The 139,902-nt window shown below is 36.8% G+C and overlaps 21 protein-coding genes and 2 pseudogenes across 25 annotated transcripts in view; 8 read left to right on the top strand and 15 right to left on the bottom strand.

Annotated features, from left to right (window-relative positions):
* Positions 1-3,715, top strand: part of LOC114720668 (ent-copalyl diphosphate synthase, chloroplastic) — a 3,936-nt gene extending 221 nt beyond the window's left edge. The window contains exons 1-11 of the mRNA XM_028906340.1: positions 1-50; positions 174-357; positions 607-821; positions 932-1,052; positions 1,168-1,280; positions 1,355-1,581; positions 1,665-1,780; positions 1,875-1,973; positions 2,085-2,327; positions 2,414-2,537; positions 2,758-3,715. The exon at positions 1-50 is cut by the window's left edge and continues 221 nt beyond it. Of these exons, the coding sequence (XP_028762173.1) occupies positions 1-50; positions 174-357; positions 607-821; positions 932-1,052; positions 1,168-1,280; positions 1,355-1,581; positions 1,665-1,780; positions 1,875-1,973; positions 2,085-2,327; positions 2,414-2,537; positions 2,758-3,012 (1,747 nt within the window). The 3' untranslated portion in view covers positions 3,013-3,715. The remainder of the gene's footprint in view (positions 51-173; positions 358-606; positions 822-931; positions 1,053-1,167; positions 1,281-1,354; positions 1,582-1,664; positions 1,781-1,874; positions 1,974-2,084; positions 2,328-2,413; positions 2,538-2,757) is intronic.
* Positions 3,716-6,856: 3,141 nt separating this feature from the next.
* On the bottom strand, positions 6,857-11,753 carry LOC114720669 (N-terminal acetyltransferase B complex catalytic subunit NAA20). The gene is given in 7 exon segments (XM_028906341.1): positions 6,857-7,316; positions 7,404-7,464; positions 8,871-8,940; positions 9,217-9,349; positions 11,347-11,398; positions 11,401-11,445; positions 11,559-11,753. Coding segments are annotated over 7 exon segments (531 nt in total). The 5' UTR covers positions 11,637-11,753; the 3' UTR covers positions 6,857-7,224.
* Positions 11,754-20,246: 8,493 nt separating this feature from the next.
* On the top strand, positions 20,247-22,872 carry LOC114720656 (pre-mRNA-splicing factor 18-like). The gene is given in 6 exon segments (XM_028906321.1): positions 20,247-20,378; positions 20,380-20,440; positions 20,443-21,029; positions 21,032-21,094; positions 21,096-21,168; positions 22,221-22,872. Coding segments are annotated over 6 exon segments (1,251 nt in total). The 5' UTR covers positions 20,247-20,342; the 3' UTR covers positions 22,652-22,872.
* Positions 22,873-23,790: 918 nt separating this feature from the next.
* On the top strand, positions 23,791-29,564 carry LOC114720654 (F-box protein At4g02733). 4 transcript variants are annotated; one of them, XM_028906318.1, is made up of 13 exons: positions 23,791-24,247; positions 24,988-25,163; positions 25,624-25,821; positions 25,899-26,009; positions 26,375-26,460; positions 26,542-26,663; positions 27,691-27,755; positions 27,839-27,911; positions 27,987-28,049; positions 28,154-28,218; positions 28,309-28,383; positions 28,485-28,745; positions 28,859-29,089. In XM_028906318.1, the coding sequence occupies exons 1-12, from the start codon at positions 23,864-23,866 to the stop codon at positions 28,690-28,692; spliced, it is 1,626 nt and encodes a 541-aa protein (XP_028762151.1). In that variant the 5' UTR covers positions 23,791-23,863; the 3' UTR covers positions 28,693-28,745; positions 28,859-29,089. The 4 variants fall into 4 exon arrangements, with proteins under 4 accessions (XP_028762151.1, XP_028762152.1, XP_028762150.1 ...); XM_028906319.1 differs by having other exon boundaries at positions 28,485-28,796; positions 28,823-29,089; XM_028906317.1 differs by lacking the exon at positions 28,859-29,089 and adding an exon at positions 29,138-29,564 and having other exon boundaries at positions 23,793-24,247.
* Positions 29,565-31,833: 2,269 nt separating this feature from the next.
* On the top strand, positions 31,834-33,869 carry LOC114720653 (COMPASS-like H3K4 histone methylase component WDR5B). The gene is made up of 2 exons (XM_028906316.1): positions 31,834-32,523; positions 33,361-33,869. Exons 1-2 carry the CDS (start codon positions 31,858-31,860, stop codon positions 33,649-33,651), a joined length of 957 nt encoding a protein of 318 aa, XP_028762149.1. The 5' UTR covers positions 31,834-31,857; the 3' UTR covers positions 33,652-33,869.
* Positions 33,870-36,884: 3,015 nt separating this feature from the next.
* LOC114720645 (uncharacterized) lies at positions 36,885-37,796 on the bottom strand. Its single transcript, XM_028906308.1, has one exon. The coding sequence runs from the start codon at positions 37,794-37,796 to the stop codon at positions 36,885-36,887; it is 912 nt and encodes a 303-aa protein (XP_028762141.1).
* A 2,950-nt stretch (positions 37,797-40,746) lies between these two features.
* Positions 40,747-49,075, top strand: LOC114720667 (uncharacterized). 2 transcript variants are annotated; one of them, XM_028906339.1, is made up of 10 exons: positions 40,747-40,900; positions 41,070-42,602; positions 42,657-43,991; positions 44,374-44,515; positions 44,618-44,700; positions 45,138-45,373; positions 46,051-46,137; positions 47,453-47,552; positions 47,880-48,093; positions 48,458-49,075. In XM_028906339.1, the coding sequence occupies exons 2-10, from the start codon at positions 41,307-41,309 to the stop codon at positions 48,925-48,927; spliced, it is 3,963 nt and encodes a 1,320-aa protein (XP_028762172.1). In that variant the 5' UTR covers positions 40,747-40,900; positions 41,070-41,306; the 3' UTR covers positions 48,928-49,075. The 2 variants fall into 2 exon arrangements, with proteins under 2 accessions (XP_028762172.1, XP_028762171.1); XM_028906338.1 differs by having other exon boundaries at positions 41,070-43,991.
* Positions 49,076-52,291: 3,216 nt separating this feature from the next.
* Positions 52,292-53,077, bottom strand: LOC114720649 (transcription repressor OFP16-like). The gene is given in 2 exon segments (XM_028906313.1): positions 52,292-52,808; positions 52,811-53,077. Coding segments are annotated over 2 exon segments (588 nt in total). The 5' UTR covers positions 52,974-53,077; the 3' UTR covers positions 52,292-52,383.
* A 2,583-nt stretch (positions 53,078-55,660) lies between these two features.
* Positions 55,661-56,567, bottom strand: LOC114720644 (late embryogenesis abundant protein D-34-like). The gene is made up of 3 exons (XM_028906307.1): positions 56,235-56,567; positions 55,920-56,138; positions 55,661-55,786 (listed from the first exon to the last, which is right to left on the bottom strand). Exons 1-3 carry the CDS (start codon positions 56,565-56,567, stop codon positions 55,661-55,663), a joined length of 678 nt encoding a protein of 225 aa, XP_028762140.1.
* Positions 56,568-58,792: 2,225 nt separating this feature from the next.
* LOC114720651 (late embryogenesis abundant protein D-34) lies at positions 58,793-59,667 on the bottom strand. Its single transcript, XM_028906314.1, has 2 exons — positions 59,041-59,667; positions 58,793-58,951 (listed from the first exon to the last, which is right to left on the bottom strand). The coding sequence occupies exons 1-2, from the start codon at positions 59,665-59,667 to the stop codon at positions 58,793-58,795; spliced, it is 786 nt and encodes a 261-aa protein (XP_028762147.1).
* Positions 59,668-63,276: 3,609 nt separating this feature from the next.
* Positions 63,277-64,389, bottom strand: LOC114720675 (uncharacterized). Its single transcript, XM_028906346.1, has one exon. It carries the CDS (start codon positions 63,852-63,854, stop codon positions 63,414-63,416), a length of 441 nt encoding a protein of 146 aa, XP_028762179.1. The 5' UTR covers positions 63,855-64,389; the 3' UTR covers positions 63,277-63,413.
* A 1,950-nt stretch (positions 64,390-66,339) lies between these two features.
* On the bottom strand, positions 66,340-68,117 carry LOC114720652 (FCS-Like Zinc finger 8-like). Its single transcript, XM_028906315.1, has 3 exons — positions 67,846-68,117; positions 66,940-67,740; positions 66,340-66,800 (listed from the first exon to the last, which is right to left on the bottom strand). Exons 2-3 carry the CDS (start codon positions 67,695-67,697, stop codon positions 66,704-66,706), a joined length of 855 nt encoding a protein of 284 aa, XP_028762148.1. The 5' UTR covers positions 67,698-67,740; positions 67,846-68,117; the 3' UTR covers positions 66,340-66,703.
* Positions 68,118-71,503: 3,386 nt separating this feature from the next.
* Positions 71,504-75,828, bottom strand: LOC114720643 (tRNA (guanine-N(7)-)-methyltransferase non-catalytic subunit wdr4). Its single transcript, XM_028906306.1, is given in 14 exon segments — positions 71,504-72,010; positions 73,241-73,301; positions 73,396-73,499; positions 73,769-73,828; positions 73,923-74,000; positions 74,280-74,349; positions 74,424-74,479; positions 74,797-74,844; positions 74,872-74,918; positions 74,921-74,975; positions 75,205-75,237; positions 75,240-75,310; positions 75,313-75,365; positions 75,616-75,828. Coding segments are annotated over 14 exon segments (1,236 nt in total). The 5' UTR covers positions 75,735-75,828; the 3' UTR covers positions 71,504-71,629.
* A 678-nt stretch (positions 75,829-76,506) lies between these two features.
* LOC114720671 (F-box/kelch-repeat protein SKIP30-like) lies at positions 76,507-80,042 on the bottom strand (annotated as a pseudogene).
* Positions 80,043-81,703: 1,661 nt separating this feature from the next.
* On the bottom strand, positions 81,704-82,748 carry LOC114720672 (non-specific lipid-transfer protein 4.1-like). The gene is made up of 3 exons (XM_028906344.1): positions 82,376-82,748; positions 82,232-82,282; positions 81,704-82,147 (listed from the first exon to the last, which is right to left on the bottom strand). The coding sequence occupies exons 1-3, from the start codon at positions 82,698-82,700 to the stop codon at positions 82,008-82,010; spliced, it is 516 nt and encodes a 171-aa protein (XP_028762177.1). The 5' UTR covers positions 82,701-82,748; the 3' UTR covers positions 81,704-82,007.
* Positions 82,749-84,704: 1,956 nt separating this feature from the next.
* Positions 84,705-85,695, bottom strand: LOC114720657 (non-specific lipid-transfer protein-like protein At2g13820). Its single transcript, XM_028906322.1, has 2 exons — positions 85,262-85,695; positions 84,705-85,101 (listed from the first exon to the last, which is right to left on the bottom strand). Exons 1-2 carry the CDS (start codon positions 85,584-85,586, stop codon positions 84,872-84,874), a joined length of 555 nt encoding a protein of 184 aa, XP_028762155.1. The 5' UTR covers positions 85,587-85,695; the 3' UTR covers positions 84,705-84,871.
* A 5,170-nt stretch (positions 85,696-90,865) lies between these two features.
* LOC114720658 (pentatricopeptide repeat-containing protein At1g03100, mitochondrial) lies at positions 90,866-95,960 on the top strand. The gene is given in 5 exon segments (XM_028906323.1): positions 90,866-91,271; positions 91,387-91,482; positions 92,174-93,199; positions 93,202-94,288; positions 95,252-95,960. Coding segments are annotated over 4 exon segments (2,208 nt in total). The 5' UTR covers positions 90,866-91,211; the 3' UTR covers positions 94,228-94,288; positions 95,252-95,960.
* Positions 95,961-97,137: 1,177 nt separating this feature from the next.
* On the top strand, positions 97,138-99,378 carry LOC114720642 (sucrose-binding protein-like). Its single transcript, XM_028906305.1, is given in 7 exon segments — positions 97,138-97,663; positions 97,790-97,825; positions 97,828-97,964; positions 98,252-98,332; positions 98,436-98,705; positions 98,818-99,100; positions 99,209-99,378. Coding segments are annotated over 7 exon segments (1,503 nt in total).
* A 9,856-nt stretch (positions 99,379-109,234) lies between these two features.
* LOC114720631 (type I inositol polyphosphate 5-phosphatase 4) lies at positions 109,235-112,220 on the bottom strand. Its single transcript, XM_028906294.1, has 10 exons — positions 112,191-112,220; positions 112,019-112,106; positions 111,602-111,670; positions 111,339-111,429; positions 111,121-111,225; positions 110,417-111,035; positions 110,132-110,325; positions 109,920-110,028; positions 109,660-109,808; positions 109,235-109,473 (listed from the first exon to the last, which is right to left on the bottom strand). Exons 1-10 carry the CDS (start codon positions 112,218-112,220, stop codon positions 109,242-109,244), a joined length of 1,686 nt encoding a protein of 561 aa, XP_028762127.1. The 3' UTR covers positions 109,235-109,241.
* Positions 112,221-116,359: 4,139 nt separating this feature from the next.
* On the top strand, positions 116,360-119,075 carry LOC114720673 (UPF0690 protein C1orf52 homolog). Its single transcript, XM_028906345.1, has 3 exons — positions 116,360-116,477; positions 117,789-117,915; positions 118,498-119,075. The coding sequence occupies exons 2-3, from the start codon at positions 117,801-117,803 to the stop codon at positions 118,881-118,883; spliced, it is 501 nt and encodes a 166-aa protein (XP_028762178.1). The 5' UTR covers positions 116,360-116,477; positions 117,789-117,800; the 3' UTR covers positions 118,884-119,075.
* Positions 119,076-119,581: 506 nt separating this feature from the next.
* Positions 119,582-123,742, bottom strand: LOC114720650 (selenocysteine methyltransferase-like; annotated as a pseudogene).
* A 4,118-nt stretch (positions 123,743-127,860) lies between these two features.
* LOC114720670 (serine/threonine-protein kinase STY13) lies at positions 127,861-130,615 on the bottom strand. The gene is made up of 7 exons (XM_028906343.1): positions 130,451-130,615; positions 129,965-130,343; positions 129,430-129,539; positions 128,938-129,143; positions 128,659-128,833; positions 128,339-128,473; positions 127,861-128,248 (listed from the first exon to the last, which is right to left on the bottom strand). The coding sequence occupies exons 2-7, from the start codon at positions 130,287-130,289 to the stop codon at positions 128,045-128,047; spliced, it is 1,155 nt and encodes a 384-aa protein (XP_028762176.1). The 5' UTR covers positions 130,290-130,343; positions 130,451-130,615; the 3' UTR covers positions 127,861-128,044.
* A 1,502-nt stretch (positions 130,616-132,117) lies between these two features.
* On the bottom strand, positions 132,118-138,913 carry LOC114720659 (methylcrotonoyl-CoA carboxylase subunit alpha, mitochondrial). Its single transcript, XM_028906324.1, has 16 exons — positions 138,472-138,913; positions 137,731-137,852; positions 136,998-137,145; positions 136,504-136,641; positions 136,125-136,220; positions 135,975-136,034; positions 135,532-135,624; positions 135,338-135,449; positions 134,963-135,067; positions 134,661-134,797; positions 134,084-134,318; positions 133,836-134,002; positions 133,624-133,740; positions 133,239-133,481; positions 133,038-133,133; positions 132,118-132,454 (listed from the first exon to the last, which is right to left on the bottom strand). The coding sequence occupies exons 1-16, from the start codon at positions 138,814-138,816 to the stop codon at positions 132,446-132,448; spliced, it is 2,223 nt and encodes a 740-aa protein (XP_028762157.1). The 5' UTR covers positions 138,817-138,913; the 3' UTR covers positions 132,118-132,445.
* Positions 138,914-139,902: the final 989 nt, after the last annotated feature.

The following is a 139,902-nucleotide window of genomic DNA, read 5'->3' as shown; positions in this document are numbered from 1 at the left end:
TGTTATTGCACTAAAAACATGGAATATACATCCTGAAAAGTGCGAGAAAGGTAATTCTAAAACAGGCTAGCTGGCTCCTTTTTATGCTTTATCATGTACCTGTCTCTTTTCATATGCACTTTACAATTAGTTTTGTTAATCATTTCAATCAATATATATATGTATACGTGTAGGGCTGGCATTTTTCAGAGAAAACATCGGCAAGCTCGAGGATGAGAATGCCGAGCACACAACAATTGGTTTTGAGGTTGCTTTCCCGTCACTTCTGGATATAGCCCGTGATCTGAACATTGAAGTGCCAGATGATTCTCCAGTCCTGAAGCAAATCTTGGCAATGAGAAATGTAAAGCTGACCAGGTATATAAGATAAGGCTCAGTCACTCATAATATGCACAACCCTAGCAAAAAAGGTTTCCATGGCTGTAATTATTACAGGAGCGATAGCCCATATCTATATTTATTAGAATCAAAGCAACCTTATCTTGTAATTTCTTTTATTCTGAGAGAAAGTAAAGAATCACCTTTTAAGCTGTTTAATTAATTGACACACTGTGTGTATGATTATTGAATTGTTGAATTATGTGCGTGGTGGGGTTGGTGGAATAGAATACCAAGGGAGATGATGCATAAAGTGCCCACAACACTGCTTCATAGCTTGGAGGGCATGTCAGGATTGGATTGGAAGCAGCTTCTAAAATTGCAGTGTAAAGATGGGTCTTTCTTGTTTTCTCCCTCCTCCACTGCCTTCGCTCTTATGCAGACTCATGATCAAAATTGCCTCAACTACTTGAATAAAGTAATCACTAAGTTCAATGGCGGAGGTAGAGTAACTTCCCCTCTTGGTTTTGAATTTTCACACTTCAATCAGATTTCTGAGACGTTTTTCATAAACTTTTTTTAAACTAAATGACACTGGTTTTTATCCTCTCAGTTCCAAACGTGTACCCAGTGGATTTGTTCGAACATATTTGGGTCGTTGATAGGCTGGAGCGCCTCGGAATATCCAGATTTTTTAAGCAAGAAGTAGAGGACTGTGTCAGCTATGTTCATAGGTATATGATGATGATAATGATGATGAACTTTTAGTTTTATCAATTATCATGAATTTGAGAGATATATCAATCTTTAAGTGCCAAAAACAATGGACATTTATATCTTCAATTTCAGGTATTGGACTGATAAGGGCATTTGTTGGGCTAGAAATTCAAACGTTCAGGATATTGATGACACGGCAATGGGATTCCGAATGCTAAGATTGCATGGCCGAGAAGTTTCAGCTTGTAAGTTCAATATCATTTTCCTTAATTTCTTTTCTTGCTATTAAATATATAACCAATGATTTTGCATTTGACAGATGTGTTTAAGAACTTTGAGAGAAATGGTGAGTTCTTCTGCATTGCTGGGCAGTCAACACAAGCGGTTACAGGAATGTTCAATTTGTATAGGGCTAGTCAAGTAGGGTTTCCAGGAGAGAAGATACTGGAGGATGCAAAGAAGTTCTCAGCCAAATTTCTGAGTGAGAAAAGAGCAGCAAATGAGCTCATAGACAAATGGATCATCATGAAGAACTTACCTGGAGAGGTTGGGCTAATAATTATATCCAAAGAATATTGGACCACTTTATGTACTTTCTACTAATTAATATATTCTTTTCCTCACTACAGGTGGCTTATGCATTGGACATGCCATGGTATGCAAGCCTACCTCGAATAGAGACAAGGTTTTATATTGATCAATATGGTGGTGACACTGACGTCTGGATTGGCAAAACTCTTTATCGGTATGCAATGTATATAAATATATATATATATAACGAGGCTTTAGTTTTACAACTTTTTCATGGAATAAACATAATTATTCGCTATTTTTCACAGGATGGGGAAGGTGAGTAATAACAATTATCTTGAGCTAGCAAAGTTAGATTACAACAACTGCCAAGAACTGCATCAGACAGAATGGAGGAATATTCAACAGTATGGGGAGCTGCTAAAACCATTTCCCGACTATGATCATGCTTTATTACTCGTTTTCCACATACTCTATACAGTAAATACTGACATGAGTTTTAAACTTGTAAATTTCAGGTGGTACTCAGAATGCAGACTGGGAGAGTTTGGATTGAACAGAAGATCTCTTCTGATTGCTTATTTTGTGGCAGCATCCAGCATATTTGAGCCCGAAAGGTCTTCAGAGCGAATTGCATGGGCCAAAACAGTAGCCTTGGTCGATACCATCACAACTTATGTTAGTGATGAAGAAATGAGGAATGCTTTTTTGGAGAAATTCTACTACTACATCAATGGAGGAGGAGACTTCTCTATTGGCTGGTAAAGTAATTACCAACTCGCTTCTGTGTTCGTTTATATTCTCCACTTGGTCTTTTACTCTTGACGCGTTTTGGCCTTGTGTGCAGGAGGTTGAATAGGTACAAAACAGGGCAGGGACTAGTGGAGGCTTTGGTTGGAACCATAGATCAACTCTCTTGGGAAACTCTTCTATCTCATGGTCATAAAATTGGCCGTGACGTGCAACACAGTGTAGGCCTTCCTTCAACTCATCAGAAGCAGATTCTTTTGGGAAAAAATTAAATTATTTCATTTCTGTAAGTTTAAGGTTCGGAACACAAAGTTGGAAAGGACAAGTCTGAAAATAGAAATGGAGGATCAACATGGGTGGTCCAAGGATGCCACCAAAGTGCTGGTTCCAAAGCTGTCAATTTGATTCTGTTTCCATTATTTTTATTGCTTGATGATGTAGTGGCAAAAGTGGCTTTCAAGTTGGCATGGTGGAGGAGACAACAGGGAAGGACAAGCAGAGCTTTTGGTGCAAATAATTAACCTAAGCGCAGGCCACAGAATATCAGAGGAACCACTGTTCGATCATCAATACCAGCATCTACTTCATCTCACAAATACTGTATGTTACAGACTCCGATGTCATCAAAAGGACAAGGTCAGTGACAGAGTAAGCATTATGCCTCAAGACAAATGCTACTTTCCAAGTCCTCTTTAACTCATTCTTTTTACTTTCCCCGATTTCTACAGCCAAAAAAACACAAGCTTGTGTTTCTATTTCTAGTGCCTATTAACTCTACTTGCTCACACATTGCTATTTGAATTATTAGTAAAGTGAACTCAGCATCTTTAAAGTAAAGAGATTGCAGCAATTGCCATTAGTGCACTATCTTCAGCTTTCACCAACCCATAATTGAACCTTCCTCGTGAACACAATAAAAGCACTTGTGTCAATCAAAGGATGAGGTGTTCAGCATAAGTACTGCGTCATCTTTCAAATAATATTTCGTCTTTTAGTATAGCTGTCCATCTTTCCGTCTTCAAAAGTTTGGTGAACTCAATTATATCCCACCTTGCCAAGAAAATGCAGGAAAGAGAAGGAAAATAAGAACTTTCTTTTCCCATTTTCATTTTCTGAAGTTTTCCTTTGGTTCCGAACCCTTCAGGCCCACGAGACTGGAAGTAGCAGTACGAAGTACAGCATCAGCACCACAGAAACAGAGGCAAAGATGCAAGAACTTGTGCAAATGGTGCTTCAAAAATCTTCTAGTGACATTGATTCCAATATCAAGAACACTTTCCTCACAGTAGCCAATAGTTTTTACTACGAAGCTTTCTGCGATGAAAGAACTATCAACTTCCACATTGCCAAAGTTCTCTTTGAGAAAGTCATTTAATCATTTGTCTGTCGCCTGCCATGAACGTTACATTCAATGTGCATAGTTAGCGTGAATACAAACAAGACCATTGGTTGTGACTGGATGAACCGTTTTTCGGACAACGGAGGTGGGGATATATGATTGAAGCCACAACAAATTGTATAAATTAAAGCAGTGTTTTGCACATTAATTTTAAATGAGAAGTTATACTTCCAGCATGTCATATGAGAAATTGCCGCCTCACCAAATGTTTAATAGAAGTACAAGCAACATCAGAACACAGCATATAATACAAAACGTGATTACTTGATGGGTGAGTTTATTGAACCATCCATCTTCATCTATCAGATACCTGCGAAAAATGAAAAAAAAAAAAAAATGATTCTAGAATGACCAAGCTGACATAAGGAAACTTAACATGGCGTACTAGTACATGTATGAGCGGCAGTAATGGGTCCTAACTTGGACTCCTGGCCTAAATACTTAAAGTACTGTTATGAAAATATCATTATAATGGTACTGTCCAACATAAACCAATATTTTTGAAAGAGATTTACAACGTGGTTTGCACAAATTGAGACAGTGGAAAATTAGGTGGTAATTGAGGCTATGCCCAGTTTGTTGTGGGATCTATTTTGAGATTATTGACCTAATGGTTTCCCGGTAAAGGCAGGAAAAGTGGAAGTGGGAGACAAGGCTGCCCTATGAACACGTTGAGAAGTTGGTGGGTTGGTCTTGATCATGAAGCGGGCTTTACCAAATCTTCCTAAAATGTCAAATTAAGACAAAAAATCATCCAATATTTCTTTTACCTTCAGAGGTGTATGTATTTTTATAAAAAATAGCACAAACCAAATGTAGGACAGCAAAGTTAATATTTTACGTTCACAGTTTACCTTCTGTTACTTTTTTTTTTTTTAAAACAAATCATATGCATATATCCAGAGCGACACTATATCCCCACCATACCTAGGATTAGTCCAAATAAGGATTGAGAAATTCGATAAATCAGTAAAAGAGAGACCCGAATGATTTGTGTTGCAGACATTGCCGCGTAAACATGAGTGATGACAGAATAAAAACCAACAACACTTGAGATGAGTTAAACAGAAAAGCAATACTGGGTGCTTGATAGCGTGGGAGTCGATATGATGGGTTCAAATCCTTTCATAATAGTCTTCTCATGGCCCCCCCTCCGCTTCTTTTCTCTCAGCCAGCAAAGTAATTGAGCAGCATATTGACGTCTTTCTATAAGGAGAAAGAAAAGTTTAGATTAGATAGGATGGAATCGAACTTATCGGGTCTCAGGGCAGCTATCAACATAAGTAGAGTGGCGTGTCAAATTGTGAGACACTGAAGCTTGAGGAGGTGGTGGGGTCCGGGCAGTGGTCGGATCTGAAATGATTATAGGCACTGTACTTGCCCTCAGACTAAGTCACAGAAGAGAAGAGAAACGCCAAGCTTTGCCGTTGAGGACATGTTCACGTGATTTCCTGGGTGCCGCTTCCTTCCTTCTTTCTCCATTAACGTCTTTCAAGCTCATTTTGCTGTTGTGCAGGACCCACCCCCTCTCCTAATCATCCTTGCTGCTTCTTCCCCTGTTATCCACAGATTAACATGAAGCCTCCTTTTGCCATTATCGGGCATGCTTTGCTTTCGACTTTGGCATAACACATCCTTCCTTCCCCTTCGCATTCCAAAATTTTGGACTCGCTCAACTGCCCAAAACACAAGACCTCCGACACTCTTATTATATGTGTGTTCAAACCAAATCTTCCCTCCGCGGTTTTTCATCTTGTATTACACAGACCACCTCTCTTTATATCCAAGTGGATGGATTGTAGGAAGCAATCAGGCGAGACATGGAGTAGGAACCAAGAAAGGAATAAGAGAGTTTTTTATTTTGAAAAAAAAAAAAAAAAGTTAACAGCTTTTCTCGTTGAGGTTAACCATTTAAAGTTCGGGGCAATAAATTTTAGATTCTACCCTTACTTTCTTCTGAATTACAAAACCATACGTTCCTTCCATTTCACAAAGCCCGCACGCAATCGTTTATTTAAGAAACAAGCGTGAAATACTACTCCTGTCCAGTACTTCTTGTCGGTTCACCTGTATCGTATTTTACCCCCTCCCGTTTTTTCAAATTAAAGGGACGTGATTCTCTTTGGACCTAGTTTGATTCCTCTCTTTCTCTTAAATTGATGGGACCTATACTAATAGCATGCGTTTACAAACGAGGTAAAACTCACGACCCGATTTTGATACCTTGAATAAGCTCCAAGCCCTAATTATCAAATTTACGACTTGAACTTTCGAGTTTCGACGTGGCTATGCCTAGTGCCTACCACATCAACACACCATGTCGTGCGTTATGGGTGGGTGCAAAAGGCGAAAGTAGGAAATCACGAAAAGGTATCGTGCTTTCGATGCTTTTTGAAATGGAGAACTTTTCTTCGTCTAAACAGATGAGAGAAGGTGCAAGCGAGTCATTCAGTCCGAAGAAGTCACCTTCCCCTATCAGATTGATAAAGACTGAAAAATCGAGTCACTTTTCAGTTTTCACATGGGTTCTTTCACCGGTCCCAGGATCAATCGGTCCAATTGGATTTCCTCAACTTTTTCTTTGGCCCATACACGCACCTCTGAAACTGGTCTAACAATTAACCAGAGTCGACCTTTTTTCACCAAAAGAAAAAAGTTACGCAGCTCTCGATAGCAAAATCCTTCACTTTTTTAGCCTCCTCCCACACACTGTAAATCCATTCCAAATTCACAATCTCGTAGGATCCAACCCAAAGTAAAAACAAAGGTCAAATCCCTATGAAAAGCTTTTTAAGGAAGGAGTGAAAATAATGATTGAAATGTTCATGACATTGAATCTTAACATCAATATTATTTTTGGTATAATGTGAAGACGATATTAAGAAAATAAATTTTCGTTGGGATTCTGATATGGTAAAAACCAACGCAGGAATGTAAAAAGAAGACTGCACAGATGACCATGATAGCATAAAAAATAATAAACTTGTTATTTTAGTAAAATAAAGGACATCTACCTACGTAATAAAATATGTATGCTTAATTTTCTAGTTTTGAAAAATACTTCAGGAATTATCATTAAGAAAAAAATTGCACCATCATGGAGTTATCATGCCAAGAGCAGACAGGACACTTCACCAATCATTGAAAAATTTTCCTTCCCATCAAAACTGCAAAGGAATCTTCAGAATGGAAAGCCTTTATACTAAGGAAGCCCATGCAGGCCTAGCAAACATATCAAATTAATTTTTTTTGCCTCTCCCTCTCCCTCTGCTCATTCCCTCTTGCATGTGTACTAAGCATAATAATGTATCAATGCTGTTATCATGTCCGGGCTATAAAGGAAAACTTCCAAAAGAGCACAGTTACTTCCTCAAGTTTCTAACAGAGTATAGGTTATAAATCCAGATCAGTTAGGCACATGCAAGATGGAAAACCTACACACTTGTTTTCAGTAAAATAAAAATAAGAGAAAAGGCGGCTCATGCAATATAGTTCCTTAGAGAGCAGATTTAGTCATACTCTAATTCATCAGGAGTGATCGGCCGTTTAAGAGGGATGATAGACTTCTTTTCAGTATCACGCGATAATGCCTTCCTCATATCTAAAAACAAGGCACAAATTGATGATAAATAAGAAGCAGCCCATTAAAATAGGGCAAATACAGAAGTGAAAGAACATGGAAGCACACCTAATCCATCTTCTTCCCCGGAATAGTAGCGGAGCACTCGCCGATATATGACATAGCCAAGCTGAGATTTTAAATAGGATAGAGGAAAAAAACATAGTAAACAGTTAACGCTGGTCCTTTACATTATTTACATAAAAAATTATAATAATGTAGATCATGCACATATAAATATGATAATAATCCCAAACTATCTAAAAATAAATGAACATATCTCGAGTGACCAAAACCATAGAGGGGCTAGACCAATCCAAAAGAAATATTTCAGCTATCTCAGTTTACAAATCACCCAGGCCCTGTTTGGCATGAGGGAAGTGGGGAGGATGGAAGTGGAATTGAGGGTGGAAACAAATATTTTGCCTGTTTGATGCATTATCAGCCATTTCTCCATGGAACCTGATTCCATCAAAAACAGTGGAAGTGAGTTCCATCACTCACCTAATAGAAGCCTCCTGACTTCCATGAAAGTCTAACATCTGCACACTTTTGATCTTCAATCGTCAACCTTAGCATCTTCCCTCTTCCCACCATCTCTTTCTCCTTCTTTCTTTCTTTCACCTCTCATCAACTGCTCACTAACCCTCCTCTTTGTCCAGAATCTTCATTAGGCTTACCACTGTTGACTGAAGGTAGTAGCGGTTCTGATCTAGTGACTCAGTCTCCCTCTTGAGCAACAACCATCAACCACCTTCTCCCTCAGCCTTGCCACCATCGATTGCAGGCAGCAATGGATCTTAATTGAGATATTTTCTTTTGATCTTTGACGATGATCTTCAACAAATCTTCGATATCCTTTTCTTTTGCTTTGCAATTTCTACTTCAATGACGATCTTCAATGGCAATCTAATGGTTTCATAGTTCCAATTCCATTTTTGGGGGGGTTTTGTCTCTACAATATTGAGGGTTCCAATCTGCCTCTAATTTCTCCCCCTTTAGAGCGACGGTCTGTATATTGGTTCAAGATCTAACTGATAATTGACATTCTTTAGGTTTAATTCTAGATTGTTGTTAATTTATTTTTCATTTCCTGATTTCAGGATTTTTGGTCCATGGTTCTAGTTGTCTGTAATGGTGGTTTGGTCAGTCACTGGTGTTGGTGCTTCTTATTTGATTGCTCTTTTTTTGTTTCAAAGGATATCTTAATCATTTCATATTATAAATATGCATTTGAATTAAAAATCATGTAAGACTTCCAAGGACATACCAAACATGGTTTTAAACCCACTTCCATCCCCATTTCCTCTTCCACTTCCACTTCCACTTCCACCTCCATCAAAAACTCCTCCATCACACCAAGTGGGGCCTTGTAGTATGAGTAATCTCCCAAATTGCAAGAAGAATTAGAGTGGGCTAATGATACAATGTAAAACGAGGGTACCATGAAATTTATGCATGCTTTTTAAAAGATTAAAAGATGGTAGTCTTGTGTCAAAAAAGCCTATGATGACATGTGACGTATAGAACCCTCACCTTTTCATACATCTTTATAGCAGGCGCATTTGATGCTCTTACAAAGAGATCCACGAAGAAAGCCTTGTCACTGGAAATATCACATTCTCACTTAAAACAAGCCCTTCGTGCAAGGATAAAGCAACTTGTAACAGTTCTAAAAAAATTTCCCAAAAAATTGAAATTTTAAATCGTTTTTTCCCATAAATCCAAACTCTCAAGATGCTAAGACAAAAGCATAGTCATACTGGTGAGAGACAAGGCATCCAGATCTACCAGGGAAAAGAATTGTTTAAATCATGGAAAACATGCCAAAGGAAAGTATCAGAATTCTAAGATATGGTTATCAAATGAAGGCATGTCTTACATCTTGTCACTTATGTCTTCCAGTAGATTCATCAGTTTCTTGGCTAACTGCTGTCGACGATATTCAGGGGCAACAGTTACTGCAGTAACATGACCATGCCAGGACTCTCCTTGCCCCTCCACTTTCCCCATAACTACAGTGACGATAAATGTGTTAAGCAATTTAAGTTCCAGATACGTTTCTCATAGGTGTGCTAACATAACAGCTGTGAACTGCATCCATTATATGAGACGGAAATAACTATGAACTAGATCCACTATATGAGATTATCCATTAATCTGAATGTCTGCAGCAGACATAAAGTCAATTACCAATTATGCAATAATAATGTCAAAGGCATAGAGGTGAGTTGCCCTTAGTAGCTAGCACCTCCCACAGACACGCACCATGAGCAGTGCAGCCTTCAATTAGGTACTTTAAAGCAAGCAGCTGGGGCACTTTTTTGTCTTCACAGAAAGCTAGCCTTAAGCATTATAGTTAGAATTTCATGATTCACGATTCGAATTGTGCGATTTCGAGACAAAATAAACAATGAGAGATTCAAATCTCCCATTGTATCTTTCTATGGCCTAAATCATGTAATTTACACTATAATCATGTGATTCAAGTAGTGTTGAGTCGCACTAGATCTGAACACACGACCCAGCATGCTAAAAAATCTTTTATTTTTATTTTTTCTGATTTTTTGTTATTTTTAGGAGGTAATAATCTGGTGTATAAGTACTCCCTAATGCACTTATCACTTTCGGGCTTACCAAATATCAATCAAAACCCTAATTTTTAATTATCTAATTAATTTTGGAGATTAATTTGTCATTGAAATTTGATATGTATTAGCTTTTTTGATTTTTTGAGAGGAGTACACAACCTAATATCTACAAACTTTTGATATTCTCTTATATGAAATTACTTATATATCATCCTTAATAATTGTTCATGAATCTTACGATTCACAATATATTTTGATTCAAGATTCAGAAAATAGACTTTCCAATTCACAATTCATATCCTAATTTGATAACCTTGGCCTAAGTGCCACTATGTTTGGAAGCAACAAGATATGGGTTAACTTATAAGTTATGCCCAAAAATATAACGATATAGGATAAAATAGGAAACTACAAAGGCCAACCTTAGAAAACTAGCCCAGCATTAGAGAAAGATCTAAGAGAATGGTATAAATCAACAATCTTATTTTAAAAGGTCATTTAATCTTTAGCAAGTTTTATAGGGTTTTGAAAACAAACATGAAAACACAAAACAGCCATGGACTTCCTCTCTATTACAATGTACATGATCCATAAAAAATGGAAATAGATGGGTACAAGAGGACCACAACCATGCTGTAATTCTAATACATTTGTTACCGCATCTTGCTTCACATGGTCGATGCATCTCACCTAAGGCAAAGACCTTATAGGTCTAGCACCTCTCAACTAGGGCAAAGACCTTATAGGTCTAGCACCTTAAAGAATCCCTGTGCTTCTAAGTTCTAACTACAATTCTAAGCTGTCATCATTTTCACAGTGCGTTCGGCCACTGTGTCATCCACCGAAATTAGCTTATCAATACAAAGCATATCATGTGATTCCTAAATCCATATTATAAATTATATGATAATTCCTAAAAGCTAATGAACTATTGAGGAAAGAATTTTCTAACCCATTCACTTATTAATGCCCAAGGCGAACTAATTTGTTTGGCACACACTGATTACTTGCATCTTTTGCAACCTATTGCATGTATTATGTATAAAGAAATGGCAGAAAATTTTATAGTCAAGCTAATTCAGAGGCAAATGTACACTATTTCACATTTAACCAGATAAAAGAGGGAAACTTTATGATGGGCAGTCCCCATATAGTTTCGCCAGGAAGAGAAGATCTGATGTTTGATTTCCCTAAAACAGAATCATAATTTTACTTTTAAACCATTCTAAATGACATCTATTTCGGCAAAATTAAAACAAGAACAACTACCATAACCTAGCTTCCTAGCTGAAAGATCGTTCATTACTCCACTGAACAACCGATATTCAACACCGCCCAGGTAACTTCCCAATGATTATAAAATTTAGGTAAAAAAATCACGAGTCAGGAGGATTTATACATAGGAAAAATAAATAACTTACTGTAACCCATGATTTGGTTGCCAGGACCTTCGGCAACATGGAAATATGGAAATAGTCCGGCCATCTTGCTAGGTAGGTCATGTAGAAGGACATGTTAAACTGAAACAGGGCAATTGAGAATAAATAAATGAACAAGAATCAGCGATAAAATGCTAAGGCTTGTTTGTTTGGACAGACATGACCATAAAATAAAATTGGGAAGAAAGGCTTACAGTTTCAGTGAGATGGTCGAGATTAACGGAAGCAAAGCGGAGGAGATCGTTACAGCAAAACCTGCGGATCGTTGTCATCTTCGAAACCCCTTCACTCCCTCTGAAATGGGTGCAGGGCCTCTATGGTTTCCTCGCAGCGCGAACTCTGCAGGCAGAGAATTAGAGGATTGATACGTGTTATTTTGGGATGTAGATTGGCTAGACTCACTTCTTGACAATAGACTGTACAGTCAAATATTCTTGACCATTTGTATGATCCAACGAAAAAACCATTGCCACTTGTACCTTTTTGTTTTTTAAGGGCAAGTGTTTGTTTTTGCCGGTTGAACCTCTTGTCTTCCCTTTTTCATCTTTTTTTTCTTCTCCCGTTTTTTTAAAAAAATCATTAGGTTATGATTTTAATGGTTTACATTTATATTCTTTTTTTAACTATTATTAAAATATTAAATTATAAAAATAAATAAAAATTACGAATTATATTAAAATTTAATTCTGATAGTTTACAATGCATTAAATGTTTTTAAATTTTTTTTAATAAATAGTGTATAAAAAATTGAAATCTAAACCACTGAAATATGTTAATCTAATAGTTGAAAAAAAAAAAAAGGGAAGAAGATGAGAAAGAAAGAGGAAGGGTTCCGAATTGATGTTTTTGAGTTCTAATTTCTGTCGTCAGTGTAAAGTTGTATGGGATTTTTCCCCCTCCAACCGTAAGGTCAGACATTGGCCAGCTGGGTTGGACAAAAATAAATAAAAAATGTAATATCTTAATTTATGCATTTGAGAGTTAAAAATAATAGAAAATAAAGTGGTGTTTAATCTAATATTTTGTAAATACAATTAAATGATTAAAATGATCAAAAAATTTATTAATAAGTTCTGAATTAGCAATGATAAATATTGAATGACAAATAATAATAAATGTATTAGCGGTAACAAATTATTATTAACAAGTTATAAACTGACAATAACAAGTGTTAAATAGCCAATGACAAAAAATATACTGATAATGATAAATTTGATAACTTTATTTTCAAATATGATACAAAGGTATTTTAATCATTTAACTACATCTACAAAATACCAGATTAAGCACCGCCTCCTTCTCTATCATTTTCAACTCTTAGACACCTGAATTGGAAGATAATAATTTTGTGATGCTTTTTCTATAATTTTTCTTGAAAGTTAGCCCAACTTTCTTATATGCCAAGTTGTTATAAATTACTACCTCCAATCATTGATATAAAAGCTAGTTAACTAGTTTGAGTAAATTAAGAAAATTAGTTAAATTACTTATTTATAATAAATAGGTGTTGTCTTTTCTAAAATATCCTTATTAATCAAGTATATTAATTAGAAATACTATTATTACATGGACTAACTTAGAAAAAAATAGATAAATATGATAGATAGAGTGGATTTGAGTCTTATATTTAGAACTAAAATAAAAATCAAGTGAGTTTTTATATTAAGGACCAGAAGTAGTATTTACGATCAGCAAAACTGGAAAAGTACTAGAATTACTGACAGGTTGGTCCCTTACATTTTAACGAACTATGTTTGAATATTTATTGAGACAGGCATACATATTTAGCATTTGAATTAGAAATACTATTATTACATGGACTAACTTAGAAAAAAATAGATAAATATGATAGATAGAGTGGATTTGAGTCTTATATTTAGACTAAAATAAAAATCAAGTGAATTTTTATATTAAGGACCAGAAGTAGTATTTACGATCAGCAAAACTGAAAAAGTACTAGAATTACTGACAGGTTGGTCCCTTACATTTTAACGAACTATGTTTGAATATTTATTGAGACAGGCATACATATTTAGCATTTGACAATATCTCGAACATGATTACCTCCCATAAGAGTATACCCAAGGAAAAAAACAAATAGAAAAGGGCCACATTTTGTTATGAAATTTAAGCTAAATCATATATAATATTTTTTAGCCAATAAATTATATTTCTTGGAACTCTAAATATATATTTTAATCCACTTTATCTCTTAAATTTATAATTTTTTTTTCAAATATTCTATTAATTGCACATAGTAAGAAAGTTGTACTTATAAAGGATATTTTAGAAGGTAATATTCATTTATTATAAATAACTAACTTAACTAATTTTTTTAATATTTATAAATTTATAATTAATTACTTGATTTTTATATTAAGAGGGTGTTTGAGGAAACCAAACATAATTTTAATTTAAAAAATAATTTATAATATGTAAAATAAATGTGTGATAAAATTACCCTCGATTTACTTAAAAACATTTTTTAAAAGTGGTTATTTACCAAAGACTCCCAAATATAAGTTTCCTCAAGACGTGACGCTATCTTGGGCATTGGAAAGTTGTTGTTTTTTTGTTTTTTTGGCCAAATGGGCATTTGAAAGTTGAAACTTCGACAATTCTCGTTTCTAACTTTTTCTCCTCATCTCTCCGTTCTAACATTTTGTGTGTCTATAAATAACTCATCTGCTGTTAACTTGTTTATGATTTCACAGAAATAAATGTAACACGGCGGTTTGTTTACATTTATAATTAGTTGTCTAATAGTAATTTATTTACAAAATAATGAACAAGTATGTAAAATTTTTTATCTCAATTTATATAAAACATACTTATAAGTAATTTTTTCAAATAGAACCTTGAAACGTTTATTTCACCAAAAAAAAAAAATCATGCGCATGAGTTAATGTCTCTTTTTTTCCTGAGTTAACGAGTCGATAGAACAGTTCAAGGCATGGGTTTTTTTTTTTTTTTGCCAACTTTTACCTAGGAGTTCTAATCTATATAAAACCAGTGTTTAACGAAGTTTCTTGTTAATTTTTAAAGGCCAGTGAATCATATGTGTGTGATTTAGGAAAGTTTTGCACGATAATTCTACACGAATATCAAACTAAAACATCACGTTTTTCATCTAAAGAAAAAAGGCATTGTATTACTAACAGACACAATTGCCTTCATTTTCTTCTCATCCTCACAGTCGGTTTAGATTTAATAATTTTAATTTTTTTTTGTTGAGTTTTCAGGATCAAATAAGAGTGAGGGAGGAAAAAGGAAAGGAGATGCTTCGCTCCTCTATAAGTACTCTCGTATTATAAGTGTGATTAGAAGGTATTTACAAAATATTTGTAAAATTAACTCGTTAAATGTTTTATTTAAAAAATAAAAAATGACTTCTATTGGAGATCATAATATCTTTACAAAGCGGTGGTTAGATTCTTTTTTTTTTTTTTGGTCAAAAGCGGTGGTTAGATTCATCCAATGAAAGTAATTTCTTATTTTTTTGCAGAGAAAGAAATTATCATCCTATCTGGACAAAATTACTTGTAACACTTTTTAAGCATTCCAATGGTACCATCCTCAGTTAAAACCCCGTTTTCCCCTTCATTTCTCCAGTCATCCTTCCTGTTTGCTCCACCTCCTCCAATCATCGCCACCAGGTGTTGCAGCTGTCGTCGCCATCACATGTTCTTGTAGCTGCTGTCGCTGCCACTTGTTCTTGTAGCTACCATCGCCCTCTCCTCCTCTAGTCATAATCTAATTTGGACCTTGGGCTCTTTCCAAAGGGTTTAGAAATGGAAGTTCCTCAAAGGGCGTTTCTTTGTCTGAGTCCCTATTTTGTATTAAGAAGGACATCTTTAAGGCTATTGATCCTCATTTGCTGAAATTTGTTATCGTCTTGGTGAATTGTTGGTCTGACATTTTTACTAGTGCCTCTTCCCTTTAGAACTTGCTCCCCTTTCCATCTTCTGAGATTGTTTTTGGTAAGCTGATGTTATGCCCAATTCACAGAGGGGAAAAATGAAAAAGCAGACATATTTATTTGATTCTTTTTTGACTTGATAATTGTTTCGGTTCATTCTTCTGAGAGGATGGGTTGCTGAGTCATCTTGCTTCTAGACTGGTTTTAATTCTTTGATTTTATGATATGAACTTTATTGTTGAAGGGAATTGTGGGGCTTTTTTTACCAAAACACGATAAACAGTAAAACTATATACCAATATGCTGTACTTTTAAAAGTATTTACCAACATGCTGTACTTAAAATCATTCTTGGTAACGATTTTCAAATTACATACAAGTTGTTCTTAGCATGAACGATTTCAGAAATTGTTCTTGATATGAACGATTTTACTTTTTAATTTTTTTTAAATCAAAAAGTGAAATCGTTATTGGCGTGAACGATTTCAGCGTGAACGATTTTTGAAATTGTTCACGCCAAGAACGATTTCACTTTTTTCTCTTCACTACCATGTGAGAGAATCTCTGCCCAATGTGTGCAAGACTAATTATCCGTGCAAGAAGAATCCTTGATAATGCATGCGAGAATCTCATTGCTCCTGTGAGGTTACAGCATCTATGGCTTTATGTATATTACATATGAATTACTTCATGTTATGCTCTCTTCAAATCCGAGTTCTCTCTTGTTCTTCTTCTTCTCACTTATTTCACTCTCATTATTCTGTTGCACTGTTATTTTTTTACTCTTGCTTCTAAACAAGAAAAGCTCTTTTACTGCTATTGTGGGTATGTTGTTTCTCTTCTATTTTTTCTTTTAAAAAATTTATAGTTGTGATATACAATTTGATTTTTCATCCACACTACCCTTGATGAGTTGATATTTCATTATTCTAATTTTCAGGTGAGTGATGGGTTCAATAATCTGGAATATTCGTATTCTTTCAGCTGAATACAATGCTTCTACTTTTGAACATGATGAACCATCAAATAAAGCATTTGTCACTCCTTCATAATCTATACATTTAAATGAATCACCTTGGTTTGATTTAAACATGCCAACTACACAAACAAATGAGACACTTGAAGCTTAAGAAATTGACATACAACAACAACGGCCACAACGTATGAGAAGAAGACCAAGATGTCATACTGGAAGTCACTATCAGTAAGGTAAATAAATTTTTTTTATAAACTTAAACTTTATTTATTATTTTTACAATAAGATATTTATTACTTTTTATTTTTAATTAATATACATCTTATACTTATTTCACAATTAGTTTTAACATCATTGTGTAATTATCAACATTTTTCTCTCATTATTTAGTCATGATTTTGTCATTCAAATGATTAATAAATCATTATACTAATCATTTTAATTAGGAGAGAAGAGGAGAAGTCGTTCAGCGGCAAATAAAATTTTGAAGTCATTCAGCAGAAGAACGATTTTCATTCACCTCACGCACATCAAGGACAGATTATGAAGAAGTCATTCACCAGATAAATTACTTTAAAAATTATTCACCTGAAGAATGATTTTAAGTGTAGCATATTAGTAAATACTTTTAAAAGTACAGCATATTGGTATATAATTTTACTATTTGTAGTATTTTGGTAAAAAAGCCTGTCGTGTGGCATTTAAAGCGTGGCATGAGCCTTTTATGCCTATGACCAAAATAACAATAATAATTTAGTGCTACAACTCAATTGCTACAATTAAAAATTTACAATCAAAGCATAACTTTTTTTGTTACGTACTGTTTGGTATAAGAAAAATAACAAGAAGAAGAAATGATAGAAAATTTCATTAAGCTCTATTTAAAAAATTAAAAAATTGGGGTATTCAAATTTTAATCCAATATAAGTCTTAGATGAAGTAATTCACATAATATATATAAAGCCATAAACGTTGTAGCTTCACGAAAGCATTGTCGGAGATTCTTATTTTTGCATGTAAAGTTGACAGAGATTCTCTTGTATGGGGGAGTGAATAGAAAAAAGTGAAATCGTTTTTGGTCTGAATGATTTCAGAAATTGTTCATGCCAAGAACGATTTCACTTTTTGATTTGAAAAAAATTTAAAAAGTGAAATTGTTCATGCAGAGAATGACTTGTGTATAATTTGAAAATCGTTCTTGCCCAGAACGATTTTAAGTACAGTATATTAGTAAATATTTTTAAAAGTGCAGCATATTGGTATATAGTTTTACTGTTTATCGTATTTGGGTAAAAAAAACTGAATTGTGGTTCTTCTTTATGCCTACACAATATCTTAATTTGGAATGTGCTTTAATCAATCCAATTCGTGAAGAATGTTTGGTGAAGTGAAAGAGAAGCAAGGGAAGGATAATGGCTAAAATCCTAAAACAATAGAGGCCCCTGCACCTGTTAATTGTCTATATTGTTTTGTTCATACCTGGGTTAGAAGATGAAAATCAGATTTGTATGATAACTCGTTTTTGCTTTTATAACAGCAGGATGACTCATTTTAACTCATGATCAATTTGTGAGTTGTGAGAAAAATTATGATTATATTAATCTTCCTGGCCCAAAAAAAAAAGGTTCTTATTATTGCAAATTCCTTGAATTTTTAAAATGAAAAACATAGTCACATCTCTAGCCATCATAAGCGGTGTGTCCCTGGAATAATACAAGTACCACGATGTTATTTTCAGTTTGTAGAAATTCCAATTGGAAATAGAAAACATCACCGATTAATAAAATTAACAAGTGTTTCAAATTGTTTATAAAAATATTTTATTGCATAAAAATATAATAAGGGTAAAGTAGTCTAAGTAAAAATATGGCCTCTCTCAGCTAGGCTAGGCTAGGGTTTAGCTAAATAAGCCTAGGCCTGCATTAGAGATTTAAAACCTGGACTTAAACCTGAGCCTGTATATAGGCTTTTTTTTAAGCTCGAGCCTAAGCCTTCAAAAGGGCTAATAAGGCCTGAAAACCTTTTTAAAAGACTACTTAAAATTTAGGTATTTAAATAGGTTTAAAAGCACATGTTTCCAAATTTATGTATAACTCTTTAAACCTATTTTAAAGCCTACGTTATGTCTTAAAAGTTTAGGATATATTCTCACATACAATATAAGATAATAAGAGTCTAGTAAGGAAAAAGAATACTCAGTAACAACAATTGTTCCAGCAAATATGAATAAAAAAAAACCAATTATATGTTGACTAAGGAGATATATTTTCTAAAATCAACCAAACCCAACAAGTGTCATGTAAAACTAGATTTTACCTCTACCCGAATACTCCTGGCCTAGTGGTGACTGGCTAGGCCACAAGTGAGGCGAGTCTCTGCTCTTTGAGGGTGGGGGTTCAAATCCTCACTTGTTAAAAGGGTACCGGGGAGGGTTTTACTTGTCGCCTGGCCCGAATCGGACTAGTTGATCGCTCGGGTACAACTGGCTCAAAAGGCTGGGGCCCAAAAAAGGCGCGGGTGGATATCGGATGGTTTATATAAAAAAAAAAAGATTTTACATCTTGATTTTTAGCAGTATTATAATATTTCATTGGGTATCACTAAAACAAATTTACTACAATTATTATGCTTTAGTGAACAGCATAAATCAGGATAGAGGGAGTGAGCTAACATAGTCATCTTGAGTGATCAAAGAAAAGAAATATAGAGGTGAAAGATTTTGATGAAAAGGGTTGCGTCTGTGTGTGAATGATGGGATGCGAGACTTAGGATTATGGCTAAGTTAGTAATTTTATAAATAATTTATAAAATTAATCTAGATTATATTATATAATAGTGTAAATTAAAAAAGAAAAAGCTAAATAAGCCAAGCCTACAGGCTTGGAGGCTGGGCCTTATAAAAATAAGTCTGCCTGTTTACTTAAATAGGCCTTGCAATATGCTTAAACCTGAGCCTGACCTATTTACTAAATAGGTCAGGTTAGGTTAGGCTTAAAGTAGGCTAGGCCGTAGATTTCTGATAGGGGCCTAACCTATTTTCACCCTACTCATCTTCTTTCGAACCAAACAAGATAACATTAAAATTCCTTCATTCATTTCTCTTCACTAAAACCTCTCTTCTCCCTTCTCCTCATCCTCTTATTAAAATCCCTTCCCTCCCTTCCCCTTCCCTTCCTTCCTCTTAGTTGAACCAAACACACTTTTAAGGAAAAATTGAGCTTCAACGGCTTTTTTTTTGGTCTGGTGCATGCAAAGAAAACCTTACTCTCTCGATCTTTAATAAAAAACCTATTTAATTAATTTGATTAAATTAAAGAAGTTAGATATATAACAAATATGACATATTTTTTTCTAAAATATTATAATTATCTTTTTAATATCCTTTCTCTTTTACTTACTTGATTATGGTTAAAAGAATATCTATAAAAATAATTTAAAAAAAAATAAAATAGAATAAAACTTAAGTTAATAATTATAATAATATTTTTTTTTATGATAGTAACTAATTAGGATGAATATAGGAGATTTTAGAGAGAGAGGGACGGAGTGAGAGGATGGAAACCTCTCTTCTCCCTTTCTCCCTATCCCTCTTATTAAAATCCCTTCCCCCCTTCCCCTTCCCTTCCTTCCTCTTAGTTGAACCAAACACATTTTAAGGAAAATTGAGCTTCAACGGCTTTTTTTTTTTTGGTCTGGTGTATGCAAAGAAAACCTTACTCTCTCGATCTTTAATAAAAAACCTATTTAATTAATTTGATTAATTAAAGAAGTTAGATATATAACAAATATGATATATTTTTTTTTCTAAAATATCATAATTATCTTTTTAATATCCTTTCTCTTTTACTTACTTGATTATGGTTGAGAATATACTATAAAAATAATTTAAAAAAAAAAAGACAAAAATGAGAAATAATTTTGTACTTTAAGTTAATAATTAGGCCTAAGTATAGGAGTTTTTATTTGGGAGAGGGACGTTGGGTGGAGAAAATTGTTATCCTTTCCCCAGATCAAATCAGGAACCCCTCATTGTCCCCGTTCTCATCAGTCTTGACGGCCGACGTCTCAACGGAAGCAGCCCTAGATGGATCTTCTGAAGCAGGAACTTCTCAAGAAGCGCCCAATCTCTGGCCGAAGACACTGGCGGCAAGCGAGTTTTCAAGCGGTCCGAGATGGAGCAGAAACAATCCAAAAGCTTCGCGAGCAGGAAAAGCGCGAGTTAGAAGCCAAATCTCAGCGTCATGCTACCCCTCCTCCCTCTAACGCTACCGACCCAACCTCCTCTTCCAACACCTCCAAGCCCGCCAACTCGATCGTCTCCAACGCCGCCTCGTCCGCCGCATCTACTTTCAAATCCCTAACGGACGAGCAAAACATCGACAACCTCGTTCTTCCCAAACAAGAGGTAATTCGCCGACTCCGGTTCCTGAAACAACCCGTCACCCTTTTCGGTGAAGACGACGATGCTAGGCTGGATAGGCTGAAATATGTATTGAAAGCTGGCTTATTTGAAGTTGACAGTGATATGACGGAGGGGCAGACCAACGATTTTTTGCGTGATATTGCGGAATTGAGGAAGCGGCAGAAATCTGGGATTCTGAGCGAGAGGAAGCGGCGAAAGACAGATGATGGGGCGGTGGAGGATGGAGATGGAGGGGCCGGCGAAGAGGATTTGAGCGCAGATGGTGGGTCGAGTGGCGTTGATGCTGATAAGGATATAAAGCGAATGAAGGCTAATTTTGAGGAATTGTGTGATGAGGATAAAATTCTCGTGTTTTTTTCAAGAAGCTGTTGAACGAGTGGAATCAGGAACTGGATGAGATGCCGGAGTCGGAGAAAGCGAACAGCCAAAGGGAAGTCAATGGTTGCCACCTTCAAGCAGTGCGCGCGTTACCTGAACCCGCTTTTTATTAATTTTGCAGGAAGAGGTAATCAGGGGCGATTAATATATTTGGACTCCTTTTGGTTTTTTAGGGAAGTGTGTAAGTTCGTGGTTTAAGCAAAAGCTTTGGATTTTTTTTTTTTTTCGTATGCTTCAAAATTTCAATATAACATTCAGTTTCTGTGTTCAACAACTGATTATGGAGATCCTCTAGTAGTGAGCATAACCAATAGCATCTGACTATCTGTGTCTACTAAATACGGAGTCATTACTTCCTTCTGTGGTTTGAAGTTATCTTACTTCTGATGTCAGTTGGTATTGCCTATGAAATTTAATGAGTCTTCATAGCTGCATTCTCCTTTTTTAGTTTGAAACTACAGGGATGGGACGTATTTTTGGAGGATATAGAGTGGTCAGAATTAGTTTTTAGCTAGGAATTCCAATTCTTGAAGCCCAGAAAAGATGCGAGCTTTATGTTACAATTCGTGGTTTAAGCAAAAGCTTTGGATTTTTTTTTTTTCGTATGCTTCAAAATTTCAAATATAACATTCAGTTTCTGTGGTTCAACAACTGATTATGGAGATCCTCTAGTAGTGAGCAAACCAATAGCATCGGACTATCTGTGTCTACTAAATACGGAGTCATTACTTCCTTCTGTGGGTTGAAGTTATCTTACTTCTGATGTCAGTTGGTATTGCCTGTGAAATTTAATGAGTCTTCATAGCTGCATTTTTAGCTAGGAATTCCAATTCTTGAAGCCCAGAAAAGATGCGAGCTTTATGTTACAAGTTAATTTTTGAAAGATTATGTCTTTACGGGACTGAGTTTGAGCTGTTTCTTTGGAAGAACTTGTGGTTATCAAATTCCTGTAGGGTCAGCTTTTTGCATCGACAGCTTTATTGATCCTGTCTGTTGGATGCTCATGTTCTTAAATCATGAGCCTTTTGTTTTTTTGGTTCAAGAATTTGATAATTAGATGTTAGTTTGATATGTGCATTCTGCTAACGGTGATTTGCATCCTGTTATAAATTTTTAAATGCATTTCGTAGTTTTGTTCAAGAATTTAAATCAAGGGTCATGGTGAATGCTATGTGCAGGTACTTCCTGATGATATCCGTCAGGCGTTAATGATTGTGGTCGAATGTTGCATGAAGCGAGATTACCTGGCTGCAATGGATCATTATATAAAGCTGGCGATAGGGAATGCACCCTGGCCTATTGGTGTTACTATGGTTGGTATTCACGAAAGATCTGCCCGTGAAAAGATTTACACCAATAGTGTAGCCCACATCATGAATGATGAGACAACACGAAAGTACCTGCAATCAGTTAAGAGACTGATGACATTTTGCCAACGCCGCTATCCAACGTTGCCATCTAAAGCAGTTGAGTTCAACAGTTTGGCGAATGGTAGTGATTTGCAGTCACTCCTTGCTGAAGAGAGGTTTGGTGGTGCTAATCAGGCGTCTGAGGAAAGGCTTCGTATAATGTGTGGGCCAAGAGAGAGTTAGCGACTGAGGATATTGCTTATATTGGAATATAACGTATACTTTCTTTCTCCTGGTATGACGTAGATCATGAGCCTGTTTGGAATCACGTTTAAAAGTGTTTATAAGAAGCACATTTCGTGTAAGCTAAAACAAAATTCTTTTTACATACTTATCTTGTATTTCATGAATCACAGTTTAAAAGCTGTTTATAAGTAATTCTAGACCGGCCTTACGTTTGTTCACTTGACGCTCGTCTGTTTCTGCTACTTAAAAGCTAACTAACCTGGACGTTGCCCATGTGCATTGCGCTCCAAAGTGAAGTTTTCCCACTCGTGGTTTGAAAACTTTTATTTTTCTTTAAGATCGTGTATTTATGTGGGTACTGGAATCTCCTTAGAAATGATCATCCGCATACAAATTCGTCTCTTTTCTTAGAACAGTCATAACAAAGCCATGAATACCTATTGAAGAATTCTAGTTTTAATTTCGTAAAAAATGAGTTATTTTAAATAAATTTCAGCTGTTTGAATAATTTGAAAAACAGTCAAATTGTGTTAAAGAATAAGATAGATTTTTGACTTTTTCAATGATTTAAATGATCATATTCAATGCCCAATTCCAAGTGGATGGAAGAAGAAAAATATCTGGCCAATATAGCTTGTTTTTGGTTTCTTCCAAAAGGATTGTCGTCGTTGTGAGAACAACTTTTAATCGACTTGAACGCTCACATTCGGTATTTTCTTTTAATCAGATCGTGCGTAACTATGTTATTTGATCGTCACTTTGCCCCGTCGGAGCAAAGAGACTTGGCATTTGCAGAGAACGAATAAAAAGAAAGGAAAAATCACAAAAAATACTGTGGAATTAGAAAAATTACACACAGAAACCGGTTTATAAAAATTGTTGTCAAAATTTATATTAACCCATACTGTCATGCTCTAATTTATAATTTTTTCAATTTCATGATTTTTTTTGGGATTTTTCCATAAAAAGGAAAAGAAGTAAAAGGAAGTATGTAAGAAAAATAAAAAGCACAAGAGGACAAGGTACATGGCGTCCTTCGATACAGAAGGAACCAATGGACAAAAAAAGGAAAGAGAAATACAGAGAGAGAGGGGGGATACGCAGGCGCGTAAGCTGTGTTGATAACCCGCCACGTGGCCCAAAGCGCACAAACACTTGGCGCTGCGATGGATTCTCTCCTTCTGGCTATGGGCTGTGGCAGAGTGAAATATGAGTGTCCTAATATCGACCTCCACGCAGCACCTCCCGGTAAAGCCTACAGCGATGGATAGTTCAGTGAACAGCCCCTCCTCATCAATGGCCAAGCGTCCCTGTCCTTCCCAAATCCAAAACCCTAGATTCCAAAATCTGAACCAGGTGGACCAGCTCCTCGAAAATTTCCTCCGCCTTTCCGAATTCCCTTCCCTCTCCCTCGATCTCTTCTTGGAGAGGCTTCTCTCTTCATTGCCCACCGATGCCGATCAGACCCTTCTCATCGATCGCGCCCTTCACATGGGATCCATGCTTCTCGATGCTGCCAAACACTCTTCCCGAAAGCGAGCCTCCAAGCACAATTCTTTGGCGTGGCCTCTCCCTTCTGACCTTACCGTCAAAGTATGTGCTGCTTGTATTCTGTGGTTGATCGCGTCTGTTCCTGGATTTTAATTTTCTTTCTATTTTATATTTTTTTATATTTCAGAAATTGTTTGTGGCATGTTGGTTATTTCTTTTAATTGCTCCCTTGCTCTTCACTTTTGCCGGTGAATTTGATTATGGTGCCTTGTTGCATTAGGATGCTGCTTCTGTTATTTGCGATGGTGACTTTATATAAATCAATCTCGTCGATCTGACTGGCAACTTCCGCTTCTGTTTGGCTTCAAGATTTTCCTATTTTGTAACCTGAGCATTGAATGCTGGTCATTACGAATATAGCTTAAAGTCACTTTATTCTACTGTTCCTCGCTTTCCCTCGGTGCAGATATATCGTTTCTATTTTGTGTGGCGAAGTCTGAAGGTGTTGTTTTTCCGCGACACTTTATGCTTTAACTTTGAGGCGGTTAAAACAATGTTGGAAGTTTATGTGTGGGTTTGCCAGCGATTTGATTGTATGATATTGTGTCTGTATATATTTCTAATAATATAGTCGGGTCTTCTGATTATCCTAGCCATGAGGACGCAAAATAATAGAGATAAGATTACTTTTTAGTAGTGCTGACGCTCTATTCTTGATAATCTTTCTGAAGGAAAAAGCGGTTGTGTGTGTAATTTGGTACCCCGGTTTTATAGGTTTTTAACATGCTTGTATAAGGAAGTATGTTGAGTATTGATCATGTGCCATGACTCATGTTTTGCAGGTGTTTTCATTGCTTGATACCCAGAGCCTATGCTATGCGGCAGCTACTTGTTCAATGTTTAACAAATGCGCTGGGGATCCTTTGTGCTATGAAAATATTGATTTGACAACACATGTTCCCAAGGTTAACAATGCGTTAGTTTCCAGGATGATTCAGCAAGCTGGAAAGGCCTTGAGGTAGGAACTTTTGAAGCGCTCTGGTTCTTTCTATGCTACAATTAATTTTGTTAGCATTTAAACTTTAATTTACTGAGCAGTCGATGACAATTAAAAAGGATGTATATTTTCTTATAGTGAGCTAAAAACATGACATAAGTTTGATGTGCTTTATTTGTTTCGTTGTTCTCTCTTTTCTGCATCGGTGTTCATAATTTTAAAGTGACTCATCTCTAATGATATATTACTTCCTCCTACCACTAAATTCTTGCTCCTATTGGAATGTGGTGTTTTAATGGTCTAAATTCAATCTTCTGTGTGTTTTTCTTAGAATGTAAATTTCGTTATCTCTGATTTTATTTTTCAAAAGGAAAAAGGACAGAACTTTTGTTGGTCATTTGACTTCATGATTATTATTTGCATTATGATCTCTTTTACCTAATTATCATTTTCTGTGCATCTGTTTTGGTTGTTTTAATAGGTCTCTTAGGCTCGGTGTAGTTGCTGGTGCTCATGCGTCACCAGGATCCTGTCAGCCATTGGTTTATACCATCAGAAATGCTACTGTAGATATATCTAACTTTTCATGGAATGACAAGAGATCTCGGCAAGGGAGAGAGTCATCCATTCTGACTAGATCCTGTTTAAACCCTTTAACCGGATGCGGTGGTGCTCCAGGGTATGTTGGGTTAGACTTGAACCTTCTTCTCCGGATTTATTTTCCACAAAATAAACTGTCAGATTTTCTTTTTGTAGGACTCTTCTGAGAAAGTTGCACTTGTACAATATTGAAAGAATGGATAATACATCCCTTTCTGCGGCGTTAGCAGCCTGCCCTTCTCTCCTTGACCTGGAAATAGTTGGACTGTAAGTTTTTATTCGCTCTCTTGGGTACCCATTTCTTGAAGCTTTTGACCTAGATACTTTAATTATAGCTGGTTTACTATAAACTTGTTGCTCTTTTATGTTATATTCAACATGCTTTATTAAATTCAATCAGCATAATGATGGTTCCTTTGCTGGAACTAAGAGCTAATTTGTGACAACAATTTATTTTGTAATCAGCTGCTTATGAATTTTCTCAGTAAAGTTTTCTCAAGCGTCCGATTTCTGTCCTAATAATCATTTTATAAGTATTAGTATTTTCCCTCATTTTCCACTATTTTATTTCTTTTAGTAAAAAAGATTATTATAACATTATTGATAGGGAATTTTTTGCTTTTGTCTGCTAGTCATGTAGAACTGAGGCAAACATTAATGTCAGTGAGTACGAGCTGCCACTTGATTGAGCGATTGTTTTTTGAGTCTTCAAAAACAGGTATAGTATGTTTCTAGCTGTATTTTGACTTGAGGATCTCTGCATTTACGGATATATACTTATCTATTTTTTTCTTATTAGGCAGAGACGACAGTTTGAAAATGCAAACCTGCTTTCTTCTTGTTAACAGTTGTCCCCATCTAACTTCTTTGTCCCTTAGAGGGTTTAAGTTACATGATTGTAAAGTTCGCATACTGCTTAAGGTAAGTTCCCAAGAACTGTATGAAATTCCACATATTGTGTTGATATAAACGCAAATAAACTAACATGTGTACATGCTTCCAAAGCTTTTGCATTGTGGGTATGTTGGAGATTATGAGATTTTGGTTAAATATCTCAGTTTCTGGTGAATCCTAGGGAATAATTACTCCCTCTGTTTCTATTTGTAGGACATGATTATGTAAACCACTTTATGTATGTCTTAAACCTACTTCCATTTTTCTGGTTTTACCCTTATTTAATGCTCCCTTTATTTGCTAACGTTTAATGGGGAGGGCAGCATTTATAGCAAGTTATTTCATAGAGTCAATAGGGACATGTTGGGAAGAAATTTAAAATGCTCCTCAAATTTTGTAATTTTTTTTTAATAAATACAAACAAATCACACTCCAAAATTTTGTCTGCAAATAGAATGGCGGCAGTGCTCAGCAGACAGTAAAAGTACCCCACCCCCTTAAAAATATGGACATTTTATTTCGTAATTTTTTTAGTGATTATGTAAGACATCTGCCAGGTAAGAAGGGATTGGGGTAGTGTTGGGAAGGGATTGACTCTTTAAGCCAAGCTTCTTATATGCACTTAACTGGCTTTTTCATGCGCTGCTGCTCTGCTTGAACCTTGGTTAATGGCTGTTGGGGTACATTGTCAGTTTTGATAGACTGATAATTTGTCTTACATATCTATAATGATACTGAGTTCCTGAGAGTCTGCGTGCAAACTTCATTTGTCTAGATAATAATAACTTGGAAGTGGCAGAATCTGTAGACATGTATATGCTTGTGTAGAAAAATGTGTTTGCAGACTTGCCTTCTTTGCTATTGATGTGTGTTTGAAACCAGCATCTATAGCCAGACAATCTCCTATTTCACTCTCCCACCTCCTTCGACCAAGGAAAAATTGAAAAAACTTGACCAGAGTGTCTTACATTCTTCATACGAGAAAAGTCTCTTCTCCGCTATCAGGGTGACCTTGTTTTGTTGATGCTGAACCTGGGTGCTTGTACATGTGCAGGGATTTCAGAAACTGAAATATGTTGATTTTTCAACATCCTATTCAATCACTGGAAACTTTTTAAGGTCAGTTATTTATATCTGGATAAATTTTCTCAAGACCTCCTGAGATTTTATTTGCGTTATGATTATGTCTTAATATCTTCCAGAAACCTTGGAAGTAGCAATGGAGGCAATTTGCTTGAGGTATTGATTTTGAGGGACTGCATGCATCTGAGAGAGGTGTGGATTGTAATACATATTCATTTGTTCCCTTCTTCCCAACCTACTCCTCTAAAACTTTTAAAGCTCTTGCAGGTGGAAGTTGCTAGATTGTTGGCAGCAATTCTTGCAGGAGATTTCAAATGTCTTGTACATCTTGTGGGTACATAGAAATATATAGATTTTGCTTAAGTGACAATACACTGAAATTCTGCTAGAACTCTTTTTCCGCTTTTGTAGTTCTTACTATTGGCTTTAAACAGGACATATCCAATAGGGAAGGCTTAGCATCCGAGGGTGATTGGTATCACAGGTGCTGCAACTCCAGGTAATGGTTTTCTTTATTAAATGCATTAACTCTCAGGATGGCTTATGTCATGATTATCATTCAAATGTCAATTTTGTCTCTTTGCTGCAGTATCATGCCTATTAAACATGTTTTGGAAGCAAGGCCTGATTTGTGTTTGCTAGCTGAATATCCATCAGAAGGAAGGTAAGATGGCTCTCCTAATAAACCTTCATACTTCCGGGGGCATTATTTTCCTATTTCTTACTGAAATGATGCCAGCTGTGGTTTTCCGGATCATGTTGCAGTTACATTGAGACATTTGATGCTGAACTGAGTGGTGATACGAGTTTCCCGTTACAATTGAGTTGCCATACTTCAGAGGAAGTAAATTGTTTGAGTACATCTGAAAGCAGCTACAATAGTGATCAGGGCAGTGGCAATGAGGATGGTCAAGAAGCCAGCTATGTGATTTATGAGGAAAGTTCAGATGAGATAGACTTTCTGGCCCTGTAGGGGATTATCAATCTGTGGCATTAACGGAAGAGGACAATAATTTAAGGAACTAGGTACTTTCTTTCTCTCTCTCTGTGTGCGGAAAATGAAATGGTCACGAGTTGGTTTCTATTTAATAAAAGCATTTATGTGAACAGGTTTGCTTTGTTTTGTTGGTTGATTTTAGGCCACTATTAATTAGATGTTTGATGTGTACATGTGACTAATTGTGTTCGATCTCTGGATGCATCCTTCTATCATCTTAAATGAGGTTTTTGCAATTCATGTATTCTTAGGAAAATGGAGTAGTATTTTATACCATCTTATTCATCACTAATAACTGTACTACTTCGATGCCTCAAAACTCAGTGGAATTTGCAGTGTGTTTTTGTTCAGAATTCAATGCGTTTTACTTGCTTTTCCTAATGTTTCTAATCTATGTTATATATATACATGCGCACACTAGGGAAGCAGAAGAGCAAGAAGGATATGGCGTGTGCACTTCTGGGTAGTGAATTCTGGCAACTTTGCTTTTGTCCTGGCCTTCAACGAAATTGATATTCGTAGATCTGGGAATCTTCATGAAGTTTGGAGGTATCCGGTTTTGCAGTTGGACGTTGTTCCATGTGTGGAAATGTAAATTTTCTGCCACATTGGGAGCCTGGTTCTCTTCGTTTCCCGCCTCTCCAATAATCCCCCCCCCCCTTTTAAGTTCATGTTTATTGAAGAAACCTTTGAGTATGTATTTCCTGTGTCCTTCTCATGTTTTTCTTTTTTTTTGGGGGGGGGGGGTGTGGGGTTTGTGCCTTGCTCCCTTTTATGTTCTGGCAGGCGCAAAGTATGAAGAGATCTGTCCCTTGTGGAAAAATAAAATTAGAAATGGTTTTGAGACTAAACTATTTGGCTATAATTTTGTTTTATATGCATGTATCTATCTATGTTTTTGTGTGTTCCATACGCACGCACGCAGATTTACAACAATTTTCCCTTAAAAAAACAAAGAAAGAAAATTTGAAAAAACATGGATCTATCACCCCGAAACCAGCTCAAGAGAATAGAACACATTTCGACGTTCCTGTCAAGTGTTCATGTCATAAATGTGACATGCGGGCGGGAGGGCGGGCGGAAACTGCTTGGTGGAGCTTTTTGTTTAATGGTTCCGAAGCCTATAGTGTTGACGCTGACAATTTTCTGACACTTAGATTAGGGTATTATCCATATCCCTTCGGACTGCCTCTAACGTGTGATTTGGTAGTATAACTTGGTTCGACTTAGATTACAGGAATTATATTTCATCTCTTAGTGCAATTGGTATTTGAAACTTGGGAGGGCGGTGGAATAGAAGTTTACTGGATGAAAGGTCCCTTTTATCTCCCGTGGAAGGGATAGTGGACTTGGGCTCCATTACTTATAAGGCCGAAGCTAGTTGGGAGACTCATGAGATGGCGAGTGGGATGGTTGAAGTCATTACTGGGAGGGCCGCTATAGTGCTATGCGATATCTGTAGTGCGTTGATTAGGGATGACAATGGCATGGGGATTTTGGTCTTCGCAGGACACTGGGATATGATGCCAATTCTTTTTTTTTTTGGTTAAAAAAAGAACACCGGGATAGTGCACTATGCTTTGCACGTGCCGTTGCTTGTGAACGCAAGTTTCTATAAAATTTATCTCGTACAAAAAACTTTGTTTAATAAAGTCATATTCATGTGAATATGCATTATTGAATCCCAAGGGGTTGGTTTAGCGATTGAAAAGCATCATTCTCAGTTTATGAAATTAATGTCAAGAATTCTTCCACTTGCAAAATGACGGAGACGAAGTTAATAGGTATTATATGATACTACTTCTGGTCTTAATTATAAGAGCTAGTTGATTAATTTGAGGATATTAAGGAAGTAAGTTGAGTTAGTTATTTGTTCTAAATAGATATTTTTCTTAAAATATCCTTACTAATCAAATGTATTGATTAGAACTATTATTGTTAGAAGGGCTACTTTGGAAAAAAAAATATAAAAATAAGAGATAAAGTGGATTGGGGTTTGATATTTAGGACCAAAATAATTGATAAGTTCAGATAAGTTCCGACCCCACGTGAGAAAAGAGAAGATACAAATTTTTTTATTAAGAAACAAATTTATTTAAAGAATAAAACGGTACATATAGCCTGAGCTTCAATGCCTCCAACTGGCCAAAGCAAACCGAAGAAACTAGGGAAGCCGGATTTTTTTTAAAATCAAGTTTATTTGATAATTAAGTTAATTGAATTGACCTTAGTATGAGTAAGTTAATTTACACACGCACAGAGAGTAATTAAAAATATCATTAAAATTTAACAGATAACTAAATTTTTAATAATAATATAATGATTGTATGGTTGAACGGTAAAATCATGCAATTATTCACAATAAAATAATATTATAATATTATTAATATTACAATAATTCATGAAAAAAGTAGCGTAACTCTTTTTTTTTTAAAATATGTCAGCTCATATGGAATATGCAGGGCCCCTCTGGTATACGCTAGCTTTCAATAAATAAACAGGGCTATCTGGGGACTGAAGATGCAAAATTGGCAATAAAATAATTTTTGAAAACAATTTTATTGTTCTTTGTTTTTTTTTCTCAAAACAATTTTTGAAAACAAAAACAAAAGAATTTGTTTGGATAATAATTTTAAAAATCATGTTTGAAAAACAAATCATAGAAAATCACACTTGGTAGGTGATAGTTATCGCTAGTAATAATAAGTGGTGGGTAGTAAGTAAGAAAAAAAGAAGATTTCTCAAAATTTTTCAAAATAAAAAACACAAAAACAAAACAAAAAAACATGTGAAAGTTGTTTTGGTCTTTTAGTTTTTAAAAACAACTTATTGTTTTTTGTTTTTTAAAACGAGTAATTAAAAATAAATTACTAAACAAGTTTTTTTGTTTTTATATTTTTAAAAACAAAAAATTGTTTTTCAAAATAAGAAATCAAAGAGGCCCAGAGTTGCTTCGTTTTTTTTTTTTTTTTAATTTTGCCAAGAAGTGGAGTTGTGAAGTTCTTCTTGTTTTTTTATGTGAAATTAAAGTTGGGCCAAAAAAGTTGCGAAATCAAAGAAAAATGCACAGGGCGGAAGTATTTATGAAATATTTTCCTCTTACAACGCTGCGCCTGTTGGCGTGATTGAAAAAGGGGAGAGATGGCAAACAGTACAAGCAGCAGCAGTAATCAGCAATACAGACCTTACCGCCATCTCAAAACCCTAACTGCTCACCAACGCGCTGTTTCCTGTGTCAAATTCTCCAACGACGGTACCCTTTTGGCTTCTGCTTCGCTCGACCGAACCCTAATTATCTGGTCTTCCGCCACCCTCTCGCTCCTCCACCGTCTGATCGGTCACTCCGAGGGCATCTCCGACCTCGCTTGGTCTTCTGACTCTCACTACATCTGTTCTGCTTCCGACGATCGCACTCTCCGCATCTGGGATGCTCGGGCCTCCACCGGCGGTGACTGCGTGAAAACCCTCCGTGGCCACTCCGACGTCGTCTTCTGTGTCAATTTCAATCCCCAGTCTAATTACATTGTCTCTGGTTCCTTTGATGAAACGGTTCGGGTTTGGGAGGTCAAGACGGGCAAGTGTATTCATGTAATCACCGGTCATTCAATGCCTGTCACCTCTGTGCACTTCAACCGAGATGGTTCCCTCATCGTCTCCGGTAGCCACGATGGTTCTTGTAAGATTTGGGATACTAGCTCTGGCGTTTGCTTGAAGACCCTCATCGACGATAAGGTCCCTGGTGTTTCCTTCACCAAGTTCTCGCCCAATGGCAAGTTTATACTTGTTGCCACTCTTAATGACACCCTAGTAAGTTCGCCGTTTTCCTCTAATCTTGTCATTCGTCAGAATTGTCCTTTCACCTCATTAGTGGCAGTGGATCAACTCTGCCTGATAATCTTACGGGGGTTGATGTGCCATCATTGGATTGGTCGATCAATTACCCAATAGACTACTTGAGTGTTTTATCACTGATGGTGATGCAATTATCTATATGATTTATCAAGCGGGCGGGCTGTAAAACGCGCATGATCATATGATTATTCTCGATTATCTTCTTGTCTTCTCCACTTTTTAGTTTCTACTGTAGCCTTCTGACGCTCCAGTTTAGTTTCAATTAGAGTGGTCTCGTCCCAGACATAGTAGGAGATTAATTTAGAAGAAAAGTACGGAGTTTTTGGCATTGTGTTTTGCCAGTAATTGGCTGACTGGTTCGACCAATAGGGACTTTTGCAATTTATATCTAAGTGACTTTCAGAGCAGCAGAGGATATAAACGTCATGAATCCCTTGGGTTAGTACATAATAATAAATGAACAAAGGCTGCTTTTGAAGTGCCTATGTCTAAAACCTGTTAAGACGATGCAGCTTAGGATTACAATTTTTCTGTTTTTTGATATATTCGGAAAGTACATCTTTCTATGGTTATCTCTATGTCAACCTTCAGTTTGAGTATTAAAACAGACTAGTTAATGAGTAATTCTGTTGGTAATTTTGTGTTGAATATTTCAAGTTTGGGATATTGATTATGTAATGGGTTTGATGAGATAGTTCTTCTCTCTCTCGCTTTAAATGTGAGCTTGTACTTCAATGTGTTGCTGATTGTCTTTTATATTTCTTCCTGTGGAAACAAAATGTCTGTATGCAGAAACTATGGAACTACTCAACGGGGAAGTTCTTGAAAATTTATACAGGTCACGTGAACAAAGTATACTGCATAACTTCTACATTTTCTGTGACAAATGGGAAATATATAGTCAGTGGATCAGAAGATCGCTGCGTTTATTTATGGGATCTCCAGTCCAAAAATATGGTTCAGAAACTTGAAGGCCATACAGATACTGTAATATCGGTTACCTGTCACCCAACAGAGAACAAAATTGCTTCGGCTGGCCTGGACGGTGATAGGACTGTGAGGATTTGGGTACAAGACCCCTGAGTTGGACCGAAATTGTATATGGGATATTCATCTGTGCCCATCGTTATAATTTTCTTCTAATTTTCAATTCTACGCTTCCTTAATACCTGGAATGAAAGCTCTTGCTCACGCATTCAGATATGTTGTTTTGAGGGAGTTTTCTTCCTCATTTGTCATCTTGGTTTGACAATTGGCTGATTCTCTACATTTTTGGTATTTCTAAAAATTAGTTTGTCAAAGTCCACGAGTTAACAATGCACTGCTTCTGATTCATCTATTACGAACCAATAATGTTATTAACGTGTATTAGATTTTACCTCTTGCAAGAGAGAACTTGAATCAACGCAACTGAATTGTACTAGGAAGTGGTATTATTAACATGACGCGCATCGGTTTTCTTCTTTGCAACGCGGGTTGTGAGGGAGGATGACCTTGAAAGCTAAATGTGAGATTCGCGTCGGATTTGGATGAATTAAGGATGATGCCGTTACCAAGAGAGAGATTTTGAAATACTTTGGTTAACTAACCAGACTAAAATCCTAGTTTAGTTGAATGCGTTGAAAGCAAAGAATTAGCCTAACAATCTTTTAGGCATGATTTGTTTTGTCAACGATATTGTTATATCCTTTATCAATTTGTCATGTTTGGCTCCATTTGAATTTAGTTTGTGTACGACATTTAAAGGTCATTTATTCACAAAAATTGCAAGTAGTTTTGGAGCATTGCGTGTTGTGCCATACTAGTGTGAACTAAAATGTACCTCTTTTGTCTTTTTTGAACTCAATTTTATTCCCTGCGTTGCACCTAGAGGTGGAGATCTCAGTACAGTGCAACTTGGTTCACTCGTGCTTTTTGATATTGAGTTTGATGTTATGGTTACTTGAAAAGATAGAATGTGAGATTTGGACCCGTTAATTCCGTGGCTTCAGCAGTTAAAGAGTTGGACACTCTCATCAAAAAGAGAGGGTTCAATTCCTAAGATCGTTGCGGCACTTGAGAAGGTATATTTAAAGCCAAGATTTGTCACCTTAAATTAATTGGCTGATCAAATAATTCATTAGGTGTACATTCAGAGATGGATAAAAAAAATTTTTTACTCCTATTTTTATGTAAAGGATCTAATGGGTTGGGTGGTTTTTGCTATCTTTTTTTGCTACGGCACTTGATGATGGGGTTAATATTTAGTTTTCCGGCTTTCAGATTGTAGGTGAGCCCAACCTTCTTCATAAATTTCTTTTTTAAAAAAAAAGGAATGTGAGATTTGGACAAATTTAAGCTCCGCTTAGTGAGAAACTGAAGATTTGAAAAATTTCTAGTCAAGGGACTAGATTAAAATAAAATCATAGTTGAATTGAAGAGAGCAGAACAAATTTTTAGTTATTTGAACCATTGAAATTTTTACAGATATAGCTCAAACTTATGATGTAAGTATTATGGAGTTGATTTGATATCACCTGAACCAAAGACTCTTGCCGGACAAAGTATTTGACAACAATTTATTAGGCATGATTTTCTTTTTTGCTCAGTTGTTTTTTCACACTTCAAAATTAGCTCAAATGAAAGTGACGGGTTTAAGCATTAGTTTAAAGTTCAAATCTTTTTGGTGTATTAAAAAAATCATATGCTATGCTTTCATTGAATTTTGGATGAAATTAATAGTCAGTGACCCTATCAATTATCAAATACCTGGTTTAGACTAAATTTTTCAAATATCCTATGAAATCTTTAAATCTTAATTTGCAATTGATATTAAATTAAAGTCCCTCTAATTAAAACTCACTATACATCAAGTAAGATGCATTTTTTTTTCTCATATGTTATATTTGGCTCCATTTGAAATCAATTTAATTTGTACAACAAATTTCAAAGTCACTCCTCGAAATACATGAAAACTGTCTTGAAAGTTTTAAAGCATCGTGTATATCGGGCAATGACATGTATGGCAAATGATTCATAACTTTAGACAACAAAAATGTCAGACAATAATAAACTTAATTTTATTTTTTTAAAAAAAATTTACATCAAATAATGCTATTGTCAACATTATGTACTTTGGCCTCTCTCTCTTTTCAATGGCGTTGATGGTGCGGTGGCTTTGAAAGCTAGGATGTGAGATTTGGATGAGTTATTAGGGCTTCAACTAAAGAGAGATATAGAGATTTGAAACTATACCTTAGTTGATGAGGAACTGATCGAATTTAAATATTATCTAAACTCAAAAGATTTTTTTTTTTGGTTGACAAATATCTAAACAGATTAAAACAAAGTTTTTGCCTTTGAATTCATGAGGCTCAGTTCGTTTGCTTTGTTGACAATTTTGTTGTATATTTCGTTCGATTTAAATCTCAGGCAGTATTGACATTTAACTCTCTCTCTCTCACGCACACACGCATATATACTTTTCGGTTAAACTGTAACTCACATATGTTTAAATTATTGAATGAATAACATGTAAAAATAATTTCGTAACAGTAATTATAAAAAGGGAAAATAGCAAAAAAAAAAGGCTGTTGAAATTAAAAAATTACATATAAGGACCTGTTTATAAAAATTATTGTCAAAACCTATACTATTGTTGTCAAAACCCATACTAATGTTATAACAGGTCTTGATTTGTAATTTTTCTATTTCGACAGCCTTTTTCTGTAATTTTCCCTTATAAAAACGATTTTTTAACATTTATATTTTTTATCACCACAAAATACTTTCACGTAATAAGGGAATAAAAATCTCTTTAAATTATTTGATAATGGTCATCATTTGGAAAATGGAAAAATAAAACGAAGAAGGGAAAAAATGTTGGTGCACGCATGCGAGTTGCTGCTTAATCCGCCGTATGGCTCCAAACGTGACCTTTGTCTGTGTCTGAGTTATATGAATGAAGAAATGAAATAGAAAACAAACGTCAGCAGTAGCTCATACTCATTTCTCATGTCCAAGCAATCTGCAGAGAACATATTCTACTGCCCAGAAACTGATTCTCGATGACTTCAATCACAAGTCCAACTCAGAAGGAAGATCACACTCTAAAACGGCAAACAAAGTAATCCACAGTAAAATTAATCAAATGAAGACGCAAGTTTGTACAGCTAGATTCGAAAAGACGAAGAACAAAACAACGAGTACATAAAATTCAATGTAAACTAATGACAATTTCCCCCAAAAGATGACGACATTGTTGAAACATGAAGTCTAATTAATTAGAAGTTTGGGTTTTTCAGTCACAATAATGAGATTACAAAACCCCCAATCGACTATTCAATCTTGCAAGCATACAGAATGAGGGAGAAGTCACGACCTTGCATCGGGTAGCTATGTTCCCTGAGTTGCTGAGTATAAGCCCTTGTTACTGCAGGAGAATCCTCATCAGATTGATATGAGCGCATCTTCTGCAACGAGAAGTGAGTTTGGAACAAGAAAACTGCACTGTCTGTATCATCCCCAAAGAGCCAACCATGAACATCCCAGATCACTTCCACAGGAAAGCCATTCACCCACATGGTTTGGTTACCTCTGAAATTCCAGTCCAGTCGCTGCACCTCCATAGCCACCTTTTTGTCAACCAGAATCTCAAGACAAGGCGCTCTAACAACTGTGTCAAAGCCAAACTCAATTGTCACATCATGTATTTGCCCCTTATCACGAAATTGAGTCTTTGCATTGTAATATCGCTTCCCATATATGTGTTCTCTCCTGGAAATTAAAACCACTTCTTCACAGTGAGGAAGGTCGTCATTATCTATCTTCTTCAAGGCCTCCCTTTTCAGATCACCCAGGAGTAGGACCAGTTCTTGGTTGAGTATAACAGCTAAATAAAACCCCTCCAATGGCTCTGGTCCGTGAGCCAATCTAGCACCGGTTAAGTCCCAAAACAGGTCGACTTTAGTGGTGTCGAACAGTAAAGTTTGGGAGCCTTTTCTTTTTGAGAATAACCACGGCTGTATTTCGATTTCATAGAGCCGTTGATCGCCTGAGTCATCCATTGTAACAGTCAGGTCTTCCCCCATGAGATTTTTGGTCCACGACACAGTGATCAAGCAGGAATGACCTTGTGATTCACATTCATAGACACAAATAGCCACATTTTGCAATGCTCTTGTGGTTGAGATAGACGATTCAGCAACCTGAACGTCATTTTCCCCAAAGCAAGGGGGAAATTCCTTCATGGCCCCGTTACTATAGAGAACTTAATATGAACTTTTCTGATCTTCTCTGAGTTCCTTTTGGCCTCTATCGCAAGTGATATGCGATGAGCACAAAAGGAGCAGCTATAACTAATAAGCTTCAAGATTGGCTTTAAAATGCTTCATTGTGTGGTGGGTCTGTATTTTCTGAGAATGGGATGCAAGAGGAGGGAGGAGAGAAGGCAGAAAAAACAGATGAAGATGAAGAGACTCTTGGCCATAACTTAATTACTCCTTCCCTTTTTTTTAGGGCAAATTATATTACAATTTTGGTTATATTTATTCCTAGCTTGATTCATTATAACTTAGAAACAATTATATGTTATATTCCGGATCTCAAAGTCATAACTCTCTCGAAACACTCGAGAATTGTCAAGACGGTTTTTTTGTTAAATCTGTCAGAACAGTTTTAAAGTATTGTGTATCGTGCAATTGCATGTGCACGAAACGGTGATTCTAATCTTAAAAATGACAAAATAGCCGAATAAGAACAAATTAGACTTTATCATCTTCTGTGACCCAAAAAAAAAAAAAAGAAAAAGAAAAAATTCTGATCCTTATTACTAGCTTGCACTAGGTGTGATGGTATGGTGATGGTGTCAATGTTGATTTTGATGGCAAGGTGGCTTGAAATATTATGGCTTCGACTACAGAGACACTGAGATTCTGATATACTTTGATTAAGGAACCAAAAATAAAAGTTTTTGTCTATATTTCTCAAGCACAATTATACCTTTGCTAACAATTTTATCATATAAATCTTCTGTTTCCACAAAGCATTAGATAAAATTAACGTCTTGATAATAAGTATTTAATTATTTAATTAACAAATCTTTATATGTAATGAAATCTCTAATCTTAAATGGCACTTAAGACACCATAATTTCTTCCCTAATATGTCATATGTATGTTTGGTTGCATTGGAAGTAAGTTTGACCTCCACACATCTCCAGCCTGTCCCTTGAAACTAAGTAAGTGTTATCAAAAGCTAAGATGTGAGATCTTGATGAATTAGGACTACATATAGTTATTGAGAGTCCTGGAGATTTAAAATATTCTAGTCATGGAACTAGATTCAGATACTAGCTAAGTAATTAGCCAGTAATCCTGCATTACCTTTGATAACAATTTTATCGTGTCTTTATTTTCCATCAAATATAAAAAGGAATTAACATGTGACTTACATTTACTTTTTTTTCTTTCCCCAACGTGACTTACATTTATTTATTTATTAATAAATACTCAACTTAGAGTCTAAATTTTTCAAGTGTGCTCTGAAATCCTTAATTTGAACGGACATTAATCAGGAGTACAATTCCTCCTACGCTGCAAATTAAAAATAACTTGCTTTGTTGGATTTGTATCCATGGTTTTTCTTAACCGTCACTGAAGAACTGCCTCCATAGCCTGCTCCTTTTTTTTTTTTTTTTGTCGGTGCTAAACTCATCATAGACGAAGCAGCTGAGGAATCAATGTTTTTGACTCCATCAAAAGGAAGTTTTAATATTTGATGCATTCCAAGTTATTATCAGAAACACACAAGGATTGTTAGTTAAAAACAACATGTATAATTGCATCGTGACATATAGCAACCAACGATTCTCAGTTACTGAAAACAAAAGAATGTTAAAGTGGATCAAATTTCAGCTAACCCATGTTCTTATATGCCAATATTGAATCGCACTGCATAGTATACAGGGATGTTGTTAACGTATGAAGACGTTGTTTTTTTTCCTTCTCCCTTTCAGCGTTGATATGAATTTGATTAAATTTCAATCATTGGGTGACGTTAAAATTTTGAAGTTGTTTTCATTAAAAATTTTCGTTTTGCTTATTACTGGCCAACTGGGCGCAACCAATAAACTTCACTCTCACACGGCGTTCCTCTTCAAAAGCTACCACCATACCCTTTGTTTTTCATTAAATTTTGATGGAATCATAAAGTGAATGACAACATAGATGTTGTTTTCAACAAATATTTAGTTTAGAGTTTCTATTTTCAAAGACTGAATTTTTTTTTTTTTAAACTCACTGTGGATGAAACAAGTAGAGATTTTTCTTCTTCCAGGTTGCTATTAATGTTAAAAAGCGTCACATTCACCATCCATTTTCGTTACACTTCATTTATGAATTCAATTTTGTTCGTCTATCACGTTCACATCATTTGTTTTAGCAACAATAATAATAAGTTATTGCTAAAATAATAATCCTGTCCTTGCCAGTGCCGTGATCAAACACTGACATGGCCTCTGCAAAGATTTTCCATTTTCTCTGTGGCTTTCCATGAAAATGGATTCGGCTGCCCAGCGATCACAATTTCTTAATTACCGTTGGCCTCCGACCATTATCCCGTACTAAAAAATTAATAAATTCATAACGGCAACCAAGAGCCCATAATATAAATGCAGATAATAGGTTTTAGGGGTGGGGGTCACACTAGATCAAACAGTTGCCAGCTCCTCACTGATGGGCTAGAGCGTGGCATGTGACCCAGGCCCATTAAAAAAGGTGGTGGATTTAGGCCCATAGAAATTTGATTTTTTTTTTTCTTAAATTGATGTGAGCGCATATATATTATAAAGAGGCAGAAAAAGAACAGAAAAGTCATGACTCATGATACGCTTAACTGGGTCGCTTTTGTAACCCGAGAAAAGTATCAGTTGGATTGTGAAGTCTATCCATCATGATAAATCCGCAACACAGGAAAGCGAAAACCTTGAACAATAGAAAAGGGGAAAGAAAGGAATGGGAAAAAGGTGACGAAGGGGAAATCCCGCGAGCATAACGAGAAAAATCCAAATACTGTCTAATACGTGCGTGTGTGTGTGTCTATATATAATGAAACGGAAAAAACAAAACCAAACAGGAGGCAACCTCTCACTGTCGCTGTTGCCTTCCCACTAAAATATTCAAGTCAGGCTCCTTCGCACCCATATCATAAGGGTTTGTTGTCATTCCTTCTGTTACTGTGACTTCTCTTTCCTGCTCCCTCTCCATAACTTCTCTACGCCCACGCCTCGCCACGGGATCGTCTTTTGCGCTTCTCATCGTACGTTGTCGAAGAATTTCCTGCCTTTCCTACATTGGTAAGCTTCCTACTTCCCATCTTGCCACATTCTCTTGCATTACCCTCCTCGTCCTCTGCGCCTTTCACCTGCTTCTAATACTTGCCCTTTTCTTATTTTTTAAACTTCAATTTCACTGCCCTACTTTCCTTTCTTTCTCGTTGAAACTTCCCTCGTACCCTCCCAACAGGGCCATCTGCACTGGACCTGTGCAACCCTTCCGTTAGAGTTTGATGGACGTCTTACGAGTGTGGCTCTCAGCGTGCGTCAACGGAAAGTCAGTGATTGGGGCTAGGGATTTGGAGCTAGGGTTTTGTAACCAATGAGAGGGACGCTCAGAAATTGGAAGCGATTGGGGAAGCAGTAGATAGGCAAGCTTTGCGGGAGGAAAAAAAAACTGTTCCAGGAGAAATGGCATGACCTAAGAATGGAGGTTCCTGTTTTGAAGGGTGAGGGTTTGGCGCATGAAACAGAGGCATTAAACTCGACAAATCAGGACAATCAGGTGAAGCCTGTTATACAGCACCAAAGGGTCTTCGATTGGGATTCTAATAAAAATGAAAATATCAGGTTAGCCGAAAATGGGAGCAAGAGGAGTAGTTTAAGCTGTGATGATAACGTTGGAGGAGTTGACATTGGAATGGGGTTGAAGAGAAAAGATTATTTGAATGATCAGGTGCAGATTGGTGGTCGAGTATTGTCCTTAGTGTCCGAAGGAGCTGACAACAAGATATCTGATGATGCAGAGGCACTAAACTTGACAGTTGAGAATGAGGATGCGGAGCCAAATGTGCAACAAGAATGTGACTTAGATTGGGATATGATTAAAGGTGGAAGTGTGGGGTTTGTTGATGACGGGAGTAAAATCAGTACTTTAAGCTATGATAATAACATTGGAGGGGTTGACATTGAGGCGGAGGTGATGAGGAAAGTTTATTTAAATGATAAAGTGCAGATTGGTGGTCCACTATTGCACTCAGTGTCAAAGAGAGAAGTCAGTAAAACATCTGATGGAGAGACAACTGAGAATGGGGAAGTGAAGCCGGTCAATCAACAACCACGTGACTTAGATTGGGATGTGAGCAAGAGTGAAAATGTTGAATTGACTAAGGCTAGGATTAAAAGGAATACTTTAGGGTCTGATCATATCTTTGAAGGACTTGATATTGAGATGGATTTGAAGAAGAAAAGTAATTCAATTGATAAAGTGAAGACTAGTGGTCGAGTATTGCGCTCAATGTCAAAGAGAGTAGACAGTAAGATATCTCATGGTGGAGAAGCTGATGTGGTGTTGATTGCAAAAAATGGAGAGAATGACCATGTTTGGTTTGAGAAAAATAAGGTTAAGGTAGAAAAGGAAGAAGGGGGTGATTTTGTTATTAGCAGTTATAATGAGAAGGAAGTTGTTGATGTGAAAATGGATGGCAATAAAAGAAGGAAGTTGAAACGGAAGCGTGGCAGGCCCCCTAAACTGAAGATGGAAGAGCAAGATCAATCAGTTGGTAATATGCAACAGAAATGTGGCAGTCCTCCCAAATTGAAGATGGAAGAGCAAGATCAATTTGTTGGTAACAAGCGACGGAAGCGCGGAAGGCCTCCCAAAGTGAAGATAGAAGAGCAAGATCAACTAGTTGGTAAGATGCAACGGAAGCGTGGAAGGCCCTTCAAAGTGAAAGATCAACTAGTTGGTAATATGCAACGGAAGCGTGGAAGGCCCTTCAAAGTGAAAGATCAACTAGTTGGTAATATACAACGGAAGCGTGGAAGGCCCCCCCAGATGAAGATGGAAGAGCAAGATCAACTAGTTGGCAATATGCAACGGAAGCGTGGACGGCCCCCCAAAATTAAGATGGAGGAGCAAGATCAACTTCCTGGCCAAAAAATGCCATGGAAGCGTGGAAGGCCCCCCAAAAATGGGCAGAAAATTAATCATCTGGAAATAGCACGAAACAGAAAAGGAAAGGCAGGCTTTCAAAAAGGCAAGAAAGGTGTAACTGTGAGAAACGGTACAAATATGAATGCAACTGATGATATGTGCTTGGAAAGGGGATCTTGTGTAAAAGAATCAAAAAAGAGATTTTCTCCTGTTAAGAAAAAAGAATGTGGGAGTCTTTTGAAAACCAAAAATAGTGCATTGACTTCACCATTAATAACATATTCTGCAAATCCTCTCATTAAGAAGAAAGAAGGAATGATTAAAGAGAAGCAGGTGGTGAGGCAACGCATTTTGGAGCTGCTCTTGGCTGCAGGCTGGATTATTGATTACAGACCTAGGAATGGCAAAGAGTATAATGATGCAGTGTATGTTAGTCCCGATGGAAGGACTCACTGGTCTGTTACCTTGGCCTACAAAAGGCTTCGGAAGCATTCTGAAGCTGGTGATGGTGAAGGTAAGGTATACATTCCAGGTTTCAAATTTGTGCCCATACCATTGGAGAAATTCAATATCCTAACTAAGCTTGTTAAAAAGAGAAGGAAAGATAAAGGTAAATTGAAGCAAACAGGAGTAAAAGTGAAGAGAAAAATGTCACTTGTTGAGGAGGACAATTTAGACAATACATCACATAAGAGGTTTCCAGTTCTTGTCAAGGATCGTAAACGGCAGAAAACGCACAATAAGAAGCAAAGTGTCTTTATGGTTCGCAATGCTGAGGAGATAGATTCGGAAACTAATGGATATGTACTTTATGCTGGAAAGCGAACGTTGATTGCTTGGATGATTGATCTGGGGACAGTCCTGCAAAATGAGAAGGTTCACTATGTGAATGACAGAATAAAAGGTGGAAAACTGGAGGGCAGGATCACAAGAGATGGAATTCATTGTGACTGCTGCAATGAAGTCGTAACAATGTCAGAATTTGAAGCCCATGCGGTAAGCAGTTTCGCTGATCCACTCAAAAATATACATATAGAGAGAGGAATTTCCCTTCTGCAATGCCTGCTAGACTCATGGAATAAGCAGAATGAACATGAAAGAAAAGGCTTCCATTTTATTGACACTACAAGTGAAGACCCTAATGATGAAGCATGTGGTGTCTGTGGAGATGGTGGAGACTTGATCTGTTGTGATAAGTGCCCATCAACATTCCATCAAAGCTGCCTAAATATTAAAGTATGTATATTCTTAGCATGAATATGTGGATTTTTTCAATTAACTTTTTGATAATAGTTTATGTTGGGCTAGGATCAGTTTGTTTTGACAACTGTATATTTCATCACCAATGCCTGGCCAATGGCCATCCATTGTTATTCTGCCTTGCAATTTTTTTTGTTGTAGGTTTGTAGGTTTGATTGCTCACTACCCAAAAAATACCCCTTGTTATTTGCTGATACGAAGTCATTATTGTTTAAAACTTCTTATGGATGTGCTCTCTGAGCTTTCAGCACATTGTTTGAGAGAATTAACAAAAACAAGTCATTGTTACATCTATAATATCCAGATGTATCTATGACAAAGCTGCATTTGGATAAGGAACATCTATTTTTCCTTGCAGGAGTTCCCACCTGGCAACTGGCGCTGCATTTATTGTTGTTGCAAATTTTGTGAGCTGGTTGATGGAAGTACAAATGAAAGAACTGGCCATGATGACTTTACTACATCTGCTTTGCTTAGATGCCGTTTATGCGATCAAAAATGTATTTGTTGGCTTGCACTTGTGTTTATATTAATTAAATACTCATATCTGAGTATGGATATCTTTTTTTACTGAAAATGAAGTAAACTTTTATCGTATGCAGATCATAGATCTTGTGTCGAGGTAAATGGTATCCAAGCTGATGACTCTAATTTTGCATTCTATTGTGGATACAGATGTGAGGAGGTATAACTTATTCATGTTCGTCTGCTTGTAAATTTTAGTTAGTCAGGGCTGCAAGGCAACTTGACTACAAGTTGTTTTGTAGTAATTGTGGTAACTTAGATTGTGGTAACCTTTCTATTTGCAACCATCACTTCACGTTTCTAGAGCAGAAAAACTGTTATGCAATAGAGCATATCATCAATTTGCTTGTTACTGGTGGTTGTATTTGATTATTATCAAACACGTGATAAAATGAAAATACGTGACTGAGTTAGGGTACTAAGTATTTATTCCCTTGCCAGGGTAATGTTCTTTTCCTTTATGACTCAAAAAGACTCCAGTTTTTCTAGATTTTTTGCCCACATTTGAGGGACTTAGATCTCTAGTTTTCTCATACTGCAGACTACTTCTGGTCATTATGGTGAAACTGATGTATATTGCTTATTTTGTTTTTCCAGTTATCCAAGGGACTTGAAATGCTTCTTGGGGTCAAACATGACATTGAAGATGGACTTTCTTGGACTTTCATTCGCCGGTCAGATGTTGGCTATGATGCTTCACAGATTGAATCCCAGATGGTTGAATGCAATTCCAAGCTGGCTGTTGCATTATCTGTAATGGATGAGTGCTTCATGCCATATATTGATCATAGAACTGGGATTAATCTCATCCACAGTATTCTTTATAATTGTGGGTAAGTTCACGTGGCCTTTATTGCTTATGTCATTTTAACCACACTTCCAGGCTGACTGCATGATAGAATTTTAATTTTTTCCTATTATTTCTCTTGAAACGTGGAGTTTTGCATTCTTTTCCTTGACCCCCTCGGGCATTTTCCTTTGTGTTTCAATGATATACTCATCAGGAGCCTCTTGTGAGGTTTGTAGTTAGGCCACAGTACTCAAGGGTATGCTGAGTTCCTCATATGTTCTTTGTCATTAGTACCGAGAAACTTTTATCTGAAATTATGTCTACAATTATATTTGTCCATACAGTAGAACATCCAGATTTTTTTAATGTTCTCCAAATAAATCGCATTTACCAATCTCTATATGCCTTTTTTCAATTTGATTATAACGATATTTTCCGATTGAATTTAGCATTTTTACCCGTGGTCGTTTAAATGCTTCGTCTAGTCCAGTTCTGTTAGAAATTTCCCTATTTGTTGCCTCGTTCATGGTCACTTGGACGTATGTTGTCCTTTCTCTATCTCACAAACACATCGGTCAGTTAATGTAAAATTGAAGTCAAGATATTTTTCAAATGATTTGCATAGTTTTTGCACTCACATCTAAGCCTTGAATTGTTTTCATAGATCAGTATTATATTTTGTATCACATGTTATGATTTATATTTAAGTGTCCTTTACAGTTCAAACTTCAATCGCCTGAGCTATACTGGTTTTATTACTGCTATCTTGGAGAGAGGCGATGAGATCATTGGTGCAGCATCTATTAGGTAAGCAGCTTATTAACTTCCAGATCAGTGGTTTAGTTACTGGGCAGTTAAGTATGGAATTCACTTTTAATCATGAACATTTCATGGGGTTAAAAGAATTTTCTGGTTTATATCCATGTCTACTATTTCAATACCTTCTTTGCGTGGTACAAAGATTGCAAAGCTGGCCTGCTTTTGCAATGACTGAAAAGTTACCTGTCCTGTTACACATTTGATAACTGACAGTTTCAAATTTTAACAATGTTTCATCTAAAAAAAAAAACGCAACTTCTACTTATATGTATGGCCTGGCTTGAAAGCTTTTGGCTGTATGTTTTTCAGAAGCCCATGTAGAGCTTAGAACATTGCGGGTGTTGTCAAATGAGGTTTAGTATGTTTTAATTTTTTTGAATATTCACACTTATAACTTAATTTGTCTTTCCTATTAAAGTGCAAAACTTCCTTGCATATGTTCACTTTCGAATTATCTATGTGCTGAGACTTAGATATGTAAACATATGTTTGATTTGTTTGCTTTCTCAATTATAATTGTTATTAAAATTTATGAGTGGTTTAGGGCTAGGTTATTTGTGAATACCCACTGGATTGATGAATTGTCCGTTCTCTCCTATTACTTAAAAAATTAATCTAAATTAAAATTGTGCATTTACAGTTACAGTTACATGATTATTAAAATTAAAGAATAGACAGTTATGAAATACTATTTTTAGGGGGAAAAAATCACTCAAAACAGATATTCTGAGTCCTGATTGGTATGGACCTAATGGCAGTGACAATTTTAGAGACGAGAAGAACTAGAGAACAAAAGGAAAAAAAATAATAAGCATATCTTACTTTCTTTACATAAATGATCCTTTTAACTTTGTTACTATTGTTAGAATTGAGATGCAGCCATTCGATTAGAGTACAATAATCATCCAATGCTGCTCTTTTATTTACCGTCGAGGTAACATATTTGAGCATTTTGCAAACCATTGGAAGTTTACCTGGTTACCTATTTTCTACTATTGCTGCTGCAAAGTTGCCTTTATTCAACTCCATCTAGATGTCATTTTAATTAACTTTTTTCATTCGATTTCTTCCCTGTCACCAAGAATCAAGTAAGTAATTTGAATGTGATGGCGTATCATATACTCTCAACTCTCAGATCAGCCTCTTTTGTACTGCTTTATTGAATATGTATTTTATGCCACTACTCCCCTCCTTGTCAGGCTGCCATTTATAAAAATCATGTTCTGTGAACTTTGCTGTTTGGGCTTGTGGAAAAAGGTAACAAGTTCATACTGATGGTTCTGTCAATAAAATGGTCAAACAGGTTTCGAGGGAACCAACTAGCAGAAATGCCATTCATTGGGACCCGCTATATGTATAGGCGTCAAGGAATGTGCCGTCGGCTTCTGGGTGCCATTGAATCGGTAAGTAAAGAATCAGAGCAGATATCTACTGATCTTTGGCATCAGGTTGAGGGTGGACTTCTGATTTGGCTACCTTTAGAAACACTAGCTTTTGCATAACTACTTATGCTTATGCTGCAAGTGTTTCCTTGACATGATGTGGGCTGGTATAGTATTTGCAAGTTTGATCCTTACCATATCATTGTTTAAATTAGAACTTTTCTGCTTATAGCTGCCTTACTTATGTAGTTTTCTTCATTTAATCTGTTTCTAATAGACAAAAGTACTCATGGTTATGACATTACTTTTTGCTGATTTCGAACTCTGTTTCTCTGCAACCATGGTCAGGCACTTGGCTCTTTGAATGTTGAGTTATTGATCATACCAGCAGTCTCAGAAGTCAGAGATACTTGGACTTCTGTTTTTGGGTTTGAGCCGCTTGAAGTGACCAGGAAACAAATGATAAAGAATTTCAGTCTGTTGGTATTCCCTCATGTAGATATGTTAATGAAAGAGATAAAGAAGCCTAAAGTTGCTGATGAAAATCTGATTCCTATAGAAGGTACGTGTTGGCATATAGGTCCTTTCATATGGTTAAGAATGCCTGGACGTCCATAAACACCTTTAGGTCCTGTTTGGTACGGATAGGGATTGTGATTAGAGTTGAAAAAATCTATTAAAAAAAAGTTTAACATGAGAAATTGCTTGTTACATGGGATTAGACAAACCCATGTATGTGAATTGGGGAATCCCATGTAACAAACAATTATTCATGTTAAAGACTTTTTAATGATTTTCTCAATTACAACCTTGGTTCTTATTTCTCATTTTAAATGTTTCATACCAAACAGGACCTTATATCCTTTGTTTAGTGTTTACGTCACTGAAAATAGAGCTTGTTTCCGTAATAATGCAATTTGGTGCAGTTTCGAATCCCGAAATTCAGAAGAATCAAAGTGCATTGGAGGAAGCAACTGCCTGTGATGAGCCAAGTTCATCTGGGTCTGATTTGATCATTTCTGCTGGGAGTGGGATCCCTGCGTTGGATATATGCCCAGTGAATGATAGACATGTGTCAGTCGTATCTGGTTCTCCTCATGGCTTATTGGATAACCCACATCACATTACTAGTGAGTCTGTAAATCCTGATCCGAGTCCACAAGATGTAAAATGTGAAGTTGGATGCCCTGCTGTCGGTGATAGTTTGACAGTGGAAGGCATGACTGCTTTAAAGGCACATGATTATGTTAGTGCTGCTCATGTACAAGCTGAAGAGATAATCAATCGTGACTGCGTTCAATCGGATCCCCTAGAATCGAAAGAAATAAATTCTGAATCTATCAATGGCTGCGTGTCTCAGCAGAGACCCGGTGGTTATTGTGCCGTGATGAAGTGAACCTCGAGACCACTAAAGCTGATAAATCAGGCGTGCGTGTTGCAAAAGCAACCAATCTCCATAGTTTCGTACATTCTGGAGATTGCCAATCAGTACGGATAGCTTCAGGTTCCTTCGAGGATATCGCAAACGGTGTAAATGAGAGGAGTGAAGCGGCCATTACAGCCGACGGGAGCTCAGATCTTAAAGATAAGCCTGGTATAAATCGATCTTCAGTGCTACCTGAGCTTGATTTACAGGTCAATCAAACTGGACAGCGTGACGCTCCATCGTTGTGTGGCAGCTCAAGCAGTGGTTCCGGCATGGTTCTTCACTGTGCATCAGCTGGTGGTACTTCGTGTGGTAATACTGAAGTTATAGTTGTGTCCAACGAAGCCAGTTGAAATCTCTGGTCTTTTTTTGTTTGCGGGGAAGGGCACATTGATCGAAGTCCCTCGCTGATAACCAATTTGAGGAACTGAGTTTTGTCTTTGTATCTAATATTATTCTGTAAGAAAGGAGATGGGAATATTGCTGTTAGTATGTAGGGCGGCCTTAGCTATAAACACAGGTCAGGAGGTTAGCTCCAATTTTGTTGGGGGAGTGATAAAGGGGACGCAATTAGGTTTGTGTAATTTGTTACTCCACATGGTTTTTGGCAAATGTAAATGGAGTTAAGAAATGATGTCCCGAAACTTGCTTCTATTTTTCGCATTGTAGTAGTAGTTTGTACAAAATATTAAAATTCCTGGTACCAATGAATTTCGTCTTCGTTGACCCAGACGTTCAAATATCGAGTCTTGTTTTGCGAGTACTGGTTTTTTTAATTCAACTTTGTGGATGGCACAAGAAGCTCAATGGAAGCTAGCTAGTCATGACAAGATCGGGAGGAGGGGAAAGTGCCCGGCCGACCGACCACGATGGAATATATATATATATATATATATATATATATATAAAAGTCTTTTAACTTTGGTTCCGTTACATATAACCTCCCTCATCTTTAAACATCTAAAAATCACACCCTCAATTTTTATGGTTTGACATTTAACCTCCTCCTACAGTTATAATGATCGTTAAATCTAACAGTGTAGATGTTGCATCAGACTATTTTAAATTATGTGGGAGATGACATGTAATTTTCATTATTTTTATTTATTTATTCCGACTAAAAATCATAATTACACTAGAGGATATTTTTGCCATTCTGCCTATTATAATCTCTGGTTCCTTTTCATGATATTGTCTTCCTCTTCTCTTCTAATCCCTCAGCAAGTCGCGAGTGCTCCCCCTTTTCAACATTTTTTTCATCCTCTTCATTCAAAAAGTCATGCTCATCACATTCTTCCTTTAAATCTGAACCTTAAAGTTGTTTTCAAAGTCGGTCATCATCTAAATCATGAAAGCTTCCCAACTCATTATACATTCATCATAGTCAAAATGTATATCTCCATGATCCACGAGTTCCCTCTAATCATTTATGGCATTATTTTTGCAGGTGGTTCGCTTTACTCTGCAACTTCTATATTTTCGAAGAAACAAATCTGGTTTTGGTCAGCGTCACTACTAGGAAATTCAAAGCCAATCATATCAACTTTAATGTCAGACTCTTCATCAACCCTTTGATCTTCTTGCGTTTCACCCATCTTCTCTTCTCAATTCATTTGTTCCTCGTGTCGGGAAAATATTCATATTTGCGGAATTGCTACGTTTGTTTGAAAATCTTGGGATTCTGCAGATTATGAGACAGTTGTTTTGGGGATGATTGGGCAAAATAACAAGATTCTGAAATTAGAAGCATAAAAAATTGGTATTGCTGGGAATTTAAGAAAATCAGAGGGCTGGGATGCACAGGGATAAATTTTTGAATGAAGATCATAGCAAGAAGATGAAGCAAGTGGATGTATAAGGGAGACTTGCGCGGGTGAGAGACGGAGAGCAAAAGGAGGGGAATTGGTGATTGCTATTGTTAGAATTTTGAATTACAATGCTGCCCTTCAGTTTTAAGCCAGCATAAATAAATAAAGTAATAAAAATTGCATGTCATCTGCCACATAATTTAAAATAGTCTACCATGGCATCTACACTGTTAAATTTACTGGTCATTTTGACAGTAAGGGATTAAATGTCAAATTATGAAAGTAGATGGTGTGATTTTTAAACTTTTAAATATAAGGGAGGTTATATGCCATAGGGTCAAAGTTAAGAAGGGTTTTCTGTATTTTGGCCACATATATATTTATTTATATATAGGCTTTGAAAGAAAGGGCATGTTTTACTCCTGCAACTAGTCCTATAAATAAATTAAATTAAGTGCACATTTCTACGCCTTAAACTACATGGAATTATCATCAATTTTGGGCGAGGCTTACAATAACTGGACATGTAAAGCCATCACAGTTTTTTAACTATTATAAAAATAGGAAGCCTCGGTCTTCTACTCTTCTCTTACCACTTCAGTACAGAGGCCTCATTTTTGTTCTTTTTCCTTCCTTTTTTTTTTTTTTAATTTTCCAACCCGACTTCAATAACGGAGACTGAATCTTTGAATAGGGTTAAAAAAATCGCTGGCTGGAATTTATGAGGGTGTTGGGACATCCAGTTAAAAGGGGGGAAAAATTGGGATTCCCTGACTCTGCCCTTCTGGTAGTACTTACTGAATTGACTATTAAGCTGCATTGGCCTCTTGCTGGATATTTGTCTGGATGCAACCAGTCTGCGAAATTAAAAACTAATTAAGCGGTGACCTCTCAGTTGTTTATTCATGTGAAGTTGTCGCAATATTCACTGTCCGACATATGGTTAATCTGTGGGGTTTGATGATTGCAAATCGTCACCACAGTTTAGCTCGACTGTTTGAAAGATTTCGGATGCAACTTCTATATTTCCGAATTCATATAGGTTCCAATTTTCTCTTTGATTAACGATTCCGCTTGCTAGTGAACTCTCTACAATCTGCAGCCTTCTTTTTTCCCAAAAGAGAAAAGAAAGAAAGAAACCGTAAAAGGAGCCTTTTGATTTAGAAGCCAGAGTTCATCGTTAATGTTAAAAATGCACTTGCAGAGCCAGTATTAATTATTTCTTCATGGCACTCATCTTACTCATGAAAAAACAAAGCAAGAAATCGTCATGCTGAATTTTGCAAGGAAAAGTGTAGCAAAATGATGAGATGACATTACTGATGAGGAAAAGGAGCTAAACAGAGCTATGAAGTTAGTAAGATTAAAGCCCAGGAGGGTAGTGTTGAAGTCAGAAAAGTACCCTCATGACATTCTGTCAAGTGTCAACCAAAGAAATAAAAATAAAAGACCCCAAAAAAGGAAATTAAGAAAAGAAAGAGAGAAATATAATAGCCAGTTTTATAGATTCGAAGAAAACAACGAATGAGGGGTTATCACCTTTTAATTTCTCCAGGTTCGGGTAATTTCCCACAAGGATAAGTCCATCTTAATCACGAACTGACTAAAAAACTGTGGATTAGGTGGCACCCACGCCGGCGGCGATGCTACCCGAGGGAGGAGGCGGGGATGGCATGAGGTTGACGAGAAGATCGGCGAAAGCACCCACAATGTACTTGTGGGTGTGTTTGGGATTCAGAGCAAGATAACAGAGAAGAAGCTCATGCAAGATTTCCCAGTTGGAGTTCACATCCCTCAGCTCCGGACGCGCCTCCACCATCTCCTGCATGGATCGTCGGAAGTCCAAATAAGGGTCCGGCGAGAAGGTGGGGACGGCCACGCTATTGTCGAAGACCTTCTTTTTCTGACCGGCGGCGGCGGAGGATTCCACGATGGAGTTAGAGCGGCCGGGTGAGGAGAAGAAGAAGCGTCGGGAGGCGAAGGCGGTGGCCAAGTCTGGGTCATTGCCGGCGTTGATGGAATGATCCGAGGTCGGGTCATAAGTGAGTTGAAGTTTTTTATGAATACAGAAGAAGACGGGGTGGCGGGCGAAATAGGGTTGTCTTGAAGAGTGCTGATGGAAGAAGCAGACGAAGCTTCAGGTGATATTAATGGCCGCATAAGCCTGGAGAAGCACTGGTTCAGACTTCTTCCTAGTGTGCTAAGCATACTCTTCTCTACTCCTTAATCTGCTCCTTCGACCCACATGTGCAGGTGCCATGGAAAGGTTACATATTTATATGTATATTATTATAATATAATGGGAAACTGGGAACGTACGCTTGAAGCTGCATGTGGGTGGCTTGTTTTCGGGATTCTTAATGCCCAGTCGCTGACGAATACAATAATTAACTAAGTTGGAAGATATATGCAGTAATAAGCTGCGGATTAAGGCATGGTTGTTTGAGATAGAAGGCAGGTGCACATGGTGGGAAGCTGTAATAATAAAACAAATGAAGGAGAAGGAGACACGGAAGTCAGAAGAAGTGGCAATTTTATAATAAATAGAGTATCAGAGTACATGGATAGCTGCTCATAGTTGGTCCACTTCATGCACTGATCACAAATGGGAAAGGGATGGATCATGCGTGCTGCATATATTTATTTGGTAACCCAATAGACAAATATGACAAGGGGGACGGGGGACCTGGCCTGAGCCGGGTCCCACCCCATGTCCAGCTTTAAACGTAAATTAGATCATAGCCTGATGATAGAGGCAAATAGAGAGAGGGGAAGGGAGAAAGAAGTGAAATTGGAGGAAGCAGGGCTGTGCAATTGCAATGGACAAAGGATGAAAAGAACGATTCGTGGCTTCTGATTCTGAATAAAACGAATGGACGTGTCCAAACTGAAGTCAATAAAAATGGGACGTTGGTGTAAATTTTGAAGCCAGGGATGGTCCAATCGTGGCAGCAAACCACGTGGTCGGGTGGAGCCTGGCCTGCTTTAACTTTAATATATACACCCACACTTTTTATTATCAATAATAATAATAATATGGAGTTGGTTTTGCATAGAAACCAGTTTCCGTGTTGATGAGGGAGGATGTGTGCGATGGATGTCTATGGGTCTCTTTCGAGTACTAGCTAGGATGGGGAAAATCTAAAAATAAAAACTTATAAAGTGTATGAAAAATTAAATTTGTTTAATATATACTCCTCCAATCCTTAATATAAGACCCATTTAACTAATTTCATTAGATTAAGGAAGTTAGGTAAGTTAGTTAATTATAAAAAAAGTGACACATTTTTCTTAAAACACCATAATCATCTTTCTTAATACCCCTCCCTCTTCTACTTGATTATAGTTGAGGGAGTATCTATAGGGATAATTTAGAGAAAATTGATAAATATGAAAAATGGATCTTATATTTAGGACTAAAACCAACTCAGGAATTGGTCCTATATTAAGGACTGGAAAGTACATTTTTTATTCTGCGTATGTATGGGGAACATATGGCTCATGGCCATGGCAGAAGAGAGAGAAGGCAGTGATGAGAAGAGTGAGCCAAGAGGGGTGGGACGAATATTAATATAAGTCGCAGAAGTGCATACATAAGTTCCAGTAATTTTCTCTTCTGCGCCTCTGTCTTTCACCAGTCCCTCCTTTTTTTGCACTTTCCCAAATATTCACTCACTTTTCAGTTCTCACACTCCATGGTCCCTATACCTCACCCAACAAATACTTTGTACCTTCACCGTGTTCTCTTTTCAAAAAATCCGTACGTTTCATGTTTAAGTACAACTGGAACTTGGGTTAAGTCCAATTAGCTTGGGCTTAGTTTTCCTATACCAGAAAAAATGTCAGTGTCTAGAAAATGCCACCACATCAATCTTTAATTCAGTAACTATAATAATAATAATCAATTAATCATTTTTTTTCCTTTTCGGTACGTCCGTGAATTATGATAATTGCATTACGGTTTGGTCGCAGGTGTTCAAACTGCTACTTGCCTCTTAATTATTCATTATTGCATTCGATAAGACAAGCGTCTTGCCCACCTTCCTGCCCTGCTGATCAATTACCACAATTTCAGAGTCATCCTCAGAATTATGGATATCTCTTTTTGTTTTCGGTTTATTTCGTCAACCACCATAGTAGTAATTACACTAGAAATGAGCTGGAGCACACGTGCAAACCAACAATATTGTTATCCCTCGTAGTACTTGCTAAATGATATGATGGCCATGATCTCCAATCTGAAACTAAATCATTCCCATATGCACACCCCATTCCCATGTGTCTTCTGCATGGTTTTGATCACTGGCGTTGAATTGAATTCTCACAGAAGTTGGTGTCTGTCTCCAACATGACAACCTGAATTTGCCATATTTTAATGCAAAATCATTATAAATATTAAATCTAGAGTAGTTCTAAGAAGTCTGATTTTTGCTTTTAAAAAAAAGTTTCACAACTTTAATTAACTTAAAAATAATGCAAAAACATTATTTAATTTATGAATATACACGTTTAACGTGCAGACACGAATTCTTTTAATAATTTGTGTTCATTTATTATTATTATTTTCACTTACAAACTATGAGTAATTCATATGTTAATATTTCTTTTCCAGCTTTGCGTCCATTCTTCATTATTGAACTCTCCAATAGGAAGCCTCGCTTAGATGGATAAATGAAAAAGAATCATTGGGCTCTTACTAAAGAACTACGAAGCCTGTTGGGCTTCGGCCCTTTTATTTTGGATCACCGGTGTGGTTGAGTTGTCGTTGATGGCCAACGAGTCGTCAGGACGTACTAGTCAAGTAAAATAAACAAACTGAAACTTAAGATCGACTCCTATTCCTAATTCGCTCGCATTCGTTTAAACCAGAGCAGTGCAACTAATGACTCAGGGCCTCATTTATTCTTTGTAAGCCTCTGATCTGCGGTGGCCATGGAAGCTCCCATGCCGCCAGGTATTCCACTTATCACATTCTCCTGCATGCCGTCCACCCAACCAACATCAAAATGATTAGCCACTACCTTCACAATTAACTTCACATTTCACATCAGTTAACACTGCCTATGTATAAAATCGTAACGTTAGGTTGCATATATATGATGAAAGGAAGCTAGCCAAGTGAATGATGGGTTGACGGCGAACTGGGATACTTACGGATGGAACAAAATTATTGTCACCAGCCCTGCGCACCAACCGAGGATTAAGAGTTGCATCCCCCTGTTCACTTATGAAATCATCGTCTATACTTGCTCTAAATCCTGGAGGTTGCCTCCATTCTGCTGCAGCATCAGCATCATCTCCTGATTCATTCACTGGATTATTACTCTTGTTTGCCTCAATATTCTCAGCAGCTTGCATGTACTTCCCCACCACCTGTTTCAACAAGTTAAATGAATACTCGCTATGAGTAAAATAGATGTAGATGTGGAAGGAGACGGCATAAAATAGGTGAGGTTATTTCTTTTGGACCTGCCCACCCACTGTCTCGGTGACGACGTGGCCACGGCCTTCATTTGTTGCAGATATGGTGACACCTTCGTTTCTGGCAAGATTAGTGACGGCGTCGTGAGAGATGAGACCGGCTCGCTGGTTGGTTGCGGCGGCTGATTCCATGCGAGCCGCGGGGCCACCTTTCTGGGTTCCACCCAACACCTGGGCTTCTGCTGACTGCATCATGGCTGCGTCTCTGGGTGCTATGGGCTTCGATGCTAATTCTCCCTTCACGTTCACGAACACTTCTCCATATTTAATGGGCTCCTGCTTATCTTCGTCAGCACTTCTTCTTGGCTGTTCTTGGCTCATGCTGATACAAGATCAAACAATTCGACTTGTCTTGTTAATACAAGTTTGTGTTTGTGTTGTTATATATATGCGCAACACAAAAAGAAAAAAACACACACGCGCACACTGGCCGGAGCACTAGGAACGGTTGAAACTTGACACCGCGACAGAAATACTAACACGTGGTGGAAGAATATGATGTAAAGGGGTGATGAAACATTATAAGCAGTGGCAGGTGGCGAGTGCTGAAGCCGGCCGAGAGCATGTGTCTTCCACCGTTAAGCGGCCGCAAGCAGATATTTTGACAGCTTGGACCTAGCTGGCTACTCCTAAATTCATCAATCATACTCATATTCTGATTCAGTTTCTTACTTTCGTCAGATAAAGATGGCTATTTGAGATGCCGAGCATGCTCGACTCAGAGAGATCGGTGCCATCTTCACCCTCTTGGAGACACGTGAAGGACCCTTTAATTTACCTGATTGGGTCCGTACGTAATTAAGGCGGTAATTTAAATTATTCAGTCGCGGATAAACTCTTAATAAATTCGAAAATGTGAGTCTGACGGATCCTTATATTAGTTGGTTGGTTGAGTTGTATATACGTTGTTCATGAATTTTATCTCTTTTAACAGCATATTTTAGGCTATGCGAAAATTAATTAAGCATCAAAATAGTGAGCTCTGTAACAGTATAATTAACTTTCGAAGCCACCATGATAACCAGTCTTAGAAATATAAACACTAACTTTTTAGGATTTATTGGGTCAACTGTTTAAACGTTTTTATTTTTTTTACAAAAAATCTACATATATAATAATAGCATTTGACGACACCGATGGAGTACAAATTTTAGCAAGGTTGATTTTTAAAAAATTAGAAAAGTAAGATTATAAAATTTCGTAAAAATATATATAATAAAAGAATAAGAAAGATTAATTAAAAAATTGATTCAATATTTATCCTAGATTTGCAATGGCACAGGCTTCAGCTGTTGTGAAACTAGTTAAATTGTGTAAAAAGTTCATAAATAACATAATAGTATAGATTATGTATAAATTCTAATTCTAATGCTTTCAATACAAATAAATCATTATGGTCGATTTCACTTAACAGGGGACGAATAAAAGCTTTTACTGTTATAGGACATAACTTTTGTTGTATTAATTCGACCAGGTTAATATAATTTTATCAAAAGTAGATTTAACGAAAAAGCGTATGCGGAGTTACTGTGTTTAATCACCGTTGGTGGATTTACATTAAAAAGCACTCCAGACATTCCGACAACTAATAAAACAGTACATCAATCACCATCCCATGCCATGAATTAATCCATGATCAAACTGAAATTTTAGCGTATCTGGCCAGTTGGGCATATGAGATTCTAAATCATTAACAAGGACACATTCCTTGACTGCTTTTGTACTTTTCAACGCTCACGCCTATAACATAGCTTAACATCCTCCGGATGATCCGACGGCGTCACTTGATGTGATATATATATATATATTACTTCCGGTCCTTAATATAAGACTCCATTTGACTTTTTGTTTGGTCCTAATTATAAGATTCCAATCTATTTTATCTCTCATATTTATGCATTTTTTTCCAAGATAGTCCTTCTAATAATGATAGTTCTAGCCAATACACTTAATTAGCAAGGATATTTTAGAAATGACAAAACTTATTTATTACAAATAACTAACTTAACTTACTTCCTTAATCTCCTCAAATAAGTCAACTGGGTCTTATAATTAGGACCGGAGGTAGTATTATTGAAGTGTAAAGATAAAGCAAGAAAATTTATACTAACTCTGCTCTTTAATATAAAAGTTAAATAATTAATTTGGAAAGATAAAAATTTTTAAAATAGTTATTTGTAATAAATATTTATTATTATTTTTAAATTAATCTTATTCAATTAGAATCACTATATTTAGGTGAAAATATTTTACAATTAATAATTAATAAAAATATTTTTTTAGAATATATTATAAATTTGAGAGATAAAGTAACTTAACGAGGGAAGGTAGTATTTACTATAAAAGGTTGATATGTCCCAAAATATATAGGAAGACAAGCACAGAAGTGGAAAATAGTAAATAGCTAGATCGCCACATATCATATATGATACATTTTTTAGCAAGATGTGTACAAAAACAGTCATCAACCTCAAAAAGCTCAAATATTCATATAAAGATAGAACCATGAAATCTTCAACGTATATACTAATGCATAAGCTGTCTGATCATTTGTTTTGATTAAGGGTCGCCGCCGCAGCGACGGAAGCTGCGACGCCACTGGGAGTGGTTTTCATGTCCGGTTTGTTTCTAATCTCAGCGCCAATCACTCCCTCTGCATCTTCTCGTGTCACCTGCTTATCTGCGGGCAGCTTCTGCTTCGCATCCTGCAAGCACATACGCAAAACATTTCAAGTTAAGCAAGAAGGTTCAGAGGAAATTGAACGCAAATATGATGAGTTTCATATATATTTACAGTTAAAACATCAGACAAAGTTGTTCTCTGCTCGTATGGCACAGTGCGAGCGTTGCGGGTGGCAGCAGACTGGGCAGTGGCGGCCACACCTCCCGGCGTTATCTTGTTTCTTCCGGTGGCTCTCATTTCAGCAGCTTGTATTGCTGCGGCGTCGCTCTGATCCACAGGCTTATCACCAGCCGCGCTTAATGCCGATGCCTCAAGCGCCTCCCCCATGGTTATAGCATCTGGGTATAGAGCCAACCCAGGATCTCTCATGGGCACGTCGGGCTCCACAAACTGTCCCACCACCTCTCGCCCCACCGTCTCGGTGATAACACGAGTCGCACCCACTTTTGTTTCGGAGACGCTCAAGCCTTGGTTGCGAACTACGTCTGAGACGTCGTCTGAGCTCACCAGGCCGGCTCTCGTGTTCACTGCAGCTGCTGATTGCATCACGGACGCTGGTCCTCCTCTCTGGGTCTGACCCAATGCTTGGTTCTCTGTTGCTTGCATCAAAGCCGCGTCTCTCGGCGTGATGACATTGGAAGCCACTTCACCGGAGACGTTGAAAACATCTCCGTATTTGATGGGCTGCGGCTGCTGCTCCTGCCCGGCTTCAGATCTACGTGCCTGCTCCTGGCTCATGGTTGTACCGTGCACTAGAGCTTCAACGAGTTTATAAGCAAAGATCACCAAATGTGGTTGAAATGCCGTCACCTCATTGTGAATGTGTTTTTATATACACAGACAGAGATACGATGAGAAGATGAGGGAGGGTTATCGGGTGGGAGGGTTTTACAGGTGGTGTCTAGTTTCGTATGACGCGTGGCATTTCATCTGACTAATGTTGTCCAATGCTCGTTAAATTTCACCACCTGGCACGTATCTCTGCCGGTTTGGCTCACGCGCGCGTCACGTGCATGAAGAATCATAGACAATTAAAATCCAAAACAAAAACAAATTTAAAAACAGTAATAAATTAAAAGATACTTATCATTGTGCTTTTATATAGTTATGTATTGATTACTGTTAAAAAAAGGCTAAATTATGCAAAACTTCTCTAAACTATAGGCCAGTCACATATAACCTCCCTGATGTTTAAAAGTTTAAATTCAATCTTCCCGATCTTTTATGTTTTTAACACCTTGCCGCTAACTCACCGTTATCTTTCTAATAAAATTTGCCATGTCAGATCAATATAAAACACCTTGCATCTTATGTGGTATCTTACATGGCATCCCATCTAAGTTAATTTTATAAAACACCCCTGAACTTTAAACTAGTTGCACATAACCGCCTAACATTTTAATACTAAATTTCCATTACTTTTTTTTCCTATTTAATGCTCATCAAAACCTACTCATCATTACTTTCATTGCAACATTTTTACAATGTTATAATTTTATTTTATGATCTTAATAAATTATATTTATTAAGATTTTGACAATCTTTTATTAATTAAAATAGCAATTTTTGTGCGATAAAAATAAAATAAAAATTTTATTTAAAACATTATGTTGACAAAAAATATAAGAATAAAGGCTCAACTTCTAATTGAAAAAAAAAGGGTAATAAAAGATAAATATTGGCAAAAGTGAAATACTGAACAAGGCTAGAAGTTTCATTTTGACGTTGTGAGGGTCTCATGAATTGAAAGATAAAAGTTGCATTTCATCGAAAAGATTTAATAAGAGATTTTTTTAAATATAAAATGACATTTTAATCCTCATATAAAAATAATATAATTATAATAAAATGATTATATTAGATAAGATGCCAGGTAAGATGCCACGTAGGATTTAAGGTGTCTTGTTTTGATATGATATGGCAAATTTTGTTAAAAAGATAACGGTTAGTTAATGACAAGGTGCTTATAATAAAGAAAATGAAAGATCAAGGGGGTTGAATTTAAAATTTTAAATATGAGGGAGTTTATATGTAACTGGTCCATAATTCATGGAGGTTTTGTATAATTTAGCCATAAAAAAACTATAAAAGTTAGAAACAACACACTCAAAATACTGGGCAATTTTATTTTACTATAATTTACAAACGATATGATCCAGACTGCTGATTTGAATATTTTCATTCAGCAACATGCGCATACATATATCTAAAATTCTTTAGTTTGCATTTTCAAAAATAAAAAGTAAGTTTACATATACTAATTGACCGTCCCTCTGACCTGCCATATAGTTAACAGCTGCTTTAATTTTACTCCTTAGGATTTACGTACCTAAATCCCAAAATGAACAAAGCGAAAAACACAACCTTAAAAACATCCCAGATGAAATTAAAGTACCTTTACTCCATTCACTTTCTTTTCACTCCATTCGCTACATGTTGGTTAGGTTTTTGTTGCTTTGTTTGTTGTATGGACAAGTTTTGCCTTGGGAGATGGAAAAAGTCCCTCAAACTCTTCAAAGCACAGGTGTCTACATGTTTCAACTTGCATGGCTTTAACTAGTTAAAAGTACTACTTATCTCTAATCTTTAATGTGAGCACTAGTTTGATTTTTAAATTATTTTAAATATAAAACCTTAATTTTCTTTGTTTTTAATATTTTTTCATTCTTTTCAAAATAACTCTTGTAATAGGTGCACATGTTAAGGATTCCATCAAATAGTAATTAGAGCATACACGTGATTAGTAAGAGTATTCTAATAAAGATAATACCTATTTATTACAAATAACTAACTCAATAAACTTTTTTAATCTACTCAAATTAGTTAACTAGTTCTTATATTAAGGACCAGAAGTTGTATTAAACAAATGGCACTTGAAAATTCATTGACATCACTGTTAACTATTAATTGTCTTCATAGACGTATGTGCATGCATGCACATATAATAATTACTTTATTTGATCTTAGATATAAAGTCTTTTTTAACTAATTGATAAAAACGTACAAAAATTGTTCAGGTGATTATTTATAATTAGTATATAAAGAATTTATGATAAATTTTTTCAAAAAATACTCTAACCATTTAATGATTAGAATTTAAAGCATAGAGATCACGAATATTCCAATAAATATGGATCTTATGGAAAAGAAATAATTAATATAAGGGACGAGGTAAAAGTAAACCTTATATTTAACACTAAATTAACGAAGTTAAAATTCTCAAATAAATCTAGGAGAAGAGTATACAGTTTTTTTTTGGGGGGGGGGGTTACAAGAGTATAGAGTTTCTCGAGGTTATTGGAAATTCAACGGTCGGGCCGGGTAACGGATATTGAATATGGGCATCTTTACACGTGGAAGCTTGGCTTGTTTGGAGATGGACCGCCGGGCGTCCCATCTCGTCAAAGCTTCAATATGCATGGCTCCACTCAAAAGCTCGAGATAAATGATACTTTAATCAATATACAATAATATCCTCATTTATCATATTGTAATATTCTGTTAATCCCCCTCATAAAAAAATATATCACGAAAGTAATAAGGCAAAGTCGGGAGAATAACAGGATCTATACCCACTCTGATTTCTGGTTCATATAGAAAAGAGACGCCGATGAGCATTTGTGAGAGATTCCCATGAAACGAACAAAGAATAAAAAAATCCAAGGGATTTTGACAGGGCAAGATTTGTGATTTGTGAACATGGAAATCAGAAAAGAATAACGTAACCTCATTATCACATCATCCTCCAATGTGGTCCATATATGTGTGTGTGTATATATACACACACACATATCATATGGAGTTTTCAAGTCAAAGGTGAATTTAGATAGTGGCGGGCCTTGCACCGGCCACACAATTAGTCAAACAAATAACTCAGGCTCATTCCACTAGCAGGGAAACAGGATCTTTCATCTATGAGCCTCCACCAAAGTCTGATTGCTCTGCCTATTATTATTCTAACGCCTCATCAATCAATCGTTTGCTTCATTCCTGTTATACTTACTGACCTAGTAGCCTGTAACCTCCCTCCCTTCAAAAATTCCGAACAAAATTAATGCATCATTATTTTAGTATGCGACGTTATATGAAAGTGATGCTTAGCGTGCATCATTGGAGGTGTCTGATGACATTCTAAAATGGATGGACCAAATTTTATGATGATGTAGTAATTTTGCGAGAGAGTTATGGGATTATTAAATGAGGGTCATTTGTCGTTCCGATTTATACCCTTCACATCAATCAAAAGTTTCAAGGCGGAAAGATGATCGTGTGGGAAAGCAGCGTAGTGAGATTTTGGAACTTAAAACAGGGGAGGGAATAATGTATTCAGAGGAGCCAGAAATCCAATGAAATAAGAATGAAACAGGCCATGTTAGATTAAAGAGCGACACGGAAGTTGTTTTATTGGAGTGAACGAGAACAATCTGTATATACAAGCACGTCCCACTCTCTTTTTTCATGATGTTTCATCATCGTCTTCAATTTCACTTCCCTGCGGTGGTTTTGGGCACCGTCACGACCAGTTTTCCACCAGAGCAAACGGCGGTGGCCGTGGCGGGCCTGGTCCAAGCTGGCAATCGGAACCTCCAAAGATCAAGACCAAGACGAAGCTGACCGGCAACCAATTCGCCGCCGTCCATTCCTTTTACCACGATTCTGGTCATACCGGGCAAGATTTCGATGGCGTGGGCGCGCACACCGTTGGGTATGCCATTGGCGGCGGCTACAAAACGATAAGAAGTGGGGGTCTCCTCGACGGACACGTCGGCGTCTGAGCGGAGAGGGAGCTCGAGAACGTTGGCGAACACGTGAGGCAGTCTCCAGAGCTTCTTGGCGTTGGAGGAGGCGGAGGATGAAACCACAGAGGACTGCGGACACAAGGTGTTTCGCTTCTTCGAGGAAGGATGGAACTTCATCGCAAACATGTTCTGCTAGACTCTGGGGATCCTCTTCAATCTCCCTTTGTGGATGCAGAGCGCAGTGACCGAATTTTCCGGAAGGATGAAGATAATTAGTAGATGTTGTAATGGACCCCCTGTGTGTATATTTATATGTATATATGGCTGTAAATTGACAGAAGTGCCCTTCAACTTGCAGTGGGAGGAAGGACATAGCTTTCTTTGTCCGCAGGAATCTGAAAAGAAGGGACGTATGGCCTGGTGATAAAGTGGGGATAGATAGGGTAAGGTGGTGAATACATTTTGTATTGGGAGGGGTGGGGGTTTAGTTTCAGAACCTACGTGGAGGCGTGCGTGGTAGGGGATTTAGTTGTTCTGGTAATTGACAAGATAAAAAGATTCGGACCAAGTCACTCTCCACTTGGGGCTCATCAGCCATTACAAAGGTTATATTCCCTGGTCACATACGGTCTGATTAAAGTTCAAGCGTATGTAATACAAAAACGAACATTGAATCAATTGTTAAGCAGATGAGAGCAGAAGTCGAATGCGATTTGAAGAAGACCGGTTGGAGTAAATGAATGGGAGTGGGTGTGGTCCCTATATATGGAGGAGGGGGAAGCGTTTGGGGAAGGACAAAATTGGAAGATAGAAGAAGGTCCAAAGTTGCAGGGGGACAAATGAAAGGCGCCATGTTGGGACCAGAAAATGGAGGCTGTTGAAGAGGACCCTCGCCATTCCCTTCAATTATGTAATATGCATGATGCCCTGTCTCTCCCACTTAATTTGGCCTCCACATCCCTATAATCTTCTCCTGTACTCTGTCTTTATTTGCTTCTTTTGTCCTCTGCATTCACTAAGCATCTAACCTGTCCTATTCCTTATCCTCGTTTGTAACTCCACATTCCAAATGCATGTCATATCTAATATGCATTTTTGTATTATTATGTCCTTTATATATATATATGTCTATTCATTCATTTTGCATATCAGCATTTATATCTAGTTATTGATACTCAGAGAATATGCCCTGATCTCCTAACTTCGAGTTCCTAAACACATGCAAGTAGGATCACCGAGATTAAACTTATGCCACATAGTAGACCACTACCAGAGAGAGAGAGAGAGAGAGAGAGGTTTTCCAGAGCAAGTCAATCTGATGATGCGGTGTGAGTCAGGGAGGCATATATTCATGTATGGATGGTTACTTTTTCAGAGAATAACCATTCCCTCCCTTTCCTCAACTGCTTATTACCTGAAGTTAAAATAATAAATTCCAATTGAATTAATTAATAAAGTCTATTTTGTTCTTGGGCTTTAATCCACCCAAATCCATCAAGGGCGGATCTTTCATACAACCCAATACATTCCGTACAGGGACAAGGAGGGAGAAAAGTTATACTTTTAATTTTGAGCTTCAAAAAAGAACTTAGTCTTTTTGTTTAGTCGGACCCGGCCAGCGGGGCAAGGATAAAAAAGTGAAGAGAACTGAATTTATTGCAAAAAATATAACAGTGGAATGGAGGGAATGGGATGGTTTCTGAGTTTGTGGGAGTGACAGTTTAGAAGAGAGGATAGGTTGGGCTTACTATTAGCTGAAATTAAATGTGATTTAGAATGATGTGGACATGCAGGGGCCTCCTGATGAATATTAGGTGGTCATACACATGGGTCATTATAAACAGTTAAGTCTCAGCTTCCTGGATGTTATGCTGTTGAGGAGTATCTTTCTTAACTTGTCCCTACCAGGCCTAGCTTCATTCAGCCCCTTCATTATCTTCTCTAACCAATTAGGGTGTCTTCACCCTCTCCTGCTGTGTCTGCTTCAATGTCTACACTTAGCTCCTAGTTTTCTTTCCCCAAGTTTGTTACGGCTATTATGAGAAAACTTCACCAAACATGGTCATCTTTTCCCCCACAAATTGACCATTTTGACACTGATCGTACAAAGCATTCTCCACTGTTTATTGAAATGGCCTGCGCAGAGTGTTGCACTAGTAAGATGCGAAAGGACTGGCTAACTTTCTTGAATACTTCATTTGGGCATCTTAGCATGTTATCATGTTCACTTCAATTTTTTAGCGCTTTGCCTTCTCTGTAGTTTACTGTTCTCTACTTATTGCAATCTTTGTTTGGACTATGAAGGCGACAAAAACAGAGGAGGGAAACTGGAAAGAAATGTTGCTTTTACACAATGTTCTCGTCAATCTAAAGCTGTTGTTACCAGCATTCCGATGATCAAATCAATCATTTCCACCAGATCGGTTCCCTTTTTCTTTTCGGATTCTTTTTCAGCATTATATTTGGTGTGAGCGTCGTCAAGGGCGAGAAACAGTAATTTGATAATTAGTGTGGAACAAATCTTGGCCTTACTTTAAGATTGAAAGTGAGGGATTTTCTTTAGCCTGATATGATATTCGGATTTTCTTTTGATAATGAAAACCAACAGAAACGAATACGAAGTGAGAACAGACAACATATAATGATATAAACTCTAGTGAAGGAGCTACTCTTTATGAGAATACCATGTAGTTACTTGTCCTCCAATAATCTGCATCACCATGATCATCAGCAACAACACAAAAGGAAAAGAAGAAAACCAGAGTTTCGGTCACGCATCGTTATCAATCATCATCATCCATCCTGAATCCAAAACAATGTGGGGGAAAACCATAAGCAATTCAAACACGAACACTTATTGTCTCTATATGCAGGGGAGAAGAGGTAAAGAAAAATGAAAACAAGACTCGGAAAATTTCAAACAAACAAAAGTAAGACAACATAAGCATTGCCTCCACGACAAAAACTCTCGAACTCCAGAATCATAATAAAAAATGGAAGAGGCAAAACTTCTGACTTGCTGATCAAATTCTGAATCAGGAGGGATGATAAATCTCAGATTTCGAATTTTCTTCTATGTCCACCATCATCACTTGGCACCGGCATTCATGACTGCAGAAGGCTGTCTCACCTCTGCACAAACATGAACCGACAGATCACTCGAAGAAATGAACTTAAACAAGGACGAAAGCACTCATCTTCTTCCGATCAATTTGTTTTTAAAATCTCTCTTTAGAGGTAGCTACATGTATTTGATTTAAATGAAACTTACCTGTAAATAAAGATGTCGTTTGTGGGCTCAAGATGCTTCTTGCAAGTGTAACAGAAGCTGAGGAAACTCCCCGGAGCAGACTGGGGCCTTCCAGGCAAAGAACAATGGCTCTTGACAACGCAATTATCAAATATATGAGTGGTTCTTGGATTAGGACCATGGGATATTACACGAGTATACTCTTCAGAAAGCTCCATTTCACTCAAAGACAGAACACCTGTGGATACTGCCCTTGAAGAATCCTCTGTATAAATTTCTGAACTTTGAGACCCAGTTGGCGATACAAGCGAGTTTTGGGTTTCAATTCCCACACCAGTCGAACTTGTTTGAGATTCAAACGGAGAAAATGTAAAAGGTGATAAAGGAGGGATTTTTACTCTCAGTTGTGTTCCAAACAGAACATTTCCATTGCTGGGTTTATCAGAATTTTCTTCAGCTCCCTCATCTTTAAGTGCATCAACGAGAGCGAGCCCAATGCCTCTCGAATCTATCTTGTTCCATGAGCTTTTCTTTTCGGAGGAAATTCTGGGGGAGAATGTCCCGAAAGGAGGCAATAACATAGAGTCAAAGATTGAAGTAGGGATTCTTAAAGCCTCGGCCCTTGAGAGACACTTGGTGGTAAGGTCTTTAAATTTGGGTGAACCGAAGAGGGATTGAATAACTCTATCATACTTATGCTTAGGAGATGATTGGTGACAGCTCTGGTCAGCCATTAAAGCTGGTTTTGTCACTGCTCTTGATCTTTTCATCATCAGCATATACAAGCTCTTGTTCTGTGATCCAAACACTTCAACTGCAAAACTGAAACCCAAACGAAATGGACTCAGAATTAGTGGAAATGAACAAGTAAATGCCATAAACGGTGCAAGAATACATGAGATGGATCATTGAGAAGTGAGAACTCACCGGGATAGGAAAGAGCGATACCACTCAAAAACCACTTGCTATTGCAGAGCAAGAATTTTTGTGCATCTGACAGAAAAAGCCAAGCAATGAAGATAGTCTGAAACTGTCAGAATCCCTGAAACGCCTTCACAAATTCTGAGGCCTCCATGACTTTAAACTGAAACTGTAACGAAAGCTGGGTTTTTCACGTTTTCCCTAATAAAGCTTTCTCAATAACAAGACATCTATTACTATTCCCATCATAACCTCTCGTAGCTCCGCCATTAACAGCAGAGACAGGAAGAAATCACATAAATCGTTTGAGAGCAAGCATGATGAAAAGAAAGAAAGAACAAGTTATATTCTCTTTCTGCTAAACTCGATTTTTGTCAGTGTAACTTCGTCACTGCTATCAATTTTCAAGATGTGTCCTTCTCTTCTTTGAGTTTCAATTCTGTAAATTCTTCAGCTTTATGGAGAGCAAATGATAAGGGGTGAGGAAAAGAAGGAAACTTTGGACTTATACAAAAAGGTGATGGTGTCTGGATATGCCTTTAAAAATACAGATTTTTTTATTCTTCATTATCATCTTTCAATTTTTTCTCCTAAATTTTATTCCTCTTCCTCCATCCACCTTGACTTCAATAAAAAAACCTTCTCCATTTTTCTTCGCTACGTTCGTATGGAGGAGTACACAACCATTTCCACATCTGCCATTTGTGTCGTACAAGTTTGAACAACTTGATCAAGTACAAGCTTTAACTTCATGTTTTGAGAAAGTTTATTCTTCTAGTTGAATAATCAATAATGTCGCGGTTTTTCTTGAGAAAACTGATATTTTGCATTCACAGATGTGTGTAAACAATTTTTTTTAAACAAATTATCGCATTGAAGTTTAACGTCTAAGCGGAAGAAAAATCATATTATAAATTTATAATAGAATTATCATGGTCGCTGAAATAATGTTATTTTTCCGGCAATCCAATTTTTGTTTGGCCTGAAAGTCAAATATTTTTAGTGCGGCATTATCAAATTCGCACCACTTTTACGTCAATATAGAATATTTTCATATTTCGTTAAAAAAATAATCTTATTATTTAATCCTTACATTATCACTTTCTTTTTAATTTAATCTTTTGTTTGTTAACGTAGTTTTTAATTTTTTTCAAATATATATATTCAGAGTTTTTTATAAAAAAAAAAGAATTAAATGTTCTGACTTAAAGATCAAATATTAGTCACATGTTAAACGTAAAAAGTGGGGAAAATTAGGGAAGTAAATAAGAAGGAGAAAAGTGAATTCGCTTCAAATATTACGAGTTTAGAATGCTTATAATATAATTTTTAAATTTTGAAAAAATCAACTACATAAACAATATTTTAACTATTAAAAACTACACTTTGGTATAGAGTTTTTGATTTTATTTATTAATGTTAAAGTAAAAGAATCGATTTATGACTGAGTGCCTTAATTTAATTTGTTTTTGTTTTTGATAATTTTTGTTCGGGTTGATATTTCTAGGGTTAATAATTTCCTTAACATAGAATATCCCTCACATGAAACGGCAGCCAAACCAAAAAATAGTACTCCTACGGTTTTTAATATGAAACCTAATTAATTAATTTGAATATATTAAGGATATTAGATAAATTAGTTAATATCATATGTTTCTTTCTAAAACACTATAACCATCTTCTTTAATTTTTCCCCTCTCCCCTACTTGATTATTGTTGAAAAAAATATCAATATGGTTAATTTGGAAAAAATTAATAAGCATATGAAATATGTCTTACCTGTAAGATTAATATCAACTATCTAATTAAATCTTACATTAAGGACCGGAGGAGTATCACAGAAAGCAGAAAAAATGTACATTTATGGTAAATAGAGTAATTAATGGTGGCTGGATCTAATGAAAGGATTTAGTCGTTTATAATATAACGAAGCAAAGTCTTCTATATTTAGCTCTCAATAGTGTTTGTCTTTAATAAGAGAATACCTGCAGTGAACATGAAAAAAAGTTCACAAAATAGTTTTTTTATAAAATTTTAATAATATGTGATAAAACATTTTCCGCGCATCATATGGAGTTTTGAAATGAATAATAGTATTCATAATTTATTCATAATACAAGTAAATACAAGTCGTATACCTATAATATTGACGATTGAGGTGACCCAAATCTTTGAATTTGTGGTTGCATGAATTGTAATTCTGGCAGTTGAATTGAAGACGTACACTTGTTTCGGCCTAAAAAGGGGAAGAAGACGTACACTTGTATCGTCCAAGAATGGGCTGGGAGTGGGCCCTACCCAATGAGGTTGCGTCTCTTTCTCTTCATCAGTATTGCTCAGTGTTTGTACCAAAAAAAAAAAGTATTGCTCAGTGTGGGCCCACTTCCTCCCTTACTGGGCCGTCGACCACATTTCACACCTTTCTTTGTTTGCATCACTTTACGTGCGTTTGCTTCTCATGCTTTTTCCTTTCCTTCTCATCTCAGAACGCCACACAAAAATCCCACCAATCTAGCAGAAGGGACTAATTCCTCACAACATGACGAATTAATATTCAAATTCCTGCTGAGAAATTTGCCTAGATTTAGTGTCCGATAGTGTCTCAAATAGGATTATCTCAAATAAAAAGATACCAATGATTTAGCCCCAAAAAAAAATCCCCCCCCAAAACAATTAATTTATAAATCCTTATAGTTTCATCTGATTTCTAATCATATCTTTATTTTTTATCAGGTTTCTATGAATTTTTTTTTCTTTTAACAGGTCCTTAAAGTATCTGAGTTTTAATGAAATATTTGTGATTTCAAATTAAAATTTAAGCAAAACTACAAGGACTTGTAGGTTCGGGGTTGGTTTTTTTTTTTTTTTAATCATAAAAGTCGAGTCCAAATCAAAACGGAGATAGATAGCAGTAGAAGTAGAATGCACAGTCCGTACTCAATGGATAAATAAGTTGATGAAACAGTACTATAAAAACAAATCAATGGACTATAAACAGTCAATATGTATACGCAGGAGATGACCCGTTTTAATGCGATTCGACTCTAGAGATTGACGTTTTAAACTAAACAGATAAAGCCTGAGGCCAAAGCGAAATCATGGACAAACTCTTTCATTTACGGTGCTCCAACTTTTTAATCGAAACATCATTCTTAAGTGTGTGTGTTTGTGTCGAAACCATCCTTTTTCCCATTATCTCACAGCCTTTGTTTATTAGGTAAAAGCCATTCAATTCAGTGATTTCGCTATCAACATAGCCATCAAACCTACCTGAACAAATATATATATATTGTTGTATAATCAAACAAAATCATTATATCGGAACGAGTTGGGTGGTCCAGGTGTCCTTTACTGCCACCGGGTGACATTTTATTGGGATTAAATTATTGGGACCCATCCAACTTGGGATGCTTACTGTGAATTGCATTCCGAGACTGGTGTCACACAAGGTTGCACTCACACATCACTTTCTGCTGACTCCAAATTCTGTCGTGTTGCTCTAAGCATCATGTTTTGATTGGTGATTTGTGCAGAGTTTCATGTTGGAATTCTGGTCCCCTTCTATTCTTCTTGGAAAGAACATTGATAATTGAAAGAAAAGGCCAAGCGAAATATGCGTACTACACATTCTTCAATGCAACGCGCCAGATGGAGTCTTAATTCATTAGACTAAACAAAACTTGATCACAAACACAACTTTTAAAGAGGCTGGAGATTGGAAGTTTGGAACAAACTTGGCAGGGCTGCCAAGCATATCCGTGTAACAAGGAGAAAGTACCATAAGCCTAGGTTAACTACGCTGGGTTTTTAATTTTCTATCATTTCTGGTCCTCTTCCTAGATTCTCTATTCTCTGTAGAGTATTGCTTTTTAATCATTAGATTGCACATTGCGGTCTTGACGGCTTCAGCAGCTGCCAAGAAAGCATTCTCATCAAACGATGTGCTCCCCTGCAATGTTTCCAGCAACGTCTCGCCCCCAGGGATCTTTTCATCTTCAACAACGGCTGGGTCTTGTCCAACATCGAAACCAGAAATTACCCGAACACGAGCCAATGCGGGATGGCTAAAACCCGGTAGGCTAGATACACCCGTTACCATCCACAATATCCCAGTACATGAGCTGGTTCCCAAGCTGGTAGGGACAAACGCCTCTTCTGCAATAGATATAACCTGCAGAGGATACATCCAGTGTTAGGCCAAATATGACTACTTATCTTTGAGGACAGCACCATGGAAGTAGCTTAGATCTGTATCTGTGCCAAGGTTTCAGACGTAAAGAAACAGGACCTTTATTTGAATACCCTCAGTTAGCCAGTTTTTTGGAAATTCTGTTCCCGATAATTGAACGTCATTATAGCATTTAACATATATTTCTCTATTCCAATCCTTTAATTCTTCTGACCTACTCCCTCCGTTCTTATTATAAGAGACATTTGATGCTTATGGCATGTTCCCATATATAAGAAACACTTAAAGTTGTCTCTATTTTTTTGTATTGATTTCCTATTTTACCCCTATTTATTTTGTCTCCAACTCATACTCTCCCCCCCTCCTACTTCACTTTTTTTAATAATTTAATTGTTTTTTCTCATACTCTCTCTCCTTATTAATGGGAGCATTGTTGGAAAAAACATACTTTTTACATATTAATTGTCCTTAACTAATTTTAACTGTTTTTTTTATCAACGTAATTTGGTTATTTGTCTCTTATAATAAGGAATAGAGGGAATAATTTCATAAATGTAATAAATGAAAGGCCATGGAAGTAGCTTAGATCTGTACTGTGCCAAGGTTTCAGACGTAAAGAAACAGGACCTTTATTTGAATACCCTCAGTTAGCCAGTTTTTTGGAAATTCTGTTCCCGATAATTGAACGTCATTATAGCATTTAACATATATTTCTCTATTCCAATCCTTTAAATCTTCTGACCTACTCCCTCCGTTTCTTATTATAAGAGACATTTGATGCTTATGGCATGTTCCCATATATAAGAAACACTTAAAAGTTGTCTCTATTTTTTTGTATTGATTTCCTATTTTACCCCTATTTATTTTGTCTCCAACTCATACTCTCCCCCCCCTCCTACTTCACTTTTTTTTAATAATTTAATTGTTTTTCTCTCATACTCTCTCTCCTTATTAATGGGAGCATTTTCTCTCATACTCTCTCTCCTTATTAATGGGACAGCATTGTTGGGCAAAAACATACTTTTTACATATTAATTGTCCTTAACTAATTTTAACTGTTTTTTTTATATCAACGTAATTTGGTTATTTGTCTCTTATAATAAGGAAACAGGGGAATAATTTCATAAATGTAATAAATGAAAGGCAGTGGAATAATGCACTTGAAATAGTTAATGGCAATCTCAACTGTTGGAACAAATGCGAGTAACTCACCTTGGCGACAGAAAGCGTTCGAGCAGAAAGGTTGCACCTCAGCAATATTATTCCTTGCAAGCTACAGGTTAGTACATCACGGCAGCAGTCAGTAACCCACTCCAGCACTACAATAAGCGAGATACAAAACAATGCAGTAAGAGAGTGAGGCTTGCCTCTGAAGGGCCACTGCAACAAGCGACCCATCCATGACAGTGCATAAGTCAGTCACAGGATAGGCATGCTCCTCTGATTCATCATTAGACTCTATAACTCCTGCCTTCAGAAAGTGGAAGAATATAAATTAAAATCAAGAGTAACACCGAGAAGATATAGAACCAGTTCCTTGTTAAACTCACAGCAACTATCATATCACGTTAATAGCTAGCGGCCTTATTATAAAAGCAGCCACCCAGAAAGAGAACAATGATTTTACCCCATAACTTTCAGGACCAGACAAGAATAAGATGTACTATTTTTCAAGGCACGCAACTTGGAATGAATAAAACAGAAAATAGAATAGTTGCACTCTGGGACACACACACCCACCTTAGCTGCAACCTCACAGGTATCCAGGAGTGCTCCAGATGAAGTGTCCCACAAACGGACCTGCAGAAAACAATATAATTTTTTATTTTAAGAGAACCCTGAAATAAAACAATGGGAACCGTCTGAATCATGCGAAGTTGTCCTAATTACTCACCGTTGAATCACCACTACCAGAAATGAGAAGGCCTCGAGGCCAATCCTGATCATGAACAAAGGCAATGCAGGAAAACAAACCTGCAAAATAGATAAGCATCAATATCTAATAGCTGAGCGGAAACATCAGTTTCCCTCATAAATCAGAGGAAAGGCAAAAAAAAAAAAAAAAAAAGAAGAAGAAAAGAAGAAGAAGAAGACAGTTCTTATTATCACATATTAAGTTTTTTGAGATGATAGTCATTGGAAAATAATCACACTAAAGGACACAAACAGTAAATATCTGCAAATCATGAAATTGGCTATCATTATCATCAACAATACTGAAAGGTATGTGATAGTCGTAAGCTTTTTCTTACTCTGAATGACCAAGACAGAAGCTCTGTATCTCATGAGCTCCACTTAAAGGTTCGCTGGGAAAAATAGTGCACCTGCAAACAAGGAATCAATAGCAACGCCCCTAAATAGGCAATTATCATTGTAAGGGCAAAACAAATAGCTTACACGGATCTTGAAATCCCGATCAGCACTAACAATGAATCGACCATCAGGTGAAAAAATTCTGAGGAAGACGCATTTACAGTAAGGTCGTGAGTCCGTAACGTGTGAAGAAATATATGAAGAGGTAGGTCATAAGTAAAGCAGAAAAAGAAGAACTAGAAAGCTGGACAGAATAAACCAAAAAGAATTTTCTATATTTGGGCATCTAAAATGCAGCAAACGATTAAAGTCATAGACAGGACTCATGCTTAAATGAATAAATAAGCAGGAATCAAACAATAATCATCATCATTCTGGTAACCTGAAAATAGGGAGGATTCCTTTTCAGGATTTTTTTTTTCCAGCTTAAGAACAATTGACTCTCTGTCATATCTTACCAAATTAGTGAGGATTACTACAATAATGAGAAAGAAGTGGGGTTGCTTTCTTATCAACTAATGGTTGATCGCCATCATATCCAGATCCATCCACAAGACAACACCAAATTTGTCAGCGAACACACATATGAACCATCATTGCTTATAGCGACTGCACTAACTCTCTTTCTGAGGACCTATTTCAATGGTAACATATGTTAAGTAAAAGAAATGGAAGAAATTATGAATGCATGTCACAAATGTTAGCCACAGCCAAATAAAAATACAATGCTTCCTATGGAATAATATATCTATATATTCACGTGATGACCGGAAATTTGGAACTTCATCGACACCAACCATGCTCATAGATTCCTGACAGTGGCCTACAGAGAAACCATGTGAACCGGAAACCTTACCCAGTACAAAAATGCAGCGCCAATTTTCAGTTGACCATATCATTTGACAGTTTTGTCATCTCCCGCGGATACAAAGAGCCTCCCTTTTGAACCAAATCGAATAGCTCTTATAAATCTTTATGGAAGGGGACACCGGAGTCGTCAATCAATGAAGCCGCAGAACCCGCACTACATCACCAAGTTCAATCGTCAGCGGAGTTAACATTCTCACCTCCCAGAAAAAAAGTTAGAAGAAAATAACAGAAATGGCCTTCTCATTGGCAAACATTCTCGTTTTCATTTACGCCGGAACCGCATAAACATAAGCGAGGATTCCAGTAAATTCAAAATGCATAATTTAAAGTCACTCAGATTTCAATCTTCATATCATGAAATATCAAAGCAATAAAATTTGAAAAACAAAATCTAAAAAACGTACTGAAGGTCGAATACACGGAAGCTTGGTCCAACGGCAACGGCAACAAATTTCTGGGATGGGTGAACTGAAATCAGTGCTGGAGCGACTTCGATTTCTTTGTTGGCTTCCCCCTCTTCCATTGTACGATACTGGTTAGGGTTTAGCGGTTTCAGCAGCCAAATTCAAAGTTCCAAGGTATCTCTTGTTTTTTTCGTTCCTGCCGTCTGATTTTTTTTTTTTTTTTGGGGGACTAATTTCTTAGGCTGAATTTGAATCTACCGTTTTGCTCAATTAAATGGGTGTTTGGACCAAACCATTGTTTCTATGATTTATGAAGTAAATATATAGATGAATTTACCTGTTTTATAAAAAGTGCTTTTAAAACTATAGTTTGAAGGTTGCCAAACACGCTTTAAATTCAGTTTATGCCGTTAGAAGTGATTACATTTAGTGTTTCACAATGTTTCGAATAGAATTGTTTCTGATACTTAGCAGAAAAAAAAATTCAGTTTATCCATTTTATGGGCTAAAAGTTGACAGCCTATTACCTTATTGGGCTACACAACAAATAAAGGCTTGAGAACAACAATTAGGCAGGGGCCGCACCAGAGCAAGCCCTACTACAACAAAACTTAGGAGGGCCGAACTCTTCAGACGCAGTTAAGTGGATTTTAAATGAAAAAGTACTTTTTTACCCCCAAAAAATGAAATAAACAAGTTCCCGCGTGGTTTTGGTAGTGGAGCAATTCAAACTCATTAGGAAAAAAACATAATTCTGCAGTGTAATGTATCATCGAAGCCCTCGGAATGAGTTCCTTGTTGTCAACATTCCGAGGAACAACACAACCTATCCGACCAGTTTTCATGTCGGCGAGCATTTTGATATATTTGCGGAACGCAACGCCTCCGAGCTATCTACCATAATAGTCCACGAGTAAGGCAATATTTCATCCATGGAACAATAATCAATTTGATGGCTCTTTTCTACTGGGCTCATTTATAGTATCGTTTTCAGTTCAAAGAGACCAGCCGCTTGAGATTAAACAACAACAAAACAGATAAACCTTGGAAACAACTAATTCTTTCTCTAGTCGTAGGGATCCAGATACCTCTGCAGGCTACAATCACAAGAGTCTAATAGATGATGGCTTAAATTCTCAGCAACGTACAACCAAGGATAGTACCACGACACCATGACATGAGACGGCCCGGCGCCAGGTTGTTCTGTCACTCCCAAAGTGAGACTGAGAATATCAACACTGGCCGAAGGCTTAATGTCCCGGTTCCAAGCGTCAGGACCAATGACGCCTCCAATTACATATAGATCATCACCAACCCCAATCATTCCAAACCCGATTCTCCTATGAATCTCATGTGCCAAAGCCACTACCTTTCTCACTCCTTTGACGTGCTTGATAATAGATCCATGGCTCATCACATAAAGGGCACCTTTAAACAACCGCCATTGGACCTTGAAGCCACCCGCTTTCCTGAACACGTCCATTCAGGAGGCCCTCCATTGTCTAAAATTGCACCGTTGACAACCCTTTATGCAATATGTGTACCTTTCCTCCACAACTACTCCTGAACAAGCTGAATTATGGCTGCAATGAAGATTAGGCATTTGAATCCACACATCTTTTTCAGGGTCATACATTTCTGCTTGAGATATTGATTTTCTGTAGCTAGTGAAGCCCCCAGCCACAATTATTTTTCCATTCAAAACACAGCATGCAAACATAGCACGTGGGACAAGCATTGGAGCCCGTGGGGCCCACTGCCGACCTACAGGGTCATATGACCAGACTTCATTTGTTGCAAAGCTCCCATCTTGATCACCAGTCAACGGATCTACAGCATCACTTCCGCCTCCAATCACAAACAACTTTCCAGCAGTGGAGACAGCACCAAAATGGGAAAGATGTCTAACTTTTGAGGGAAGAACAGGAAGTGTAATCCAAAGATCCCTTAGAGGGTCATACAACTGCCATAGGTTCTCTGGATCGAAGGCACATACACATAACAGATCCTCAGATGAACCAACCTCCTGTCGCACCTTAAATAGTTCGGGGCTATGAATGGCTGCTCGCCAAGAGCGAGAGACAAGCTCTAGCTTTGGGTAGAGGCAAAAGGGAACCCTTGCAAGGCAGCTTATTGCAACTGCATCAGGAAGTCCTTCAATCAATCCAGACATGATAATCACTATTTCATCATCCGTGTCCGTCAATCCTCTAGCACAGGACTTGTGCTTAAAAAGAAAAAGCACCTGCAATATCCACATATATCAACCTATCGCATACTGATACAATACTAGAGAAATTCATATTCAAATAGACTAACGCTCAAGAACGGTTTTCTCAGATCCAGTGTGCTAAAAGGATTTACATCATCTGGACACATATATACACATGGCTGAATAATATACCACACAGCGTGGAACATGTCACAGCCTTTGTAGCCCCATATTCAGCGCGTCTAGTGAATCAATTTCTCATAAGAATGAAATTTTTTATAGTTATAAACCGACAATAAAATCTCCAAAACTTTAGAGTGCCTACAAAAGAAAGTTTCAAGATTGCAGAAAATTTTCAATCGGAACAAATCCTAACATATTATTGAATAATGAATAATTCCAAAATTGTCACGAACAGATAATTACTAAGTCATATGAAATTAAAAGAAAACAGTTTCTGCAAACATAACCACTCATATAGAAGCTATTATAAAGCAGGAAGCATTCTTAGGCACCTGACTTTCACTCCCTCACCTAGCCATTGGCTTGTTGTCTTCAAGCATCATTTCCTCTCCCCCTTTTCTATCTCTCCAAGAAATAAAAAAGTTTTTTACATTAAATTTTTCATTGTTCTTTCATAAAGCATAATACATGCTATGGTGGTTAATCATCCAGTCGCAACTAATTTATATTGCAAACCAAAAGACGGCTTTAGACTCATTTAAGTTTCCTTTTCCCTTCGGTGGAAAGGAGGGAAAACTACTTGAAGGGCTGATGCAGTAGGCAAGAGCCAAAGATCCTCGTCATTTCACACCTCTGGGTCTAATGCTTCTAGTACTAGAAAACAATTATTCCTTACGGATTACAAAATAATTAGTTTAACGTGAAAATTTCACGCCAAAAGTCTAGGGCCACCTCCAAGAATCACAGAGAAACTAAAAAATAATCCTTAGGCAAGGAGCTGTCAATGTCACAGATGTTTTAGTAGCTGAATTTGTAAAGTGACCATGACGACACACATTTAGACATTTTTAACTTGCAAGCACAAACTTCAGCAAAATATTTCCTCATCATTCAAGAAAACCAAGTTTGTAATGTGAACGGCTTAAATTGAACCTCAAAATGTCATAGCATATAGGCTTGAGTCATACACCCAATGCTCTGAAGCAAAAGCAAAGTTAAAATGCATTTTGGTTTACAAAGGGACATATGAATCTCATTGGAACTTGGAAGTTTATGCCACAGAAAATAAACGACTAAGCTTTACTAGCCTCTTGGACCTGCCAGGAAAAAGTTCAAAGTGAAATAGAAAGGAAAGGAGGAGAAAACTGAGTACATGTTGTTTGAATAAAATCGGGGGAGTTGTATTCTATGAGTGGGTTGTGCATGGATTCAGCCATAGAATTGAAGCACTAGATACATCCAAAGGAAAAGAAGAGAAATTAACAGAATAACAATCAGATCCCAGCCTTGATTCTTGCTCCCAACCAGTGATCCAGGTTTCCTAAAAATGTCTGAATTACGGAAACGAAAAGTCCAGTGCAGTGGCATTCTACTCATATTACACACGCACTTCAAAAAATATTTAAGATAAAGAGACCCGAGTGCCAGAAACCGACGGAAAACCCAGAATTTCAGTTCTTGACCTTGCCTCGCGTTCCCCTTCACTTCATGCCCGACTAACGGCATAGCACTTAAATTAAAGTTGGAATTCCGACGCTAAATTTGAGGACTACATAACGGCAGCCTAACAAGAAAAGGACAAGTACTCGGACTTGAAGCCGAAACGAAAAGAAACTCAGTTCAAACATCACATACACAATGAGCATCCGATTATCTCCAAATAAGAAAAGAAAAATCCAAGGAAATAAAGCCCTATCAAGTAGTTATGAGATTCGAATTACAGAGGAGCAAATTGCACAGAACAAAGAACAGAAGTAGTATACCAGAACCAACAATAAGATTAATAAACAATGACTCGTTGAAGTGAGAGGGGTAGGAGGAGGAGGAAGACGACGACGAGAGAGAGTGGCGCAGGGAAGGGAATTGGGTGGAGGTGGACTTCCACGAAACGTAGTTACAAAAAATAATGCCGTGTTTTGTGACTTGAGCAAATCAAAAGGTAAACTTTCTCTGTTTTCTGTGAGCGTTATCGTACCAGAGACGCTCCTTTGATCCCATTTCCATTAACCTTCCGGCCGGTGGCGTAGGGCATATTCTATTCTTCATTCATTTTATTCTTTGTTCTTTCTTTTTTTTTTTTGGCGGCTTTCGAAACTGATGAATGAATAATGGGCAGCTCGATCTTAGCCGCCTGATGGCGATTATCCGATTAGTTATCGACTCTGTATTTTAAAACGAAAAGCAAAAACCAATTTTAGGAGCATAAATATATTTAAAAAATTAGTTAAATTAATTATTTGTAATAAATATATATTATTTTTAAAAAATAATATTGTTAATTATATGTATTAGGTGAAACATTTATCGTGTGCAACTACTATAAAAATTATTTTGGAAATAATAATCTAAAGATAAAATGAATTGAGATTATTTTAAGATCGAATAAAAGTCAAACTAATTCTTATAATATAAAAATTAGGGTAATACTCCTCCGATCCTTAATATATGACCCAATTCTTGAGTTAGTTTTAGTCCTAATATAAGACCAATTCTCATATTTATTAATTTAATAACATCAATATTAATATTCGTGGCTCAAAACTTCATCCAGAGTAAAACATGTAGAGTTAGAATATTTAAAAATAATGCTAACATATTTTGATAAGCTTTTTTTAGTTAGCCAAAAAGAAAATTGACAAGGTTATTGCAGGATTTGGATCGGATATGAGCCAACTTGGAATACTGTTAGGTGTCATAACAGAGACCTTTCGAACAATATTTTCTCCATTCACACCACCTATAAGGATCAAACTTAGAAAATGATACTTAAAATATCCAAGTCCCTTCTATTTGGACAAACGCTTATTAATAACTCATTTAGCTTTTAAAACAAAGTGAGTGAGTTGAACTATTAAGAATATGCCTATTTTGAAATGGGGCTAATTTGGACTCATCTCATTTTACTTATCCATTAAGAAACCCAACTAGTTTTCAAATTTTTAAAGATATACTATTTCGATTCTAAATATAAAACCCATTTTATACTATAAAGTGGATTTTATATTTAGAACCGGAAGAATATTAAAACAAAACCCAAGACCCTTCTCGGATGTCCCTCAATCCATACCCTAAGTTCAGGCCCAAAAAAAATCCTTAACCTAAGTTGTTAATTTTTTTTTTTAAATCTTCACCACTGCCCTCGTAATCAATCCCCCTTCCTCCGTATTTTATCGTGAAATATGAGTTTGTGAATTTTTGTGGAGAATTAGAGATGATGTTTTAGATATCATGAATCAATACTGTGTTTGTGAATTGTTACTATTTAAAGGAAAAATTACAATGAGGTTTCAAGTAAGAAAAACAATTAAAAAACAAGTCTCAGAGGTTGTCATTCTCATGATAAGACTTGTCATTATAGGCTGTTAAGGTTGTTATTGAGACTTTTTGTTAATTATTTTTTTTCTGTGGGACTTGATTGTAATTCCTCGTTATTTAAAACTCAGTACTTTTAAAATTTATTTTTTCAAATTGTGAATTGTGATTGTGGATATAAAAAAATTCAATTTTCTAAGAAGAAAATATAATTGATTTATTTTTTATAAATATAAATGTGGCCCGACAGTTTTTGTCACTAGAATGTCCATAGTGAATTAGGCCAAGAAAATTCTAACTCACATAATAAAAGTATAATGGAAAATTTTAACAACTATTAAATAATTGGCAAAAAAGCTATTAAGTAACTAATGCCAATGATTACATTAAATTGGAGATGCAGTGTCCTTCTCTTTCTTTCCCATCATATATTGTCAGTTAATTTTGAGAGGGTACATCCGTACATTTCTTATGAGAGGTTAGAAAAAATGACAGAAGCAATTTCAAATAAACCCAATAACAATTTACAAGCACAAAAGGGAATGAGACTGTAGCGATATAATAAGCAGCTGTAAGAAGCAAGAAAAGTAAACTGAGAAACCCGTCATATACTTGACTATTTATAGATTATACAGAAGTAAACCCCAGATGACAACATCAATCTAAAGAAGCCCGCCGAGATCGCTCACTTCCAAGTTAATGCAAAACACAGACATGTCACAAAGGTGAAGAAGCCCAGCAGAGAAGATGGCTGTTTAACGGAATTCCCAAGAGACGAGCTTCTGCCATTCCCACTGGTTGATGAGAAAGTACTATACCCATTTCCTGTACCACCAAACCGCATATTAACATGCTATTCTTCTCTTTGAAATAATTTTAGCTATCAATTACAATCTCAAACGTCAGTACCTGAAGGGAAACTTGTCGTTACAGCAGGAGAATCACTTGTAGGAGAAGAAGCTGCCACCCCAAACAGCACGAGAGACTTTCAGTTCAATTGGTTTACTTCTGTTTATAGTGGAAAGGGGATAATATAACAACCTTAGCTCTTACCTTCGCAAATGCTAAGAGGAGGTGTCTGGACTCCGCAGGCAGTAGGGAGTGTCAAAGCCCGAGTCTGATTGATGTTGATACCCACCGATGAGGCGGCGCCATTGACGACCTCGCAAAGGCACTGTGGCTGTGAACTCACCACAGAGCCAAGCTGGGAGCAACAAGCAGAGGAAGGAAGAGGGGCGTTTCCTGTTACGTAGTCTAGGCAAGGAGACAGACTTATGAGCACGTTGTTGCAGCTAGAATCATTCTGAGCCGCTGTAAGTCCCCAGAGAGCCACCACAAGGGACACTGTTAGCACCATCTGGACTCTTCTTGGTGCCATTGGATGGGTTACTTTGGCAGTGTTGGAGGGCTGACGGGACAAAAGGGTATAGTGTTTATAAAGAGAAAGTAAAGAATTGTGAACTAAAGAAGTGCAGCTGGATGCATGTTGCCTTAAGGAAGTGACCTACTTTACTGCTTTATTATTGCAGATTCTTTAGCAAACATCTAATTGAAACTGGCTCTTTACAAATTTGATTTAATAAAGTTGTCTAGTACGTCTTCCGCTTTTTTTAATTTCTGCAGAGAAAGAAGCCGCAAGACTTTCCATGTGTCGTCTTTTTATGATTGCTTGACTTTTGAGCTTAAATTCATTAACAAATTGATTTTCACCGATGCATTTCTTAGAGAGCAAGGAAGATAAAAGGAGAAGCTAGGTTATTGAGGCAGCTAGTGGGCATGTCCTATAGAACTAGATATCACTTTCCTTTTCTCCCAACTAGCGTGTCATTTTTTTGTCCTTAAATTTTACACAGATCTTGCCCAGTAATGCAAGGATCGGATAAGAAGAGCGAGTTATTAAAATTGGCTCTCTGGATAAGCAGACTAAAAGGATAAATATTCATTACTATTCATTTCTTTTTTACAGTAGTGCCACATACCTGGACTTGTCAAAAAGTTGACTGAGTAAATGATAAGATCACACTCGGTAGAAACTCAGCTAGTATGCCTCACATGTTGATGAACAAGCAAGAAACTAGAAAAATAAATAGCACCAGGTTCAAGTTCAACTTAGCCAATTTGAAATATATACAAAAAGTTCCAAATAGCGTGTGCCTTTACACTGGCTGGTTGGTGGGCCTTCGATATAACAAGTATCTGGGAATGATGCAGCTAGAGTCTGCTTAATACTTAAGCCCAAGATTGGACCAGCTTCGCTAAATGCTGCAGGGCTGAGGCACTGTTGTGACCAAATCACACTGAGAAGCTGAGTGCACCAAGAAGAGGATGGGGTTGTAGAATTTCCGGTGCCATGGCTTAGACATGGAGGTAGACAAAAAGGGTGTCCCTGCGCAACTTGATTGAATTTGAGTCCCATGATAAAGCAGAGTAACTGGGGCCATGAGTAAGCCCAACTTAAACCCTTTTGGACCAATTTTTCTCGTCTCTCGGGGGGGCAGTGTGAAAAGAAATAGCAGTGAGTAAACAAGGAGGTGGAATTTATACCAGATTGTTGCTTATGAGAGACATACGGATGGGTTCCAAACAGATGACCAACTTTTTACCAACAATGAGTTGTTTGGTAAATCGATGTTAGGACCTTAAACTCATTGCCTGTGTCAGCATATACATGAAGAGAAATCGTCTGATGCTGCTCAGGTGATCTTTCAAGGGAAATATTGGTTGAGAAGTTATGACTATCATGGGTAAGCGAGTAAAAGACGTGGATGTTGACTACCAAGATAGGCAAGTTCATTCTCTCGAGCTTGGAACGTTCTGTATTAACATTGTCTGAGATTTAGGCTCTGATCAGTTTAATGGTTTGGTAACTGGAGATGGAATTATTTAAGGAATCTTTTACCACGTTTTGTCTGATATAGTATTTCATGCCTTTCCATCCTAAGAATATATAAGGAATACGACATAGCTATAAGTAAAGAAAAGGGGCATATATGTCTTTCAGCGTATTATGAAAGTGAAAAATAAATTGTGAAAATTGGCCTTAACAAGTTAACATGACATCTATTGTGCATATTTATTAGTAGAAAGTTAAATTGTCTTTTCCCCTCTTATAGAAGTAAATGGGATATTTTTATCTTTATTACTCTTGCGTACTATTTTCAGTTTCGTACTATTTTTATGCTACCAAACAAACTATTAAAAAAGCATTCCTTTTCATTTTGAATCATAGCAGATATAGTTCTTCTTATACTCTTTCATTCATTATTTTTTACCATTTCCATAGCCTTTGATGCCGGAAACTAAACAGGGTCTTAGTTCATGTGTCAGGCGTATTTTATCACAAGTATTCCCTTAGTGATCTGTGCTTGTCAATGGTTAAATATCACGCTTAGTACACATATAATATGAGTCATATCATTCTTCAATTGAATACTACAAATACACAACCAAACTCATTATTACAACCAAACATCAATCTCCTATGCCAACAAACAATAGACTTTAAAACAGCAGCACGCAAATAGTAAAATCTCTGGAGACCGATAAATCTCAATGAACGAGACCGGAGACGAAGGACGCAATAAGAAGGAGCGAGAGGATTGAGTGGAAGGAAATTTTCACGTTGCTTCCATCTGAAAAGCCACCTTCTACTGTAGGTACTGTCTTAGAGCCAGTGCCTGAATTAGGAACGTCTGAGGCCGAAGGTACGATGGAGCCTTCAGGAGAACCAACTGGAGAGCCCGCTGGAGAATTTGAAGGACTGGTCGGTGCATTACCAGCTGCGTTCATAGTTCCATAACATCAGAACAGAGTCTCATAAATAAGCCGCATTGTTCATTACTCATAAATAGTGTGGCTTATTAGAACGTCTATATTATATACAGATGTATAGCTTATTCTTGATGTAAAAGAAGGGAGATTGTAAATTGCAATCATTACCTGCTTTGCATTGACTGACGGGTGGAGTTTGGACTTTGCAAGCACCAGGTAGAGACAGAGCAAGAGTTTGATTAATGGTGAGTCCCAAAGAGGAACCGCCGCCATTAAGGACAGAGCAGAGGCACTGAGGTGAGGATTGAACCACACTGGAGAGCTGCGAGCAACATGTAGACGATGGGGTTGATGAACTTCCCGTTATGTAGTTAAGGCAGGGGCTCATGCTTGTGAGTGCACTAGTGCAGCCTGATTGTGCAGCAGTTTGAGTCCATAGAGCACTGGCCACGACAACCACAGCCAGACCCAGCATCATCACTTTGAACGCCATTGTTGATCTTGGGAGGATTTCACAGGTGAAGATTTCTCAAGAACTATGTAGGGAGGGCTTGTTTCAGGTTCTGAATTTGAATTGAATGCTTGATGGCTGAGTGAGGATGGAAGGAGTCGGAGATGGGTTATATAGGAAAAACGCAAGAATGAACAAGTAAATATAGGTCGCCAACTTTTTCTAATTAATGGCCCACTATTTGAACTTAAAAGATTAAGTGGCTAACCTTCTCCTTATAAAATTTACTTGCTTTTCCACAACTCACAGATTGCTGATTTGTTTATTTATTTATTTATTTAAATATGTTTGACTCCTATCATTCCTAATATGGGGAGCAGATCAACTAAGTTATGTCGATTGCTTTTAAGTTTTAACATTCTCTATTTAATTAGGCTATCTATTCCTTGCAAGGAAGTGTCGTTAAGTAGTTGAACTTCAGCGACATAATTTTTTTGGTCAATGCCGTCAAGACCTTACATTTAATTTATTTAATTAAAACCCCGCGAGGTCTTGGGACGTGCCCTAAGAAAAATACCTAGATTAAGTTTCTTATGCTGTCAAATTTTATATTTCATTTATTTTTACATAAATCTATAATTAAATAATAAAATTAAAAAATAGAAATAATGTGTGAATTGAGAACTTAACATGATGATTATAAAAAACTTAATTAAGTATTAATATTGTGCTATTGCTAAATACTAACACCTCAAACGAGGGGGAGATGAGGAACAGTCAGGTCATTCTCAGTTAATTTTTTCCTGGACAGTTAACTTTTGTCACTAGAGGAAGCATGCGGTACGGGTTTATTGAGGCCTTTTTAGTTAACTTTTTGTTACAAGAGGCAGCTTGTTTTTTTTATTTTTTTGTCCTCATCAATTAGTTAAGTATTCTCACAGAATTATATTGATGCTAATTTTTGTATTCTTGATCACACTCCTCTTCTTAATCTTAAGGCAGACGGTCATCGTGAAGAAAGATAAGGCTTGTTTAGCTTGGTACTTTTGTTTTGATTTTGAATTTTAGTTATCATTCAAATGAAAAAAGGACGAGGCTGTCAGAATAGTTCGACCATGTTCTGTTTGTTATATTATATGTCAAAACAGTTTTGTTTCTTTGAATAAGTTTTATAGAATTCCCTTTTTTTAACTTTTCTTTTATGTCTTTTTGCAAGAGCTACTGGTTTGTTTGGCTCTTCCTGATATTCGAATTGACTCTTTTCCTAATCGATCTCTTCTAGATGGTTTAAATATTGGCTTAGCTTGTCTAATGATCTGCATGTACAACTATGGGCGTTATTTTTACATTACCTATTTGCTTTTTACTTTCTGTTGTGATATAAATGGGTGTGTCAAAAGTAAAAGTCTCATATTGTTGTTTATGAGGAAAAAAATTCTTTTACACTTTATAGTTGTCTGTCTAGAAAAACAATTTTTATCAAGCAGTTAATAAACATATTTTAATACTCACTGATTTAAAAACGGAAAAGTGGTTCATTTGTTTGGAAAAAATAAAAATAAAAATTAGAAAACAAGAAAAATAAAAAAAAAGTCAAGGTTAATTTAACAACATTAAATATTTTGTTGTGTAATTTATTTTTTGAATTATTTCCTAAAAATAATTTTTTTAAAAATATGTTTTATGAGAAATTTTCAACCTGGCCATTAATTTCCTAAAAGTATGTTATGGGAAGTACATCTGTTAGTCTAAATTTTTTTGGCAGTACATTAACGGCTTAAAATAATTTTGTGGTTTATAATTTTTACGCTCTTGTGTGTCAGTGCAGGTATTTTACGGCCCGTTTGTTTGACGCATTGCAGGGGCTGTCTTGTTTTGTCTCTTTTGATGTAATTGTCTTGGTAATTTGATACCATGTTTTATGCCATTACATATCAAAAATCATCTGATGGGATATGAACAGTCCTATATTTTAATGTTTATGATTCTTTTGTTTTAACGACTAGGACTGAGTAATGGGCAGCTAGACTAGTCCAAGGGTTAGCCCATAGCCCGCCCATTTTATGAATAAACGGGCATGGGCTACTCATAACCCGTAGCAGCCCGTTTTACCCGACGGGTTCCCGGGTTATGGGTATCCTTTATTTTTTCTTTCTGCTTTTTTTTTTTATACAAATTTTCATTATAGTGTAATCTAATGAAGCTGTCAACAAATTTTGCATAGCAAATAGCAAATCAAATATATAAATAACATCACATAATACCAGCTATATTTCACACACAACTTCACTAGAGTCACCATCATAAAGTATCAGTCGAAGTCGAAGTCTTAAAGATGGCAAACGCAGCGGCAGCGCCTTCTTACAAGAGTTCAGATGATCAGTGGAGCTCCAATGTCGAAGTTGAAGACTTGAAGTTGCAGCAAAACCCAGCCATCCAGCATCCATGCTCGCAGTTACAGTCTTGAAGACGCAGAGATGCAGAGTCACATCATCACTCTCTCGACTCTCGCGGTTGCAGACAGCCAGAGAAATTGACGATCACAGTTCATAGATCGCTGGAGCTCAAAGCAAACCGGGCAACTACAGGCTCAAAGTTGAACCTGAATCTTAGAGACGCTAGACAGAGAGCACTAGCAGGCGGCAACAGCAAAGGAAGTTCCTAGTTCATAGTCGGCTGGCTAGTCCTACTCGTTCGGTCGAAAGAGAGCAAGATAGAGACAGAGTTGAAACCTGAAAGCTTGAAACCGAAAGTCTGAAAGAAATGGATAAATGGATAATTGCCTAATTGGATATGAAACTCAATCCTGAAACTTGGTACCAACCCATGACTCCACGAGCCCACTTGCTGATGGCTTAAAAAAATATTTAAAAAAAACACTTAAATGGGCGGGTATGGGCAGCCCGATGCCTTGGCCATAGCCCGTCCCGTTTAATGGGCTGCCCCACCCATTTAACCCAACCCGTTTAGTATCTGCTATATGGGCTAATTGGGCGGGCTTAAATGGGCAAAAAATTATTGGGTTATGAGCGGACCAGCGGGTTATGGGTTTCTTGCTCGCCCCTATAATCGACGTGGTTTATATGGTCTCAACTTCGAGCTTTGAGTGGTGAATATATGAGTCCCAAACACCTCTAATTTAGGGAAGAAAAGAAAAGAAAGTAACATGATTAAGCTTCTATTTTCCTCAATAAGTTTTTCTCAAGAAATGAGAGTATTCAGAAGTTTTTGAAACACAGTATGATCTTGAAATTATTTCATCTAGTCCTATTTATAAGTTTTAAATTTAAAAAGGGTTGTAATCTATTTTAGTACTCCCCTTCCTATTTTTTTATAAGAAATAATTTCTTTCATAATGGTGTTTCTAAACATAAAAAACAAAACTTCTTTATCTAAAATTATGAATTAGTCTTTTATACTTTTATCTTTATTAAATACTACCTCCGGTCCTAATTAAAGAGCCAGTTAACTAATTTGAGTAGATTAAAGAAGTAAGTTGAGTTAGTTATTTGTCCTAAATAGGTGTTGTCCTTCCTAAAATATCATTGCCAATCAAGTGTATTAACTAGAACTATCATTGTTAGAAGTGTTACTTTAAAATATATATGTATATATATGAGAGAGAAAGTAGACTGGAGTCTTATATTTAGAACCAAAATAAAATTTAAATAGCATCTTATATTAAGAATTGAAAATAGTATATATTATTTCTTCTGATTTATAAGATGTAGTGTATTCTAAATCTTCCTCTTCTTCTGAGCCGAAACAAACATGACCACTGCCGCATTTTCTAAGGAGCAACCCAGTAGTCTACCCGTGTCGATCTGCTGATAACCCACGTTACCAGGTAACATTGGACCAACATACCCCACAAACCAATCAAGCGGGCACCTAGAGATGATATTATTAGTTAATCCCTAGCATTAGCATAAAATGGAAAGAGTGAATCAAGATTTAGATGGATTCCTATCTTTATCTCTATTCATGGAGATAGCTATCAATATGTTTATACAATAAAATGAGTTTCGTATTTAGAATCAAAGGAGTAGTTATTATCTTTCTGTAATAAATTTTTACTTATTATTTTTCATGCACTCTTTTTACAAAAAATAATATAATTAGAAAGAAAATATGTATATATTTTATACATCTATTTTTAAACTAAATTTAACTAATATTATTAAATTGTATTTCTTTACAAATGAAATATTAAATAAGCTTTAATTTGAGTCTGTGAATTACGCTGGCAATTGGATAAGAGATGGAGTCAGAACTTGACGGGAAAAGACAAAAATTGTTTTCTTTTTAGAAAAATTGTGATAAGGTCTCACTTAAGAAAATGAAATACAAAAAGGTCTATTAAAATTATCAAATTATTTTTGAAGTCCCAAGAGACTTCATTGTAAGAGATTTTATTTGTTTAATTATCAAATTACTCTTATCTTTTTTTTAAAAAAAGTGTCCATTGACAACTTAAAGTATGACAATTCATACATTACATTGTTATGATGTGCTGAGAAAATGTGTTGTTAGTACTTGTCGTGATAGTTGTTAATTATTACACTTTAAATTATTAATGATTATTCCTTCAGTTGTTAATGATGATTAGAAAAATAAAGATAATTTGGAAATTAAACAAATAAAATCTCTTATAATAAAAGTCCATTGGGCTTCAAAATAATTTGATAATTTTTTTAAAAAATTTTATTTAATTATTTTATATAGGAGCTTATTACAATTTTTCTTTTATTTTTTTCCCCTACTCGTAAATCTGAGATGGTAGGAGGCGAGGGCAAGCGGCATATAGAGTGCCATGTGACACAGGTCTTGTGGGATTAACAGTGTAATTTATCCTTGGACTGAGAAAATTAAGAAGGAGAAAAAATAAGGTAGCCTTATTTTCTTTCAAATTTCTTTCTGTGTATCCTCGTATCTCTCTCTCTTATATTTATTTTATTTTGTTTAAAAAAATATTTATTTTTTATTTTTATCTTAAAACAATATTCTTATTAAATGAGTTGGTTTTAAAAAAATATAATAATATATAAAAAAATATAAACTAAATAACTTGATAAAAATATTTTACTCTCTTTTTTTTTCTTCCAACACTTTTTCCGTCCAATGAGAGGATTTATCTTGACTAACGGCAACAGCCTATCGACAGTGTTATACCCGAAACCAAAACCCTCCAAATCATTCGCGGGTGAGCCCGCCGGGCAGTGATTCTGATTCTCCACTCAACCGAAAACCGATTGCTACTTCTCGGCGTCACTACGGCTCCTGCCTGTCCAAGCTTAGCTCTCCGGTATGTACCATTTTAAACTACCCGTTGCTGACTTGGGGGGAATACTATGAAATCAGTTCGTTGCTCCACAAAGTGCATGCAGTTTTGCTTTCGTTAGCTAACTGTTGTGCACAAACTGAGAATTGAGCAAGCAAATAAAAAGAAAGCAAATTAAAGCACAAAGATGGGCGTCTGAGATTGCCCGCTGACTGTGATTGTGAATATAGCTGTCTGGTTTTTTCTTTCCCTGCAAAATGGTTGTGCTTAGATGGTTTGCAACTCCTCTTTATTTTGCTTTATATTCAAATCCTTGAGCAATTGGCTTTTCAGGCTCAACTTTTTCCTCTTTTTTTTTTTCTGGTGATTTAGGGGGCTGGCCTGATATGAGTTGGAAAGCGGCTGAGAAACTAATTAGGCACTGGAAGATTCTCAGAGGGGACAATGTAGGAAACTCTTGCTTTTTTTAAAAAGTATTTCAGCGTTGCTTTGACTTTTTTTCCTCTAAATTTTGTTATCTTTCCTCACCGTTGTGAGCATTGTTGTTGTCATTTGTCTCAGGTAATGATTATAAGGGGCAAGGATAGAGGCAATATAGGAATTATTAAGCGCATGATTCACTCTCGGAATCGTGTAACTGCTGAGGCCAAAAATCTGGTAACACTTATTCTCAGCTCTATCTTTTCGATTTAGAATTCTTGTGAAGAGAATATGTGAAATTGGTTTGTTATTTCTTTCTTTCCTTTTTTTTAAATGTTGGTCTGGTGATTGATATGAAGAAGAATTGATTTTCTGATATTAATGAAGTTATTTTGTGGAAAAAAAAAAAGACCCCACTGTTCTTTATTGCCCCATGAGGTCTATGCCAAGTTTGGTTGAAGATAGGTAAAGTGGTCATGTACTTGCCTGTCAGTCTAGGAAGATTTTGAGAACTCAGGCTCAAAATCTATATTGTCTATTAGTGGTGGTATTTCTCATAGTTGAGTTTCCCATATTGTATGCAAATGTAGAATGGTTATGCCATGCATTATATCTCCGACCCAAAAAGAAAAAGAAAAATGGTACAGCTACTATAGCTGCCTAATTTGTTCATATTACAAGGGTTTATTATGATAAAATCTGCAAATTTAACTTTTATAAAATGTAATCATCTTATTATAGGCTAACAAAACCGGTATAGTTTAAATTTTCTAGATGGATTATCAAATGAATTGACTGGTTGCCTCACTTACATGGGAAGGCACGGGTCTTTCTGATTACATTTTCGCTGACAAAGTCACGAGTTTGTTCAGTTTACTAGCCTTTTTCAGTCTTCTCAAGTTCACAAGCATTTTTGCTGAAATCACAGAATGAATTCAACCACCGAAGTCTACATTTCTCAAGTATGGCTGAAACAATCTTGGTCCAGGCTCGAGACCCTGGTAAACTGAATATGGAAATAGAAAAAGCTATCAATGAGAATAAATTAGATGATACATGGAAGCTATTTGAGCAGCATATGCAAATAGATGGTTTTCCTAGAAAATTTATTGTCAACAAACTTCTAACCACTTTTGTGGAAAGCCTTGATGTGCAGTGGCTAGAAAAAGCTTATGGGTTGGTAGAAAAGTCTATTGAGGAAGGTAAACAGAACTTGTTAGAGAAGGAAGTACTTATTTATCTCTGCTTTGGTCTTGCCAAAGCTGGACTGCCAGTTCCTGCATCAACTGTCTTAAGAAAGATGATAAATATGGAGCAATTTCCCCCAGTCACTGCATGGTCTGCGGTTTTGGCCCACATGTCACAAACAGCAGATGGAAGTTATCTTGCTGCTGAGTTGATTCTTGAAATAAGTTATTTGTTCCAGAACAATAGAGTGGATCCTCGCAAAAAGAGCAATTCACCTTTGGTAGCTATGAAGCCTGATACTACTGCTTTTAACATTGCTTTGGCAGGGTGTCTCCTATTTGAGACTACTAGAAAAGCAGAGCAGCTTCTAGATGTGATGTCTCAAATTGGTGTCAAGGCTGATGCAAATTTACTAATAATAATGGCTCATGTATATGAGAAGAATGGGCGAAGAGAAGAACTTAAGAAGCTGCAAAGGCACATAGAGGAAGCACCCAATCTTACTGATATTCAGTTCCGCCAATTCTTTAATTGTTTACTCTCATGCCATTTGAAATTTGGGGATCTAGATTCAACATCAAACATGGTTTTGGAAATGCTAAGGAAATCAAAGGAGGCAAAAAATTCTCTTGCAGCTGCTAAATTTATAAGTGACGCAACTGAAGTTAGTCATAAATATTCTACTGGACTTGCTTCTATGCCAAGCTTGAGTGGCAGAAAGGATTCAGACTGTTTAGAATATGACAAACCAATGAGACAAAACATGGTATACTCCAACCAACTGAATCAATTTATGTGAAATTGGTTAAAGGATTTCTAGAAGTTGGCAAGACCAAGGATTTGGCAGAGTTTCTAATCAAGGCAGAAAGAGAAGATTCCCCGCTTTCCAATGACAGTTCAGTATTGGTTCATGTCATTAATTCATGTATTTCACTCGGATGGTTGGATCAAGCACATGACCTTCTTGATGAGATGCGGCTAGCTGGAATTAGAACTGGCTCTTCTGTGTATGCATCTCTCTTGAAAGCCTATTGTCAAGCAAATAAGGCTGCTGAAGTCACTTCACTTTTAAGAGATGCAAGGAGGGATGGTATCCAGCTGGACTTTAGTTCTTATGAGGTGATGATCCAATCCAGGGTGATTCAGGAGGATACAAAGGGAGCGCTCCGTTTATTCAAAGAGATGAAAGCGACTAAGATTCAACAAAGAGTTGAGACAGCATGACAGCTACTGTCATGCAAGCTAAAAGTCATGTACAAAGATGAATCTGGGTTGATGATGAATCTTTTGCAGGAAATCAAAGAAGGACAGAAAGTGAATTATGGGGTTCATGACTGGAATAATGTAATCCATTTTTTCTGCAAGAAGAGACTGATGAAAGATGCTGAAAAGGCTCTGAAGAAGATGAGGAGCCTAGGCTACACACCAAATGCACAAACTTTCCATTCTATGGTCACTGGGTATGCTGCTGTAGGAGGGAACTATCTGGAGGTAACAGAGCTCTGGGGTGAGATGAAATCTCTTGCTTCTTCAGTCTCGATGAAGTTTGATCAGGAGCTTCTTGATTCAGTGCTGTATACATTTGTGAGGGGTGGATTCTTCAGTCGAGCCAATGAAGTTGTGGCAGTGATGGAAAAAGCTAACATGTTTATTGACAAATATAAGTATCGGATGCTTTTCTTGAAGTATCATAAAACATTATATAAAGGCAAAGCTCCAAAGTTTCAGACAGTAACCCAGTTAAACAAGAGGGAAGCAGCCCTGGCTTTTAAAAAATGGGTTGGCTTGAGTTGAAGTCTTGATCAAGTATTCACTCTTTGAATCTGTCGTCTTTACTCTAGGCTGTTAAAATTTGGTAAGATTTGTTCTCAGTTTTGCTTTTGTATTAGAGTTTCCGTTAGTGAATATGTGAAGTTGTAGTTATGGTTATTTTTCCACAATCCAGTCATTGTTTGAAGGCATGACAGGTTATAATGAAATTTCAGATATTAATGAACTGGTTTTTCTGAAAGCTATGATCGTATGCCTGCAAGAATAAGGAACTTTTATGGGATTGTATTCAAAATCGGGTACCTGCTAGCTCTGGTGTTCTATCTTAATGATCTTAATAATATCTATCTCATTGTATTCCCCATAAATGTAAAATTTTGCTATGTGGTGTAATGATCTTCTCTCTGACCAAAGAAAAAATTATGGATAGAACTATTCTAGCTGTATTAATTCCATATTCATGTCTGCTTAGTTCTAGGTTCAGCACTTATTAGTTGTAGTTTTTCTTCCTTAATACTATGTTTGCTCTAAGTAAGTGATTTTCTACTAGCTCGTGGTGGTGACCTGACGTCTCTTGTAGTGACTTGGGATATGTGAATTGGTGATAATATGTCCTATCTCTGACCAAATAGAGAAGGGACACAACTGATCTAGCTGCCCACCTTGTTTTACATGCATTTACCTTGGTTTCTAGTTTCTTGGGAAATTGAACTTTTGTACAATATGGCAATTGTTTTATATTGATTAGATAAGACATCAGCCACGTAAAATGTTTTTGGAGGAATCTTGATTATTGCGTCTTCTTGAAGCCTTGTACACTGATGATCCCATCAGGGCAGTGACCCTATGGTGTACTCCTGTGCTGTTTTGTAGAATTCTTGGAGACTCCAATACTTAGATACTCTTGTAATGTTAAATAAATGTGCTAGACAGACAGATCATTATTTTTGTTGGTTGATGAGGGTGTGTATTTGTTCTTCCATTATCAGGATGTTTGGTGTTAAGATTTCAATTAAGTGGAGCCTTTTGCTTTGCCCTCTTTTGTTAGGTATTACAGAAAGCGACAAGGTCAGGAGCAGGGGATCTTTTCAGTTGAAGCCTCGATTCATGCCTCAAATATGCTGATTCCTGATCCATTGACGGTATCGCATGCATTCATACACAAAACTCTAATGTGTCTGCCTGCAGGATAACTAGATAGTAGCCTACTTGTCTCGGTAATGCAGGAAGCCTTGCTAGGTTGGAAATCAGATATATTTGAAGAAGGTCCATACTCCAAAATCCGTCCGTCCCAAGATCTTGAAGATGAGAACCATCTCAATCCATTCAGTCCATGCATATCTTGACGTGACATCCAACAGTAGTCAATGCACTTGGAATGCAATCGTGAATGCTTTTGCCAGCCTCGACGCCTAGACTCACTCTCTTGTTTGAACCTTGAATGGCATCTATTTATTAACCTGTGTCGCTCATGAACTATCGAAGATCCATCTCCACAGATTTCCCAATGAAGGACAAAGCGGACTATCCAGCTAGAGCATCTAACCAATTTGTATTTTGTTGTTGCGGCTGGCCGCTGATACCCTGCGATGATCTAGAGAAGACTTGGGTGCTAAAATAGGGAAGGGCGTGCCCGACCATCGAAACGATTATGTGCTTTATTTCATTTACGTTGATATCCTACTAGGATAAACAGGATATGACCTAAGGCTCTTGCCCTTTTCACCGCCGCTGTTTATTCAAGTGAATGATTATACTCCTCCGGTCCTTATTATAAGACCCAATTTGACTTTTTATTTGGTCCTAATTATAAGACCCAATCCATTTTGTCTCTTATATTTATGCATTTTTTTCCAACATAATCCTTATAATAATGATAGTTTTAGCCAATATACTTAATTAGCAAGGATATTTTAGGAATGACAACACTTTTATTATAATAACCAATTTAACTTACTTCTTTAATCTCCTCAAATAAGTCAATTGGGTCTTATAATTAGGACCGGAGGAGTATCTCTTTTAAGTGTAATGGGGCATTTCGTAATCGTTTCCCTTCAGGAACATCTGATAATATTTCATTTTATAGGGGCTAATTATTAGCAAATCCAAATACTGAATGTAAATAATTCCGGACTAGCACATGCGAAATGTTGTTACCGTTGTTATGCAAGAAGTGATTGAAGGCAATTTGTCTCGCGTTTTCCTTTATACGGATATGAACGCCTATGCATGAAAAAAGCAGAGGGCAACTACAAGTTAAATCAAAGTCAAGGTTAACGCAAGGGTTGCCCCTTAACAAGACACGAACGAACCCAAAACAATCACCAACGCCCGTTTATCCACGGTCTCACTCTCAGAACGTCGAACTGAATATTCATATTTGTGGACCAAAAAAAAAAAAGAAAAAAGAAAATCAGTGTCTTAGATTTGGATTGGATTTGGATTCCCCGCGCGGCTGAAGTCCATGCACGCTATGCGAGGTGGCCACACGACTCCATTTTGCTCCCCCGCATTTTAGAAAATTTACCCATAAATTTAGGTATTCATGTTTAGAAATTTAAGATACTTTATTCCAATCTACAGAACAGGCAAATTCTTTTAATATATTGCTTATTTTATAATTAACTCTTATAATTAACATCATTAAGTTGGCTTTAAATTAAAAATTCACCTTTTGGAGATACATGCATTAAATACCCATGCAAACGCCTCGTCGATATTGTCCAGATCAATCGAGACCGTGGCATCCATTGGAGATAGACTTTATATTACACGTCAATTGAATATATTAGGACACGTTACCTGACACTTGTCCTCGTGCATGTCATCCTTTCCATCATCCTCGTACCATTTCTCTCCCTATAAATCCCACGCGATCATTATCATGCAACAAATCCTGTGCTCAGAACTTTGTTGTTGTTCTTCTTCAACAAAATGACCATGAATACCAAGCTCCCTCTAATTCTCTTGTTGTTCTTCCTGGTAGCCTTATCTGCATGTTTGGCACTGCCCACACATGAAACAGAGGTAGACCCTGAGCTCAAAACATGCAAACACCAGTGCAGACAGCAGCTGCAATATAGCGAGAGTGACGAGCGCAGATGTTTGGAAAGATGTGAGAGGTATGATAGGATGAAGAAGGAGCGAGAGAGGGAAATAGAAGAGCAAGTCCGGAGAAGGAAAGAGCATGAGATGGAAGAAAAGGGAGGAGGAGGAGAAGAAGAAGGGTATGAGGAGGAGGAGGAGGAGGAGGAGCAAGAGGGAAATCAGTTTGTTTTCGGCGATGAACAATTTGAGACGAGGGTCGAGACAGAGGATGGCACAGTTCGGGTTCTCCAGAAGTTTACGGATAAACTTCGGGGCATTAAGAATTTTCGTTTGGCTGTTTTAGAGGCTCGACAACATAGTTTTGTATCCCCACATCACTTCGATTCTGAGCTCATTATCTTCACCGTCGAAGGTACAGAATAAGTTGCCCAATTCTTTCGGCTTGGCTTTCATTGACGGTGTTTGTTGTTCACCTCGTATAATTTGTATACGAATTATTCTGATTGATTAATGTAAATTTTTGATGTTGGGTTTACAGGGCGAGCTACCATCGGGTTGGTGAAGAGAGACAAAACAGGAGATTCAACCTTCAACCAGGAGACTTCATGAGGATACCATCGGGTACCCCTTTTTACATTGTCAACAGAGATGAGAATGAGAAGCTCCTTCTTGCCCAGCTCCATATTACTGTCTCCATCCCAGGACATTTTGAGGTTAATTATTTTCATTTCCCTTCTCAAGTTTCCACGAGTAATTAGATGGTGGGTCCCGAGTTTCATCTGAGGCTTGTTAATTGTTCAAGACATGCGGCTTCATTTTATATAATAATAACGACATGGACGCAAAACAATATACACAAGTAAAGGGTGGTTAGATCAGAGGGAATCGACATGCATTCATGAATATTGAACTGTCATTGATGATGTTGTGTAGTTTCTAACAAGGTATACAAAAATATACGAGCTATCATATTGATCCTAAAGCAACGATGTGTATGTAGGCATTTTACGGGCCTGGTGGGCGAGACCCAGAATCAGTTCTGGGAGCATTCAGCTGGGACATACTTGAAGCCGCATTGAAGGTATAAATTACAAATCTGGTTTTTGTTTCTTCAGCACACAAAAGTTTTGGCATGAATCATAGTAACGGTTTCTCTTTTGTTGCTTTCTTTGGAAATTAATCAGGGGCACAAGGGGAGGCTGAAGAATCTCTTTGAAAGACAAAGGAAGGGAAGCATTTTCAGAATATCCAGAGATCAAGTGAAGTCACTGAGCAAGGGCTGGGAAGGTCCTAGCCTGTGGCCCTTCGGAGGGCAAGGGAGGGGTCCCTTTAGTCTCTTCCGGAACAGACCCTCTGTTTCCAACGACTACGGTCGTCTTTATCAAGCAGGTCCTGAAGACCAGAGCGACCTTGAAAACCTCAATCTCATGATCACCTTCGCTAACATCACCAACGTATATCCACAACTAACCTTAAAATTCTCGCCTCAAAAGCCACAATACATAAAAGCAACTACTTTCTTGTCGGTCATAACATGTTTTTCTCGAATTGTGTTGAAATTTGCAGGGATCTATGTCAGCTCCTATGTACAACTCAAAAGCAATCAAGATAGGCATGGTAACTAAAGGAAATGGAGAATTTCAGATGGTGACTCCACATATTTCGCGAGGACACCGGAAGAGGAAGAGCAGCCAAACATACCAGAGGGTGAGTAGTGAGTTGAGGCCAGGAGTGGTGTTCGTTGTGCCTGCGGGCCATCCCTGGGTGACCATCGCTGCCAGGGAAAGCAATCTTGAAATACTCTGCTTTGAGGTTAATGCACGAGGGAACATGAGGCTCGCTTTTGCAGGTATATTATATATAGACATCATTAACTACTGTTATATATGCTATTGTTTTTAGTTATGATCACGGTGAAAGTTATGAGTGGGGTGTGGATGGATTAATAATGAAACAGGGAAGAGGAACATAGTGAAAGCGATGGACAGGCAGGCGAAAGAGCTGGCGTTTAACTGGTCAGCGGAGAAGGTGGACGCCATATTTAGCAGGCACGAGGAATTCTTTTTCCCTGGGCCTCAGAATTTCGAGGAGGAGGCTGAGGACATTCCTCGTCGTGCTGACGCCTAAGATGAGAAGACAGGAGAGTAGCAAGCAACAAGCAGAGCACGGTTGAGAACGCTTTTGTTTTATCCAAGTGGTGTTTTTGTGTTTGTGCATGCAAAAATGGGGCTCTATCCTAATGTGTATAGGAAATGAAATAAAAAGAGATCCCCACTAGCCAAAGCGAGTGTCGTGTAGACCAACTAAATAAATGATCTACGGGACGAGTTTTCCTGCTATCGAACCATTTCCGGAGCACGTAACTATTTCCAAGTGACAATTACTTCGGTTCTTAGTATATTGATCCGTAGATCATAGCCATCGCTCTTTACAAGTTCGAGCAATTCCATAATATATTGATAATCAATTAGAAGATATAGAAAGGAAGAAAGGAAGAAATTGTCTTCGTTTACGTGAACTACGGATTTGAGTACTCCGATCCTTCTGAAGTCTCTTCTTTGAATTTTTTTTTTCTTTTCCTACGATTTTCATAATTTTAAATGTCACAATAAGCACACATGGTTAAAGATAAAATGCTTGATTAGGGCTCTTTTTATCTGGTATATATTTTTGTTTTTGCTACCAGTCACGTGCTTAAATTTTTTGATATGAACGTAAAGCTTGAATCTTGACAGGTGGAGAATTATTTGCTTTTTACAAAAAGAGAAAACTAATATACTGGTCCTTGTAGTTTTGTCCTATTTTGAATTAGGTCTTCAAAATTATTTCTTTTTTATCAAATCCTTAATGTTTTAATTGTTACAGCTATAGATCTTTTTGTTTAAATGACTTTATATTTAGGTAAACACTGTTAAAGATGGCCACTAGCATTGATGCCTGAAAAAATCACCGTCACAAGCAGACCCAAATCCCTACCTGAATCTTGTGCTTTATACCCAAAATACTTATATCTTTGTTTCAAACCAAAAACAGAGACATGCATTCATACATCACTATAAGGTTTCGACCCAGGTTTTCACATTATTATTCTTCCAATGAACGTTGCTTCATTTAGTTTGGCCTAAAAATCAAGATGTACATCTTGATGCTAGAGGATGATGGTTAGGGAGGAGCGGATCTAGCTGTCAAGTAAGAATGTCTAATTACTTGAAGGGCTCACGAATCACGATATAGCAGTAATCTATCACAATCAAATGCTCCAGTACCCCATTGGTGGATTCCCTTCGAGTAAAAGCTCACATCCACCAACACAACGGATCCATCTTCAGTGCAATCCTCGAATGGGATTGATCTACTGCCATGGCAGACTTAAGCCTTATCAGACCCAATGAATCTGTCAAAGCCGTGCTCGCACTCCGAGGAACACTCTCTAAAATTCCCACCATGTGTCGAGACATCGAAGATAATCTCTGATTTCTCGCCTAGGAAGACCTCAAAAGATCCATGAGGTTTAGCTCAACCAAGGAGGCACCATGGTGGGACTTGTGCCTCAAACTTGCCAAATACAGGCGACCTTATAGGAAGAAGGTTCTTGGAGATCAATGGCAGTGGTCTTTTTTAACGGTGTTTAGCCCCATCTTAAACAGAAGGGTGAATGGCTATAACGGTTAAAACATTAAGGATTTTATTTTTAAAAAAAAACTTTAAAGACCTGATTCAAAATAAGACAAAACTATAAAGACCCGTGTGTTAGTTTTTCCTTATAAAGAAGAGGAAACGCATTTATCCTATTTTCGATGCATTTCTCATTGCTTTTATAGAGAACATTTTTCATAACATGCCGAAGCCGAACATCGCATAATGGTACCTATCATCCTTTGAAATTTGAATGCTTACAAACAATATTATTTGTTATGAGTTGGGAATGTGGGCCACCTTGACCTACACGGGCTGAACCCCTGAGGGCCGTTAAGTGGGCCTAGCTGGGCCATCTAATTTTCTTGGGCGGGTTGGGATTTTCTCAAGATTTCATGTCTGACCCATTATTATATAAATTCATGAAGACAAAATTTTATGTCCAGTCTCGATTTTTCAAACATAGCATAAAACAATTTGAAAAAAGAAATGACATTTGAGAAACAAATCCACAGACCACAATCACAAGGCCAATGTCTTTCGTTCATCTTCATAGTCTATAACACACGATTGTAATTGTTTATTCAATATGGTTAGTTTGAGAAGGTAAGTAGTCTAGTCTCACAAGGAGAATAATACAGGTTTGATACATAAGAAACGTATTTGTTCGGAGAGTTTTAATTTTAAGGTTGCATTTGGTATGAGGAAAGGGGAGGGACGAGAAAGGATTTTAATTATTTTTTTTTGTTTGGCGACACATCCCCTCCCCTCCAAATTTGGAAAGATTTGGAGGGAAATGGTAATATTTTGTCATGTTGTGACTATTATACCTATATTTACTTTTAATATCCCTGTATTACTCTAAATTTTTTTCTTCTTGTCTTCAAACACTACTCTCTCCTTTGCATGTGAATGTCAAATTTGAAAAAAATAAAATAGACAATTCAATAAACAAAGTTTTGAGGATTTAAATTTTGACATATATAAATTAAATATGTCAAACTTTAAATCCTCGGAGCTTTGTAGCCATAAAGATAAAAATAGATGAAAACGAGGTCCCACGTTTAATGAGTTTATCTGTTTGACTAAATATTTCATTCAAAGATGAAATACAATACAAGTTGTGGCTGAACATTATTTCAGTCTTTTTTTCAATAATACTTCACACTCTAGAGTATATTAGAATTTTAGTTTAAGTATTGCTTAATATATTAAATGTTATTTACAATTCTATTTTATTAAACATTCTATAAAATTTGAAAAAAAATAATCTTAAATAAAATAAGGGTAAAATTGTCCATGTCAAAATATTTTTCCCTTCCCTCCTCTTATAAACCAAACAAGGTAATATTAAAACTCCTCCCGTCCTCTCCCTTTTTATAAATCCAAACAAGGTAATATTAAAATTCTTTCACTCTCCTTTCCTCCCCTTCCTTCCATTAAAATTCCTCCCCTCTTCTTCCTCTCATTGAGCCAAATAGACCCTAATGCTCCCAACCAGATAAATATTGTTTTCAAATCGAAAGTAATTTGAGAAAAATCTGAGTTATACCAAAAAAATATGATACACTAGAAGGAGCAACCAATTTCTTGAATATTTTTCACAATTCAGCCGCATTTAGCACTTGAACATCAGAATATACTAGTGTGGATGTTTTGAATATTCACGTGTTGAGATTCATAAGAAAGCATGTTACATATTGCCAAAAACAATAATCCAGCAGTGGGAGTTTGCACTCATGGTAAAAAAATAGTAAGAGTTTGCGCCAATATAGGTTTTAAATAGGAAAAACGCTAAGTGAGACCTACAAGCAATTTGAAGCCATACTAACTAAATCACAGGTCGTAATAATTTCAGGAATTATTCAAAATTTGAATGTCAAAATATAAATTATAGTGGTTATTTCTCATATTTTAAAACCAGCTATTTTTTTTTTTTTTAAAAGCTAACCCACTGTGTTTTTAGCGTTTGGCTGCAATAACACTAAAATTTTTCCGTTTTAAAATCCCACAATTTATTGGGAGTATAAATGAGCCAAAACCGAGCAAGGAGACAACTGAGTAGGAGAGAAGGAAGGGGGGAGTAATATTTTGACTAAAGTACTACTCTAAACCACTGTGACATAACTCAAACCCGAAGCCTTGTGATTCTGATGTCAGCTGTTATCCACTGACACCTTCTTCTTGTTTAACAAGCAACAAAAACCAGCACAGGTTTCACTGATTTGGGCAGTGACCTGCTTGAATGTGACATAAATGATAAAACCTTGCATTAAATATGGTTAATCCCACAATTCATTTCACCCCAACTCTTCATTTTCCCATTAATGGCAATTATACCTGACGACTGACGTCCTACATGGCTATACATATATATGTTACTGTCTCGCTTATACTTGCTTAAAACACTGCGTGCTGAACATTATGATCAATAGTCTCAGGTCAGAAAAAAGAAAGGCCATGTTCAACATGTACTGAAATCCCAACAAAGGAATCTGCAAATGGGGCATGAGAAAAAGGAGCTGTGGGGATATACATGAAGGAAAGTGATGACTACTTATGATGCTGCTTTTGTTGTCTCAGTCTCAGGAGGGATGATTGAATGCTCAGAGCTTTGACGCCTCTCAAGGCCTTCCTGCCCATTTGGACCTTTCACCATCATCACTCCTTTGTGCTACTTTCATGCATGCGTGCGTCAATATTGTCAGATCCCTCTCTGCATAATGCATCTGTCTCCCTGTGCCATGCTTAACAATCACCATCAATTCGTCTCATTGATCATCACCATATTCCTTCTATCTGCTTTCAATTACTCCCTCCCTGCATTATTATCAAACGCCATCATCATACTTCATAATGGCATTCCATTTTCCAGCATCTTTTGATAGTAACATATTAGAGATGATATCATTTAATTTATCAGTGTCAGAATTGTTCACTCTTCTGATATATATATTCATGTGTACGTAGCATTATGGTTGGAATAATGATGGTGGTGTGTTAAGTTTGTTATTCCTATAACGATTTCGGTGCCCCACTTCGTCACATAGCTTTCAACTCATACACACAAAGGCAAATTCAAATTGAATATAACTGGAAAGAGAGTGCTTTTCTATTTGGTTATGCGATAAAGTGGCCCATTCCAATTAATGCACATGCTCGAAGTATTCTTGGATTGAGCATTTTAGCAAGTGTTTTTTCCATGCAATGCACCTAATTTGAATTTAAGTAAAAGACAAGTTAGAAAAGGTGAAAATAAGGATGGATTATATTGCACTAAACAGTAAATCTACAAAGTCAGAGATCCTATTTTATTCAAATAGGTTGACATATTGATGATGATTGAGATTCCCGGAGTCCATCTCTTCCTCCCCATGACTTCACGTGCGTTCACGTGCTGCAAAATGGACGGTGACTACCACGTTGAAGAAGTTGCCGTGCTATAAGCAATCGAGCTGAATGGGAATGGAATATTATCAGCGTCTCGATCTCAGTCCAAGTATATTTTACTTAAGGTGGAAGAATGAGTCCAAGTCCATCTGAGATTTACTAAATTGTTCGTCGGATGTCATTGACTTCAAGCTAGCCTATACCTAAGAATTTAATAAAGAGCATTTTTTTTCAATTAAAGTCATTGTTCTTATTTGTCTATAATTTTTATAATCCTCTAGTTCTATTTATAAGTCACTTCCAACATATTTCATATAAACCAAGAAAAACTTTAAACTTCATTAACTCTTATTTAAAATCTAACAACTTTCCAACTTTATTCTTATTTAATATGCATTACACCTCATATAAACAAAGTCAAACAATAATAAATGAAAGGTAAAATTATACATTTATGCAAAAAATTTCTCTTAGTGCCCTATAAATAGGACTAAAAAATGTCTTCTCTCTCTGCCTTATAAATAAAACCAGAGGAGTAGACTCAATCAATTGTTATTAATTACAAGTATCAGTGATTGGCAGGTGGCCAGGTCGCCACTTTGGTGTCTGAATCTTAAAGAGGTCTTGGGATACCCGGCCAATACTGCTACAGCACATCTGCAAAAGATGGGATACCCCATTACTGCAACAGAATCACGAGCAAGGTGAAAGGTGCCAAAAGAAAATTTAAAACTACAATAAGAATAATGTTCCCTCTCAACTTGAACCAGGAAAAAGAAAAAGGAAAGAAGGCAGTTGTGTAATGGAACAGAAGATGATGATAGAGGAGAAGGGATAGTAAGCTTTTGGATGGGCAGGTCAGGTGGTCCAATGGAAACTAGCATTAGTGTGAGATGATGGATCAAAGGAGGGAATAACATTGGAGAATATATCAGAACACAGAGAACTCACATGGCAGTAGCTTAAGGAATAGTTTGCATATTTAATTAGTTCTTGTGTTTGATGCCTTGCGTATGAATATTACTATGAACTGCTTCTGCTGGTGTACCCTTCTTGGCAGGAGCAGGAATACATAAGGTATAAAAGTAAGAGAACAAAAGGGCTGAATTAATCCATTCATCTATTTTGCTCTTTAAATCTGTGGGAAAGCGAGCCTTCCACACCCACTCTGCGTCTCTTTTCTTTTCTTTTCTTTTTTCCTCTTCCTTTTGGCTTATTCTTTCATATTTCTGCTTAATCTCCTGTTTCTGTCCTTTAAAAGTACCTTGTTTCTTCCACTAAACAAATCTGTTCTCGCCCTTTTGCCATGCATAACTCTACTGTTACATTCAATGCCAAAACCACTATTTTCTTTTCCTTTCAAAAAATGGAACAAGATGGAAAAAGAGATTAGGTCGGCAATAATTGCACTTTCAAAGTTCAAAATTTAGGAAGGTCAAAGTTCTGAGACTTGAAATTTTATCCTTTTCGCTTATTCAATGTGTTGATTGGCCCTCCACGGCTTTTGCCCGTTTCTTTTAACAAAGTTTTTGGGAGAATCGATAAGCTGAACCAATCTGTAGGATGAGGTGCCACACAAGGCATTAATACTTGTAGTTCTGTGAAAACAACTTTTAAAATCTGTCAAAAGTATTATGCGCATTGAGAAATCACGAGTTCAACACTACTTTACTCACTTGATTAGAAGCTGAACTCAAGATCCGGCTTATAATGATAATTATTATTATTATTTTGATTCTGCACTGCAAATCATTGAACTCAACCCCTATGTCCTGGGCTTGATGTCAACACCGGCCTTTTAATCATTCTTAATGAGCACCAAACTGATGCTTTGTTCCCTGAAAAGCAGCAAACTGACACCCTCCATTATGTATTCATATATGCCTCACATGGGCCACCCACATCATTTGCTTCATCTTCACCACAATCCACCCATCAATTTTCTCCATCCAATTCAACTCCAAATAAACTATACATACACACTCCACATTACAACACTCATCAATGTGAAAACCAAACATCCAAGGATGATTAGCCGGGTGCGTTTTTCTGTTAGTTTAACTTGCATTCTATGGGAAACAATGGGATTGGAATTAGTAAAAGGATTTAGTCCTAATATAACGAAATAGTGTTTGAATTTTTACTAAGAAAAGTATTTGCATTTAGCACTACCAGTGCCTCTAACAAGACATAGATGTAGAAAAAAAAATCTGAATCTATTGGGTTTTTGTTTGCTTGTTTGGTGTGACAGTTTTGGAGTGCCAACACAAAATTTAACGTCCAACAGTGACTAAGGACAGACCGTGTTGTTTTATTTCATCAATTTAATAGTAATGAAAATTTTGGTCAGTGAATAAAAGGGAAGTCTGTTCCCTCTTTTGGTGGACTAAGAAAGTGGAAACAAAAAAGAAAATCGCCGCAGAGAATCTCTTCAAAGTTTGTCATTTTTTATTATTATTTCAATTCAATGTCATCCAGCAGGCCAACCCCCCCCCCCCAATCACTTTCCCTAGTTATTTTAAAAACAAAATATTAAAAAAATTTAAATCAATCTCACCCTTTCTTCAAATGCACTCCTCCTGTTTAATTTGTCTGAACTGCAGTGTAACTCACTGATTTTTTTTTGGGGTCCGGGGTTTTTTTTGGGGGGGGGTGTTTACTTATGTATATAAATATAAATTCTTCTTTTTTTTCAAGCTAAAATTTTCAAGTATTAATTAATACAGTAAAATGTAGAATCTGAATCCGTCATAATTTTCAAGCGTTGTAACTAAATTCCAAGGCGGGGCAAGGGTCCCTAGGTTCAAAGAGGGAAACCCCCACGCCATCCTCAATGCATGTGGAGAGTATGGTTCACGCGCGATAATATGGAGTTGGAGAATCGCGGGGATGAATCAAGAGGGGAAGGGTAGGCACGGACTACCATTAAACCACTGACACGCCTCACTGCCTCCCTCTCCCCAAACCAATACCCTTCCTACCCACATGCCACGTCACCACCCTCTCCGACTATTTATATTTTAAAACTAATTAACAGCACATCATTTCATACAAAAATGATTTATAAAATACACTTCTCCGAGATATAATTTTTTCACGGATTGAAAGGAAATATATATTACAATAATTTTTCCCCGAAAATACACAGGGGTATGTGCATTTCTGTGAGTATACATTAGTATTAAAGGACACATGGACAACTGTAAAGGGTTTGCACATTGAAATTTAACATGGCACCTGCTGGTCCTTGTATGAATCAGAGGGGCTGAATTTAATTCATTAGTACTCATTTCGTCCTTTAAATATATACCAAATATTTGCGGTCTGATAGAGTGAGAGGAATTGCTTGCATCCAACGTGTTTGTGCTATTCCGGTGCTAATATATGATATTTTCTAGAATATAGTATTCTTGATCCATATTATAAGATGTACTGTAAGTAATAATCTACCTTTTTCACCTCTGACAATTACTCTTCTAATTGTCTTGGAACCATGTTTTGAGTGGCTGGGTTCATTGTCTTTCATATTATGAAGCTTACATTCTTAAGCTCTTTTTTCTTTTCCAACAAATTTTGCAAAACTTGAAAAGGAGATTGATGAGGGAGGGCCATGATGCGTGGTAAGTGGGAACTTTAAAGTGAATCAGAGCTGGTCAATGAATGGATTGGGGAATGGAACGTCCTTTTCTGGTGTGGTGTACGCTAAAACAATAATTGGCTTCTTTATTAATCCTCAAACTTTTGTCCAGATCTCACATCTTGGACCTTCCCTTCCCATCATTCCTTCCATCCTTAAATGCTGTGATCATAACTAACTACACTCAAGCACCCCCCCCCCACCCAAATCCTACGCCCAACATTGACTCTGGAAAAGGCACATTCATTCGTGAGAATCAAAGCAAAACAAAGAGAATATCAGCATTTGAAATTCTCTACAAAAAATAATGATTAAAAGCCCGTTCGGGCTGTTTATGATTTTTCTCTTTCCCTTGCACATAACTCCCTTCTCATTCAGTGGGAAAAAAAAGAAGGGGGGGGGGGGAGAACAACAAACATAGTTTAAAGAATACATTTACTCATTAGCTTTTATTACTTATCAATGAAATCATTGGAACTGCTACCAGCAACAAAAGAAGCTTCGTCTCTTTTCTACCAAAAGCAATGAGTGCATCCATCACATCGTAATTCTTTAATGTTTCTGCCGCATGCTCAAGAATAATCCACTGCACAGTAAGTGGCAACAGTAACAGACTCTCGAGGCTTCATGGTCACCGAGTAAAAGTATTCCTTATTCACAGCCCGTGAGTTAAGAACTCAAGATATTCTCCATAAGTTGAAGCACATTTCAACACCAATCACATTACCAACTTCATGAGATGCTTTTGGTTTATGAGCCAGAAAAATAAAGGGACGATAGGACTTGGGCGTGCATAAAGTTACAGACTTGGAGCCGCAAAAACATGTGGAGCCAGAGGTGTTGGACAAAACCAGCCTGCAGAATGCAGATGTGACAAAGAGATGTGGAGAGTGATCAGAAAATTTAGAAACAAAACAATTACAGACGAGTTGGGAAAAAGCAATGAAGACAATGAACAACCTTGCTTAGGTCTGCGTGAGTTAAAACGTCTCCATCACCATTGTGGCCAGCATTCCTTGCAGCAGTGTCCATCTGCAACGTGGGGACCAAGTCAAGAATAACAATCAGAAATGCTTAAGACATATGAAGTGCGTAATCTATTAACTTGTCTAGATCGAGGAGTCAACTGACGAAAAATAATATGTACCACTAGTTATACTTAGTCCATTGGTTTAATCCATGAGATGTGTTTAAAAGACATATGAGCAAGATAGGAACATATCATTGCAATCTCTTCGTTGAGTTTTTACCTATTATGGTACAGTATGGCGCCTCGGTTGCCTCAAGTGTCAGATTGATCTCACGGTGGAAGAATTATAGACTTTCATCAGTAGAAATTCAAGTCAGCGTAGCTGTAAGAATGTGAATGTGGCAACAACTCTTCTACTTCAATCCTGGCACTAGTGCAACTGGAGCTCTTTTTGATTCGGCTTCGGTTAATAGACTCGACTTCTGCCAGGAATATGCCATATACTGGTCTATGATCGGAGAATCTTGACTCTCCACGAACATAGGATAATTGGCGGAGGCCCCTTCCGTGCCACAATATACGATCACACCTGTATTAACAAATAGATGGATCAGCTTAGCTTTACATGTAGAACGATATAGTTTCAGAACAATAATCCAGGACACAAATTTTGACTTTGGCATGCAGTTTCATATTTTTGCTCTATGGTTCTTATTTACCACTTCACTTGCACATGAAGAGTGGAGATTTTGGTTTTTCGAGAAAAGAAGAGTACCATGCTGGGGTTCTTCGCTTTTGTTTCGAGCGTCTTTCATCACCTGCATATCTGTCTGAATTATTAGAATACTTGTAGGTGGGAGGAAAATATATCTTCCCTTCATTCCATCCTTCAAAGACACGGCCATGCCTCTGCTCTATACGCAACTGAAAGCAAGAAGTATTAAAATTGCCAGGATGATATTAGAAATTAGTTGAGAAAAGAAAGAAAGCTTTGAAATCAGAATTAGCTGAACAGGGAATAAGAAAGTATCATGCCTGGTCATTCTCTAACAAAGCCTTCCAATTTCGCATCTCAACAAGGGCTTTTGCTGCACGGTAAGAAAGTGCTATCCGATAATTTAAATCCCCCAGCCAAATTATTCGGCTACACCAATTAAACCAAAGAATAAGTTGAGTACATTTTATTGAGGTTCAAATGTTTCAAGCACCACATACAAGTTAAGGATTTGGAAATGATGAGGGCTTACTCATGTTCCAGAATTGTCTGAGGAGAATTCTCATCTCCCACGCCGTGAACCCTGGGAAACCTAGTCTTTCTAAGAATCTCAAGGACATCTGAATTTCTCCTCAGCTCATCACCATCTTTTTGTCCAGAAGTCAAATGACTACAGATGAAGCAAAAGCTTGTTTGGTGCAAAGACATGCTAATCGAAATGGAACCCTGGAAAAACCAACAATTAATTTTTCCTCCTTGTTTGGTTCATCATAAGCAAAACTACGGAAAAATATACATACGAGCTGCAATAGTGTACCTTGTTTCCAAGATAACCCATCAATCCTCTGCCAACACAAGACACTTTCATGTTGTGAACTTCATCTCTGATATCACTTTTCACCCAAACTGTCAAAAATATCCCAACCATTTGCTTGCTGGCAACCAAACAGTATCGTGAGTTCCCTGTCGATCTATCTCTGTCCTCTGCAGAGAAGGAAGCACTGTATGACATTGGTGAATATTGGGTTATAACAGGGGAATCACCAGGTCCATTTTCATCATCTGAGGAACACCATCTATAATTGGGTTCATAGTCGCTACTCCTATGACCGAAGATCATTCTATCACAGACACTGAGACGGCGATCGAGCTGTGATTGTGACAGTGACGTGTCATTGTCCATTCTCATACTGCGACTTAAGGATTGGAAGGACCTCCGGTGGAAGAAAGAGGTTTCCTTCTTCCTCATTGATTCTTCAAAATCAGCGTCTGCCTCTACAAGTGGATCAGGGACTGGTGATGGAGTGTGGCATCCACCAGTCGTTCCAGGAAGACTGTTTAGAGTTTTCCGAATGAGAGCTAGCCATTTTTTGGCAGGGCCATTGTCTTCAGTGCCCAAAACATTACCGGCATTGAGAGGTACAATTTCTTGAAACCTGGGTGCAATACATAGGGGAACAAAATGAATCTTGATCTTGCACTTAACTGAAGGGAGAATACATTCTATGATCAGTAATTTACCCAAGGACATAGATATCAGCAGGTGGAGAGGTGTGGAGCCAATCTTCAAGATTCAAATAGCTCGGGGGAGATTTTCCAGCCACATTCCAAGTAGCAACGAAGATCCTGCATCCATAAGACAGGAAGAATACATGAGAATACAAATTCTTTTCAATTTCCTATTCATATTAATAATGAAGACAGAAAATTACTGCAATAAATTGGAACATGGAGCATACCTATAATTATGCACGTCTTTAACCTGAGAAGCATCAAGGTCAACCTTACCCCGCCGCAATTTGTTCGAGTGTCTCCTGCTGCTTGATCTCCCTATGCATCAGGAAGGGGATTACTTGTTTCAGAGAAATTAGCCGCAGAAATAAACAAGAAAGGGAACTACAGAACAAGCGCCTAATAAGCTTGTTTTCATCTTTATGTTTGTGGGGTTTAAGAATGGTGTGGTCCTAAGCAGTAGGAAATGTTAAGGTGTCTGATACTGAACCTGTTTTGCTTCTCTTGAGAGAGCATGCCTCCCGCTCTGGATAGTTGCTTCTCCACTCTTCATCAACACCTAAAACAGAAAAACCATGTTAAAGCTGTGTTCTTTCTACTGTTAATTTATCACCCCGCTCATAGAAACGCAACAAAAACTATCACATTCTTGGGAAATCATTGAACAACTAAAACAAAAGAGATCAGATCTCGAGCTGAAAAAAACAGACCCGATTAAAACAAGACATCATGTTATATATAGTTGCAGAACAACGATGCAAGTTTGTTCCAGGTTCTGAAGAATATATGGAAAATTCAGTTTAAAAGAGGCAAGAGAAATCTCGTTTTCGTTTGACGCACAGAAGCCAATATTCCAAATCATGAAGCCCTAAACTACATTCAAATCATGCGAGAATTAACCAATCACCTCCACAAAGGACATCGTCTGCGTGAAAGTCCTCGCCTTTGCTCTTGATATTGAACCACTTCTTGACCAATGTTTTGGGCCACGAAAACTTCACCAAGAACAACAGGAGTCAACCATTGATCTGAGAATATAAATGCAACAGATTTTAATGGAGAGCTGGTGTTTCCCAAACCTTGCTTTTCTTCGAGTTCTCATCTCTCATTGTTGAGACAACTTCATATAGCTATCTCTAATTCAATAACAATAGGTATACGTATTCCTTCGATGTTTACTATGTTTTATCTCTCGGGTCTTAGCTTAAAGAGGATTCAGAGTATGAAAAATGGAGCAGGAGAGTAAATGACTGTGCTGAACCTCAGTTCTGAACCAATATCCTTGACACACGGACTCCTGTTCAATCCCTGGCTCTGATCATTTATCAGTTCAAACAATCCGAAGTGGAGGGAAGGAAAAACAATGGCTTAGATGACCAAAGCAATGTGCCGAAAGTTTGGTATGCGACCATAGGGAAGAACAAAACAAAGGGGCGAACCTCTGTTCTCAAGTAACGTGGAGAAAACAAGTTAAAGAACAGAGTGAATGGTACCGGATGCAGTTACAAATCGAAACACATAATAGGTCGTTTCACTTCCATTCCTGTGTTTCTGTCTCTGGAGAAAAACAAAAGAGGAAAGAAAGTAAATTGGAAGGGACCGAAGAAGCAAAGAGGGAGGCAATGTGGAAGTTATGGCACTGTGGGGGTAGAAGAAGACAATGTAGAAGGACTACATAGAGAGAGAGAGAGAGAGAGAGAGAGTGTGTGTGTGTGTGTGTGTGTGTCTGTTAGAGAGAGAGAATTTCTGTTTTGCAAAACCTCGTTCACAGTCGAGAGCCAAGTATGGAATTAGCAAGGACAATAAAGTGGAGGCAGCCAAGTTTCGGCTTCTCTGTCTCTCTCTCGGGCTTTCACTTCAAATCCGACCCAAGCTTAAGGGGCTGTGGTTATATTGATCAATGCCCACCCACTCACCCAAACCTGCTTGAACTCTCCCTCTCTCTCTCTCTCTGTGCCCACGGTCAGCAAAGGATGCTTTGATCTAATGCCCAAACACAAGCAGCAGTACTTGTAAGCAACCCATGTTCTATTTTTGGTCTTGTTAAATGAGAAAGCACGTAAAGAAGAGTAAAAGATAAAGAGGATGGGTGGAGGGTCTGCTCCTTTAAACTCTCTTATTTTAACATATCTTTTACACACAAAAACAAATTTTGCATGTTTGTGTTCCCTACACGATCTGGTAGATATCTAAAAAGCTTCGGGTATGTTTGCTTGGATGGAAGGAATGTTTCATGCTCGGAAGTAAATTTTTTTGTAATTTGGTCTGTGGTGAGATTGCAGATATCCAAGCCTATGTTCTGGATTTTCATTTTCCAAAGTGTAGGGGGAGATGTTTCTATTCTCATGCACTCATTCATATAGATCTCGCGACAAACCAAAAATTGGTTTTGAAGAATTCATCGGTTCTACAAATGTCTCCTCTAAACCCCATTCTTTGCTTTTGGTGTAGAACAACACCCAAGCGTGGTAGTGAATGTTAAGAGTGGTGCCCGAGAAGACAAAAAGGCAAATTTATCAAATACTGGGGGGAAGGGGGGGAGGGTTTCTTGTATTGAGCAATTCACATATCGTTTGCTTAAAAGCACATGGATTCATGTATTGAAATCATGCTTTTAAGGGGAGTGACGCGTCCTCCGATGAATCACTTGAATACAGTTTCACACGAATGCAGGATCTTGTTAAGCAACGAGGAGGTTTGATTTTGCTGCTTAGGCCACGCGATCTCCTTGAATTTTGTGAAACTGCCAACAAAATCCTAGTTTAACAACACCTAGGCACCAAAGTAACGTCTCTGTTGAAGTCTCCACTCTCCACCCCTTTTTTGTTACGCTAACGCCACATGTGGGAGACTGTGTCTGCAATCCCCCTGCTCTTCTTTTTTTTTTTTTTCCTCCAAAGAAAAAGAAAGGGTTTTAAAGAAGGGGGTGAAATAAAAGCATTAAACAAATAAAGTTGACGGCAGAAAGCCATAAGGAGGCATAGCAGCGACCTCACTAGACTACCAGGCTCCGTGTGTTCATAGGTAGCGAAGCCTTGTTCATGTGGTTCTCCAAATATATATAAAAAAACATGCATAAGTTTGAATGAGTGTTTACTTATTTCACTTTTGGGGTCAGCAAGAAACTATTACAAAACACAGAATAATCCCATCAGGGAAGGCACGTACATGGGAGTTCCACTCCCTCCACACGAAACAGTAATGAGTACGAGGTGTCATAGAAACAATGAAACAATAAACATAGGAAGTTAGGAACCATTGAATGATGGAAGTGAGCTGCAAGATTTCATTTAAAACTAGAGCTTCAACAGTTGAAATTTATTAGTATGGCTGAGATGTGAGGTGGGCGTAGGCAATTTGATGCCTAGAGGAAAAGGCAGAGTAAGAAAAATGAGAGCAATGGGACCCGATTCCTAGAATCCCTATCTATGTATCTGCATCACCCCCCCCAACTTGATTCTTTTCACTTGACTGCTCACAAACAGAGATATAGAGAGAGAGAGAGAGAAGGATTGCATTGTGAAGCAGATGAAATTGAAGTCAATCGTCATCCGCGGGTGACAACTTATAATTGGCCTTCAATAATGAAATCTCAATCATGCCTCATCTGACTCTTTCTTAGTCCTTTTCTCCCCTAATTTTTTTTTTTTTGGGGGACGGGGGCTTTTTAAATTTACTTTGCTTGTATGCTACACTCTACCTGAATCTTGCACGTGACGTGGTTGTCATACTGATGTAGCCGTTCAATTATTTAAACCTTGTCCATCGCATTGCATTTCATCATTCAAACACACTCCTTTTCTCCTTTCCCATATTTGAAAGAATCCCAAATAAGTTTTCTTTTCTGGGCAAAGGATAATATTATAAAGCATAAACGAGACCTTTACAGGAATTTTTTTTTCACTTAAAACAAATCAAGAAATGTAGATCCAATGGGTAGGGGTTTCTGTAGAGATGAAAGAGGCAGTCAAAAGATGCATCTTTAATTCTACTTTGGCCAAAGTATCTTCTTCTGTTGATGGGGGGAGTGTATAAATTAACTGTGTTCTATAAGGGTTTCTTTTTTCTTTTTCAGCCTTAAAACCTATTCAATCGAGCTCCTACATAGTTTTCATAAATTATACTTTAAACCTCCCAAATTGGTCCTTTCAATTCTTTCTTCCTCTTTTCCGCAAAATCTTGGAATGGCTTCATCTTTCCACCCACCTCATTTATACTTGGGGACGTAACTTCATGAAATCTTCCAAAGCACACAACATATGATCATATATAGTACACTCTGTTCAGTGTGCATATGCAGGAAATCATTACTTCTTAGCATAAGGTTAAAATGGTAGGATGAAGAGGGCCACTCTAGCAGCCGGGATGGGATTTTTTTTGTTTTTTGTTTAGGGTTACTCGGAATTCAAAGATTTGATCAACCAACATCTTTTAAGGGCGATGCTAGAGAAAAGGCTGAGGAAAAGAACAGTGTCGTCGCTTGCTAAAGATGGGTACGAGGAGAGGAGAGAATGAAGCAGGCTTGTCGCTTTGTTTATTGTAAACACATACACCTTGCCCCCCCAGAGCTCCATTGTTATGCTTCTCATTTCCGTTGGCCAGTTTCTGATAATGCCCCACTCCTTCTTCCTAAAGCTTGGGCATGGGCCACAGAAGATGCGGAAATGTGAAGAACAGAAAAAGCAAGATAATGGAAGCAGTGAGATTTTTGGATTGAATCCATATACATGACTATTTGAAATGTAATAATGCTCTATTGACAGGATATTCTGGGAAGAATACCTAAAGTTTTAATCAATGTTTTTACCTCCGAAATATTTTTAAAAATAAAATATTTTTACATGTTATCCTAATTAAACAAACTAATCACATATCATAATTAAAAATCATAAATTTATTAAATATGGAATTTTTTTTGGTACTAGTAAATATAAAAGACTAATTAATGTAGGAGTACAAAAATTAAATATATCTATTGTATCACTGTGACTAAGTAACTTATTCCGGCAAAAAAGACTAATTAAGGTAGGAGTACAAAAATTAAGGAAATACTTGGCATTCCGTGTACTTTAATTTAATTTATTTATTTTATTGAATGTGTGTTAACTAATTTTAAATAAAATGACATTAATAATTGTGAAGTAGCAGTTATTACCCCTCGGGGCAATTCTTCTCCGCAATGATTTAATCGTTTCGCTTTTATTGAAGGATAAAGAGTAAAGAGGACAAATGGACAATGTGGTGTAATTATTATGGATGAAAACAATAAAATCCCCAAATCTTCTCCCTTCCGCCTCCGCTCTGTTTAAGCTCGTGCCCGTCAGAATTCAGCAAGCTTCAACTCGACGTCTTCTATCGCTGACACGGTAATCTTTAGATTTCTTTGTTTGTTCCAGCTCTCGCTTTGTGCTTCTGTGTTTTCTTGTTGTTGAGCTAAAATTTACTGTCATCGGGCGTTTGTTGCCCCTAGTTTTTCATTATTGTGATTGTCACCAGAGCGCAGTATTTCATCACGTATTGGTGTGCTTGTTCATAGAATCAATCTTCCACTAAGTGGGTTCTCTTGTGGCTGCTAAAAACTGATCACGGCTTGTTGGTTTATAATTCATTTGCCAAATGCACGGTCTTTCCGCTATATTTCTGCTGAAGTCCTTTCTCTCTCTTTTCTTTTGAAAATTTATGACTTTTTTTTCACATTGCTGCATGGTGTAGTTCTCAGCCTCTGTAATGATTCTTATGGATATTTGAAAACATTTTACGGATTTTCTGTATGTTTGATGATTTCCACAATTTGATGTATTTATTCATGCAAAATTTAGTAGTTTCCTTTTCAACATCTTTTATAGGATTTATTAGGTGATAGGAGAGTAATTGAATGGGAGTTCTATCACTTTTCTCAGTGTTAGGGTTAAAAATTTATATTTTAACTGAATAAATTTCTTTGGCACTCTGAAGATCAGTTGTACGTCTTGGAGTTTTCCCTTCATGTTATTGCTTTCCTGGTATTGCTTTGTTATGTGTGTTTGTGTGTGTGTGTGTGTGTGTGTTTTTTTTTTTGGGGGGGGGGGTGGGTTGGGAATCTTAGAGTTTTGCTAATTTCATTGAAGCAATGAGGCTTCCTACACGCAAAAATGCTTTTCATTTCGCATCCTTTCCCTGGGGGGTCATGACTCATGACATTTCTCCCTTGTCTTGTCCCACAGATTAATCGTTGATCTCAGTAACTATGCCATCTCTTATGTTGTCTTGGGGGTTCTGTTGTGCCACTATTCTTGGATTTATAGTATGAAATACGTTTTAGGCTGCTAGTATCCTCTATTTGATTCAGGGGCTGTCCTATTGATTATAAAACCCTCATGATAGCGTTGTTGTTGAATCACAATGGGGTCCGTTTGTGTGTGAATTATGAATGCCTTATGACATTTATACGCTGCATTTCTTAGCAAGAGAATTTATAAGGTTTTAGCTTTCTTTTTTCTTGTTTCGTGAGGACCATGGTAACTCTTATTTTTTAGTCTTTTTTTTACCAAATATTTCTGAGTCTTGAAAACTAGGGCACAGAGCCCACAAATGTTATTGGGATTGTTTGACAAAACCTGGGGTGCTAATATGTTCTTTGCATGTTTCATTCTCAAGCTCAAGTAAACAATCTGATCAGATCCTTTATATTTTGACAGAGTTTTCTTACTATGAAGAGGGCAATGCCGTGGAGTGATGATGATGAGGACTCATCATCAGATGAATCCTCATCATTACATTCAGATTCCGAGCACAATAGTGAAACTGGAAAGAAAAAATCAAAGGGTATTTGCCTACAATAACATCTTCTCAGTTGATAATCGCTTGTAATCTATGTTAAAGCCAAATATGTTCAACCTCGCAGTAAATTTTCTGCTGTTAGTAAAATACATAACTGAATCTTGTATACAGCTTCCAGATATCCTAGTTCCTTGACCAATGAATGTGCATTTCTGTCCACTGTGATTATGACAAATATACATATTTTGTGAATAAATGTGTCGACAAAGATGTGATCCAAATTTGACGGAATTGGTCACCATACTCATGACTGTTTGCTGTGGTGTAGTTGTTTTAGGTAGTAAATTTTAACACGTAAGACAGGATTTATTGAACTTTGTCTGTGGAAGGGAATAAAATTATCCCTTCCAAAAATGGTTTTTGAAAGATGATAAATAATAACATGGAGTAGAAATTTCTGCAACTGCAAAATGGTAACCTTGAGTAATAGAGTTCCCAGCTTGAGAACTTATATTTTTGGATAGCTTCATGCTCTATTGCTTTTGAAGCTCAGCATCATCTTGAAAATTTTCTCTCTAATTTTGTTCCTATGTAATTTTACTTTGCTATCGGCATAACTGTCTGCAGATAAATCTAGAGAGCAGAAAAGCAAAGCTATTGATTTTGAAGCTTTAAAGCGACATGGATTTAAAGGTGGACCTTCAGTCTTGAAGGTACCCCCACCAAAAGAAGGGGACAAGGAGCAAGATTGGTCTTGGTCTACTGGACAGGAAAGGCGTGACAACAAAGAGGTTGAAGAATCATATGAAGAAAGACAGAAAACAAGAGCTGCTATATCCCTTGGGGAGCAGCTTTCAACGGTTCAGACTCAGAGAGAAAAGAAGAACATCTCCTTTTCTCAGAAGGAGAAGAGAAAAAGAGAGCTTGGTCAGGCAAGCCGAGGGAAAAATTATGTTGAAGAAGAGAAGAGGTTGTTGAGGGATAGTGGTATATATTCTGGTTTTGATACTTGATAAACGGACCTAAATTCTCTTCATCGTGTATAATGGTACTTCTTTGGGATCCCATGCGCTGAAAAGATTTGGTTGGAGCCATGGTTTCTATCGATACTTGAAAACTCGGGATAATCCATTATGGTTTCAAGGGAAATTTGGAAATGCAATTCTTGTAGTTTTACCATTTAGATAGCGCACAATTGAGATGGCGTGGGCAGTTGAACTTGTTTTCCATTTTCATTTTACTTTGCTAGGAGGCGTCTTTATATTACTCCGTAGGAGATGTGCTTCGTTCACTCGGAGCCCCTCAATTTAATAATTCAATTCAATTCAATAAAAAAGAAAATATCCTGCTGGTTAGTGTTATTTCCCGACTTTCCGGCTCGGCATCATTGTTTCGAACTGGTGATTTAACTGGAGGAGCTAAAATGCTGCCACCATCAAGCCAAGAATTCGAATGGCTTTATTTGTATGTAGCCTTGCCCGGTCATGATACCAAATCATTTGGAAGGCAAAGAGATCTCCAGAAGCAAAAGCGAGCGAATTCCTTCCTTTTTTTTTTGGGGTGGACAAAGGCGAGCGAATTTAAGGTGCAGTTATTTTCATAATTTTAACATCGTCAAACAAAATATCAACATGACATTTCAACAGGTCTACGGGTTCACACGTCAATCATGTCTTCTTTCTTCTAGAAAATAAAATAAACGGGAGTGGAAAAGCCAAACATTTTTCCGTAGGTGTTGAGACTCATCTTGACTGAGACCTGCACAACGATCCTCAAGTTGAAGGTGGAGCTGGCATCAAGGGCAAAATGCTGTTTACACCACAAGTGCAGAATGGTTAAGCAAGGTCTTCCCACCTCAAAATGCCCAGAGGAGCAACATGACACAGCACCATCTGCCAGCCTTGTCAGGCATTCGAACACTCCATGCCGGATATGTGAGGGAAGTCACTCCGCGGCTAGAGTGGCTGATCTGCGGGAGAGTGTCCTGTATATGCCTTTGATAGTAGCTGGGTTGTTCGGCAACAACCTCCTACAAGAGAGGCTCCCAGCTCACACCATTTACTTACATACGATACAAAATCGTCATCTGAAACCCCTGTGTTTTCCTGTATCAATAACGTACAATTAATACTATATGATTCACTATTCACCAATTATGCGAAGAGTGAAAGCTGTTAAATGATTAGATAGATCGCAATTTGCCATCTTTGCCCACCAACAAATGCACAACTTACAAACTGTCCAAACCAGAGAAAGTGACCCTCCTATTGAAAGAACTAATTAGGCACTTGTGACATAAAAAATAAACACAACACAGCTTGAACGACAGAAAGTGGTGTTCCAAAAATGTGTACAGAAACTGCATTTATTGGATACGATTAAGTAATAGCTAACGCTTATGAAGTGTGCCCATTATGGTCTGAAATCAACGATTAAATAACTCGTTCAGTTTCATCATATACCATATCTTTAAATATATAAACTTGCAAAAAAAGCAGTTACACAGTAATTGCAAGTCCACCACCCAAAAAAAAAAAAAAAAAGCTTCTGAGACAGCATACGCATGTGTCAAGACCATCGTACTGACAAAGAAAGATCAAAATCTTACTCCTCATTTATTACAACTTTTTTCCGCTCTTTGTCCAAGTTTTAATCATCATTTTTAGACGCCACAACTTTATATCTCTGCATCTAGTTTAATTTTCAAAAAGAATATGACCTCTCGATCCTTGAAAAACGATGCAAGATGCAACGGCAGAAGCAGAGAAAAGGAACTTACTACCCACTCCTTTTTGTCACCATCATAGCTTTCCCCACTGTTTGGATAGATAACAATTGGTTTTGTAGTCACCTGAAGGATTAATATGTGAATCAAAGATAAGCACTCTACACAATGGCATCCAACAATATAGAAACTAATTAGCACCAACATTTATTCTTCAGCAAATCAGAAATGGAAGAACAGACGGGTTCAATAACCAACATAGCTGCACATGAACATAAAAACAATATACGGATTTCAAGTACACCTAATCATTTTACCATATGTTGCAAATCTTACGCCCATAACACATGTACCTATTTATTACTATCCATCTAGATAGTAACCGGACGATCAAAAAGAAAAGAGCAGGGCAAGGTAGATACTGGAATTGCAGTAATTCATAAAAACCCAAAGATAAGAAGGGGCTGGACGACATGTTTTAAAATAATTCGAGAAAACCAAGGTCTATAATCGAGACGTGGCATGCGCAAACACACACAAGAAACACACACAGGAGTAAATAATTCAAATTCAATTAGGTATTGGAGAGCCAGTGATATACCTTCTTAAGCGATAATATTAGGCCATGTATAAATCTAGGGGGAGTGCAGTTTATTCCAACAGCAATAACTCCTTTGCATGACTCGGCAATGGAGCCGCACTCAGCCAAAGGATCACCACTAACAACATTAATTCCGTCCTTGGAGTTAAATGAAAACCATGCAGGAATCTTTATGTTTTCTTCTTCTAGAAGCTTTGCGTAAGCCTGAACAATAAACCACCATGGTTACTGAGAGTCAAGACCAGAAGGAAAAAATCAATGGAAGTGAAGACCATTAACATTCCAAGCTTAATGTTCTCCATCACCTACTGGGTTTTTGTCCCATTCCAGAATACTCGATATGCTCAATTACTTCTCGTCTTTAGTGTCTTACACAATATGTAAGATTAATTGCACTGCAATTGCACCCTCTCTAAAATGGAAAATTACAGCTTCCTCAGTTTCTTGTCATCAATCTCAGCAAATGGCACATTTTGAGATCGGGCTTTTATAGTGATAATGATTAAGAGATAGGGGTTTCTATAGTGAGAACGGTTAAGAGACAGAAATTCTATTGGGAAGACTATTTCAGAACAGGGGGCTTCTGTGGTGAGAAGGGTTAAGAAACAGAAATAAAGCCTCGGTTATGAGAAAGACTAAAATAAAGACTGTTCTAGATAGTGAAATCAGTTGTTTTCTTTTCTCTCTCCAGACATCTTGCATGAGACCTTACAAAGTCCTTCAGTTGCAGTTCACGGAATTCACAAAGGCGCATGAAGAATGATAGCACATATAAGAGTGATCCAAAAATTGCAGAACTGAAATAGAAGCCCTATTACACGCATTTTCAGATTTTTCCTCAAGGATTGCTACATGTTCTTACTAGCTTTGTTAAAAAAATTTCGTTCCCATAAATCAATGATTATGGATCGCATAAAATGCAGTCAATCAAAATAATTCAAAAAATTTACCCGTAACCTTTTGTATTATCAAGTTATTATATTTTAATTCAAAAAGCAATGAAGAGGAGTTTCAGTTCCATTTATCCATCAAGGATTCCAGTTCATATAATTTCCAAAGCTTTGAAGATACCTGAGCTTCTAGCTTATTTGGCACTGTTTCAAATGCAATTAAGTCAGCACCTGAATCAGCCAATATTTGAACTCTTCTCCTATGAAAATCTTTCAGAGTTTCCAACGTGATGCCATCACCATAATCGCCACTGTTAAAAGGGAAACATGAAGAAATGTGATTATTGGCAAAACAAGTTTATGATTGTGTCTATGAAACTCCATTCCTTTTCCAAACTGTTCATAGTTCTTAATTGAGAAGCTCAACAGTGCACATGCGTGCAAGCTAGACAACTGACAGTGTTCAACCAATATTGTGAAGATCATCCGACTTCCATCAACAAGTTCAAATTTACATGATGCCATAAAGAAAGATAATCAGAATTAATGCATTGAATAGAGAAGACTAGTCATATCACCTGTACTCTGAGCCATCAGCCAAATAAGCTCCATAGCTGCCGACTGATGCTGCCACAAGGATTGGACGTTGTTTGAAAACTTTTCCATCGTGTTTATCTTCTGAAGAACACGCAGCACATCTTTCATAATATATACGTCGAGCTTCGAGAGCAATTTCAACACTTTTCTTGAGCAAGGCTTCACTTTCTTCGTTAGAAAAGCCTTTGGCTAGAAAACCTTGAATGGTGGCCTATGCACCACAAAACGCCTCAAGTTCGGTTTTAAGAACAGAAACATATAAAACCGCGTCCTTAGCAAGTACTTACCTGATAAGATGCTGTGATTAAAATATCGGCACCATTTTCAAGATAATCAAGGTGTACCTGCTCCATCAAGTAGGTCCGTGAATTATCGAAAGTTTATAACTATCACTAAACGGAACAAAACAACAACAAAAGAAACCCGTCATAAATCCAGTTAAAAGATAAACGGTGAATTTCAGGTTCAGAAACCTTCCTAAAATGGCGATATTGAGACGGAGTTCGCCATAGTTTGCAAAATAGGAAAAACGGATGGATAAATAATTAAAGTAAATTGACAAATAAAACTTGCGAGGTTCGCAAATATGAATCGATCATCTGTGATGCTTGTGTAATATGCCAATAGCTAAGTAAGACTCATCAGCTTCCGGAAAATTGACAATTTCCACAGAGAGGGCCCACTGGTCTCTTGGAGTGGATATTGGGAACAATTTTGGATTCCAAGAACCACTAAATAACCCAACACTGTTAGTTTCAATCCAGGAAAGTAGTACCTCACGAATAAGGTGGGGTGAGGCGAGGAGGCATTTGGCACTCCAGAGAGGATCGTTGAGGTCGGCACCGTGGCGTTCGAGCTCCGTCGCGAGGCCGCCGTCGATGACGGCTGTGCCGCCTGCCTGGCGAAGGAAGTCAGTGAGCAATGATGGCATCGGGCGGGCGCGATAGGGTCAATGAACCCAGACGTTGGAGCGCAGCGCTGAATTTCCAAATGCCTCACCCTACTCCCCAGATCAAAGTATACTGTCCCATTCAACTCGCCGTCATAGTTCACAGTACCATGTTTCTGGGATCTATCGAATGATTAACTACACTGGTAGCTTTATTTCATTCTTAATTTAATGAGGAAATTGCAAATAAAAACCCTCTCATATGTACATTATGATTTGGGACCCTTAATTTGAAAAATAGCAGATAAGACCCAGTCTCATATTGCAAATTTGAAATCTTAGTGAAATGTCTAAAACCACCCCTCAGTCAAATGATAAGTTTACTTTAGCGAATGATAACTTCAGTAAACTAAACCACAACTTGGCTAAGGATATGCCAAATAACAAGTTTACTATAAGAAATGACAAATTCATTTTAGTGAATGACAACTTCAGTAGACCATATCACAGTTTGGCTGAGGGGCATTTTAGACATTTTACCAAAATTTCATATTTATAACATGGAACCGGGTCATTATTTATTATTTTTTAAATTAAGAGTTCCAAATCGTAATTTCACATATTATGGATTTTTATTTTGCAATTTTTTTAATTTAATTTTCATAATTTTTATGACGAGAAGAGTGACAAAGGCAGTGGATGTAGGTACTGTTGTCAAATTTGTAAGTTGATTCTACAATTTAACATTTTTAGTTAACAAAATCGTGTTGATTTACTTTTAAATTTGTGATAACTGTAATTCAGTTAACTTACGAGTTCATTTACCATTTACCGAGTTTACCATTTTTACGTTTTAAGCTTACAAATCATGTTAATTCGTTCTTAAACTCGTACTAAATTTTTGGATTTGATTGTGTTTAGTGATTTTATATATGAATTTTATAGAAATTTCTTTATTGAATATGATAAATTGTTAACATTGATAGATATAATTTCAATTATTTAAATTTAAAATATATTCAAATGAAATTGTTATCATTTTTATATATTAATTATTTGATTATATACTTTTAATACCAGTTTATTATAAAGTAAACTTTTAACGAGTTTACGATCTTAGTTTACGATTCGAGTTTATATCATACTCACGAGTTTGTTTAAATTTGTGAGTTTGACAACCTTGGATGTAGGTAGTCACAAAATTAAGACAATCTTGATACGAGCTAAAAGAATTTATACTTTAATTTTTAAAATTACTATATTTATCAATTTAATATTGATTTTTAATCCTAATACCTTTTTCAATCGAGTTTTATTTATGCAGTCAATCATACATTGGCTATTTGTTTTAGTATTAAAGGTGTGTGTAATTTATACTCTTAAACTAAAACCTAAACCAATACATGGACACAATCATCAGTATAAAATTGAAATCTAAATTAAATCTTATTACTTTGGCCACACAAAAAAAATTAAATCTTATTACAGCACTGCTATCGCCTATTCTCCTTTCTTGTCAGCCTTTTCTTTTATTCCTTCTTTTCTTTTTCATTTGTTGACTAATAATCCGAACTTTTTCTTCTGGGTATCATCTCATCTAGCTCTGCGCTGATGAAAAGACAAATGGCCTGTCTGAGATGATGATAATAATAATAAATAATAATAAAAACGCTCATATGTAAATTGAAATAAAATTTTTTTATACTTATTTCATAAATCATAATTAAAATATTATTTATAAACTATCCTAAACAGATCTAAAATCCGGTCTATGCTACTAAACACAAAAGTGTGTAATGAACTAAAACCAATCGCATGTTTGATAAATATTAACAACAGCATATTACTCCCCCCAGATTGAAAAAATCATTTTAGAATTTTTTGTGATTTTTTAAAAATATTAGTCGTTCTGAAAGTTTATGGATGCTTCCATTAATCTTTTTGCTATTTTACTTTTGTCAATATCTCAATCTAATCTAACGAACAATGACGCAGAACTCTTTTTTTTTTTATCAGCTATATGGAAGTGGCTGAGTACTCGGACATGTTTATTTTGGAGCCAAAATACTCTTATACTGCCTCCTGTGATTAACTAAGATGAAGAGAGTAAGAAAGTTATTAAATTTAGTAACTTTTTTAATTTTTTTAAATTAGTTAAGTAATTTTTATATTACTACCTCCGTCCTAAAATAAAATTAGTAAACTAATTTGAGTAGATTAAATAAATAATTAAGTTAATTATTTGTTTAAATAAGTGTTATCTTTTTTAAATATAGTTATTAATCAAGTTTATTAGCTATAACTACTGTTCTTAGAGTTAGAAGGACTATCTTGAAGAAAAAAAAAGTATGAGAAACAAAATAGATTGGGGTTTTATATTTAGGACTAAAATAAAAGTCAAAGGAAATCTTATATTAAACAAATAGATTGGAGTAATAACAAAGGTGGTATTTTAATTTGTAACATATAATGAATTAGGGAAAAAAAAAAAGTTCGAAATTAGTAAATGTCAAAATGAGGAGCTAACACCTAATGATATCAAAAATAAAGGAACAGCCTCAATGAGAAGCTAACACTAAATAATGGCAAAAATAAAGGAACAACTTTTGAAACTAAAACAAAATAATAAAATGTTTCTTGTTTTAAAAAAGTTTCCAACTCCTTGTCCGAGACACACCACCAACGACGTCAAGTGGAAAGAAGCGATGCAGTTTTGCGCTAATTTGAAACAACTAATATAAGTATTCTTACACGAGTTTGAGATTGAAAATTTTTTCATATATTTATTTTATACTCCTCCGATCCTAATTATAAGACCCAATTGATTTATTTGAGGAGATTAAGGAAGTAAATTAAGTTGGTTATTTATAATAAATAAGTGTTGTCATTCCTAAAATATCCTTGCTAATTAAGTATATTGGCCAAAACTATCATTATTAGAAAGATTATCTTGGAAAAAAATGCATAAATATAAGAGACAAAATGGACTGGGGTCTTATAATTATGACCAAATAAAAAGTCAAATAGGGTCTTATAATAAGGACCGGAGGAGTATTATTTTCAGTCTTACCTATAAAATCTTATTGATAGATTGTAAATAAAATCTCATGGTGAGGATTAGGACAGGAGTTAGTATTTCATTGAAAAGTTTTTGGAAGGAATCATAGTTCCAAGCAAAGGTCCATTAGCGTATGATATGTGTCGGGGCGATGGTGAATTGGTGATGATTGAGTGAGAAATGCGATTCTTCTGGTGGCCCCGCGTTTCCCCTTCCGCTCATTATTTCCTTTTGTTTCGTGGCTCACCTTCACTTGAACACTGTATCCTGCCCGCATAATATCACTTTCACTCTTTCGCTCCTCCACGCCTCAGATTTGAGAGGCTGCTTCTTACTTTTGTCACTATGTTTGGCTCATGATTCCCCATCGCATCCCCGTCCCTGTCCATTTCATTCCCATTTTGAATTTTCCAACATACATAATTATATTTAGATTTCATATTTTTCTCAAGATCATAATCATTTTGAAGACGAAATGACTAATAATCTGTGTGTTGTTCATCTCAGGTTCATAATGATACTAACTCTTAAGGATATTTACAACTTTTAGGACAGTTGAGTTTCAATGTTTCAACGCATTCATAAATTCTTCATCTCACAGTCTTGCTCTGAAGCAACCCAACGAATCTCCGAGTAATGGGACGCCTCCTCTCTCTAAAGGGGAGGGGACCTTAGCAACATCAATTTCAAAACTCACAGGCCACCGTCCAGGCCTCATCTTAATTCTTTACCTTACCATCATTCAATATGGCACGCATTGCTTCTGCTTCCTCCGCTTGTGGTTTGAATTTAACGTCATTTTCATATACTGCGACTGGAATATAGATTTATGACTATTCTGTATCGATTTTACTTCTTGATATTTGTTTGTTTCTTATGTTTTAAAAAAGAAAACACTTCAATATTGGTAGCCAAACATCTTATAGATTAATTTTTCTCATTAAAATCATAAAATTAAGATGTCGTTGGTGCTTTTTGAAATTATTAATGAAAATTTTAATACTAAATTTAAAACATCCGTATAATTTTATTTAAGATTAAATAATACATTTAAACAAAAAGAATTTTAATTTTAAAATCAATGATGATTCTTCTCACCTTTTATTTTTAATTTTATTCTTAAAATTTTCTTACTCTCAATCTTGTAAAATTTGACTAACTAATTCCTTTGTTTTCAATCGGAATATACTCTTAATTACCTATTCTTATAGCTCTGACCACCACCCAAGGGGGAAAAAACTGATGTCCAGAGCCAGTCTTGTCCTCTAATAATAGTCTCATTTCAATCTCCAATACATAGCAAATAAGTGCATCCAAAAAATTAAAAGAAAATGAAAACCTACAGATCTAGCTTTTACCATAAACAAAACAGAAGGAAATTAAAAGCATAAGACGAAGACAGGGTTGGACAAAATTAAAGGACTCCACCAGGACAAAAACACCAAAAACTAGATTGGTCTTTTGAAATCATGCGTCCTCCCTTGCTTGTATCTATTGCCTCTAACATTCTCACTACCTCGTCCATCTCAGGGCGTTTATCTGGGTCTTCATCCCAACATTTTCGCATGATCCTTGCAAGTGCACTTGGGCAACATCTTGGGATTTCTGGTCGCATGTTCTGTTCCAAAAACAAAACAGTTTCACTCAATGTAAGAGCTAATGATGCGTGGTATAAGCAGAACATTTAGAAAAAGAAAAATTTGCAAACCTGTCGGACAATCCCCGTAAATACATCAGAAATCTTGTGAGTAGGATAAGGCAAGTCACAGCAATATATCTCCCACAAGCAAATCCCAAAACTATACACGTCACATTTCTTATTGTAAGGCTTACCATTAAGCACCTGCCACCAAATAATTGTTCATCATCTGTCTGAAACGTAGAAAACTATGCCCCAACAAACCGAGAATCATAGAATCTCTTGAACCTTATTCGTGAAATGGGCCGTGTTTATTGTAAAATTAAAGCATAATGATGATTCGGTTAGACTATACATCAGATGTTTGCAGAGTAATAAAAGCAGGTTACCTCTGGCGCCATGTACCAAGGGGTGCCAACCCCTCCAGTCATTTCACATGGGTTCTGTGCCTCAATTCGAGCAACACCAAAATCAGCAATTTTTGCAGTTCCATTTGCATCCAACAAAATATTTTCTGTCTTCACATCACGGTGCACAATCTTTTTAGTGTGAAGATAACTCAATCTGAAATTGATCCCAAAAAAACACCATAGCTGGAGTCAAATACGCCTATTATAACCTTACGAGAATTTATCAATTCCTGCTTTCGCAAGAAGCGATAGACTCACCCTCTGGAGAGGTCCAACGCAAGTTGAATGGCAACGTCAAAATCAAGTTTCTTCCTTCTGTTCCCCATCAGAAACTTCTTTAGCGTCCCCCCAGGGACAAACTCAAGAACACAACATGCCTGGGCTGGAATAAATGAATAAACTTCACTTGATACATCTTCAGAAGAAATTTTCACATATGAGTTTCCAATGGAGGCTCCAACAAACTGCATAGAAATGATCCATTTAGTCTCACCATCATCAGGAAACTACATTATTCAAGAACCATGAGTAATGTTAACGGAATACATCTCTCAGACCCCATGCAACTAATCCCACACCTAGTTTTATTTACTTAAGAACTAGAACAATCTATAATAATCTAAGTCAGATACAAAAAAGTAGAACAATCTATAATAATCTCAAACAGATACAAAAAAGTCCATATATTCTAATTCTCTAATTGTGTGATTTCTTGTTCCTCCAAAAGCAGTAGACTAGGAATATGCATACCTTTGTAACATTTGGATGATTAAGTTTATGCCAAGCAGCAACTTCTTGCTGAAATGATGCCCGAATGGCCGCTGCGTCAGTGTCGGTGTCCCTCCAATCAAATACCTTCACTATAAATGATGGGAATCCGTTCCAATGATCAAATAAAGCACAAAATATCAATGTTAAAAAAAGGAAAAAAAACTGAACCAGATCGGCCAGTTCAACCATAAAATTACTAGTCCAATCTAGAATCATGCCAAAAATAAAAAAACTTAGAGCCCATAAAAAGTTGTGAAAGCCGTAAAAGAAATCAGTGAAACACTAATTGATGGTTCGGCCGGTTCATGTTAACGGTACAATTTTATCATAAACTAATTGTGTGCGTGTGTAGTTAAGACTTGCTCAGCGGCGGTTTAATCAAAAAGTGCCCATTAATTCAACGTAGGCGTCCGATAAATATTTGCAAAATACCAAGAGCAAAATCTACTTTGACGTCTATAATAATCCGTTCATGAACGAAAATTAAAAGCCAGATCATTCGACAGAAATATACCAGCAACGTCTAGGCCGTCATAAACGCCACGGTAGACTGTTCCATAGGCTCCGTGATCTATAGCACGCCTTATGTCCAATTTGGAGGAATCAATTTCCCAGTCTTCCTTCTTCTTCCGCGTCGCATCTCTCGACAGAACTTTATTCAAGTGCTTGTCCAGCTGACTATCCCAATCCTTGAAATCAATCTTATCAGCTCTCACACATATCCCCCGATCGTTGAAGCTAGCACTCTTTTCCTTCACGTTTGAACACAAACTCTTCTCTTTCGAGTCAGGTTTTTCTATCGCATCGTCCTTTACGGTGCCATTCAATTTCTCGGCCATGACACCTTTTCCGACCTACGCCCTGAAGCTTGGAAAGCTTGGATTACTTTTAATCTGTGATGGAGGAAATCATGAATTTACGCTCAAAATGGCGAAAGATTCCAAAGAAAAAGTAGAACGAAAAAGTCGGGGGAAGTTTTCGTTGGAATCTAATAACTTACCTCAAAATAAACTAATCAGAGTGGGGTAATCCGAATTTCATTCCTAACAGGCCGTGGTAATTTCTTGATACTAAAATCCGTCGAATTTAATCGGGAAGAACACCTAAAGATAGAGATAAAAACACAGAATCCTTCACCCAGCAATCGTTTCGGACGAATCACAACAGTTACATAAATGAATTTACGTTTTATTTGGTTAGTTATCATCGCCAAGTGTCAATTATAAAAGACCTTAAAAAAAAAAACAGTAAAAGTCAACGCATTAAGAATATCCAATATGCGAGTAGGAGGCGTGATGTATGACCTATGCACGCACGAGGCGTGGTGATGATGGATACGTTTTTCCGCAAGGGTCAGGCTATGCGAATGTGATCGTGGTTTGGACTTTTAATATAAAAATTAATTAACTAATTTAAATTAATTAAGAAAATTTATTTAAAGTAGTTAAATTAGTTATTTATAATAATATGTATTGTGCTTCTTAAAATATCATTGTTAATCAAATGTATTGGTTAAACCACTATTATTATAAGAATTATTTTGAGAAATAATGAATAAATGTGTAAAACAAAATAAATTGGAGTCTTTTATTATCAAAATAAAAATCAAACAAGTTTTTATATTAAAGACTGGAAATAGTATAAGATTAGTGTTAGTATTATACAAATAAATAAAATAATGTTTTGATGAAACAAAAAGATAAAATAACAATATCAAAATATTAAATTTATACAAATAACGATATCAAAAACTTAAAATTATCCACATGCTAATACGGAGTCACATGATAGGACGGTAAATTCCTTTTTCTGTCTTTGCCGCAATAAGCTATCCGTATAAATAATCTTTTATATTAGATTAGATATTGTATTGACAAATATAATAATTAATCATGACATGACACGATGACAGCGGCTATACGCATATAGCATTAGACATTAAACGGATAAAATAATATCAAAATATTAAAATGATCTCACATGCTAATGAGATTTCTCATAGGCTAATATGTAATATCCGGTGTCATGTGTAATATCTGGTGTGATAATGTATCCTTATGAATAAGCCATTATGCCGGATATTGAAAGCCATATCCAATAAATACATTATCTCCAACCCTGGATATTGGATCTAAATAAAAGATTTATTTTAATAATAAATATAAATTTTCAATTTAATTTGTCCCCAATTCATTTTTTTTTTCAAAATATCCGATTGGTTGTGTATGGTAAAATAATTTCCATTCAAAATAGTTATAATATACTATTGTGATTCTTAATGTAAGACTTAATTTAAGAGTTGATATTAGTCTTATATGTAAAACTTCTTTTACATGCTTATCAATTTTTTTCAAATTAATCCTACTGAAATTCCCTCAACAATAATGAAGTAAAAGAAGAAAAAAAGGAAATTAAGAAAAATAATTAACATATTTTAGAATAAAAAAATCATCTTAACTAATTTAACAAATATCCTTAATCTATTCAAATTAATTAATTATGTCTTTCATTAAGGATAGGAGGAATACTTAATTAGAAAGAATATTATGAGAAAAAAACAACAAATTTATTATAAATAATTGAATCTTTTTATTATTCGTAAATAAGTTATCTAATTTTTATATCAAGTAATGAATAAAATAATGATTAATCACACAACAGATATTCGCAATAAATATTACTCCAGCTTAAAAACGTAGCAGCACTGCTGCAGACGATGCATACTTCCGTTCAAGTTATTTTTAACTTTTATTATTAATGCATTGAGGGACTGCCTGTAATAGTACATACATATACCCATTTTGTAACTCGCGGACTGCGGAACAAGCATTCGACACGGTGGACAACGACTTTTCCCATTCTGTTGGAATCAAATTCATCGGCATATAACAGGCATTGTGAAAGCCATATAATTACTTCGCTCTCAATTATCCAGAGAGAAGCCTCCCTTAACAAATGCCTGGTTGGACTTGGAACCAGTTTTCTGTGTATCGATTTATTCATCCTGCCCAACCACAAAAACAAAATGTTGGTAACCATACAAGATCATGAGTGGTAAATATTAACAATGACCTCTGCAGACCACATCCCACACACACACCCCTTATTTCCCCCAGTAAGGCAAGCCAACAAATAAATAAGTTTTACAATTACTTAGGCAAAATAAAACACAGTTGATGTTTGTCTGCACAATTTTCAGAAGAACATCATAGCACATCTCAACATATGTGGCCTCGACTTTGTGGTGATGACAAAGAAAAGAACTTGGGAGAATTCTAAGCAAGGATAAACAGATTTATAAAACCCAATGCAAGTCGTAAAGAGCTTGTAAATAATAAATCATAGAAAAAGAAAATCTCACTGTTAGTGCAGCTTATATGGGATTTTGCAGGTATATAAATTGGTAATTATTATATATGAGTTGAAAAAGGAAAATGTATCTCGCACCTACAAAAGAAAATGAACATCAATAACAAAGAAAAATCGCCTTTCCAGAATGTTTATTGATTCATCCTCACACAATTATGTTCTGTGCCAATCATTTAGTCCGCAGCCAAAGGGAAGAATGGCAAAGGCAATTAACTAACCTTTACATTGAAAAGAATACTGCCATCAGAAACCTGTTCACCAGCCGTAACTCGAAGCCCATTCACGTAGCCAGATGATGGTGCCTTTACGACATGCTAATGAAAGTAAAGAACGGTAAGTTAAAGCTTTATGGATCGCAAAATAAAAAAGAGCCGGTAGCCATTTCCCAAAGTTTTATGAGCAATTGCACAAGCACAAACCTCCATCTTCATTGCTTCTAAAACTAATACAGGCTGCCCCTCCTCTACTTTTGTCTTGTTCTTCACCATAACTTTAACCACCAAGCCAGCCATGGGGGCCACTACAGTACCCCGAGGGTGGGCTGCTGCTTCATATTTGGGCTTATGTTGGGATTCTTCATCCTCAGACAACTCGAGCCCTATTTTTTCTCTGAAATAATGATGATAAGACCCTTGCCACACATGAATATGCCTCATGTGATCCTGCCAAAATTAGAAAAAGCTGGGTAAACCGGTAATGAACTTTCATTTTTGTCAATAATAATGTATACAGAGCACTAAGAATATTTCCACTAATATAACCCATGTACAGTAAATAATGATGCATGTAGAGGAACAAAATTACCTTTAAGTAGACAGCTAGATTAACTTCTTTGTTTACACCATCGGCTTCAACTCTAAAATAATGGTCTCTTAAATATGTTGCTTTGACTTCTAAAGCAGGAGATCCGTCTTCTTCTGTCTGAAAGAATATGATAGCATCTTGAGTCCAAAACGAGAACTTGTGGCACGTGACAATAGAATTGACAAATTATTACTCCGCTATATTTGTGATACCTCTATCAGGCATCTGCCATCAAGTTGACAAGTGACGGTAAGCTTCAAGAGCTTGGAGCTACAGCTATCATAATCATTATCCCACTCAAGTTCCATACTACGCTTAACTTGATGATTGACTCTGAAAGGCGGATAGGCATACCATATAGGGTGTAAGCCGCCATTCCCTGAATATACTAACAAATCTGAATTAGAATGAGATTTCTAGAAATAACTTAGACATATTGCACAAGAATGGGGCAGTTTACCAGGGGGATTCCTTGTCAACATGAAATGCTCTTTTGCAATGAGACATGCAGCAGCCAGGGATGCACTAAGTCTGGCAGCTTCGTATGCTTCTTTTGCTAAAACAGAGTTCCCGGGATCAACAAAAAGATCATCTTTGTACTTATCAATAAAATGAGTCTCCACCTTGCCACTTTCAAAAGCCTGGTGGCAGGCGAGCTTTTGAAGGAAGTTGACATTGGTTGGTAGCCCTGAAACCTGTGGAAAGAAATGTTAGTAGAAGTTAGAGCAATTTTTGAAATTCGGAGTACAAAGAAATAATGATCAATTCAGAATTACACGAGATTTGCCAGAGGGAGGATTGGCTAGATAATAACATATTTTATTTTATTTTATTTTCTTCCTTCCTCAAGTTAAGGGTTGTGACACCACGTCTTCAAGCTCAAGCATCCTACCAAATTAATCCTTCAACCCCATAGCCTTAATTAAGTGTAAGTCATACTCATAAAGGATTTCACTCCAGAAGAAGTTGCACCTTACCGCTAAACTCTACACTTCACAGTGCATAGTAGTGAAAGTATTGTTAAGATCTCAGGATACCTGAAATTTTGACAAACAATCCCTCAGTTTGACCAAAGCTGCAGCACGATTCTCACCCCACACTACAAGCTTGGCGATCATGGGATCATAGTGCATGCTGACAGTGTCGCCTTCCTTGACTCCAGTCTCCACTCGAACTGCCAAAATAGCAGATTTCACACAAGTAAATGAGCGATGCATGACAACAAAAACACCCATAACAACATATTCAGGTTTCACGTTCTTGAACAGGAGAAAATGGGGGTTACATGATTCACCATATAGTAGTTACTTGGCTATCATATTATAAGACTGTAAATGACCTGTGGAGGAGACTGGATTATGATGATAATGATGAAGAACTCCAGTTGCTGGAAGAAACCCCTTCGGAACATTTTCTGCATATATGCGAGCTTCAAAAGAATGACCTGCCAGCAAAACAAGAGATAGTATAAAGCTGAAACATTAAAGTCGTCCCTATAACAATTTTTAGACATAAATATCATAACAAGCGATGTAAATTGAATAAATTTTGACAGCCTTTAATCATAACATAAATATGAGCCCCGTGACATTTTTTCATCAACACTAAGAGTATAGTGGAACTTAGGCAGGCGTCCACTTCCTCTCAGGGAAATAAATAAATAAAAGCCTATGGCAAGCAGTGGGTTTGTATAAGAGAGGGGAAGCAAAACTACCTAGTAAGGGCACTTGTGACTGACTTAATGGAAGAACTTCACCATTGGCGACATGGATTTGCCATTCTACAAGGTCTTGACCAACAATCATCTCTGTGACTGGATGCTCAACCTGAATTAACATGCATTACGTAACAAATCTGTAAACCACATAACTTCAGAAAATAGTGACTCTTAAAAATCATTTAAAGCACCTGAAGACGAGTATTCATCTCCATAAAGTAAAACTGGCCAGAGCTTGTATCAACTATAAACTCCACTGTCCCAGCATTGTAATAATTAACTGCCTTCGGACATCAGAAAGGAACTTGACGTTACACATTAGTATATGTGTAGAACGGGACGAAGATATTAGGAAAACCAAAAAAGTTGCAAGGAAACAGAAGGGGAAAACATTTGTTTCACCTCTTGTCATATCGAAATTAGGTTAGGCATAGCTAAATGCTCTATTTATTATAAAAAAACAAGTCTAACCATTTAGAATGAATAAATCAAAATAAACAAAGCAGAAAAATATAAGCAAATAGTGTGCCAAGAACACTGGTCATTTATGTACATGAAATTTTGAAGGCTAAACACCTTAGCAATAGGCAAGTCACCGAGGAAAATTTAATATGTTGAAGGCAGAGTACTTCACCTTTGCTGCAGAGACAGCAGCTTGACCCAAGTGTATGCGAAAATCAGTAGATACATCTGGCTGCATGACTGAATTCATTATTGAGAGTTCAAAACTAACAAAAATTAAAATGAAATAATCCACATAGAGGACGCAGAAATTAAATCTTACAGCTGGGGCTTCTTCAATTATTTTCTGGTGTCTTCTCTGCACACTACAATCTCTCTCATACAAATGCAGAATATTCCCATGCTTATCCCCAAAAATCTATGATATCGAGTATAGGAGAATTTGCCAGAAACTAAGGTCAAAGAAGCTAGTAAAAGATCCAATAATGACTGATAACCCCAATTTTTCTTCATGATTCACCAACATAAAAGCGTGGAGTTCCAGAAAATTTTTAGAGAAATGAAGGTAAGATCTCAAAATAAACAAAATCATTTGAATCACCTTGCTTTGGAAGAAGCACCAATACAAGAAGGAAAGGAATTTATCACAAAGATTTCATGAGAAAATATAGCAGCACAAATAATAATATGAACAGGAATACCTGGACTTCTATGTGCCTTGGCCGTGTGATGTACTTCTCCAACAGTATTGTGTTTATGCCAAAGGAAGCAGCTGCTTCACGCTGCGCAGCTAAGAAGGACTCAACAAATTCATTTGGAGTGTGCACAATCCTCATGCCCTGAAATATTAATATTGTCAAAATTTCATCCGAATGAAATTGTAATCTAACGAATGAGTCAATGATCAAGAAAAATTTTGTATGTCTTTCATAACCTTTTCACTATCTAAAAAGAATTGTGATTCTTAAAATTTTCAGCCTTTTAATAGTTTAGGAACCTCAGAGTAATTACAAATCATAATTATGGTTGTTTTATGTTATCTTTTTAATATGAGAGTGAATTAATAACTCAGAATGATAAACATTTATCAACAGCCATAGAACTCGCTAAAACATCCATCCACATATCATCACAAATGCACTAAGGATCATGAAGTGTGATAAATTGAATAAGAATAATATCAGGAAACATGCACCTTTCCTCCGCCTCCATGGGTTGGCTTTATTAAGATAGGATACCCAATTTTGTCAGCTTCCAACTTCATTTTATCAATATCTTGTTCATTTCCATGATATCCGGGAACAAGTGGTACCCCTGCTGCCCCCATTATCCTCTTTGATGCACTGATGGATACATAGATACAGTGATAAGTTGAAAAGGCGTTTTATAATATATCTCAGGCTTACACAAATCACAGTGTAAGCATGCTAATCATTGAGAGGGAAAATGATCCAAACTTGTCACGCTGACTCCAAGTATTCACAATCAAGTAGAGGTATACTTGAAAAGTTGGATATATAATAGAGAAAAACGGCAGTTTCATGATATTCCGAAGATAATTCCCACCCACCCCTATCTCTGTCACAGAATAGAGAATGCTTAGCTGGTTGGAACCTTCAAATCTAACATTTATTAGCAGGTTCAGGTTTACAAAGAAGAGGATTATTTAAGCCAAATGAAATATGCCAATGTATCCTTCACAAAGTTGGGTGTTCTATGTGGAATGCTTATCATGAACAGCGCATGCATAGTTCAATAAATTACAGCTTAAAACTATTTTAGTAACTTCCAAGTTCCGACCTCTAGACTTTAGTAAGGTGCTCCTTACGCATTTGAAAGTTAAAAACAGAACTTAAAATAGGGGAAGCTGATATTAAAATAAGGGAACGAATGAAAATAAGGCAGCCAGCAGTCTGTCATACTCGTACCTTTTGTCACCCATATCCCGGATGGCAGATGCTGGAGGGCCAATAAACGTAACACCCTTATCTTCGCATAGCTGGGCAAAATCAGCACTTTCGGATAGGAAACCATATCCAGGGTGGATAGCCTAATTACCAAAAGAAAAAGTTCATTCTGAATAGGATGTCCAAAGTTCTATGCAATCGTTATCTATGAGTACTAGAAACATGGAGTTTGACACTATAGTCTCACAGACAAAGCACACATTACAAAGTCATATAAAATACAAAGTCGTCGACCTCTTTTGTGAGTCGTACACCAAAAACAACTCCCAGTGTCCCAGGCGAAAAGCCTGTCTTTATATGGAAAGCAATCTTAAGTATACAATTACATCGAGCGCCACACAAGTTGAGACAGTGTATCACCTCAAAATCACCTTGAGGGTAAATACAGGATCTTTGTTGCTTAGAGATCCTATATGACATCAATCGGTTAAGATCACGCCACATAATTAGAAAATTAGCAGGTCAACGGAATTGCCAAGTTGACCAATATCAGAGTGGCGTCGCTGCGTTTGGCTTACGAATGCAAAGAAAGGGTGATTATTTATTTTTCACACCCAAAACAGCAAGCATAATAAGCAGGTGAAAATCTAATTAAATAATAGAGTGAAAGTTCCAGCTAACCAATGATCCTGTTACATTGTTTCTTTTCTCCACTGACAGTCTCTAATGTCTAACAAACAAAGAAATGGTTCCAGGGCTCACCTGAGCACCAGTACGTATGGCAGCATCAACAATGGAGAGTCCATTCAAGTAACTGAACCGAGCCGGGGGTGGGCCAATCCGTATGGCTTCATCGGCAGATCGGACGTGGAGCGAGTCCTTATCAGCGTCACTGTAAATAGCAACAGTCCGAATGCCAAGCCTCTTCGCAGTCCTCATGATCCTGCAAGCAATTTCGCCTCTGTTGGCTATCAGAATTTTCTCAATCTGCTGTTGAGCGGCTTTCTCCCCTGCTGAGGACAGCTGGCAGAACGCTCGAGCGCGGACATTGAAGGGTCTAGTAGTGAACTTTCTACGGAGAATGATGAGAGAAGCCATGGAAATCATGGTTTAGAGCCAGAGCTCCGAGAGTTGAGCTTGACAAGCTGAAGATCGGGCAGAAAGGGAAGAAAAGAACGAGGGAAGGCGTTTTGGTCATTTGACATATCCCTGCCTGATTGCAATGAAATGCGTGCTATGCTCAAAACTCTCCCTCCATGCTTTTTTTTTCCTATTAAGATTTAAATATCATCCATATATATTTAATTATTTATTACTCTATCATTTAATATTATTCATACTGAATTGCAACTTTTATAATAATTATAAAATAAACAGTATATTTAATTTAATGTGACAATTGATAATTTTATACTATTAAATTAAATAAATAAATAATATTACTTCTGATTTTATTTATAAGATCTTATTTATAAATTGTAAATAAAATTTTATAAATAAGACCGGATTAAGTAATGGAGACGTGTGGGAAGAAATCCAAATCCAAATCCAAATCAGGCAGACAATGTATTGGAGTGGGCAGCCTTAGTTGGACATCGTGCCATCTTGCTTAGTCAGCATACAGACAAGAGCCTAGTCAGTAGTAATCCGGTTGATGTTTTTATATTACATTATCCATTTGGAATGGGCCTCATGCTCTCTTAGCGGTCTTATTAGGCCCCTTGATGCGGCTTTCTCCAACACCTTACGGACTTTATTGTTTTTATTTTTTTTGGGGGGGGGGTGGTGTTTATAATTTGTTCGGACAAATTCATTTTATGTTTTTTTTAACATACATATATCCACACTCTCATCCTTTAATTAAAAAAATACAAAATATATAAATTCACATCATTTGATTCATGTGGTTTGGCATCAATCATCCTGAAATATCTGTTACATAAAGTAAGTCACACCATATTTACTTTTTATAACACTACTTTCAGTACTTAATATAAGATATTTAATTTAAGTAGATTAAAAAATTAATTAAATTAGTTATGTAATACATATGAATTAATTTTTTTTAAATATATTTTTAAATTATGAGCCGCCTTAGATGGAAACTTCTTAGGAATACTTTAGAAAATAAATCACAAATTTAAAAAACAAAGTGGATTGAGATCTTATATTTAGAATTAAATCTAATTAATA

This window comes from Neltuma alba, unplaced genomic scaffold (genome assembly GCF_004799145.2).
Source record: "Neltuma alba isolate B1F8T4 unplaced genomic scaffold, ASM479914v2 tig00011993_pilon, whole genome shotgun sequence".
NCBI classification, from domain to species: Eukaryota; Viridiplantae; Streptophyta; class Magnoliopsida; order Fabales; family Fabaceae; genus Neltuma; species Neltuma alba.
Note: the sequence above shows the minus strand (reverse complement) of the source record. Positions and strands in the feature narration are given on the sequence as shown.

Coding starts and splice junctions, on each gene's coding strand:
- LOC114720644 (XM_028906307.1), bottom strand. CDS start 56,567: ATGAGCCAAGAACAGCCAAGAAGAAGTGCTGACGAAGATAAGCAGGAG. Junction 56,139..56,234: donor CCGAGACAGTGGGTGGGCAG/GTCCAAAAGAAA, acceptor TTGTTGAAACAG/GTGGTGGGGAAGTACATGCA. Junction 55,787..55,919: donor ACAATAATTTTGTTCCATCC/GTAAGTATCCCA, acceptor TTAATTGTGAAG/GTAGTGGCTAATCATTTTGA.
- LOC114720670 (XM_028906343.1), bottom strand. CDS start 130,289: ATGGCCGAGAAATTGAATGGCACCGTAAAGGACGATGCGATAGAAAAA. Junction 129,540..129,964: donor TGACGGCCTAGACGTTGCTG/GTATATTTCTGT, acceptor CATCATTTATAG/TGAAGGTATTTGATTGGAGG. Junction 128,834..128,937: donor GCGTTGGACCTCTCCAGAGG/GTGAGTCTATCG, acceptor GATCAATTTCAG/ATTGAGTTATCTTCACACTA.
- LOC114720659 (XM_028906324.1), bottom strand. CDS start 138,816: ATGATTTCCATGGCTTCTCTCATCATTCTCCGTAGAAAGTTCACTACT. Junction 137,853..138,471: donor CCATACGTACTGGTGCTCAG/GTGAGCCCTGGA, acceptor TTTGGTAATTAG/GCTATCCACCCTGGATATGG. Junction 133,741..133,835: donor ATGGCAGATGCCTGATAGAG/GTATCACAAATA, acceptor ATATTCTTTCAG/ACAGAAGAAGACGGATCTCC.
- LOC114720657 (XM_028906322.1), bottom strand. CDS start 85,586: ATGGCGTTCAAAGTGATGATGCTGGGTCTGGCTGTGGTTGTCGTGGCC. Junction 85,102..85,261: donor CGTCAGTCAATGCAAAGCAG/GTAATGATTGCA, acceptor CTATGAACGCAG/CTGGTAATGCACCGACCAGT.
- LOC114720645 (XM_028906308.1), bottom strand. CDS start 37,796: ATGAAGGAATTTCCCCCTTGCTTTGGGGAAAATGACGTTCAGGTTGCT.
- LOC114720653 (XM_028906316.1), top strand. CDS start 31,858: ATGGCAAACAGTACAAGCAGCAGCAGTAATCAGCAATACAGACCTTAC. Junction 32,524..33,360: donor CCACTCTTAATGACACCCTA/GTAAGTTCGCCG, acceptor GTCTGTATGCAG/AAACTATGGAACTACTCAAC.
- LOC114720675 (XM_028906346.1), bottom strand. CDS start 63,854: ATGTTTGCGATGAAGTTCCATCCTTCCTCGAAGAAGCGAAACACCTTG.
- LOC114720672 (XM_028906344.1), bottom strand. CDS start 82,700: ATGGCACCAAGAAGAGTCCAGATGGTGCTAACAGTGTCCCTTGTGGTG. Junction 82,283..82,375: donor TCCTCTTAGCATTTGCGAAG/GTAAGAGCTAAG, acceptor TTGGGGTGGCAG/CTTCTTCTCCTACAAGTGAT. Junction 82,148..82,231: donor AACGACAAGTTTCCCTTCAG/GTACTGACGTTT, acceptor TTGGTGGTACAG/GAAATGGGTATAGTACTTTC.
- LOC114720651 (XM_028906314.1), bottom strand. CDS start 59,667: ATGAGCCAGGAGCAGGCACGTAGATCTGAAGCCGGGCAGGAGCAGCAG. Junction 58,952..59,040: donor CTTTGTCTGATGTTTTAACT/GTAAATATATAT, acceptor ATGTGCTTGCAG/GATGCGAAGCAGAAGCTGCC.
- LOC114720652 (XM_028906315.1), bottom strand. CDS start 67,697: ATGCTGATGATGAAAAGATCAAGAGCAGTGACAAAACCAGCTTTAATG. Junction 66,801..66,939: donor AACGACATCTTTATTTACAG/GTAAGTTTCATT, acceptor ATGTTTGTGCAG/AGGTGAGACAGCCTTCTGCA.
- LOC114720673 (XM_028906345.1), top strand. CDS start 117,801: ATGAAGAGGGCAATGCCGTGGAGTGATGATGATGAGGACTCATCATCA. Junction 117,916..118,497: donor TGGAAAGAAAAAATCAAAGG/GTATTTGCCTAC, acceptor AACTGTCTGCAG/ATAAATCTAGAGAGCAGAAA.
- LOC114720667 (XM_028906338.1), top strand. CDS start 41,307: ATGGAGGTTCCTGTTTTGAAGGGTGAGGGTTTGGCGCATGAAACAGAG. Junction 46,138..47,452: donor ATTGGTGCAGCATCTATTAG/GTAAGCAGCTTA, acceptor ATGGTCAAACAG/GTTTCGAGGGAACCAACTAG. Junction 47,553..47,879: donor TTCTGGGTGCCATTGAATCG/GTAAGTAAAGAA, acceptor AACCATGGTCAG/GCACTTGGCTCTTTGAATGT.
- LOC114720654 (XM_028906317.1), top strand. CDS start 23,864: ATGAGTGTCCTAATATCGACCTCCACGCAGCACCTCCCGGTAAAGCCT. Junction 26,010..26,374: donor GACCTGGAAATAGTTGGACT/GTAAGTTTTTAT, acceptor TTTGTCTGCTAG/TCATGTAGAACTGAGGCAAA. Junction 26,461..26,541: donor TTTTGAGTCTTCAAAAACAG/GTATAGTATGTT, acceptor TTTTCTTATTAG/GCAGAGACGACAGTTTGAAA.
- LOC114720631 (XM_028906294.1), bottom strand. CDS start 112,220: ATGAGAGATGAGAACTCGAAGAAAAGCAAG. Junction 111,036..111,120: donor GCTGATATCTATGTCCTTGG/GTAAATTACTGA, acceptor TATTGCACCCAG/GTTTCAAGAAATTGTACCTC. Junction 109,809..109,919: donor CTTTGTTAGAGAATGACCAG/GCATGATACTTT, acceptor TCTTGCTTTCAG/TTGCGTATAGAGCAGAGGCA.